At 32.3% G+C, this 136,086-nt stretch overlaps 1 pseudogene; it reads left to right on the top strand.

Annotated features, from left to right (window-relative positions):
- The first annotated feature begins 14,780 nt into the window (after positions 1-14,780).
- LOC124358240 lies at positions 14,781-93,966 on the top strand (annotated as a pseudogene).
- Positions 93,967-136,086: the final 42,120 nt, after the last annotated feature.

Below are 136,086 nucleotides of genomic sequence, written 5' to 3'. Positions count from 1 at the left end.
CAAAGTTGTGTTTATTTTGTGTGTTGCTAAAGGGTTAAATCACCTCAATTTGCATTATTTGTTGTTTATTTATTTTTTATTATAATTATTATAAAGTTGGAATAATGTAGTTTAATTTCAAAAATGCAGCTCTAACAGTTACGATGTACTTTAGAAAAGCCAGACGATTCAAAATGAAATCCTAAATTTATGTCCTTTATATTCAAAATACGAACGATATTTAGTATATTTAGTTGAAACGACAAGTAATGTTTCAACAATGTATTATTTGACAACAGTATACTCAAGTATAGATTGTTTACTTTAATCCAACAACGTCTATGTATTTCCATCAATTTAAAACTATAACGTCAACGAGCAAGTGGATCGAAACTTGTTGTTATTTGAAACAAATGTTTGATTAATGCGATTTTTACTATCGACTAACAGTAAACAAGATTCAAAACGGACATTTCAATTGTAAGTGTCATCCTACATAAATGAGATGTAAACAAATGTAACATAAATAATAGTTATTGATAGGCATCTCTACTTGGGACCATTACCGAGTAAATGAGTATCTCCAAAGGGACATATGAGTTGGAGAGCACAATAATTAAATCACCTATCAGGTAATATCAAATCAGACGCAAATTCGTATCGGGTTCATTTCGTAAGTTCTGACGATTTCAATAGTTACTAATGGCAAAGAAGCGATGCTCGGAAGTCTGAGTACATAGTCGATCGTTACTGTGCATCTTTAAAATAAAGTAAAAGTAAAGATGTCTTATTTTACCAGGAGAAGGTAGGACTAAGACGCCCTCTTAGACCAACAGCTTAAAGGTGACTAGAACCACCACCAATGACCGGACAGCAATACAGGGGAAGATAATATGAACGTTTAATCAATCTTTTATATTATACGTGATCAAAGTGATCCCCACCACATGTCTCATAACATGACAGGCATCGCTGCGGTTGCAAGCAAAATGTAAAGTCTATAGCTAAATGTGTGACTATGTCACGTGTTAAAATGTGCTACTCAGTATGTTTACACATTTATTTGATCTGGAATTTTCTCATTGCAATCACAATTAGCTATAAGACCAATGTATAAATTTTCACAAACATTCAGCCATATCTCATAGACTGACATGCAGCGTCAACGAAGTTAATGTTGCTTACGTAGAAATTAAGCTTAATGTAGAAATTTAAAGTCTGTAGACCTTTTTATTCTCGATATATCGTGAGGATTGACAGACAGACAGATACTGTATTTTTAACCTATTTAGTGATAGGCTTCGCTAACGCTCAGCCAATTATATATTGATAGTTTTTATAGTAAACATCACAGCATCATATTGCTGAAGTGGGAGAATAGAAATGTTTATATGTTTATTACTGGTGTTTGCAATAAGAGTATATGAACGTTTTATATTTATTTTAAGTAGTTCATATTTTTTTTTTAAAGTTTCACAAATTATTCCAACAATAGGGAGCTTCAAAATCATTAGTAATCATTCAAAGTTTAATTCAAGTTTCGATTAAAAGCTGATATTATGGAAACAAGATTAGCTATGTAAGACCTAGTTATCCTAAAATCATTATAAAATGGTGAAAAATAACTAATTTCCAAAAGGTACCATTAACAATTTTCAAATCTACTACTTTCATAAAAGAAATTTTAAGTTTAATACTTGTTCGAATTTATCGGCAGGATATATCGAGAACGAATTGATATAAGATTTTACATTTTGCAATGACACGTTGTTTCTTCATAGGCAAGATCGAGATTTGGTAATAGCTATCCATGTGATTTGGCTGAGCGTCAGCGAAGCCTGTCACCCAAGAGTCTGGCCAAATTTATCTTTTATCTGTTTGTATTCATTTGTGTCTGCCTGTCTGTCCGCAGGAAATCGCGCGACCGAAGTGAGCTGTAAATTTGAAATGTTCCATGGTTCTTCCGCGAATCCTATTGCCAATACGTAATCTGGTGTACTCTTACTTAATTGGCTGAGCGTCAACGAAGCCTATCACTCGAAAGGCTGGAGAAAATTAATTACTCTATCTCTATCCGTCTGTTGATAAAAAATCAACATAAAATCTAAAACGGATTTAAAAGTTTATGTGAAGCTGCAATTATGTATGAGTAAGACTAAATTTGATGGTTGTGCATGTTGCTACACGGAATCTGGCTGAGCGTTAGCGAAAATGTTTACATTGGTTTTATGGTTTACCATGATTAAAATGAGTAAATAACGGATTAAACATTTATAAACATAAGAGTACAGTCATATGAGTTTTCAACATGTGAAATTTTTATTCGTGTAGTTAAAATAAAATAATACAGCACAAAATCTATTTAGTAGACATGTCAATGTTAGTAAACATCGGTGACAATATTTGATTTCAGCGCTCTACTCTAGCTTTGTGAATGTACTTACTATATGGACAGATATATCGAGAAATATTTCCCTGTAAACTTTTAGTTTTACACGAAAAATAATTTCTACATAGACAAAAAAGATTTATATTTTTGTGCCTGTTCAACCAAAGCATTTTTCAGAGCATCATTGAAGCCACCTCTGAAGCACCCTGAAGGCTGATGCAACTTTTCCCTTTGTCTGCTGGGGAGATTTCTGCAGAGTAACTCAAAATTGAAATGAGCTAAGAAGTAGACATTTTTTAAGCATCCTTAGCGTAGCCTAAGTTCCAAGATGTCTGAATAGGCCTACGTCTTAAGTTCTACAATAAATAAGTGGTCGTATAACCTTGGCTCTGACTGTGCTGGAATTGATGTGATTTGCATAGGCAGAGGCAGTAGTAGCAGCGCCATCCGCCGGCCTTCACGCCTCTCAGGTCTGCTATGGATTGCATTTACATTACATTACGCGTCATTACAATGGATGTGGACAAATCATTACTATTGTTCCTTCCCACATGATTACAATAACCATAATTCTATGAAATAGAGTTGCTATAAATTAACATTGCTCATACAATAATATGTAAATAGACTAGCCGCAAAGTGAGATATTACAATATACAACAGAATGTTCCACCACGATTGTAGTCTTCTAACAAACAGTAAATTATAATAGTAATAATATATAGGTTTTTAGCTTAAACCAAAACCCTATAAACTTCAGTGTTCTAAAGTACTATTTAAATTGCAAGAACAACTATAACATTCTAAATTTCAAACTTTCGTGGGACTTCATGTCAAGTTAAAAATACCCAAAGTCCATAATACCACTAATAGGTTCTTCCTAATGACTATTTGTTGTAACTATCATAATACTCTAATTTTTACGTTTTGGAGCACATTACTCGGAATGTTTCTCACAAAAATACAAACACAATAGGCGGATTTTATCATATATTTGTAATTAATTTTGACCAATAAATAACGTATGATTAAATTTATAAAATTCTCATGTTAAGAAATTTGTATTTTTTATTTATATATTAGCTTACAATGTATTTAATTTATTTTATTTTATTTATTATTTATTATTTTTAAAAGTTCTCAAACTGTATTCCGTTAAATGGTCCACTTACCTTTTATACAAGAAATAGATCGATAGAGTATACCTTAACCATAAAGTAACGTATTATAAGATAATATGTTACTATATGTTGTTACTAATTTAACGTAACCAATATAAATTATTATTTTGTCCAACCATACAGTTCTAAAACCTGTTTATTTTCATTTACTGATAAACCCTGTGTTGCTTTATATGAAACTATGATCTATAAATGTCGCTGAAGTTTTACTTGTGAAAAAATTGTATTTAAAAGTTTTTAAAGTTCGAGGTCACTCCAATTAGGTGAAACAGCATTTCTTACACATAAGCTAATATACTCTTGAATTGTGGTATCAAAAACACAGACAGAATCATGATCATCCTCTCGTTTAAGTTTAAATTGCTTTGCCTAGTCGATATAACTTACCAGTAGTGTATAATTTGAGCCATAAGATGAAAACTTCAGTCGAGCAGTTCTTAATGTAATTCGTGACACCAACGTTATGATCTTATTTTAAAAACTTCCTCGTTTCTTCAGCGCCAGGCGGCATTTTGAGTCTCTAATAGATGAGATGGACGAGTAGTAAATTATACCGGAACGACAGAGAGGTCCTTTTACAGGGGTACTTTATCCATCGGCCCAGGAAGGCATTGTCTTCACTTTAACATCGACGAAATAGGCAGACGTTCCGAGAACAGCGGGTCATGGACCGACCAGATGGCAACTTCCCGCTAAAACCGGCAGTGTCGAGTTGATCTTGATCTGCGCGTCATTTAATATTGGTGGGCATGTATGCTACACAAGACCTTGGTTTTTGTATGGCATTTAGTTCTTTAAGAAGACGGCCGAAAATAATCAGGAAAAAGCTCACGTATAACCTACTTATACGCATGTTTTCAAATGTATATCGGGTTTAAAAATATTGATGAAACAAAATTTTAACATAAAAAATTGTAAATTGGGACATTTGTGTCGAAATTGTATAAGGTTTTATTTATGTTTATTCGATTTAACAATTCTTGCTATAAGTTTGATAAAAGCCATTACCTTATCACTAGCTGAAAATATTATGGAATGCTCCCACTTTTGTCGAGCAAAATGACTTAAGATTCAAATTTATAGAAATTTGTCGTTCGTAATTTAAGCATATAAATTTAAACACAGCTCATCAATGATAGTATCGGTACGATTGATAATAAATATTGACGGAAAAAAGAGAGATAGAGAAATAATAAATCGATCCATGGTAGGAATTAACTAATGGTTTTGATCATCTTATCTTTGGTTAATTCAGTAATATGCTAAAACTAATGTAAGGTATAATGCAATAAAACATTAGCCACACATAATGACTTGATTTTCATGCTTTCTCTAATTCTTCCCCAAACAAAACCAAACCAATTAAATGAAACTCCACTTACATTAATTATCACCATCAATAGTGTCTGGACTGGAGATTAATTTCCGCTGTGAGCATCACTGATCTCCTACGTTATATGGAACTTCTTCAAACAAAACTACTGTTTACTAACAGAGTTATGTATGTATAAAAGTGGCGTTAAAAACGTACGTTTATTATTTTATGAATACTACTATAATAATATTAACTATAACATGAAATGGATTAGTAAATGTATAAAAATATAAATTACTTTTTACTTAAAACCATTTCACATAAACAACAAACGTTGTTTAGTTTAAAATGACCTACTAAGTGTTATTCATTCTGCCATATGTTATAGTTTGAAATATTTTTATATTTTATGATGGTTTTAATTTTTTAAATTGGTTTTGCAAGGATATTTCTTTATGAAAACTACTATATTTCATACCAAAAAACAACGTTGAGTTTATCGTAATACGAAGAATGCTAATTTCACAACTATAATTGATATAGTGTGCTATTTAAAATCTAAATGTTTTCAGCTTTTTGCGCCGCTGTTTTAAAACATTAAAGTTAAAAAAAAAAAACACAAGTAAAATTATTATAATCAAGGATTTGTAGGTCAATCGCTGTGGTGTTGATTTTGTTGGAAAACCTTTCAGTGCACTTTTCTGTTAGAGGCATCTTATAGGAAACAGCCTGTATAATGAATACTGGTAACTCTTGAAGGCTCCAGCGTGGGCAGTGTTGACAATAGAGCGGACGCAGAGACGGTCAGTAAAAAATGGTTCTTTGTCTTCAGTCAGTTCGTCTCGCACGTGGGTAAATAGTCCGACAAAAAGTGAATTAGCTTCTACTCCCTCCCTTCTCTCAGCACAGGTTTCCGGTCCTTTACAAGACTTATTAGACATCGGATAAGTAAACATTTTCTGTATTTTTGTTTGTTTGAAGATCTTGAATAATACAAAACAAATGTAATACGATATGTTATTTTGTGTTGCTATTAAGGTAACAAGAGCAGTCTGCACTAAAATAGTTGATCAAATCTGTGTTGATTCATCGTATGGAAAACAGGCGGATTAAATTATACGTTCGTATATTTGTTTACAGTACGAGGTGATGTTTGTCAATTCAAATAGATGATGAGAATGATCAATTATTTTCCTTATTAAACTGGCAACAGCGTTGTGCGCAAGGTTTTAGGTGGTGGGGTGCAGACAGACCAGCTACTACTATTGGGCCTAATATTGGTTGTATCACACCATGTGCAATGTTAAATATCTGTAAACTTAATCACTTGTTTACTTAATCGACTTTTTATAAAATTAAAAACTGATGAAGATTGAGGTTGTAGTCTTGCAGTCTCAATGGATAAGTAATTCACACACCATAAGGACTATATAAGGTTTTATTTAATAGATAGTTGATTACAAATATGATTATTCAAGTTCAAACCTCTCTCATCCGCCTTATCAAATACATATAGGCCTATCTCGGAACTTAACCAATGATTTCCATTATGACTTAGTTTCTATGCATATGACCAACCATGTATGCTAAAAATAAACATACTCTCCTTTGGATGCGTAGGCTAATAGTTTGTGTTTGTAACGCACATCTACCTGGTCATTGGGGTGATTTGAAGATCAAGCCTTTAGCTTCCATGTCATTACTTCGAAGTTGGCTTATCAAATCGGCTTTTCGAATAATCTAAAGTCTAAGAACTCGTACTAGCTTCCTAAAATGCTTTCATACAAACGTTTTTCTCATGAATTTCGTTTCCCATTAATATTTATAACAGTAATAAATAATAAAGTAATCAATATTATGAATGTTAAATACACAATAATAGTATAAAAAGATAGTTAAAAATATATAATATACACCTATTGCTCAAACTGGCATCGATACATTACTATACCATTATTATACTTTTTAACTACATTCCATGTCACATATAATCTTTATTTGGCAGCCATGGATAGCTGTTTAAATATTCTAAGTACAAACATAAGAAATAAAATTACTATGGATTTGTGAATAAAACTGTTTTGGTACATAAAAGTGATTAACAGCGGCCCTACGTCTTGTTATTATTTTCTTACTTGTTATTTGGCTATCCAACGAATCTGTCTGCTTCCACCCATAATCAACAAGAAGGAAAGTAATCAAGGGGAGCAACATCCTCTTTAATATTGGACTTATTTAAGATTAACAATTACATTTCGCTGTATTTATTTATGTAATTTGTTTGCATTTTAGAATAATTAAAATAAATTCTACACATTCCTTTCATGAGAGCCATCGTTCCTAAGAGGATAAACACATACAGTGTGTCTCGCAACAATTTAATCAATCTTTACCGCGTTGTTCAATAGGTTAAAGATAAAGAATAATATATGATGACAAAGTGTCCTGTCTAACGTAGTTTAGAAGCTGTAAGTATGTATAGGTGTTTTTGGAAAAATGTTATATCATGAACGGTTTAAGATAAATTCATGAAAATCCGTACACATTCTTATAGTACTAAGATACACAATAATGCAAAATATTAACTTTCTGGAGATATCCGTTTCAAAATGGCGACACTTTAAAATTTCCAAAGGTACATTTCTTTTGTGTACTGCACGTTAAAAAGAATATTTACTACACAAAATATGTAGGGAGTATCAAGGCAAATTCAATGGTGTTTAACAGAGAAAATAAATTTTTCAACAGCTGACGTCCCTGTTTATAAAAAAAACTAATTTAAGGGGTGCACCAGTCCAAATTACAGAAGTTTATACTTGAAATTGTAAACTTGATATACACCAATCAGCTCTTACGAAGCAAATAGATGTTAGAACAACAGTAGTATGACAATTCAATACTATGTAATGTTCATTGTAATGTTCATTCAATACAAGTTTGTTCATTGTTGTGCAAACTTGAGTCATAACATAATCTCTGTTCGCTTAAGTGAGTTTTTTTTTTAATCTGAACCAAAAAATATACAGATACATAAATTCTAAACTAAGCTATATAGGACACATGCTATAATGTTTTTTGTTTTACTATTTTCCTGCTGAACAACGTAGTAAAGTTTTATCAAATGGTTGCGAAACACCTTGTATTTTAATCTTTTTCTATCAATAGATCGTTTTATACTTGTATTAATTCCAACTAGGTAATGAAACCTTTACTTGTCCTACAGGTACAGTAGCAAATTATCCTGATCTCTCATGCTGTATCGTTCGTAGTGCTTATTCGTTCACAGACTAAGTGACCAAGAAGAGACAGTTTTGCCCTCCCCTCCCCCACGCACCTCCTACACGGTCGTTATCCTGTCAGTGTTGTCGGATTAATTGATGCCAGCCGCCCGAGACAGGATCCAACACTTAACCTTTACAATTAACCGCACGAATGCGGCACGGACCGCGTGGTTCGCCCACTTAATCTCACTTTCGTTCTTTGCCTAATTCTCTGTCTTCTAAGTGAAAAACTTCATTCATATGGAAAAAGTTTACATCGTTTTAGACTTCGGCCCTTTTAATATCACTTTCGTTCTGTGCTTAATTCTCTCCCTTCTAAGCGAAAGAACTAATTCAGAAGAAAAAGATTTAAATCGATTTAAATTTAGACCCACTTAAATTCAGATAGAGGAAAACGTACGTTGTTTTTAATTTCGTTATGTTATTCCAACAGCCAAGAAAACGAGTACTGCAAAGTGTACAGCAATGAATCTGTGGTATTTAATTTGCCAATAAAGAGAATTTTATACCATGACGCTGAATTGCTTCTGAGTGATCTTCAACCGTTACCTTTCTGCTCATTATTATTGATACGGATTATTTTTATTATATTTTTTTGTTTTATATACTATTAAAGATATTGTTAAATTTGATATTATTAAATTTGTTAACACCACTGCATTGATTGACATAATCACTTGATCTCAAAAAAAAGTATAATCGTAAATGCTAGAATCATCACTTACCTCTTGCCTGTAATTTTTACGTGAGGACGATAAAGATCAACTTGTTGCGAGTTACTTAGAAACCTTTGCTACATATTTTTATTTTTTACTGACATAACATTTTCGGCACAAAGGTAAAGTAGTCTACTACTTTTCTTACTTACATTAGCCTACATTAGTTTTAGATTCTGAAAATTACAAAAATGTGAAGAACTTTACTTTTTAACTTTTTAAAAACTAGTCCACAAGGCTGTGTGAGATTAAAGAGTCTTTCAGTGTAATAAAAAAACCGCCATTAGAAAACATAGCCACAGTTTATTCATTTTAATGTGTAAAATATACCATATTTTAATCAAAGCGAAATTGTAGTGCAGCATTAAAAACTTCTGTAGCTGCAACTGTATGTGCACCATAAATAAAATTAAGAGTAGGTACTGCGAAGATTATTAGAGAGAGAAGAAATCGCCGTGTCCTTTAAATCACATTGCATGCTTGGATAGAGATTTCTGCGATAAGAATCAACGAACTTGAGATGCTTAAGGCTATTATCCAGAAAATTTATTTTATCATTCAGACAATACCATTACCATTTTGGGACCTAATAGTTTGCTGGTATATTATACGACATACCTTGTTCATGGTAAGTTCCCCAGTGAGGAGTCTAGATATAGCTCTACTCTTTATGAAACAACTAAATTAATGCATTAGGATAAATAAAAGAAAACCGTGGAAAAAGGCAAATTTTGTCAATACTTAATTATTTTTAGAAATAAATATTACTTTTTTGCTAAGAAACAACCTAAGAAAAGTGATATGATTGATGACAGTAATAGTGATTAAGAAAATGATCTGTTTTGACATGTTTCCTTGCACGTAAAGCAAAAACCTGAAAGTGAGGAAAAGGAGAGTTAAGTGTTAAAGAGGATTAAGCAGGAGCAAGGCTCGCCACGACGCGAGGAGCGGATATTGTGTGTATCAGCGTGCGTTCCTTTGTGATGGCGGGGTGGCGCGGGGCGACCTGACTCTCGCCTTAACGTCTGCCTTGTATTCATGGCATCAACTTTATTTCCTTCCCCTTCCCCTCCTCCAATCCATGTGGCGGCTCACACCTGATAACATCCATTGTCGAGGTCTGAACACACGGCACCTTTGAAATTGTAAGGAAAGCACACAAGGACTGTAGACTAAACCTTTCTCATTGTTACGTTATATGGGTTCATATCTGTGACCGATTTACTTTTGTCGAACCCAAGAAACTAACGTTTTTAGATTGCTATTTTAGGTATATTCTCACAGTTTTCTGCGCATTCATGGGTAGTGTAGGCTACTATCCATTTACTTGTGAGTAACACATTTGACCGATTTGAGGCTATGATATTGACCATGGTTTGACTTATCCATACCAAATCCAATACCTATTTACGACTGCATATTGCATTATGAAATACTTGGTACCTTTGAAAGATAATCCGTTCACTCTTATCCCAGTAGGTCCCAAAGATAAGTTTAGAATGAATATCGTGTAGACACGTTGTTAGTTCCCGGACGATTGTAGAATATTGCTGTTTAGGTTTTATATATCTGGGTTGTATGAAATAAAATTTGGAATTTAGTGGTGTTTAGGAGTTTTTTATGGATTTAACAGTTATATTAATATTTATATTGATCAAAACGCACTTCAAACAGTACTTCCTTAAGGACACTGTGGGGATGCAAATAAAACATTTTGGCTCTTATCCCAATAGGTCCTAAAGTTCCGTTTAGGATAGATCTAGATTCAATATTGTACATGTATTTTATAGCTTTATAATATACATATAAATAAAACAACTAGAATCATTTTATATTTCAGAAGCTCTTTGGTTATTTTCATACTATTTTAAAACTGTATAAATTATTCAATTCACCAGGGCCGATATGACTGGGAGGACATACTGAACAAATATACAGAGCACGAATAACTCAGGATAGTAAGCTAAGTTTTCAGTAAGGGGAAATGGAAAAATTAAATGTTTAGTCACAAAAGAATAATCAAATTACTCTTTTTGATCTGAAAAAACTGAAACTAAATTGGGACGTAAAATATTTTCTACGCTCGTTAATCTCCTATTCCAAAATAGCCTATTTAATCTATAAGTGTGATACCTAAATGTAATTGTAATTTAGTGAGATTGAGGAGTTAATGCCTTGGGGGTTACAACCGGCAATAAGTTGCTCAATGCCTAGCTCGATAATTGCATATTACATTGGTGTGATTACATTTTCCCCTTACTTGTGATACGTAACAAAGTTAGTATTCATAAAACTGTTCAAGAAGTGAAGGTAGTGGTAAACAAATTGTTTTGCAGGGGGAGGGGGCTGGGAAATAATAAGTGCTGGCCCCGCTAACCATAGTTTTTGACTAGTACTGTTGTTTATCTTGTAAGAAGAAGATATATCTAAGAAGTCCTTTATTTTATTTAACAAGTTTCGAATTTAAGTTAAGTTGCAATATTTGGATTCAATTTTAATCACATTGAAAATCTTTTCTGGAAATTTGTATTCTATTGTCAACACAATGGTTTTGTTACACGATTTTTTAAATTTGTTTTAGCAATGCAGTAACTAAGTTTTTTCCCCTACGAAGAATCGGGCAGGCCTACAGAAGATGAGAAAATATTCCATTCCGAATCACTAATGCCGTAATGAAAGAAGCACAAGAGTCACTCAGTAGTATCAACTCTTGCTGTAAGAACGCGATTGCTCGGTAAATGTCAGTAGTTGCAGCAGATCCGTTATGATTGCGTGGTCCGGCGGCGGCTGCGTGGGTGTGGCTGTCACCTCTGACCTCTGCCTCTGTACAGTCAGATAATATTAGCCAGGCTTTCGCCGGTGACCCTTAACCATTATACACGCTTTGTCATGGGCTCTCTAGTTCTCATTAAACCTATTTCAATATGTATTACTAGTGCAGTAGAAACTATAGACCCTGTTCGCTGGAAGAGTTGCAATGCGGTAAACTCAGTAGGGTCCCCAGAGTTGCAAGCAAAGAATAATATATTCGGGGGGGGAGAAGGGGGTGTTTTAAATGAAAACAGTTTAATTGAAACCTTTTATATTGAACACTCAAAATTGAAACTAGACGTGGGGTAGTTTATTATGACTGTCGTCAAATAATTGGTTCACAAAATCAAAGTTGATTCGGTGTAGTACCTAGGCACAGTAATTCTGTGGGGACAGACGCGAAAGATTAGGTCATTACTTCTCAGATGTCAATTTTCACTCACATTTGATAACCATCAATTAAATAATGTAATGCTTTTAAGATAATCATGTCTTTATAGATTGCGCTCATGATAAAAATGACTGATGTACAGATTTCATGTACAGCTATAGTTTTGGAATACGAAATTATGGATGGCTTAATAATTTTAAAGGTTAATATGAAAAAGTTAAGATACTGGATTTTAATCACTTCCGTTTTAATGTATTGTTTTATAAAACATACTACCCTTACCATTTACTATACGCCCTACCATTGATAGTTAACACAAAATGTGATATTTAGGTATTTATTTCTTCTAACTGTACATGGAATCATAAACTAGGTAAACTATTGTATAAATGTAAAAGGTAATGATTTAATAAAGTATGCTTTGTAAAGTAATAGAGATAACATATTTCACAAGTTAAGTTATATACGGTTACTATACTGAATAATTAATTGTAATGGATAACCATCAGGGCATAATAAATACAAACACGACAGACTTGGTTGCAATCAATTATAAATTATTTGTAAACGTGTTCAGTCGTATTTTTGTAATGTTATTGTATATTTGCAACAAATCTCGGGCTATACCTTGAATGCCCGAGAAATGAATGTTAGTTATCTTAAATTAAATTTGAAAATAGTTGTACAGTGTACATGAAATGAACATTCTGAAACGTTAATGAAACATTTGCTCTGCTATACCTAAAAGCTGAGATATCAATATTCTCTTTCAATGGTCTTCATCTTTAAGATCATGAGATACTAAGAGAGCGAAGGTGCCTTAGATGTTGCATTTATTAATAGACCATGTGTGGTCTATCTTTTGTGTAATACTTTAACAAATAATTAACATTAGTGTCAACAATATAAAATGTGGTAAACTAAATGACTTTTCAAGGTATATGTCAATACTATTTGCATGCGAAAGTTAATTTTAATTTGAAGACCAAAGAACTTATAAGCGTGAAGGGTTATTATCGCCTGAAGTTCTCCAGAACTATAGAACTACAACTAAACGTTGCACAAATGCGAATTGTTGTTGTAGCAGCCACTGCACACAACAATGAGAATAGTACGCAACGCCGCGCCATGCTCGCATGAGATTGCCCTGTCATGAACTATTACGGAGACATTGCCCTCATCTCATCTGATTGTAAAACGAGTTTCACCCACGATCTCACATTCACCAGCTGCAGTAAAGACACGTGGGAGGACACGTGTCACGTCCTCCAGGACATCTGCTCCTGTCCAATTGTGAGGGTTAAGTGAGAAATGGTGCATCTCATTCATTACTTCCCGTTGCCATTTTATGTAATAGAATACCATTATATGGCCAGACTCTTTGCCATACAATGTAGGAGTGGTTACATAGGCAATCTATATCGTAAATGAAAAATACTGAGCCATGTTTACACAGTTTAGAAACTAATTAGTATATGTGTAACTTTCAATTTACATACTCGATTATATCCATCCGCGATTTAGAATTTCAAACCAAATATAATAACAATTTCCACATATAACTCAGATACAATGAAAATGTACAGGCACAAACCAGATATTAATAAAAATGTTCACATAAAAACCAGGTCTGATAAAGAGTATAAAAAGTAAATTTAATGGCAAAGTGCATATACAATCTAGATCTAAGAAAATGTGTACTTGCAAACCAGATCTAATAACAATGTACAGATACAAATAAGATCTTATAAAAAGCTACATATACCAACCAATGTGCACAAATAAACCACGTTTAATAGTACTGTAGACGTAGATTTTGTTTGATGGCTGGTTTTTATTTCGTTGCAATAGATTCACAAACAAGATTCATTTGTATTATTTTCCAACGGAGTGACAACGCTACATTATTATTCTCCGATTATCTAAATAGTAACAAAAATATATTGTTGAATAAATGTTTGCCAGTGGTTGATAATTATATAACTTTGCATTAAGTATCAGTTCCACTACATACTTTATATTATTGAAGGTAGTAGTTATAATAAATTCTAAAATAAAACAACCGGAAGTGGTTCTTAAAACGAAAACATCTTGAAAGGACACGACTGGGTGTCGGAATAATCACCTTAACGAAATCCGACCGTCTGCATCTTCGTGTGTTACTAACTAACTGGTGTTCGTGTCTGGTTTTATTCCTTGCCTGTGTTATTTTCCTTGACTCGGCGCGTGCAGCTCTGGGAAGGACCTGTCATTATCTACCTGGCCTGATCCTGGTGGCTGGTATAACTGAGGCGTGTCCTGCTAACAGCTTCCTCTGGCCTCCCGTGTCGTGTCTCCTCAGCCTCAGACTCAACCGCAGCCGCAGCTGCATCCTTCCCTCTGCCTCGTTTAGAGGATTAGACACACAGCTATTAATTATATAATAATAAATGGTATTTAAAATCTATCTACAGGGTGTTTAATTTCATATTTGTAAAAATTGATAGTGAAAGGTTGTATTATCGTAAAATAGTTAAATGAACGGTTACCTGAGAAATCAATCATTGAGAACAGTTTAAAATTATTTTCACGTTAGTTATTAACCTTAAGAAAAATCTGTAGGTCTGTCGAGCGATTCCTTTTTAAAGAGAAACATACGCTGAACATTAGTTTAAACATCTCAGTATGCCAAACACTTTGGTGGAAACAATTCTGATAGTTTTCTCTTTTATCATAACATGGTGGCCGCAAAAAGGTAAGACCATTGTTGACGTACACATTTTTTAATACTCGTGTTTTGTATGTACACCTTTTTTATTTTTTATCAATGGCTTTGATATTTATCAGTCATATTTAATATTTTGTTTCATAAATATTAATGTATGTTTAATCTCATAGTTTTTGACACTTGATGAAGAGAATATATTGAAATACACTAAACTTGTTCTATTTTTTCAACACTACAAAGATGGCAAATGTACAAATTCCTATTATTCTTCAAATAAATAATATACTTTATTTTTCGTTACATAGTTTTCATAAATTCATAATTTATTTCATAAAACCGTAGAAACCGTTCGAACCTTTAAAAAGTTGAGTCGTTGAAACCACCCCAGAAATGTGTTTCTAACAAAAAGAGCGACGAGGTGACATAATGCTCTCCCACATCTGAAGGTGACGGCTGACGAATAATGCAATTTTCTTGCATCTGGCGATGTTGGAAGTTGAGAATGGCTTTTATGATTTACCACTGTTCATCTTCGAGGCGCATTAACCTGTTGTGACTATTCACTTCTCAATACACAAAGAACTCATAATTTTTACAATTTTTTAAACAAACTTCCTACTAACTTTAACAATAATTCACTGCATGTTGTTTATCTTTATAGGTTTTTATTGCCATCCAAACGTTTACTTTGTATGTATATTTATATTTAATAACATGTCTATTTGTATGAATTCAAAATTGGGACACGGGATTATTGTATCACCGTTTAAAACCTGAAGAACACAAATTTGTTAAAGGTTTAAAGAGGCATATTTATATAAATACATGAGTAAAGAAAGCATAATAGCTCAATCTCTCTCATTAGAGTTTTCATATGCCTTATGCAATTTCGATTATGTAGTTTAAGTTTCAGGACATATCTAAAAAGATATAAAAGATATTATTTTATTAAATGTACAAAATCCTATGCAGTAAATGTTTCACTTTCACAAAGTTTTTATTGTATTAAGTATACAATTCCATTTCTTTTATTGTTAAAATGTTTGTTCTTATACACGTTTTCCACAAAAGTCATTTATAAAATATTTTTGTTAAACCGAGGATGAAGATTATAATTGAAGTTATCATAATAAATCTTTTAAAAAGCCACATCAGTATTTCATCTTAAATCTTATCTTTAAGACTTCTGTGGGCGGACGAAGTACTTTGCAAAATATACTATGCCTTTGTTCATTTAGTAAACTCTTTTAAGGTATTTCGCGTTGAACAAGTTCATACACAAGTTACATTAACGTATTAATTGTAGGTACTACGAAAATAATATGTCAGAATAATTTGTCGTAGAAGAAGAAAACCCAGGACTTTTCTACTTTTTCAAAAAGATCGTGATTCAAACAAATCTAAAACAGTTGAAATACATACAAAATTAGATTATTTTGGGGAAATCCTTCCTTCATTCAAAAATCATGTTTCGTTAGCTCGGAAATTGTATAATTAAATTTTGTAAATAAGCCAAATTTTTACTCATCTACTGAAAACATTAAAAAAAAATTACTTTTAACTCTTATTTAGAGCAATAATATTAAATATGAATTATATATTATATGAATTATTATGAATTCAGTTTGTATTAAAGTCGCCATGTCCTGAACTATTGCTCAGTTATAAATTACAGGTAATATCAGAAGGACAATAATATGTAATGTTCTAGTTGCGAATTGATTAAGAGTCGACCATAGTGAAACTTGAGTTTTACTACATAAAAGTGAAAAACCATGTTAAATAATACTTAACAGTTTTACGGCTTAATTTTGGACGTGAAGTTATGGTAGTTTAATTTATTATTGATGCTTATTCAAATTCTTTTTTATTTTTTTTATAGAATATACGGTCTGATTAATTTACCAAAAAAGCGCAAAATGGTTTTAAATTAATTTTAAATAAGCAATAAAAATATGCAACAATCCAGAAAGAATAGGGATGTGTATTATTGAGAGTGTACATCTTTACAATAAGGGTTCTCCTGTAGCTCTATGACAACGAATAAGGATGAATCTTAGGTATAATATTACTCTTGTATCTTATAAATTTATTTAAAAGCTATTAAACATTGCCGTATAAAAACTAATTATTTTTTCAAAAATTTGGCTTTCTACATATTGGGGTTTTAAGTAATCGCAACTATAACGTTGATAATAAATTAACAATTTTAGTATTTTTATGTTGATTTCTATAAACATGTTTTGAAATAAAAATTATCTGTAAACGGCCAATAATTAGCAATTAACTTTTTACACCTTCAACCCCCTTTAAATTGGATTTTGGTAATATATTCATTACCTGGTACGTTCCAATTTGTGAAAAGGACAAAAAAGGAGCCCCAAAACTCTAAGGGCTGGGGTCATTATCTAGTCATTAGTGGGGTTAGAAACCAACCTAAGCTACAATAGAGGTCGGCACGCGAATCGCTATTCAGGATTGTAGTTGCCGTGAAACTGCAAAACAATCTTTGCTAATATATTCTCAATACAAACAAGAAGTAGTCACAAATTTTGGTTTAAAGACTTCCCTTAACATACAACTACACATTTCGCCATTTATAGATCTGTGCGTTCTATTTAAGTTCGTTTTCTGGTTAGCTACAATTAAACCTTAACTTTCCTAAATTTAAATATATTTTACTATGTCTTTTAGCATATGGAAAATTGAATGTAATGAAATGCTTCATATTCGTAAATTAGAAAATTTGCGGTTCCTGGTATGAATATAAGCTTATTCTTATCTTGAAAACCCCTCCGGGCTGAGTCCTACTAGTCTCTAAGGTAGTGTAAATTCTAAAGGCCTAATAATTTCTTTCGGAACCTATATGTTGTACAATTTTCACTGCAATAAATCGGGAACAAAGTAAAAATTAGAACAATGTTTTTAATTATCCAAACATTCATTTTTAAAGACGTCTATAGCCAAAGAAACAGTAATTTTGTGTTAAGGATTGCACAATTTAATTTTGTGAATAAAAAAATAGCAATTCGTGAGATCACTGGGGATTTGCACTCGAAGTTAGTTTTAAAAATATAAAAAAATAGCGAAAGTATTCAAGACAACTATTAAAAAAGTATCAAAATCTCTTAAAACTCTCTTATTAACTTTTCTAAAATATATTTCATAGACAATCTATTTTTTATTGGACCTGGTTACAATAGTGATTAAAATCTCTACTGCAAATGACTATAAATCTCCGTGAAGATATTAAATATTTGTTCAGAGAACTGGACTTCATTGTAGATAACTTTAACATAAAAAAACCAAACAAAAACTGGTTAAACCAACATGATAACACCCTGCGCTTAATACCTCATTTATATCGCGTATTCCCATAAGCATATTATTTTTAATAGACAAGTTTAGACTCAGTTTTGTATAATGTAACCGATGAAGGATAACCTAACTGAGTTACACTACGATGGAAGAGCTGTATGTCAACCACTGATATATATCCGAGACGGAAGCCTGGTGTCAGGAACAACAATTTATCAGAGAACGTCTGTTGATGACTGCTTCATACATCACTCTAGCAAAATATCACATATGCTCATTGATGGGAAGAGAGTTTTGACCTAACTAAGTTACACTACGATGGAAGAGCTGTATGTCAACCACTGATATATATCCGAGACGGAAGCCTGGTGTCAGGAACAACAATTTATCAGAGAACGTCTGTGGATGACTGCTTCATACATCACTCTAGCAAAATATCACATATGCTCATTGATGGGAAGAGAGTTTTGACCTAACTAAGTTACACTACGATGGAAGAGCTGTATGTCAACCACTGATATATATCCGAGACGGAAGCCTGGTGTCAGGAACAACAATTTATCAGAGAACGTCTGTTGATGACTGCTTCATACATCACTCTAGCAAAATATCACATATGCTCATTGATGGGAAGAGAGTTTTGACCTAACTAAGTTACACTACGATGGAAGAGCTGTATGTCAACCACTGATATATATCCGAGACGGAAGCCTGGTGTCAGGAACAACAATTTATCAGAGAACGTCTGTTGATGACTGCTTCATACATCACTCTAGCAAAATATCACATATGCTCATTGATGGGAAGAGAGTTTTGACCTAACTAAGTTACACTACGATGGAAGAGCTGTATGTCAACCACTGATATATATCCGAGACGGAAGCCTGGTGTCAGGAACAACAATTTATCAGAGAACGTCTGTTGATGACTGCTTCATACATCACTCTAGCAAAATATCACATATGCTCATTGATGGGAAGAGAGTTTTGACCTAACTAAGTTACACTACGATGGAAGAGCTGTATGTCAACTACTGATATATATCCGAGACGGAAGCCTGGTGTCAGGAACAACAATTTATCAGAGAACGTCTGTTGATGACTGCTTCATACATCACTCTAGCAAAATATCACATATGCTCATTGATGGGAAGAGAGTTTTGACCTAACTAAGTTACACTACGATGGAAGAGCTGTATGTCAACCACTGATATATATCCGAGACGGAAGGCTGGTGTCAGGAACAACAATTTATCAGAGAACGTCTGTTGATGACTGCTTCATACATCACTCTAGTAAAATATCACATATGCTCATTGATGGGAAGAGAGTTTTGACCTAACTAAGTTACACTACGATGGAAGAGCTGTATGTCAACCACTGATATATATCCGAGACGGAAGCCTGGTGTCAGGAACAACAATTTATCAGAGAACGTCTGTTGATGACTGCTTCATACATCACTCTAGCAAAATATCACATATGCTCATTGATGGGAAGAGAGTTTTGACCTAACTAAGTTACACTACGATGGAAGAGCTGTATGTCAACCACTGATATATATCCGAGACGGAAGCCTGGTGTCAGGAACAACAATTTATCAGAGAACGTCTGTTGATGACTGCTTCATACATCACTCTAGCAAAATATCACATATGCTCATTGATGGGAAGAGAGTTTTGACCTAACTAAGTTACACTACGATGGAAGAGCTGTATGTCAACCACTGATATATATCCGAGACGGAAGCCTGGTGTCAGGAACAACAATTTATCAGAGAACGTCTGTTGATGACTGCTTCATACATCACTCTAGCAAAATATCACATATGCTCATTGATGGGAAGAGAGTTTTGACCTAACTAAGTTACACTACGATGGAAGAGCTGTATGTCAACCACTGATATATATCCGAGACGGAAGCCTGGTGTCAGAAACAACAACTCATGAGAGAACGTCTGTTGATGACTGCTTCATACATCATTCTAACAGAGTCTTACATGTGCTTACTGACTACATGGTAGTATTGACCTACTGAATTACACCACGATGGTAGAGCTATACTCATCTACTCATTGAGTATATGAGACTCATGTCAATACACGTTTTGATTTTAACTTTATCGTATAAATAATCTATTTTGTTGCTGTACTTATTTTATATCCAAATTCACTGTTTAAATCCACATAGCAAAACTTTTATTACAATTCAATATCTGAAACATTTCGACTAACAGTCACAAACAACTATATACAAAAATAATCTTGCATAGCATCAATGATGTTTCTTATTACCTCAACACATTTTAAAAAGAAAAAAAAATTTATTATGTAATCGATAATCATTTAGAGATAAATCATATACTTTTAAATTATTAATAATAAGTGTAAATTTTGTTACTTAAAATTTTAATCATTAAATGTTCACGTTTTCTTAGCATTTTATAAAACATTTGTTATCAAAATTATGTTTTGTAATGTTATGCATTAGCACATTACACAGAATAAACACAATTATTTAATTGTTCCAAGAACACAAACATAAGGGAAATTTTTATTTTTAATACTTTGTATTTTCATATTTTTTGTATTATTTTAATTTATTATTCCAGAGGGGAGATGAATAGAAGCACGTGTCGCTGACCCTCGCTCGTGTATTAATTGAATAAAAACAAAGGGAAGTCCCCTGCGTATGAGGGAAATTAAATGGCTGCCTTGAAACAAAATAATTTCCTGCAAATATTTACGACCAGGGTGTTGGAACTTTGATATATATCCAAAACTGTGAAATTTTGTGTATGAACATTAATGAAAGAATAAAAAATCTCCTCAAAACATTTGTTAAAAATAATTGTTTAATACATTCATTTAAGCATAAGCTTGCGGGAGTAAATGTCTCCGTTTACAAAGACATATAATCTTAAAGAGAATGCAATCTAATAGACTTTTCGTATTAACATTTGCTATCCGATAATATTATTAATAACTTGCAGGCCTTCTTAAAATCATGTAGTTGTCGTTGTTTGTCCATCCGCGTAATAATTCTTGGTAAAATATCCTATACACTTGAAACTGGGTACACAGGTGCTTATTAATTCAATATTGAGTTTTGGGCAAAGGTTTTTTTAGTTACTACCTTTTAACCTATGCATTATGGTTAAGCATGTTGGCATAATGTAGCGTATCGCCGCTTCGTCCGGTACACAAACAATAGCATACTTTAAGTTTAAATGTTTGTAATAATAAATGGCTGCAAATTAGAAACTATTTATGCATTTATAATATCATCCGGTATAAACAATCAGTATTTATATTTATCCAACCGTCTAATAATTTAAGAAAAATATACAGTTAGGGCATATCTATGGAATAAATACTGCCACATATAATGTCTATAAGGCACTAAAGATTTAAAGCTTCCTGTTCAAAATAAATGCCTTGTTGTGGACTATGAATCGGGCTATAAATATACTGTAAATATTTTATAAAAATCTTCTATATAGGTAAGATGTCTTACAAAAATACATAGTTGACCGTAAAAGATACGTATGTTGTAAAGATACGGAAAACAAATACGATTTTATGAAATCTGAAATTGTATCGCTTTACATTTCTTCTCTCTTAAAAGGACGTTTTAGGGAAGTATTTTTTTTGTAATTTTGGCTTAATTGGTTTTGTTTAACCCGAATAGAAATCTACAGTCCAATTTCATCTTGTTAATATTCAGTAAATTAGGGCATTCCAAATCACTTCGGCTTGGAAAGGATTTATTTTTAAGTAAGTTATTTTGATTTGATATATCTGATTTCATGATTGATATTATTGATGGATTAGGAATGTGACGTGTAGTATAATAAGTATTGTTATATAATCACTTAGAATTGTCTCTCAGAGGTACATACCTATGCACACAGATCTTGATTGTAAAACAAACCAGTGGTCAACATGAATAATTCAACCGGTGGTGTCTAACAGATACAGTACCATACCAGTTACCAGTTCTGTTTTTTGATGTAAAATAGTTCTGATAACCATGTCACAACGGACCTTCAACGTGATTTCATTGCCCTTCGAGTAAGGCCGTCGTTCAATATAATATTTACACTGCATTAAAATAAACACAGTTTAAAAATTATTTGCGGACAATTTCTATATTAAATTTGGTTGCTATTATAACCGATATTAAGCAGACTAAAGTCAAAATCTGAAATCAAAAAAGTTTATTTTTTATGATGAATCCCAACCAGTAATACTTTTTGAAGTAACACACACTTATAGGCACTAATTCCACTACTTTATAAGCCATGAATTTGGATAGTGGTCTAAACTGGAAATATACCGATTATGTCCTACTTCGGTAAAATTTAGCCACTTTTGTTATATGGTACAAGACTCTAGCAAATAAAGTTTAAAAGGACTAAGCTGAAAAAAGGTGTAGAATTATTTTTAAGCTACATTTCAGATGATCATAATGGGATTTTTTTGAAGGAGCACTACTCTCTTTACTCTGCCTCGGTACCTTAGAGGTTGCTCTATACTGTCAAACAGGAAATACACTATGATAATAAGAGGTTCATTTACTCCTACAAGACTAGACTAAATATAGCCCTGTCAGCTTTTAAATTATATCGATATTCAATTAAATTAATTCTTTTTATTATAAAACAATTTTAGTGACAGTGCTTTTTTGAATAAGAGAAAAGTAGGACGTCCAATAATCATGTCCATGAAAAGAACTGTACATTTTTAAAGCAGTGTAAGGTGGCGTCTTCAATTGAGGACTATAGACAAACAAGATAAGGGTATGGATTTTTTAAGTGTACATTAATCATGACTGTCAGGAATAAATTTTGTTTGTTTAAACAAATATATATCACGATTGAAATAATTACACTGTACTGCTATTGTTATCTACAAGAGTTTTCATTTCTTTGGCAACAAAATATCATTTTAAGTATGCGTAATTATTCTTAGAGTAATAAAAAAATAGTAGTTTTTAGCCATAAAATCCATAGCTATAGTTAGAGTTGTTTTGAGTCCAATTTAGTTAAATTCTTAAAGATTTTATACAGGACAACCTATAGTAAAATATTGGTAAAATCTGATTATTCAGAAACTTTTCACGACATGAAAACTTGAATTTTTGAGCAAGTGTTTGAACTTATGTAAATTGAAATATATATATATATATGTGTGTGTGTGTGTGTGTGTGTGTGTGTGTGTGTGTGTGTGTGTGTGTGTGTGTGTGTGTGTGTGTGTGTGTGTGTGTGTGTGTGTGTGTGTGTGTGTGTGTGTGTGTGTGTGTGTGTGTGTAAATACAGAGAATTTGATAACAAAGTCATGGCGTTTAAAATTACGTAAGTATTGCGAAAGTATAACAATAGTAGATTTTAGGATCTGATTTTTGGTCGGGAATTTTATTAAGCGCCAAAAGACACTTTTCCTACGTTTTGTGAACGACCGTTTTATCATATGGGAAACAAAATTAAAACTATCTCCATTAGCGAACTGGAAAACTTGAATTTTAAGCTATATGATTTTTCAGATCTCTTATGAGCAAACGAAACATAAGTACTTTATGGACCAAATTAAGTCTAAAATCAGCCGTTATGTTTTCAGTATGATAAAAATAATTGTTTTATTGCTATTTCCACAACAACTGACTTATTTTTGATTTTATTCTTCTAAATGTTTTAAATATACTTAAAAAATGTTATATAGTCAGTTCAGTCTTTTATAGTTGAAAGTTTTACGGCTGCAATACAACACCATAAAATATATTAGATATGTCCTTAAAATATGTATTTGCCCATAATTCAATAGCACCTTTAGTTTTAACTTTGACAGTATTGATTTTAAATACAAGATCCAAGTATTAATGCACAGTAGTGGATTTTTAATGGAAATAATGAGACAGAAAGTTTGTAAGAGCAATTCGATTATATCGATAGGTCAGCGTACCTTCTGCAGGGTCTGCACGGACACAAATATCGGAAATATTCAAATACATTTGAAAGTTTGACAGCCAATTAAAAGTTTATCCATTGCCATTGGCCTCCACCCAACAAAACAGTAAAAACATTGTCAAGTGGATTGTGCTCCCTAAGCCTTTATCAAACTGAGGTAGAGTTCTAGTAATTACGACAACAAACCAATTACTTTCACTCCGAAGCCCCCATAACTTGTTTTGGCCGATTTTAAAAGGATTAGTTATTAAACACATGGCCTCGATATCACGTTTAATTAACAAAAGTATTTAATTTTGCTTCATATTGAGTTTCCATCGTTGCGGAAACATTCTATCCTAAATTCCATTGCCTATCGAAAAAGTATTAAGTAAGCAATTAAGTATTAATACTCTAATATTTTCGTTAATAAGATTTGTATTTAAACAAATTATTTCAATGTTTAGTGCATTTTCTGCAAATTGCTTATCGGTATAAAATGTATTGAAAATTGTTATCATATAATAAATATCATCTTGCTTAATAATATATCAAATATCATTCTTGTATAAAGCCGTAGAGACGTTCTAATATAAAGAAATGAGTTTTACCTTTCTTCACATATTATAAGAAGCTGAGGAAACCCCTCATTGCACTTAGTTCTAAAGGACTTTACACTTGCTCTCGGAGTGACAGGATATTTAGGGTGTGTTGTTGGTTTGTGTACAAACCGCTTACCGTCGAAATTATTAAAAGTTATACCCATATCATCAGGACCAAGGGTTTAGAGGTGACTTCCGAACCACTAACAGTGATCGGACAGGTGGGTCATTTGCAAGTACAGGATCTCTTAAAAGTTGGAAACATAACATCTTACAGATTTCTCAGTGAAGCAGGAAGTTCCAAGTTTTTCTAGGGGTAGTATTATATTGTAAACTCAATGGTTATCTTATTATATTTTACATTACGTGACGCCTGTGGCGAGTTTAACCATTTAGTGTATACTATATATAATGTTAACTTTGCTATACAATTAAATTCAAATAACGTAATTGTGAACATTTCCACGTAAGATATCTTAAATTATCTTTTGAAAATTTGGCTCAGAAAATTTCTGATAATCGAAGGAATGACACAGAATGTTACCATAGCGAATGAGATCACAAAGCAATGCGTTGGACACAAAGAGTGATGTTTTTGAGAGCCGAGAAAACCATCTAGGGGGTCGAGTCCGTTTTATACTGACCATACCATGTTACCATACCGAATGAGATCACAAAGCAATGCGTTGGACACAAAGAGTGATGTTTTTTGAGAGCCGAGAAAACCATCTAGGGGGTCGAGTCCGTTTTATACTGACCATACCATGTTACCATACCGAATGAGATCACAAAGCAATGCGTTGGACACAAAGAGTGATGTTTTTGAGAGCCGAGAAAACCATCTAGGGGGTCGAGTCCGTTTTATACTGACCATACCATGTTACCATACCGAATGAGATCACAAAGCAATGCGTTGGATACAAAGAGTGATGTTTTTGAGAGCCGAGAAAACCATCTAGGGGGTCGAGTCCGTTTTATACTGACCGCAAATACAACTGTGTTTATGTACACAAAAAAATATTGATATCATTATCGTTGGGCGTTATCATATTATACCCCAGGTGATCTCGCTAAGAAAACTACATACTTAGATTTTAGAATTACATTTCATTGGCCTGAAATAGTTAAGTCCTACTGAAATCTTTTGAATTATTCAATAAACTTTAAATAAATATTTAAGTTATTCCAATGGTGCTTCACAACTGTTTCACTCTCCCAGTTCGGGGGTCCGAAACATTTTTCGATGAAACTTTAAGTCTGTTTATTATTCTAACGTGGATTATGAAATTGGATACTTCCAATGATCATCGCTTAACTCTTTGATTGATACGCCATTCAGAAATGATGCGTCGATAACGTCCATGTTATTCAGCCAAGAAATTGTGTTCAAAGTCGTGGATAGCAGATAGATATAAAATTTAAATACAAAGATAAAAGAATTAGTCTCTAAAATATACCTCCAAGAGCTTAACAGAAACCATAGCCATGGTCTATGAAGGTTTATTGCTGACCGGGCAAAGCAAGATCGACCACAGTCCGATTACTGTGGTGTGTGTTCGTCCGTATAACTTTCGAACGAGTTTAATCTAGAGGATTTAAATTTGGTTTGAAACTCAAGCTTCAGTGAACTCTACATGGGTATTAAAATATATTATACATCAATGGTACATTCATTGGGCCAAGATGGAGTTCACTGTGGTGTGAACATTAAACTTCCCTCGTTGACCCGAAGGAAAGATTAAATACAAGTATTTATATACAGTGCATGTATATGGAATACTAGTATTTTATTGCCCTATGAATGGGACGAGGTTAAATCTGGAAACGTAATTACGTTGAAGTGCTATTAACTAAACCTTATTATTATTTTTTTTTTTGTATTTTGCTAGTCGTATTTTTTATTGGACCAGCAAAAATACCGTGCCCTTTCATTTCGGAATTTACTGCTTTTTATTTCGCCAATGAACGTTTTCATAAATCAAATAAAAATTTTTTTTCTGTCTAAACTATTAGTTTAATATTGATGTACTCAAATTAAACTAAAAATAAATAAGGCTTACTGGGAAAAAACTTTTTATAGTTACAATAATATTAATATTATTTGATATAGTCTCCTAAACAAAGCTGTTTTAAGTTTAATTAAATGATCACCTTTAACAGTATCAATGTTGATACTTTACTAGTCAATGGTTAATTATTTGTTATGGAGATAAATATATTTGTATAGCAAACTTGAAAACATGCTACAATTACAATGCTAAAACACACCACGTCAAGCTCTCATGCAGAAAATACATTTGACCACTCACTCCACATTCATTCATCACAACGGTTTCCCGCTTCGTTCGGGAGTTAGTCTTGTTATTTTATGGTCTCCCAGTGATACACAAGATCCTCGAATTCATTATAAAGTGAATTTTTGCACTAAACAGCGAGTATTGAACGCTTTGAACGTAGAGACATTTCTTAAATCATTAGAAAATATGTAAATTAAATGAATCCCTGTCGGTGAAAGCAAGCGTTCATAAACCACCGTCTTGTGTCTTCCAGTTCGATAGTTGTCTCGGCCAGTAGTCAAGGCACATTTAGGCATACAATAAACGTTGCTTCCAAAATAGAGGCTAGGCTGAGTTCACAGTTGCAATATTTTAAAAATTGGCTTACACGACCCTCTAAAATTCAATTTTTTTCAATGGTGCGGATCGCTTGTTTTTCTCCAACTTGATCACTCTTGAAAATTTTATTATTTGCAAAGGCATTCTACAATCCGAAAAATGAGTTTGGGGGTAAGTCAGGCCGTAATAACGCCGTTATCAGAATTTGACTTGGGCAATATTTGAGTAGAGCTGTCACAACATAATTGCCTGAGGCTAAATTTTAACAACCGTGATCGATATGATACCATCAATTGATACCATGTCAAACCTTGATAGAGGTGAATTCCAAGGAATTACTAGGAATAAACTTAGTATTGGATCCTGTAACATGAAACCACCCCAGAAATGTGTTTCTAACAAAAAGAGCGACGAGGTGACATAATGCTCTCCCACATCTGAAGGTGACGGCTGACGAATAATGCAATTTTCTTGCATCTGGCGATGTGGGAAGTTGAGAAATGGCTTTTTATGATTTACCACTGTTTATCTTCGAGGCGCATTAACCTGTTGTGACTATTCACTTTCTCAATACACAAAGAACTCATAATTTTTTACAATTTTTTAAACAAACTTCCTACTAACCTTTAACAATAATTCACTGCATGTTGTTTATCTTTATAGGTTTTTATTGCCATCCAAACGTTTACTTTGTATGTATATTTAGATTTAATAACATGTCTATTTGTATGAATTCAAAATTGGGACACGGGATTATTGTATCACCGTTTAAAACCTGAAGAACACAAATTTGTTATAGGTTTAAAGAGGCATATTTATATAAATACATGAGTAAAGAAATCAATAATAGCTCAATCTCTCTCATTAGAGTTTTCATATGCCTTATGCAATTTCGATTATGTAGTTTAAGTTTCAGGACATATCTAAAAAGATATAAAAGATATTATTTTATTAAATGTTTTAAAGTAATCGCAACTATAACGTTGATAATAAATTAACAATTTTAGTATTTTTATGTTGATTTCTATAAACATGTTTTGAAATAAAAATTATCTGTAAACGGCCAATAATTAGCAATTAACTTTTTACACCTTCAACCCCCTTTAAATTGGATTTTTGGTAATATATTCATTACCTGGTACGTTCCAATTTGTGAAAAGGACAAAAAAGGAGCCCCAAAACTCTAAGGGCTGGGGTCATTATCTAGTCATTAGTGGGGTTAGAAACCAACCTAAGCTACAATAGAGGTCGGCACGCGAATCGCTATTCAGGATTGTAGTTGCCGTGAAACTGCAAAACAATCTTTGCTAATATATTCTCAATACAAACAAGAAGTAGTCACAAATTTGGTTTAAAGACTTCCCTTAACATACAACTACACATTTCGCCATTTATAGATCTGTGCGTTCTATTTAAGTTCGTTTTCTGGTTAGCTACAATTAAACCTTAACTTTCCTAAATTTAAATATATTTTACTATGTCTTTTAGCATATGGAAAATTGAATGTAATGAAATGCTTCATATTCGTAAATTAGAAAATTTGCGGTTCCTGGTATGAATATAAGCTTATTCTTATCTTGAAAACCCCTCCGGGCTGAGTCCTACTAGTCTCTAAGGTAGTGTAAATTCTAAAGGCCTAATAATTTCTTTCGGAACCTATATGTTGTACAATTTTCACTGCAATAAATCGGGAACAAAGTAAAAAATAGAACAATGTTTTTAATTATCCAAACATTCATTTTTAAAAGACGTATAGCCAAAGAAACAGTAAATTTTGTGTTAAGGATTGCACAATTTAATTTTGTGAATAAATAGCAATTCGTGAGATCACTGGGATTTGCACTCGAAGTTAGTTTTAAAAAATATAAAAAAGCGAAAGTTCAAGACAACTATTTAAAAAAGTATCAAAATCTCTTAAAACTCTCTTATTAATTTTCTAAAATATATTTCATAGACAATCTATTTTTTTATTGGACCTGGTTACAATAGTGATTAAAAATCTCTACTGCAAATGACTATAAATCTCGTGAGATATTAAATACTGGAGATGGACTTCATTGTTAGTAACTTTAAAAATATAAAAAATAGCGAAAGTATTCAAAAACTATTAAAAAACATGATAACACACCTGCGCTTAAAACCCTCATTTATAACTTTTCTAAAATATATTTTTAATAGACAAGTTAGACTCATTTTTATAATGTACCGATGAAGGATAACCTAATAGTGATTAAAATCTCTACGATGCAAGAGCTGTATTCAACCACTGATATAAATCCGAGACGGAAGCCTGGTGTATTAACAACAATTTATCAGAGAACGTCTGTTGATGACTGCTTCATACATCAACTCTAGCAAAATATCACATAGCTCATTGATGGGAAGAGAGTTTTGACCTAACATGATAAACACCCTGGAAGAGCTTATGTCAACCTCTGATATATATCCGAGACGGAAGCCTATGTCCCAGGAACAAGCATATTATTTTTATCAGAGAAAGTCTGTGGATGACTGCTCATACATCACTCTAGCAAAATATCACATGCTAACCGATGGGAAGGAGTTTGACCTAACTGAGTTACACTACGATGGAAGAGCTGTATGTCAACCACTGATATATATCCGAGACGGAAGCCTGGTGTCAGGAACAACAATTTATCAGAGAACGTCTGTTGATGACTGCTTCATACATCACTCTAGCAAAATATCACATATGCTCATTGATGGGAAGAGAGTTTTGACCTAACTAAGTTTACACTACGATGGAAGAGCTGTATGTCAACCACTGATATATATCCGAGACGGAGAAGCCTGGTGTCAGGAACAACAATTTTATCAGAGAACGTCTGTTGATGACTGCTTCATACATCACTCTAGCAAAATATCACATATGCTCATTGATGGGAAGAGAGTTTTGACCTAACTAAGTTTACACTACGATGGAAGAGCTGTATGTCAACCACTGATATATATCCGAGACGGAAGCCTGGTGTCAGGAACAACAATTTATCAGAGAACGTCTGTTGATGACTGCTTCATACATCACTCTAGCAAAATATCACATATGCTCATTGATGGGAAGAGAGTTTTGACCTAACTAAGTTACACTACGATGGAAGAGCTGTATGTCAACTACTGATATATATCCGAGACGGAAGCCTGGTGTCAGGAACAACAATTTATCAAGAACGTCTGTTGATGACTGCTTCATACATCACTCTAGCAAAATATCACATATGCTCATTGATGGGAAGAGAGTTTTGACCTAACTAAGTTACACTACGATGGAAGAGCTGTATGTCAACCACTGATATATATCCGAGACGGAAGGCTGGTGTCAGGAACAACAATTTATCAGAGAACGTCTGTTGATGACTGCTTCATACATCACTCTAGTAAAATATCACATATGCTCATTGATGGGAAGAGAGTTTTGACCTAACTAAGTTACACTACGATGGAAGAGCTGTATGTCAACCACTGATATATATCCGAGACGGAAGCCTGGTGTCAGGAACAACAATTTATCAGAGAACGTCTGTTGATGACTGCTTCATACATCACTCTAGCAAAATATCACATATGCTCATTGATGGGAAGAGAGTTTTTGACCTAACTAAGTTACACTACGATGGAAGAGCTGTATGTCAACCACTGATATATATCCGAGACGGAAGCCTGGTGTCAGGAACAACAATTTATCAGAGAACGTCTGTTGATGACTGCTTCATACATCACTCTAGCAAAATATCACATATGCTCATTGATGGGAAGAGAGTTTTGACCTAACTAAGTTACACTACGATGGAAGAGCTTGTATGTCAACCACTGATATATATCCGAGACGGAAGCCTGGTGTCAGGAACAACAATTTATCAGAGAACGTCTGTTGATGACTGCTTCATACATCACTCTAGCAAAATATCACATATGCTCATTGATGGGAAGAGAGTTTTGACCTAACTAAGTTACACTACGATGGAAGAGCTGTATGTCAACCACTGATATATATCCGAGACGGAAGCCTGGTGTCAGAAACAACAACTCATGAGAGAACGTCTGTTGATGACTGCTTCATACATCATTCTAACAGAGTCTTACATGTGCTTACTGACTACATGGTAGTATTGACCTACTGAATTACACCACGATGGTAGAGCTATACTCATCTACTCATTGAGTATATGAGACTCATGTCAATACACGTTTTGATTTTAACTTTATCGTATAAATAATCTATTTTGTTGCTGTACTTATTTTATATCCAAATTCACTGTTTAAATCCACATAGCAAAACTTTTATTACAATTCAATATCTGAAACATTTTCGACTAACAGTCACAAACAACTATATACAAAAATAATCTTGCATAGCATCAATGATGTTTCTTATTACCTCAACACATTTTAAAAAAGAAAAAAAAATTTATTATGTAATCGATAATCATTTAGAGATAAATCATATACTTTTAAATTATTATTAATAATAAGTGTAAATTTTGTTACTTAAAAATTTTAATCATTAAATGTTCACGTTTTCTTAGCATTTTATAAAACATTTGTTATCAAAATTATGTTTTGTAATGTTATGCATTAGCACATTACACAGAATAAACACAATTATTTAATTGTTCCAAGAACACAAACATAAGGGAAATTTTTATTTTTAATACTTTGTATTTTCATATTTTTTGTATTATTTTAATTTATTATTCCACCAGAGGGGAGATGAATAGAAGCACGTGTCGCTGACCCTCGCTCGTGTATTAATTGAATAAAAACAAAGGGAAGTCCCCTGCGTATGAGGGAAAATTAAATGGCTGCCTTGAAACAAAATAATTTCCTGCAAATATTTACGACCAGGGTGTTGGAAACTTTGATATATATCCAAAACTGTGAAATTTTGTGTATGAACATTAATGAAAGAATAAAAAATCTCCTCAAAACATTTGTTAAAAATAATTGTTTAATACATTCATTTAAGCATAAGCTTGCGGGAGTAAATGTCTCCGTTTACAAAGACATATAATCTTAAAGAGAATGCAATCTAATAGACTTTTCGTATTAACATTTGCTATCCGATAATATTATTAATAACTTGCAGGCCTTCTTAAAATCATGTAGTTGTCGTTGTTTGTCCATCCGCGTAATAATTCTTGGTAAAATATCCTAAACACTTGAAACTGGGTACACAGGTGCTTATTAATTCAATATTGAGTTTTTGGGCAAAGGTTTTTTTTTTAGTTACTACCTTTTAACCTATGCATTATGGTTAAGCATGTTGGCATAATGTAGCGTATCGCCGCTTCGTCCGGTACACAAACAATAGCATACTTTAAGTTTAAATGTTTGTAATAATAAATGGCTGCAAATTAGAAACTATTTATGCATTTATAATATCATCCGGTATAAACAATCAGTATTTATATTTATCCAACCGTCTAATAATTTAAGAAAAATATACAGTTAGGGCATATCTATGGAATAAATACTGCCACATATAATGTCTATAAGGCACTAAAGATTTAAACCTTCCTGTTCAAAATAAATGCCTTGTTGTGGACTATGAATCGGGCTATAAATATACTGTAAATATTTTATAAAAATCTTCTATATAGGTAAGATGTCTTACAAAAATACATAGTTGACCGTAAAAGATACGTATGTTGTAAAGATACGGAAAACAAATACGATTTTATGAAATCTGAAATTGTATCGCTTTACATTTCTTCTCTCTTAAAAGGACGTTTTAGGGAAGTATTTTTTTGTAATTTTGGCTTAATTGGTTTGTTTAACCCGAATAGAAATCTACAGTCCAATTTCATCTTGTTAATATTCAGTAAATTAGGGCATTCCAAATCACTTCGGCTTGGAAAGGATTTATTTTTAAGTAAGTTATTTGATTTGATATATCTGATTTCATGATTGATATTATTGATGGATTAGGAATGTGACGTGTAGTATAATAAGTATTGTTATATAATCACTTAGAATTGTCTCTCAGAGGTACATACCTATGCACACAGATCTTGATTGTAAAACAAACCAGTGGTCAACATGAATAATTCAACCGGTGGTGTCTAACAGATACAGTACCATACCAGTTACCAGTTCTGTTTTTTGATGTAAAATAGTTCTGATAACCATGTCACAACGGACCTTCAACGTGATTTCATTACTCTTCGAGTAAGGCCGTCGTTCAATATAATATTTACACTGCATTAAAATAAACACAGTTTAAAAATTATTTGCGGACAATTTCTATATTAAATTTGGTTGCTATTATAACCGATATTAAGCAGACTAAAGTCAAAATCTGAAATCAAAAAAGTTTATTTTTTATGATGAATCCCAACCAGTAATACTTTTTGAAGTAACACACACTTATAGGCACTAATTTACTACTTTATAAGCCATGAATTTGGATAGTGGTCTAAACTGGAAATATACCGATTATGTCCTACTTCGGTAAAATTTAGCCACTTTTGTTATATGGTACAAGACTCTAGCAAATAAAGTTTAAAAGGACTAAGCTGAAAAAAGGTGTAGAATTATTTTTAAGCTACATTTCAGATGATCATAATGGGATTTTTTTGAAGGAGCATTACTCTCTTTACTCTGCCTCGGTACCTTAGAGGTTGCTCTATACTGTCAAACAGGAAATACACTATGATAATAAGAGGTTCATTTACTCCTACAAGACTAGACTAAATATAGCCCTGTCAGCTTTTAAATGTGGCAATCGATATTCAATTAAATTAATTCTTTTTATTATAAAACAATTTTAGTGACAGTGCTTTTTTGAATAAGAGAAAAGTAGGACGTCCAATAATCATGTCCATGAAAAGAACTGTACATTTTTAAAGCAGTGTAAGGTGGCGTCTTCAATTGAGGACTATAGACAAACAAGATAAGGGTATGGATTTTTTAAGTGTACATTAATCATGATTGCCAGGAATAAATTTTGTTTGTTTAAACAAATATATATCACGATTGAAATAATTACACTATACTGCTATTGTTATCTACAAGAGTTTTCATTTCTTTGGCAACAAAATATCATTTTAAGTATGCGTAATTATTCTTAGAGTAATAAAAAATAGTAGTTTTTAGCCATAAAATCCATAGCTATAGTTAGAGTTGTTTTGAGTCCAATTTAGTTAAATTCTTAAAGATTTTATACAGGACAACCTATAGTAAAATATTGGTAAAATCTGATTATTCAGAAACTTTTCACGACATGAAAACTTGAATTTTTGAGCAAGTGTTTGAACTTATGTAAATTGAAATATATATATATATATATATATATATATATATATATAAATACAGAGAATTTGATAACAAAGTCATGGCGTTTAAAATTACGTAAGTATTGCGAAAGTATAACAATAGTAGATTTTAGGATCTGATTTTTGGTCGGGAATTTTATTAAGCGCCAAAAGACACTTTTCCTACGTTTTGTGAACGACCGTTTTATCATATGGGAAACAAAATTAAAACTATCTCCATTAGCGCACTGGAAAACTTGAATTTTAAGCTATATGATTTTTCAGATCTCTTATGAGCAAACGAAACATAAGTACTTTATGGACCAAATTAAGTCTAAAATCAGCCGTTATGTTTTCAGTATGATAAAAATAATTGTTTTATTGCTATTTCCACAACAACTGACTTATTTTTGATTTTATTCTTCTAAATGTTTTAAATATACTTAAAAAATGTTATATAGTCAGTTCAGTCTTTTATAGTTGAAAGTTTTACGGCTGCAATATAACACCATAAAATATATTAGATATGTCCTTAAAATATGTATTTGCCCATAATTCAATAGCACCTTTAGTTTTAACTTTGACAGTATTGATTTTAAATACAAGATCCAAGTATTAATGCACAGTAGTGGATTTTTAATGGAAATAATGAGACAGAAAGTTTGTAAGAGCAATTCGATTATATCGATAGGTCAGCGTACCTTCTGCAGGGTCTGCACGGACACAAATATCGGAAATATTCAAATACATTTGAAAGTTTGACAGCCAATTAAAAGTTTATCCATTGCCATTGGCCTCCACCCAACAAAACAGTAAAAACATTGTCAAGTGGATTGTGCTCCCTAAGCCTTTATCAAACTGAGGTAGAGTTCTAGTAATTACGACAACAAACCAATTACTTTCACTCCGAAGCCCCCATAACTTGTTTTGGCCGATTTTAAAAGGATTAGTTATTAAACACATGGCCTGGATATCACGTTTAATTAACAAAAGTATTTAATTTTGCTTCATATTGAGTTTCCATCGTTGCGGAAACATTCTATCCTAAATTCCATTGCCTATCGAAAAAGTATTAAGTAAGCAATTAAGTATTAATACTCTAATATTTTTGTTAATAAGATTTGTATTTAAACAAATTATTTCAATGCTTAGTGCATTTTCTGCAAATTGCTTATCGGTATAAAGTGTATTGAAAATTGTTATCATATAATAAATATCATCTTGCTTAATAATATATCAAATATCATTCTTGTATAAAGCCGTAGAGACGTTCTAATATAAATAAATGAGTTTTACCTTTCTTCACATATTATAAGAAGCTGAGGAAACCCCTCATTGCACTTAGTTCTAAAGGACTTTACACTTGCTCTCGGAGTGACAGGATATTTAGGATGGGTTGTTGGTTTGTGTATAAACCGCTTACCGTCGAAATTATTAAAAGTTATACCCATATCATCAGGACCAAGGGTTTAGAGGTGACTTCCGAACCACTAACCGTGATCGGACAGGTGGGTCACTTGCAAGTACAGGATCTCTTAAAAGTTGGAAACATAACATCTTACAGATTTCTCAGTGAAGCAGGAAGTTCCAAGTTTTTCTAGGGGTAGTATTATATTGTAAACTCAATGGTTATCTTATTATATTTTACATTACGTGACGCCTGTGGCGAGTTTAACCATTTAGTGTATACTATATATAATGTTAACTTTGCTATACAATTAAATTCAAATAACGTAATTGTGAACATTTCCACGTAAGATATCTTAAATTATCTTTTGAAAATTTGGCTCAGAAAATTTCTGATAATCGAAGGAATGACACAGAATGTTACCATAGCGAATGAGATCACAAAGCAATGCGTTGGACACAAAGAGTGATGTTTTTGAGAGCCGAGAAAACCATCTAGGGGGTCGAGTCCGTTTTATACTGACCATACCATGTTACCATACCGAATGAGATCACAAAGCAATGCGTTGGACACAAAGAGTGATGTTTTTGAGAGCCGAGAAAACCATCTAGGGGGTCGAGTCCGTTTTATACTGACCATACCATGTTACCATACCGAATGAGGTCACAAAGCAATGCGTTGGACACAAAGAGTGATGTTTTTGAGAGCCGAGAAAACCATCTAGGGGGTCGAGTCCGTTTTATACTGACCATACCATGTTACCATACCGAATGAGATCACAAAGCAATCGTTGGATACAAAGAGTGATGTTTTTGAGAGCCGAGAAAACCATCTAGGGGGTCGAGTCCGTTTTATACTGACCGCAAATACAACTGTGTTTATGTACACAAAAATATTGATATCATTATCGTTGGGCGTTATCATATTATACCCCAGGTGATCTCGCTAAGAAAACTACATACTTAGATTTTAGAATTACATTTCATTGGCCTGAAATAGTTAAGTCCTACTGAAATCTTTTGAATTATTCAATAAACTTTAAATAAATATTTAAGTTATTCCAATGGTGCTTCACAACTGTTTCACTCTCCCAGTTCGGGGGTCCGAAACATTTTTCGATGAAACTTTAAGTCTGTTTATTATTCTAACGTGGATTATGAAATTGGATACTTCCAATGATCATCGCTTAACTCTTTGATTGATACGCCATTCAGAAATGATGCGTCGATAACGTCCATGTTATTCAGCAAGAAATTGTGTTCAAAGTCGTGGATAGCAGATAGATATAAAATTTAAATACAAAGATAAAAGAATTAGTCTCTAAAATATACCTCCAAGAGCTTAACAGAAACCATAGCCATGGTCTATGAAGGTTATTGCTGACCGGGCAAAGCAAGATCGACACAGTCCGATTACTGTGGTGTGTGTTCGTCCGTATAACTTTCGAACGAGTTAATCTAGAGGATTTAAATTTGGTTTGAAACTCAAGCTTCAGTGACTCTACATGGGTATTAAAATATATTATACATCAATGGTACATTCATTGGGCCAAGATGGAGTTCACTGTGGTGTGAACATTAAACTTCCCTCGTTGACCCGAAGGAAAGATTAAATACAAGTATTTATATACAGTGCATGTATATGGAATACTAGTATTTTATTGCCCTATGAATGGGACGAGTTAAATCTGGAAACGTAATTACGTTGAAGTGCTATTAACTAAACCTTATTATTATTTTTGACGTGACAACGTCTTAAATTAGGTTGCGGCTCGGAGTCACTCATGAAAAAGTGTAACGCACGGTAACGTTACGATGCCCGTCCAGTGGGTCCGCCGCACGGGATCCGCACGGGATAAAGCAGATAACTGTGGGTCCGCCGCACGGGATAAAGCAGATAACTATGTTTATTCGTGAAAATGTGGAGTGCTTAGATTCGTCATTTACAACAACTACAACAATAAAGGTAAATAATTGTACACTGATATTTCATTATCGTAAACTATGATTGATTGATTAATTGTTAGATTGACACAAAAGTTGAGAAACTTAGTTTATAGGTTATGTCATACTATTGACAAATGTTGATAGTGTTAAGTAAATTATTAGTTTAAATCACTCTGCAATCAATCGTAATTCAGTCGATTGAGAAGAAACAGCGCGTATTGCTAGTCAAACATTTAAAATAACAAATTATAACCTCTAGCCTGTCATAACAGTGCGACCAAACAAACGAACTAAACCGACCAATCACCACGCACGAAGTTAGAATTTAACTGTGTTTTAGCAAGAATTTCAAATTCAAATTTTAGTAAATGTTTTATTCAACTTTACCATTTACAATAACAAATTTTAATTAATTTCAAATTATGTACAATGTTTTAGTAAACAAAATATATTTCTATAGTTAAAATTTGTGCAATTCTTATTTTCATTCAATTCCTTGTTCCTATTGTGCAATTTAATAATATTCATATCAATAAATATTCTACCGAGAAAAAATACGTTGTCACGTAAAATCTTCGCCCGTAAAACCGACTTTACAGGCAACCATAATTTTTTTTTTTTTTTTTTGTATTTTGCTAGTCGTATTTTTTATTGGACCAGCAAAATACCGTTGCCCTTTCATTTCGGAATTTACTGCTTTTTATTTCGCCAATGAACGTTTTCATAAATCAAATAAAAATTTTTTTCTGTCTAAACTATTAGTTTAATATTGATGTACTCAAATTAAACTAAAAATAAATAAGGCTTACTGGGAAAAAACTTTTTATAGTTACAATAATATTAATATTATTTGATATAGTCTCCTAAACAAAGCTGTTTTAAGTTTAATTAAATGATCACCTTTAACAGTATCAATGTTGATACTTTACTAGTCAATGGTTAATTATTTGTTATGGAGATAAATATATTTGTATAGCAAACTTGAAAACATGCTACAATTACAATGCTAAAAACACACCACGTCAAGCTCTCATGCAGAAATACATTTGACCACTCACTCCACATTCATTCATCACAACGGTTCCCGCTTCGTTCGGGAGTTAGTCTTGTTATTTTATGGTCTCCCAGTGATACACAAGATCCTCGAATTCATTATAAAGTGAATTTTGCACTAAACAGCGAGTATTGAACGCTTTGAACGTAGAGACATTTCTTAAATCATTAGAAAATATGTAAATTAAATGAATCCCTGTCGGTGAAAGCAAGCGTTCATAAACCACCGTCTTGTGTCTTCCAGTTCGATAGTTGTCTCGGCCAGTAGTCAAGGCACATTTAGGCATACAATAAACGTTGCTTCCAAAATAGAGGCTAGGCTGAGTTCACAGTTGCAATATTTTAAAAATTGGCTTACACGACCCTCTAAAATTCAATTTTTCAATGGTGCGGATCGCTTGTTTCTCCAACTTGATCACTCTTGAAAATTTATTATTTGCAAAGGCATTCTACAATCCGAAAATGAGTTGGGGGTAAGTCAGGCCGTAATACGCCGTTATCAGAATTTGACTTGGGCAATATTTGAGTAGAGCTGTCACAACATAATTGCCTGAGGCTAAATTTTAACAAACGTGATCGATATGATACCATCAATTGATACCATGTCAAACCTTGATAGAGGTGAATTCCAAGGAATTACTAGGAATAAACTTAGTATTGGATCCTGTAACATGAAAAGCCCGTGTTGTAACAATTACTTTAATATTCCATGATTTAACACTAATTTTTGTTTAAATTTCGCTTAAGTACTTAGAAGCTATTGTAAATATTTTTTTTATTTAGTTGCCTCACATACAGTGTATCCATCTGAATACGTTTATAACAGTACAAATCCAAGAAATACTTTTTATTTTTCCATTTGTAGTTTATATTCTATCTTTTCGAAATCAGTAAGTTTGATACGGACATACTTTTAAATGGACTGTGTGTAATATTAAGTTAATATATTATTAATCTCCTTATAAGTAGATAATTTTGTATGACATAAGCAAAACGAAAAATTCATGTGATATTTATATTTTAAATGATGATATGGATGACCAACGTATAATTTGTTTATTTTTTATTTTTTAATATTCATATAATTTTTCCCCCACATTTCTTTTATGTAAATATACATAGTGTATTGTCCAAAACGATAAATAAAAATCGGAAAGCATAGTGTCAGACCGATTTTTAGCAACATCTGTACACAACATCAGTCGTGTAAAAAACGGATTTTTCCGGACATTTGCCATCGTTCAGTGAAACAAGAAAACAGTAACACTACGTTTCGAGATCTGCAATCTGATCTCTTCTTCAGGTAAAGAACTAACCTAATACATAATTACAAACTAAGTTAAAATAAACAAATCTTACTAAGCGTTGTGGCACGCCTAAGTCAACATGTTTTCAACAAGTCAACATGTCACCATGTTTTCTTATAATCTATTTACGCATTATCGAGTAGGAAAATTTTATAATCATGAATGAAATTATAAGTACTCATATATGGTTTAAAACAAAATGTAAATTCCTACAACGATTTTATAAATTACAAAAACCGTATTTCTTTATTGTAATTTACATGTATTTACCATCATTCTATTTTACTTTCTTTACAGTTGTTGCGTTCAAGAAAAGAATCAATAACTACAATTCATTTATGTATATATAAACTATTTAAGAGCTTGAAACCATTATATCAAATAATCTACATTTCGATATAAATGTCCCTTACATAATTAAATAGGTAAACATGAATTAACGCAGAGCTTTTTTAAATCAAGGAAGGGCGGTTGCTCTACTCATATGGTTACACTGAGCGTAACATAGAGTGGAGTGGCACTGATAAACGCAAACAACGGAAACAAACTGTGTCCGAAAGAGGTTGTAGCGACATCAGTACACAACATCAGTCGTGTAAACTAGTACTAGCACTGCAAGCTACATACTCCCATTCATATTGGTTTGTGATCTGTACAGGTTTAATTACGTGTACATCTACTCATATGGATACACTGAGCGTAACATAGAGTGGAGTGGCACTGATAAACGCAAACAACGGAAACAAACTGTGTCCGACCGAGTTTATAGCAACATCTGTACACACCATCAGTCGTGTAAACAACGGCAACCATTTTAGGCTATATACTCCCATTCAAATTTGTTTTGTGTTCTGTACAGGTTACATTACGTGTATATCTACTCAGATGTATACTCTGGGGCTTAACATAGAGTGGAGTGGCACTGATAAACGCTAACAACGGAAACAAACTGTGCCCGACCGAGTTTATAGCAACATCTGTACACAACATCAGTCGTGTAAACAACGGCAACCATTTTAGGCTATATACTCCCATTCAAATTTGTTTTGTGTTCTGTACAGGTTACATTACGTGTATATCTACTCAGATGTATACTCTGGGGCTTAACATAGAGTGGAATGGCACTGATAAACGCTAACAACGGAAACAAACTGTGCCCGACCGAGTTTATAGCAACATCTGTACACACCATCAGTCGTGTAAACAACGGCAACCATTTTAGGCTATATACTCCCATTCAAATTTGTTTTGTGTTCTGTACAGGTTACATTACGTGTATATCTACTCAGATGTATACACTGGGGCTTAACATAGAGTGGAATGGCACTGATAAACGCTAACAACGGAAACAAACTGTGCCCGACCGAGTTTATAGCAACATCTGTACACACCATCAGTCGTGTAAGTGTTCTGTACAGGTTACATTACGTGTATATCTACTCAGATGTATACTCTGGGGCTTAACATAGAGTGGAATGGCACTGATAAACGCTAACAACGGAAACAAACTGTGCCCGACCGAGTTTATAGCAACATCTGTACACACCATCAGTCGTGTAAACAACGGCAACCATTTTAGGCTATATACTCCCATTCAAATTTGTTTTGTGTTCTGTACAGGTTACATTACGTGTATATCTACTCAGATGTATACTCTGGGGCTTAACATAGAGTGGAATGGCACTGATAAACGCTAACAACGGAAACAAACTGTGCCCGACCGAGGTTGTAGCGACATCAGTACACATCAGTCGTGTAAACTACTACTAGCACTGCAAGCTACATACTCCCATTCATGTTGGTTGTGGCCATTACAGGTTCATTATGTGCATATCCATCCAGATGTATACACTAGATTAGACATAGAGTAGAGTTGGACTAATAAACGAAAAGAATCAATAACTACAATTCATTTATGTATATATAAACTATTTAAGAGCTTGAAACCATTATATCAAATAATCTACATTTCGATATAAATATCCCTTACATAATTAAATAGGTAAACATGAATTAACGCAGAGCTTTTTTAAATCAAGGAAGGGCGGTTGCTCTACTCATATGGTTACACTGAGCGTAACATAGAGTGGAGTGGCACTGATAAACGCAAACAACGGAAACACAAACTGTGACCGACCGAGTTTGCAGTGACATCTGTACACAACAGCAGTGTGAACAACTAAGTTCAGTGTTCATACACCTATACTTATGTCACTTTCACTTATATTTTAGTAATCTGTAAACATTTCGTATTAACGTTCCATGTATCTTTACCGTTTTAATTCTTCACCTGTTATGTAAATAACTAAACTGCCATAATAGTATTGTGTTATTCGAATATACTACAACAAGTACACTACAAATATATTTAAACAAAATACAGTACAATAAACATAACGTAGCTATGATGGGAAGGTTTGATTTATACGAATTTTAAGTTCACCTCAATTTTACCTTCCGCTTAGTGCAACAACAAGCATTTGATAATTTCGCAGACTTGACTCCTGGACTTTGGGTACAACATCCGCCTGAAGAGATAAAAAAAGTCAACGATGAAGAAGCTTAAAACACTGTGCCTGGTTTCAAATCAAAGACAACTACATTAAAATTAAATTAAAAGTAGGTTCTCATATTCTCATTAGATGCACGATTGATTGCTCTATATTTGTAGGAAATTTTCGGTTGGTTTTGTCCCAGGAACAGCCTCCTGAAGTTAGTCGGTGTATTTCTATTACACCCTATATATATTCTTGATCTATAAAGAAGACGAAATCATCTATAGAAAACAAACATGAAGACCGGGATGAATTAATATACTCATAAATATACTTTTGACAAATTTTTTTGACAAGAGGGTAAACGTAAAAGTGGCGTTGGGAATATAATTCAATCGAACTAAAAGTGGTAATACCTGTGAAAAGGCTACGAAATTTCCCCGGGTAACTGCTAGGATGTTGTAAAAGAAAATTTCTGGATCTCGCGTAACATATGACGAATATTTTAAGATCCCTGTTCCTTCACTTCTACTTTTCATTTAATTCAAATCGCAACTCATGAACAAAATATTTACAAAAGAAATCAAAGAACAAATTTTGTACTCTAGTTTCGCATATTATATCGTGTCCATTGATGTTAAAAGGTGACTAATCCAATCAGTACTCTAGTAAAATTGTTTTTAAACAAAAAATATTCAATAACTATTGATTTGTAAAAATTTTCTAAGTAACCATAACAATTGGGCAAAAAATTCGAATTTATCTCAATATTTTAAATTAAATTCTAATAAAAATATCTTTTATTTCCTAATTTATGCTCATATAACATACATACATCTTAGGGTAAACCTCCGGATTACCTAAAATATCATTATCAAGTTTCAATTTCGATATTATCTGTCCTTTAATAAATATCCAAGACTTCGCCTCCCACGCTGTAAATTTTAATACACCTGATCTATTTTGAATATTACGTTATTATTGGTACCTATCTACTCTGTTAGCAAAGTACAACTGTTTATACACACATACACAAATTTATATATATATATAAATATATATATCTCGGAAGTATATCTCATACTGTACTTTAATCGTTAAACTGAATAATATATTCATACCAAGTATGAAGTCAAATTCTTCAACAAATTCATGGGTGTAACTCTGAGTATTTAGTGTATTTTCGTTGGTTTTAATGCCTATTTTTAACTACACTGTGTCTTTTAATAATATAATATAAAAGTATATGCAATTATTTATTGAATATACTTAATCTTATATCATGTTTTAGAAATTGTGTAGACGTTTACAATCTGTTCAATAACCATAACTTAAGAAAGGCAAGTGCTCGTGAAAAAATAAACTATTCCATGTTATTTGATCTTTCTCAGAAGCGAATTGAATAATCTCATCGCAGTTATTCCAACGGTGCTTGGTATAGAGTAAACGTGCAGCAGTACTGCTCGTGAGTTCTTGGAATCGATTCCAGTGAAAGAATTTAATTTTTCGCTTTTCAAATAAAAAACAATTGATGAAGTATATAGAAATATTTTTCGATATTAATCAAGAATTGAAGCGTGTAAACAAAAAACTGGATGAACTGTTTCAAGTTGGTTCACTTGCATGGGCTTTGACGTGAACACTTCAGTCGGCACGGTCTAGTTAATATTAAATCAAAATGGAAAATTCATTAAGGTTCTCAACGAAGACAATATTATTAATTAGATGGTTTCAATTAAGCAATTTTAGCAAATGTTCTGTAATTATTGTACAGAAATAATTTTAGAGGATAACTGAAATCCTGAAAGCAACAGACAATATTACCGGTAAGGAAGAAAAATTAAAACCGGTTGATTTAGGTGTTTCTACTTAAACCTGTTTACATACGAATTATATTGAAATCTTTCTCACAAGACATTCAATATCAAACATAAAACCAACCACTAAATTTTGTCAAACCGTCAAGTCTTTCCCTCAAAACCTTAACAATTAATGTATTTTACGCACATGAGTAGGCCATTTCCAAAACCTGTTATTTAGAATTTTTGTAATTTTACAGTATTCATTAAAAACGTATAAAAAACATTACTAATTAACATATCTTTTTGATATTTTCACCAAAAATTTTAGAAAAATGACCTTTTTTTTATTTAACAAAGTCTGTATAATCACAAGACTTTTGTTTTTTTAGTAATTAAATATTGAGTTTTGGATATAGCTGGTTTTGGAAATGATAATGAATATAACTGGTTTTGGAACTGTACAAGAAGCCATTTTGTTTTTTGGTACATTTCCAAAACCAGTTAAAATGATTTTAATTTCCAAAAACAGTTAAAAAAGGGTTTCAATAAATAAATTACCTGTGACAAATTTTAATTTTATTCATATGTATTAACAAGTACAAAAGACTTGATGATTTTATTTTAATATTGCCCTTTCATGGTTGTGAAGACTTAACGACAATATAAAAATAAAAAGTAATTAAAAAGAACTTTAACCAACAACATCATGAAAATGTCACTTTACTGTCCACAACATCAATGTAAAAAGGTTTTCTATGCAACCACTTCATCTTCATCCTCCATTAAATCGAAGTCAATGTCTTCATGATCAATAGGTGTACCGGTATTTAAGTTGACTTGCTGAACAAATACATTTGAATAGTATTGCAAAAGTTCGTTTTGGCTCCATTCTTCTCCCAAAATGAAGTTTCTAGAAGTCGTTTCACATCATCAAGTTTGGCGGATTTTACAGGAATTCCTTTGCTCGCCTTTTCTGATCGTATATTCTTCAAAGTTTTTCTTCTTCTGCATAGAGTTTTGCCCTTCCCACTTTCAAAATTATAAAAAGGTTCTCCTCGAACCAAAACAGTTTTGTCAACGTTTTGTTTCTTCTAAAAACAATCTTTTTTCTTTTTTTTGACTTTTGGAATTGAAAATGCCAGTCAGTCCATCCTCTTCAAAACTTCATCTGAGACTGTTTTCCAATCGATAACCTCACAGTCTTCTCCAAGTTGTATAACTGTTGTAACTTTCCGGAACATTTCAAGATATTTATCAGGATTTTCAATAACACTATTACTTTTTAACTATCGCTCAAGGATTCCGAAAACCCTGTCATGTGGGATAAACGAATGGCCAACGATTGGAAACAAAGAGAACGACTTCTTTGACGTGTTGTGGAGCTGTATTTAATAACCAGTCAGACAACATGAATATTATAGTTGCTATTTTTATTTTGGCCACCACAACCGTCGGGAAAAGAGATGGACAGATGTGATCCCATTCATATCTGTAGAACATAGTCTATGGTTCAGGGCAGAAGCAATTTGAACTGATCCCTTAGCATATTCATTTCACACTACCATACATAAGCAAAAGTGTTTTCCTTATTTAAATTGGCTTTTGAATCTCCTTCAACAACTGTGAAATTGTACAAATACATCTGGGTCGATAATATGCTTCCTGATCTGGTATTTTTTAGGAAGAACTAAAATTTTTTGGCAGTCATAACTTAAGATTAACACATTTTCTTTCTTTTCTTGCAATGCTTTAAAAAATGTATCAGCTCTTCTTTTTTGTGAGCAAGAAGTTGCAGCTTTAGATTGTCTCGTTCTTCTTTGTTGCGTTTTAAGTTCAGCTTATTCTCAAGACTAGTGCAAGTAGAGCATTTTGTCACTATACGGGGCATGAAAACTAATATTAAAATTTTCATTGAAAACATTCCTAAAAAATTCATATTCAACACAAAGATTTCATCTTTTTTCCCTAGCTGTATACGTCTTCCACATTTTTTTACTGATAATTCACTTGGTAGATATTGACGTATTTTAATTTTCCCCTTGAGTAATGATTCTGAATCGGCTGAATGTTTTTATAAAGTCTATTACAGCTTCCCTTTTTTTGGAACTTGTCAAATTGACGGCACCTCCTCGTGTTTCTTGGGGAACCTCACCTGTTTTGCAGATATTTTTTACATAACCTTTGTAAGCGATCACGCCCTTCTTGTATTATTCCCAAAAATGCAGTTCTGCAGACCCTTATTTGCTCGATCTCTCCTTCACGTTGTTTGGTAGGAAGTAGGAAGTATGAAGTGCTTACCAGCCGTTCACGAGAGCTGCCTGCATCATTTGGCTTACCTCTTTTTTGGCAGATGAGATTGATACATGCCACAGGATAAAAATTTTTCTTCGTATCCAAATTTGCATCTTTATAGTACTTTTGATGAATTCTCCGTGCATCCTGTAGTGATAGTTCATTGCATCTAAACATGCGAGTTCCTCCATGTTTGCATTTGGGTAACCTGGGGAAAACCAATTATTAGGTTATTATTATTATTATTGGCTTAAGACGCCGACTTAAAGACAGGCGAATATGAGATGAATGGTGAGTGTAGAATGAGTGTGGCGCGATCTTGTAGTCTTGTTACTAACTAAGGTCGACATTAACCTTAGAGAGAGGACTGTTAAATTAATAGCCCAACAGCTAAATGGAAACTTACGGGACCTACAGTTTATGTTAGGTTCCATCTGGTTAGGCTAACAAACGACCAACTCATAGCAGTTTGGCTAGTAAACAGAAATTATCCAAATACTGTAGATTATGGTTAAAGTCCAGTACATATGGATTAGAGAAACAAAAACAAAAAAATCCTTTGAAGTGTTCACACTATGAATTGGGCATGTTGTGGCATTTTTTTCTTGTAGTACATAACAGAAATCCATAAAACAATAGTTAGAGCCTACTTATTAACTTTAATAATGTTTCGAAATGCATTATAGCTACAAAGGGTTTTAGGCCTAAATAAAAATCAGTTTAGTTACCGGTAGAAAAACAACTAATAAATATAATGTTTACAGAACTAACCTTGCTTCTTTGCAACGTTCTTCTGCCAATCGTCGGGGGTACCTTTTCCTTTTCCTTGCTAGTTTAGGCGTTGGCGTTTGAACATTTTCCACAATATCAGTAGGGCCTACTATTTTGCAGATTATCTAAGACTGTAATCCTCAGATTCCATTAGATAAAACTTAAAAAAACAAACTAAATAACTGAGAACAAATATATTTTTCAACTTAAACCACAACAAACAACAAACTCTGTTATAGATCTTGATGTTGGCGGCAAAAGTAAAGCACAGCTGGTAGAAAAATACGTTAAATATTTTGTTTCTGCAGTATTGCCAACACTGGTAGTAAAATATTTCATAAGTAAAACTCAAATAATTATTTTATAAGAGTGCAAAAACTTCATTTTGAAATGCGCCTAATCATATGAGTGAACAAAATAGTCTGGTTTTGGAAATGTTTTTACTTTGACGGCCATTTACATTTATTGATATATAAACAGGCCTTTTGGAAACAGTAAAGATGGGATGAATAAATAAACAGGTTTTTGATACTGAAGCTTGAGTGTAAATAACAGGTTTTGGAAATGAAATCAATTTTTAAATCCAATTTTCTTGCTGTTTTAGCAGGTTTTTGCAACTTGAAAATATTTCAAAACGGTAGCAAATTCACTAAAGTTACCATGGCAACCATTATCTCAATTTCGATTTTGTTGACGGAAAGCTTGGTTTTGGAAATGGACTACTCACATATAAACACACGGTACGGTAAATGAAGAAAACAATGGTTTGGAAAATGTAACTTGACACACTCTCTCAGTTCCTTGTGTCTACTCTTTCTTATTGTAAGATCTGGTGCCTTTTTGGATGCCGGAAATATAATCGTACCTAAATTTATCTTTTAACACAATTATACATAATGTGGTATTAGATTTTATTTTGATTTAAATTTTATACTTAAACAAAATTTCATTGATGAGACATTTACTTCAACCATGACACAGAATTCGACGAAAAAAAAAAATCTTACATTATGCTAACATTGGAAGGTTAAAGGTTTACTAGATCTCTTACATAGCTTTGTTCCAATAACATGACTTTGGGTCATAATTTTTCTTAAAAGCATTGTTTGCAACTCTTTAGTTTCTTTACATGTACTATTGTAAATCCCTTGGCATTTCGTATATTTGCAGGAGTTCGGATTAACTTATAAATATATTAGTAAGAAATTGCAAATATACATATATATATATAATATATATATATATATATATATATGTGATGTGTGTGTGTGTGTGTGTGTGTGTGTGTGTGTGTGTTTGGACGATTTTTTTCAACAGTGGTATCTAATAAAAAGATGACAGTCGTTCGCATTTAAAAAATGTTGATATTGACGTTTTTTTTTAATTTCTGTTTTAAATATATTTTACAATTCCAAGCAATTCTATACTTTCACAGTTTTATGTATATCTCTAGCTGATGACATATGGTAGTTTATTAAAAGGATGTTTCCATCTTAGCTATCAATTAAAGTGCAGTAAAAGAAAATATGTTTCAGGTTTCAGGTTGTATAAAAGAATGTTTGATTTTAAATGTACTGTTAAATGTAAATGTTATTGTGTACCATAGAAAAAATTAATAAAGAGATTTAAAATCATTCTCATGTCATTTGCAACAACTCTTTCCTACAAGTCTAGTTCAATTTTCAAAATCATAAGTTTTTACTTAAAGTTCCCCTTTTTGGACATTCGTCGTATGCTCGTATGCTTAAATCTATTTAAACCTTTTTATTCGTACATTTGATAAAGATTATAACTTGCCTAATTTTTAGAAGTGTTATCACGGCTTCTATTAAAGAGTCGCCAAGGCATTAGTCTTATACATGTTTTTAATAATTCATTTTCAGTTTGTAGTTAGAATTGGAGTTTCATAAAACTTTGAAATCTACTCTTATAGGCCAACGATTTTCGAGATATCCTCTTGAGTAATATGTTTCACTAACCATTAACCAAATCTCATAAACTCACTATCATTGATATCGGTGTCATCTAAATAGACATGTACTTTCGTGCAAAATTTCAAATCTAGAGCTCAGTTCTTTCTTAAGATAATCCTTTTGGTATTCAATGATAACTTTACGCCTAACCGGTTGGATGGGCATTCAATACCATCGAACGCATTCTCCCCATTGTAGTTATGAGTTATCTAAATCTATACATCAATTGGTTCTGAAATACACCCTCAGTGGTGAGTGTTTCTAACGCTGAGTCGAATCCTTGGACAAACATGCACAATCGTCAACCTTATCTTGCATATGTAGAAATAAAGATGTTTTATGCTAAATTTAAACAAATATAACTTCATTTATTTCAGAGTCATTGTGCAATTCAGTTGTTTGTAATTCAACATAACAAACTTCAAATCTGTTTCTTATATAAACTTTAATTCTGTAAAAATAATAAGCGACAGATTAATCTGAATGAAACTTCTGTATTCGAAAAAGTTTTGCTTAGCGAAAAGATATTATATGGCTTAACAATGGATAAAAATCAGTACAAACAATACCGTCATTTGAATTTATGGACTTGAAATTGTTTTACCAGATTTGAATGCCAGTGAAAGTTACTGCCAAGAAGAATTTTTTATGCATAATCTAGGTCATAGTAATTAGTGATATGTTAAAATAATATTTTAGAGGAGATATTGTTATCGAAAGTAAGTGTCTTAGAGGCAGAACAATTTTCGTTGGTTCGTACAATATAACCAGCACTCATGTTTTCCTTCAGAAAATATTCTTCTTCCAAAACTTCTTATATCTATTCATTAAACTATTATATAAAATCGTACCATGTAGAAAATACTGAAAAACATTTTGGGATCAAGCTATGCAAATTGCATTTAATTTTTCACCTTTGGTATGGAACTACCTCTTGATACGGAGACGCATTACTTCTTCCCACAGCAAGTTTTAAAACTAGGAAAAGATTTCCTATCTAAGTTTTGGCCTATGAATCGCATGTGAATCGATAGGCCATTATAATATATATATATATATATATATATATATATATATATATATATATATATATATATATATATATATATTTGTCCCAAGAACTACTGCCACCCCTCCTCGCGGGTTAGCAATATTGTCGGCCTCGCTCAGTGGAGAAGGGCGTGAGTATTGGTAGAGCGCCAGGACAACCAAGTTCTTGCGCATGACAGAGGACTACTAAGATTGACGGATACCCAGATGGTTACGGTTTGCTCGGTAATAAGGGCGCCACCTTGTTGATGGGTGTGATAGTCGCAGGTCTCCAACAAGGAACAGTTTCCTGCCCTCAGGTATGCTCAATCGAGACCACTACCATGCACGCAAGAACTATTAGGTTTACGACACCAAGCCTTAGGTACTTAAATTTAGCCACAGATTTCGGTTGATTATTTTCTAATAGTAAGTTGCAAGGTCTCTAATTAAATATCAGGCAATTAGAAATTAAAACCAATATTTCACATTTTTCATTCTGTATTGCCTATTTCTCTCACAGTGCTAAGGTCTTAAACTAAATAAACAAATATTTATTTAAACTTAACTTAAACTTAACTCGTTGGCCAATTGAAATAAAAATACGAAAAATTATTACAGTAGGAGCGCTCCGATTACTAATACAAAATTACAGTGGCCAAAATCATGATGACCATATTCCTGAACTACAAAATTACAAAACAATAATTCACATGAATACATAATGACTAGACATTAAATTAAAGTTGAGTCCCATTTGTCAAAGTTCGAAACTGGATCCACCCTGATGCAGTTATTCAGTGCCTAGTCCGATAGGTAGAGGCTCCACAATGACATTGACGGAGTTAGTCCGACCTCCCAGGGAGCACGATGGAATAAGTAGTGTAAAGTCTACTCACCAACTGGGCGGACACAAAACGCACACACACGAGCCGTCGATTGTATCGTCCGTGCAATCCAATATTGAAACTTTAATTTCATAAAGTCAGTTTTTATTTCATTTTCTGCGCTCATTGAAATCAGTAAACACTACTTATAATCAATCATGGAAACAATGTCAAACTTAACTTAAAAGAAACCAGCTGACTAAAACAGCAACATCTGTCACTATTGTTGGTGTGTCTAACATACTCGTATTTAGCTTACAGCGGCCAGTAAAATGTAAAGAAACGTTTAATGTATAAACATAAGTACATTAAAAAGCGCAGAATCTGCCAATTACAATGATATATAATATTGGTCTTAAACACAAAGCATAATTATTCTGACACAGAAAAAATTAATTACGTTTTGTTCTTACTTAAACTAATTTAATTTACAATAATTATAGTAAAGTGTATTGAGGTATTAACATAATGCATTAATGTATGCACTTTCACGGCAATGGTAGGTATAAAATTTCATGAACAACTGCCTTTACATTATTCTGAGTAAAACTAAATAATATACAAACATTAGGACATAAAGTTACCGATTCAATTATTTATAGAACAGTTAACAAGTTTAGTAAGGAAATTTATGAGAGACGATGCAATTGTTACGAGATAATATCTCGCCTAATCATGTACAATTTACAGAAACAATTTGTGGTTACAGTATTTGACACTATGAACACGTATTTACAACTATTTATCTCCGTGAACTATTAAAAGACTAGATTAGTTATTATTTATTACAGCTAACGTATTAATTTCCTACGTTTATCGACAGGACTTGACAATCTTACTACGAGGCCCAAGGCTTAGTTTACCGTAGATATATAATTCTGTAAAGACAAAATTATTATACTGAAATTTTACTAACTGACATACGCAAGCGACAAAATATCAATGGCATGGTAATGGCTCAACTTAGGCTAACTCCTTTATTTGAACAGCTGATTGGCGTCTAATCAGTGACCGTTCTGTTATTTGCAGCAACAATGAATGCGCGCTTCTTCATTTGGATGTAAAATGTCGTTATGTAGAGTGATGAGTTTCTACATAAACAATTGCTCAGGTAAAACAGAAAAGTACACGTCACACTACATTGGGCAAACCTCAAATTATTTGCTGGTAAGAATGACCGGTTACCGTTTTTCTATCAATCACAAAGACGAAAGAAAAACCAGTAGCCTTACACGCTATTCACCATAACAAAAAATTTTAGGATTGTTTTAAACTCAAAGCTATAAGCAAAATTACACCTTGTGAAAACAGCTCTCGAAATGATTTAAATTTAAGGAATAATGAATTGGCACACCAACTTATATTAAAATCGAAACAACCATATGGACTTAACATTCACTAAATAATTGTTTTCCACTTGAATAATTAGATTCTGATATACAAATGTACCAAAATTCAAAATTATATTATGTTATTACTGTTAAATTACAAATAATACAAACTTGATTACATTTCTAAATTGTATTTACATTTAGAATGTTTATTATCAGGTGTTTCTTCTTTTGTTTGTTTATTTTATTCTGTGTATGTTCATAAGTGTACTTGACAAAGTTGTTAATTACAACGAAATATTGTACATAAAAATTGTTGTTTTCTTTTGAAATTGCTCTAAGATACTATATATATATAAAATTGTATAAATGGCAATAGCCTTATTTAATTACAATAAACATTGAATCGCAAAAAGTACTTGCTCCGCCGGGAGTCGGACCCGGATCTCTCACTTGCCGTGTGCTACCATTACACCACAGAGCGCTTACTTTTTCCGATTCAATTATTTTGTATTTGGCCGTATCTGTCACATATGCGTTTAAATAAGCAAACTAACATATGATCGGAAGACCAAATACCTGTCAAACGACTTTTATTTACATTAAATTGTATAAATGGCAATAGCCTTATTTAATTACAATAAACATTGAATCGCAAAAAGTACTATAATATATATATATATATATATATATATATATATATATATATATATATATTTATTTATTTATTTATTTAAAAGGGTTAATACACCAGAAAAACAAACCTAATTATCACTAACTTGAAACTGGTTGTCGCAGACTTAAAAAAAAACGTGTAGATATTGTTCACCATATGTTACTTAACTATCCTCACTCAACTTTCTAATTCAACTTTCATCGCAATTTACATGTGATCTTTCACATTAGGAATAACACATTCTTTAACGTACGAGATATTCTTCAACGATCCTCGTAAAAGATAATGTCTGTACGAGCTTGACTCAATAAATAATGTGATAATCACATTTGTTTGGATATGTAACTACTTTTATCGCACATACAAGTAAATTATAAAAAGGGAAGTACTCGTACAAACCCAGTTCATAAATATAAAGGTAACCAACAGTCGGGCTCGGGCGTGGGAGCCGGCAAGTGTTTACACCAGAGGTGAGAGGGGATTTACGGACACTTTAATCCTTCTTTCAGTGTAAAAGGTCTGCTACCGCTATTAGAAACACATTACTACCGTTATACATTAAATCTTGGTGTGAATTTAAATAATTATACACATTGAAATCCCTCATGGCTTAGTGGGAATAGAGATAAATTATTTCACGTGTGGCTGTCGTTTCGATATGTCTAATTAAAGGTGCTTAATTAGTTTCGATGTTTGATTTATGCATCCGAGTTGGATGATTCTTAAAGGTTGGCACGTTAATTTACTCTTAACACTACCAAATATTTTAAATTTCATTATTTTCAAACCTTCCAAAGCATATTTTTTCTGGATTATAAAATTGTTTTTAATGGACTTTGGTTTCAATTATGACTGTAAAACATATTCACTGAATAAGATCCAATGTTTTAAACTCTTTTAAAATATATTAGGTATTGCCTTAAAACTTAAAAATATATAAAAAATATGTTCGAACGGTCTACTAAAATAAGCTTTCGTTTTTCTATGTGATACTACTAAGATCCAACTTCTTTTGTAAACGAATGGTTACAGTCATAATGCCTGAAGGGATATCATAATAAGTGTTAAATTTGTTATAGTTAACTAATTTTTAAAAACAAAACGCTTAATTCTGGGTCTGTAGCTGGGTTATACTAATATATTGTTCAAATTCAAAAAGCAATCACTATAAATCTTCAGAAATTTTATTAGTAGAGACTGGCTGACAAACTTGGCTAAATTGAATGCAAATTTGGTGTCTTTAGCGAGTTTAGTCTGATTAAAAACCTCTCTTATTGTTTCATAAGCTCACATTATATCGTATACGCCCATATTCAAGGCTCGTCGAGTAAAATAATTTTTGTCATAAGAGTAATTGGAGTATACATATATCTAGTGACCTAAAAAGAAAGAGATATATTATTGAACAAACCATCAGTACTAGGTAATATTCCAGGTATTAAAATCATCTAAGAAAATCCACAGCCATTCTCATTGTCCACTATAATCATACGTGTATTTAGCACGCAAATAATCCCCTCTCCCCTATCAATGTACTAATAACTTTATCCGATTAAGTTGAAGGATCCCCTTTAATATCAGACGGAGGTGGAGAGCCTAGCGGTCCAGTGTAATCCACAACCCCACTTTCAGGATATAACGGCCTTCACTGTGTGTATATATAATGCGAGTATTATTTGGAAGCAAGGTAAACCGATTACTGAGTTTAGATATGGCCTACTTCAGCACACACGTATGGCAAACACTTGTATATCGTTTAAATACTACACGTTAATTTAGTGCCTTTTGAATGTGATGATGGTATTATCAACTTCAATATTTAACTTTATAACATGTATTTAACAATACGAAGCTTAAATTTATCGCAGCGGAAACAAATTATATTGAAAATAGTTATTTTGTTATCTTTATTTTAATATTAACTTAACCATTGCAAATAACCTTCATTTGACGTGTTTTTGACCACATAAACTAAGCTGTTTAGTAGATAAAAAAGTTAATATTCCTTATAAAACCCCTGAAATGTTAAAACAAGCATTAGGTTGCTTCCTTTCCTTTGTTTAGGAAAATTAGATAGTTATAAATATTTAAAGTAAAAGCTGAGTGATACGGTGTTCTGTGAAAAAGTTGCAATAGCATCAATATTCACAATTAATAACCATCTCATAATGAACTTTTCTGATTTCCTACTCAATTAAATGTATTACGTGATTAACTTGAAAGAATAGATGGAAATAGATTTAGTCTATTAAATACACGCTATAAAATAAATTAAAACACATATATTGTTGAAATTAAGTAAAGCATTTTTATATCAATATCAGTATATATTTTGGCATTAATATCTGTGGCTTGGAGCATAGGAATTTTACTAGCAGTTACTTGCGGCTCCGCACGCTATTCCGTTTAGAAAAATAGGGTCGTTTTTTAATTTTATTCCAACAATCTTGAGATAAGTGATAGTCACTGAAAGATATTCCAATGTTTCCACCCATTTCATTTTTAAGTTTCAAGATTGGGCCTTGAAGATGAAGAGTAAAACTGTTGTTGTAAGTAGCTCTGAATTTCTAGAATTTCTCTGAAATATTTTATGATTATTTTAGACCGGGTAGGAGAAATCCTAAGTTTAAAGGGAGACTACAGTTTATTGAAAGTCTTTAGCTTTTCAATAAATGATGGCCTTTTTTCTTAGTTTATTAAAATCCCTACAAGAACAAAACCATACGAAGAAAAGCTTCTGCAAGTAACATGACATTTGTAAAGCGATGCTGACTCTCATTGGTAATAACATATATAAAGTATATGAACTATGATACTTATTAGTCTTAAATTTAGAAGCGGATTAAACACAAGTTTATTATCTGTTTATTAAACCCAGAAGGGATTTTCAAGACCATTAGGGCGTATTCCGGGTAGATTTTCTAAATAGCAAGAGGCCAGGGACCCTAAGAATTTTCATGTAAAATTTCAGTGCAATCGATCAAGTAAGTTTTACGTGATTGAGAAACACAGACACACTAGTAGATGTCTAAATACATAAATAAATGTTGGTGTAAAAGTATAGATAGATATACTCACATATATCTGAGCCTTTACAGGGCCTTTACAGGTTGTTACATAACGACAAATAAAAAAATCTATATCTATTTGAAATGTTTAAGTGTAGAATAGTTGGGTTAAAGAATAATGTTCATACTCCAAACTAATTATAAAGTGACAATCTTCATTTAGATTATAGCAATCAATTATTCACATGCAATATAAGTTTTACTTCTCTTAGTGGTGTGATCTGTATAAATTTTTGTCTTGTGTTAATCTATTTTAGTGTATAGTTATGATCATTAATTAATATTATCTTATTTAACACGATCTTTATGGAGCATTTACCCATTCCCTCTGAAATTTAAAACGAATAAATGTTTAAAGATGTATAGTTAAAGGATAAAAGTTCAAAAATACAGGAATATAGAACATTTTGTGAAAAATATTGTAGATCTACTTACTAAGGCATTCAAAATATACGAGTATATCATAGGTATAATAAGACATGTGGATACTCTGTTCAAAATTTGTTATTGACAATAGATGGTTTGAAATTTGGAGAGAAAGGATCTGGATGGGCTTCAGAAATGAATTGAAATTACAATATATAATACCAAAATGACACAAAAAAGAAGAATGAAAAGATAAGAAAGCGTCTCGGGTCTGTTTTATTCTGTATTCAAAGAAGAATACAAAATCAAATATTCACATGGTAGGAGTAAGCCATATCAAGTTACTGTTTTTCATGCAAAATTTCGTTATAACTCATTTAATTCTTTTTGTTATTTAATTTCTATGCACTGACAGACATACATACAGACGACACATAGAAAATTAATTTTTATAATTTAAATGCAGACAAAAGAAAAATTATGTATGCCTTATGAGTGATATGTTTCATTATCGCTCAGCCAAATCTAATGGATGGGCACTCATCACCATAGAACTCATTCTTTTTTGTGTAGCATTATTTTACGCGTAGACTAAGTTAAAGTCTAGAAATCTCTCTAGTATAATTTAATATATCTTGTTTTATAGAATAACATATACAGATTACAATTTTTATTCATTAACTGGGTTTCATAGCAGTGTATAGAAAATAAAATAGTTCTCCATACTACGTTAACAAGAGCTGTGTTTTACGTGTTGGGGTAGTTATTATACGTTGTTTTTTAAATGCAAAGAAATTCCAGAGTTACCTTTCCTCCAATTTGGCATCACTGAGATAATGCCCACTATCCTTCCTCATGGTGGTTTTATAATGGGATCGTGGCAGAAGGAGGCTTCTATCCCTCACCCTTACTCATCCTTGAGTATCCTGTCACTCCGTAAGCCACACAGGATTAAGTACGGTGAGAGGGTTCCTAAGCTTCTTTTCCTAAGCGAACGAAATAAAAATAAAAATATTATATTATCCAAACCCCAAAGTAGACATGAATGCGAGGTTACAATTCTAAGAGCTAAACATTGTTTGAGATATGTGATAAACTACATTTACTGGGAACACTGTCTGGCATGCTTTTTTATGTGTTCTCTTGTGTATTTAAAAAACCTCTAGTAAATCGTCAATCTTCGATCTTTGGCATCCACTGAAACAGACTTGAATCTTAAGCACGGTGCGGTCAGGAATAGTCAATGATAGCAGGTGACAATAAACACAACCACAATGGTGTAACACAGCGGAAGAGACATAAGTGCGTAGTAGAATACCAAATAAGGATGGAAGTGTCCTTGACGTCCTGGAAGAGGAGGGACGACAGCCACCAGGAGTTTGTTTGGTAGAATATCGATGGATTTTGTACCGACTCTTTCTAAGGAGAATAGGGCTGCTTAAGTGTACCATCTGTAATGAATCAATATTAAAATATATTATTAATACAAGTGCCAAATTGCGGCACAAACTTTATTCCTCTAAATATATTAAATTGTTAGGACCCTTTAATACCAGAAAATTTTGTTAAGTATACGCGTAGATAGATAGACAGAAATTACCTTTTCCCAACCACTAGAGTGACAATAACTTTATGTGTTTTGAAAAATTAGATTTGTAATAGACATTAGATTGTTATCAATGTTTGCCTTAAGTAACCATTTATAGTACCTAAGAATGAATTGTCACAAACAATATCAATAGACACACAAGTAACGCACTATTAGACATAAATAATCATTGCAAATGGCGTTCACTTAAACAAAAGTTCATTTTTAAAATTGCTCTAGAGATAAAATCCTAGTTTTAAAATAAAATAATAATTTCTTACAGGTAGTAAACATAATATAATTAAATGACAATATAATACCTAATCGTAGCGTTAGAGCAAGACTAATGCACTCTATCTAACTGTAAGTTTCCGGGTTCGATTCTTAAGTAAGTTATAAAAGTATGCAAAAGTATTTGACCTGATTTTTCTCAGCACTTTTAACAATAAATAACAAAGAATTGCTGGTTTAGAAAGGACCCCATTTTAAATACGAAACCAAAGTATGTAAAGAAAGCACAAATAAATTACAATAATTAGAATATATTACTAGAATGAGCAAAACTATGGAAATTTCAGGACGAATCAAACCAAAATACCAGCGATTGTCATATGCGAATTTCCAAAAACTAGTTACAGACCTGGTCACACGTGTACGTAATGTACACATAAGGTCTGGCCTTGACTACCGCCTCTCACAGACTACATGTGCCGTAAATCTTACCTAGGAATTAGTTTAATTTTGTAGGTGCTGTAATATGAGTAATTTTCAGTGTAAGTTAAAACAGCTAATTAGGCTTCATATTTTACACTGCTGCTTTATTAATATTTATCTAGTAAACATCAAACAAGCAAAGAAGGGAAGCCTTTTACTCCACTTTCTGAAAATGACCCAATCCACTAAATCCTCTGCAGTAAGTCGAAAGGAAGCTTTTAACGCAATGTTTTAGCGCCCGGGTGCCCTTTAAGACCACAAGTAATTAGGCCCAGCGCCGTCAAGTACTTAGGACGCACTAATTTACTCTCTCGCCACCCTTTTTGTGCCTTTTACAGTGTGTTTTCTAATAGCCCGGCTTAGCATAATCTGAGTATCCGGTAATTATGTACATTAAAACGTTTTTGTTAACTGAAAGCTCCGGTTGGTCGGTAAACGTTCACATTGATCCACTCTTTTAATTGTTTAGTTGGCGTGTATTGGATTCCTTCAATCGAAGTATTTTCCCTATGCTATATAGATTGACGGACTGAAGTAACAGTGTGCATCTGATTAATTAAATAGGACAAAACTAGCGATATTTACAATACTATTCTTTTGTTTGTTCTCATGTACCTAAGTTTATGTTATTTTCCTTTAATTTCACAGACAGAAGACACTATGAAACGTCTAGTCCTTTACAAGGAATCAAAAATTACCAAGCATAAATTGTAAACACATTTCTATAATTCAACTATGTCATATTACAAACTTTTTCTACATTCCTATGTCCACTGAGATACACAAATCCCCCAAATATATTAATACAAAGAAATAATTCAACTAATAAACTTAGATAGTAGAGATCCTACTCTAAGAGTATTTATTGCAGAACAATTATATATATATATATATATATATATATATATATATATATATATATATATATATAATTTAAATAAACATTGAATCGCAAAAAGTACTTGCTCCGCCGGGACTCGAACCCGGATCTCTCACTTGCCGGGTGAATGTGCTACCATTACACCACAGAGCCCTCACTTTTTACGATTCAATTATTTTGTACTTGGCCGTATCTGTCACATATGCGTTTAAATAACCAAACTTAACATATGATCGGAAGACCAAATACCTGTCAAATGACTTTTATTTACATTAATTAAGTTCGTATAAATGGCAATAGCCTTATTTTATTTCAATAAACATTGAATCGCAAAAAGTACTTGCTCCGCCGGGACTCGAACCCGGATCTCTCACTTGCCGGGTGAATGTGCTACCATTACACCACAGAGCCCTCACTTTTTACGATTCAATTATTTTGTACTTGGCCGTATCTGTCACATATGCGTTTAAATAACCAAACTAACATATGATCGGAAGACCAAATACCTGTCAAATGACTTTTATTTACATTAAATTTGTATAAATGGCAATAGCCTAATAAGCCGTGTAAAATCTTATTTCCTTTTGTTTAGTCCATATAAAACAAAAGCTTTTTAGAGTTGGAAAATTCGAATATTTAGATAAAAACAATATTTAATATTTGTTGATAACGCTATATTTATGTATTATACATATGTATATATATATATATATATATATGTGTGTGTGTGTGTGTGTGTGTGTGTGTGTGTGTGTGTGTGTGTGTGTGTGTGTGTATATTAAATATATATAAATTTTTTAGTTTGTTATTGACGATGGAAGGTTAAAAAGAGTATTTTTATAGTTTTCTGTTACAAACGCCCATTCTCGGAACGTTATGTTATACATTTTGTAACATATAACGATGGCAAATGTCCAAAATCCTATAACCGAAATGATTACAAGAGATATAACTATACGAGTCCTTATTATATGGAGTATGATAATGATTGTCTCTGTCATAAATAATTACAACCACAATAAGCCAGACATTTCTTCTTATTCTTAGGAAAAGTTCTTCCTAACTATTTTATGTATATTGTGTACCAAGTTTTGAAATAGTGTTTCCCACAGCTTTAGTTTTTCTTAAATTTTCCTCATTGAAAAGCGTCAAAGATACAAAAATGTATTAAACACATTTACGATTCCCCTGTAAAAAACTTTGAGTGCTGCAGATTGTAATATATCCCTCCTTTAAAAGATTCGCTGTACAATTCAATAATGCATATTCTTTTATATTGTTGGTAAATATTTGTGTACTGTTCGTAAATATAATTTCCTCTCCTTTCCGACATGAGGGACCTGTTTAATCAGAAATCGACGCTCAGAGGGGAAAGAGAATCAAAGGAAAATAAGAGAAGACAGGATATCAAATAATATTAATCCAACACTGCAATATTAACATCACTTAAATTTCCCTGTAAGTTAATTACGAATATATTTTCTAAAGTAATGAAAAAGAATTGAAGGACGAAATCTAACTCATTATTGAAAGAAGAAAAAGACACTCGAAGTAATTCAGTTTACGTTATTTAAATTTAAATAACGCGACAATAACACTGCAATAGGTTGAAATATGTAAATCTCACCAATCTTCAAATAAGAAGGGTTTTAATAAAAATTTCTGTTTTTGATCCTAAACAGTTCATAGTTTCCCACATCAAGGGAGGAAACAAATAATGTCAAAATATTCGTGTTTAAAAATTAATATATACGAAATTAAAAACTCGATTAAAACTCTTACGCTTCAGTTAAGCACTATACCAAAACAATGCCTTGTACTCATAAAGCCTTAAACTAAATATTAACATAAAACCCAAGCGAACTAGCTTGCTGTAACGGAATGATTCCAACTTGAATGTAACAATATAATTTAATATTGACGTGAGGTTCTGGAAGATAAATAATTAGTAATATACTATTAATGTACATCCAAACGCTTAAATTAGTATTTTAAGCAATGAAGAAAAATATTGAGACATGAATGAAACAATAAGATGAGATTATATTTTCGCCAAGACGCTGAGCTAGAACCACTAGCAGTATACGAGCGGTGAATGGAACCCGCCGTCCCACGGTGTTTGTCATTCAGTGCAAGCCTAAACCAGCTGGCGAGTCGCCACTCGCCCAAGTGCCATTATTTGGCTGCCAACACGTCCTTGTGATTACTATCCCAGAAGTCCTTGTCTGCGTTTAAATTATATGATAAATTACAAAATGTAATTCTTTGAAACATGTGAATGCCTGTAATTTAAGTACCATGTACTCAAACTATATAAAAACACAATTCATATTTTTAATCTTGCAGGAAATGGCTAATAAAAGGGTAAAGATGAAAAATTTTCACTGTTATAGATGATTTTGAACTGATTTGAATTACAGTGAAAAGTATAAAAATAGTTAGTCAAGTATAATGAATTATTTTATTAGTTACTAGTTCCTACATTTTTTAATTACAATATAGAGACATTTTGAGCATTTATAATTTTTCCATATCTATAACAAATGGAAATATCAACAACAATAGATCGCTCGGAATCTCTTGATGTTCAATACCATAAACATAACGGTGAGATCTTTCAAACTGAAAGTAACAATCTTATTATTCCAAAATCTACAAACCGAGTCGCCAAAATTTAACTATTACGAGTTGAATATTTAACATCTGTTATTGTTACAGTTTTAATTTAGGTTATTTTCGCTCTTACTAAGCATTATAATTCTGAACTGATAAATACTGGTTTAACTAATAATTACACCAGCAAATATCAGTATATAGTATGTGAAATTGTTGCTGCTTCCTTTTTTTATTCTGTTTGGACTGTTTCAACAAATATTAGTTGAAGAAATGGTCTTCAACAAAGGAAAAGGATTCTGTGATATGGAAGAATCTATGTCAAACTACAGAGTTTCTTGGGATTATGTGGGAATTTGTAAGAGATTAACGTAACCCATATAGAGTACAGTCAGACTTAATGTTGCTAGCCTAAAGAATTTTTTTCATTTACCCGATTTTACTGCTAATCTAAGGGTTATTTTTTCTATTTATAAAGGATATATGTGTAAAGACCGCTAAGACACTAAAATAATTATTCTTTATTTCCTAACACAACGCTTACAGTGAATTTACATTTTTTAACATGCTGTTTGAAATTAGGAATTTATAAATTTATTTTATGCATATATTTATTTATTGCATAATTTATATTTACTAATTATATATATATATATATATATATATATATATATATATATATATATATATGTGTGTGTGTGTGTGTGTGTGTGTGTGTGTGTGTGTGTGTGTGTGTGTGTGTGTGTGTGTGTGTGTGTGTGTGTGTGTGTGTGTGTGTGTGTGTATATTTCATTACATAAATTCATAAGTATAAAATTTCAAACAACATGTTTGGTTATTCAAACGTTTGTGTGACAAAAGTAACACGAAATAGTATTCGTCTATTATGATTTGGCCAATGTACTATTTAATCACTAAACATATAATGATCGAAAATGTCCGAAATATTTTTATCCTATCTAATTATCCCTATTAATTAAAAAAATATATAATACGATAGGCGAATAATCTTTTGTATTTGGTTACTTTAGTCGTACATACGTTTGAATAGCCAAACTATCGTGTGATCGGAAGATCAATGATCTGTCAAGCGAGTTTTAATGTTAGTTTAGTATGTTTTAAGGGGCAATGCCCTAATTTAATGTAAATACATATTGATTATAACAAAACGTACTCGCTTCGCCGTGACTTGACCCAGATATCTCACTCTCCAGGCAAAAGTTAATACCATCACGCATATTAAAATTCTAGTTGAATCTTAATCAGTTAAAAATTTCAATAATATTCAAGGAAACTTATACATTCATTTCAAACATTGTCCAAAGGAATCTAGTAATCATAAGGTGGAAAAAGAAAATAGTAATTGTTGCTCTGGAAGAGAATGGTAGTAAAGAAATACAAGTTCTTGAGAGAATATTTTTACATTATTATTTTTCTCGTCTAAAATAAGACAAGAAAATTTTCATCATCAATAAAAGAAACCGTAACGATGGTCGGGAAACATGAGTTTACAAGTACCCCAAGCATTTTATTGGAAAACTTAAAGTTCAACGTAGTTACCGACATTAATCAAGTTGATGGTTCTAAGAAATATTGTTGGAACTTCAATCACAAATATTTGCATTTAGTGATAAATTAATGTTATAAGATTAGTTTTTAGAACTTTACTTAAAACGTTTAATTATTTGAGCTCACAACTCATGAGAGTGGAAGTCAAATCATATTAGTAGAGACTGAGTCGTGTTGGTAGATGCTTAATTGCTAAGCCAAGTGCCAGTGTTTACTATTCACTTCTGCTGAGCCTCGATTTGCAACTAAACTGCCTCAATTACTCCTGAGCATTCACCTCGATGACTACTTGGTCCTCAACTCAGCCCCACTTGCGTCTGGGACACGATCAGTAAGTGGTTTCCAACTCCCTCAGTCGATGCCGATTTAAGTCCTGTACTACGCAGGATGAGAACGTAAAACAAGTTCGTAATTATTAATTATAATTCAGTTTTATTTTGTTGTGTTTCAGGTTGTTCGTTACTGAATACTCAATATGCCTAAAATAATCAGATGATATTTATTTAGACAACCCCACCCATCCAGTAAAAAATAACAATAAAACAACTTAATTACATTTTAATTGTTTACATAACCCAGCCTAAGTAGGGTTGACACAGTGTTTAAGATGTTGAATGTTCAAAACATGACATTAAAGTAAACCGATCCAAACTCAAAGTGTTTTTATTTATTTTCTTCTTGAAGCTGAAGTTTGACATAACAAATATTTAAGCTAGCAAAGGTTTTCATTTTATACCCTCTACTCACATGGTTAGCATTCAGTTTCCTTCCTGTCCTGAATATTAAAACCAATTCATATGTATTTATTAAAAAAAAAGAGTTTCTTATAAATTGAGAGGAGAAGCTGATCTCATGAGTAAACCACTAAAGAATTAATTATATCGACGCTCGGCCACAATACATGGTTGGACATGCACCATCATAGACTCGTATTAATATGCAGGTAGAAATAAAGTTCTACGTAATTTTTCAGTCTACTGCGATTAATTATAAGGAGGTAGGGGAAATACTACAACGGAACAGTGCGCTGAAATCAAATCTTGTAACTGACCTTTAACAATTATTTCCCACTCTATTATTTGCCATTTTTCTACATGTGATAAGATAGCATCCCATTTGTCGATTTTTTTACAGTATCAATCGAACAATATTTTATAACGTTCAGCCACATCCCTATACAGAACTTCGTTTCGACTATATAGAACATGAAGATTAAAGGAAAATTTCAAGTCAATAGGTAAACTCTTTTTTATGTGTTTGGCGGACAAAAATATAGATAAATAGACGTAAATGAAAATTGTCCAGCCCTTCCAGTGACAGGTTTCGCTTACACTCAACCAAATTTAGCTGTATTTAATGTTCAACATAAAATATTTCCGTTAGTGGAATTATGTAAAGTAATAATTTGCAGTTCTCTTTAGTTTTACGATACTGTACTACTATCTTATCGTCAATGTAAGTAAATTTTGAATACTCATAACAATGTAAATTTCATCAGTACCAAAATATTTCAAACTTATAATCTTAATTTTATTAAGTTATAGATCTATAGACCTACACTGCGTGGGATTACAAAGATCTTCACTTTCATTTAATCTTGGCCAAATAAGTTTCTCACATAACCGTAAGCCAGTTACGTTTTCTTAATATCATTGTTTTGTTAACGGATGACTTTTACAACAGGATAAGAGGAGACTTTGCTGATGAATTTATTCAAAAGTAATTACTTTCCTTCTGTAATCTAGTTTAGTTCAAAAAGTTTAAATGCACCTTCTACAGAGCCAAAACTCCATTTCATAACGTTGTAAAAACACACGCCAGTGTAATAAAATAGTTTAGACTATTGATAAATCTAGTTCAGTAATGACTAGTAAAAGGCCAATCTGCATTTGGCACTTTTATTGCAGTATTAAATTACATCTATATTAAAGTGACGCTACAATAAACAATAGCCAAACAACAAACAATATATGACACCATTATACTCGGAGTAACCTCGGCTATAAGTGAGTTGTCATAGTAATGTTCTATGTATTCTCTTAATTGATTGTATAAATACAGTTATGAAATGCATAATAACTACACCTATGAAATATCACGTACTCGCCTAGCTTTGACCTACAATATGTTTCTGTATAATTTAATGAATCACTACCAGTTTATGGTTACAGTTTACTGCCATATTTGAATGTTTCACCTTTACTGCTTTAGATGAATATAATGTTCATGCTCTATATGTGATCAATTTTTTCCCTTTGGTTTTTCTTCATGCTACTGGTTTCTTATCACATCTTGTCTAAGTTTGATATTCATTAAAGACGTATGTATGTGTGTGTGTGTTTGTTGTCTATTATTTGTGTCTTCATGAATAAAACACATAAACCTTTGTCAGGGACTAGGAAAAGATAGATTTTACATGTGGCTCTACAAATGTGGATTTGGTTTAGGTGCAGTTATAAATTACTGTAAATTTATCCTTAAACCAAGAGTTACGCGTTGTGCTTTTACCAAAGATTTTTTTACTGATTATTGTTTCCGTAGAAAATTGTTAATATTTCTCTGTGCTGTAAAGTACCACTTCTTACTCACGAAACTTGTATTGCCTTGTAACCTATCCAGTGTGTGTGTGTGTGTGTGTGTGTGTGTGTGTGTGTGTGTGTGTGTGTGTGTGTGTGTGTGTGTGTGTGTGTGTGTGTGTGTGTGTGTGTGTGTGTGTGTGTGTGTGTGTGTGTGTGTGTGTGTGTGTGTGTGTGTGTGTGTGTGTGTGACTGCGCGCGTTACTCTTCTCTTACTAAGGTTAGTTTAATTAAATTGAGAATTACGGCAGTTATCGTATTCACAAGCCGTATTAAATTGCATAATCGTTCAAGTCCAAAAATGCGGTGGCGTTAGAGTTATATGTTAGAGTAATTGCAGTGTAAAGTTAATAACAAATCATCCAATACGCAGAACCTGACTGCTTTCCCTGGAAGTCTTATATTTACAAGTGTGTTATTACAGGGAAAAGTTATTTGAAGTAAACAAAATTTGATTCGTAATGTTGATTTAGGGGTTTGAAGCGCTTCCACTGTGTAACAAAGCCATAAACTTACAATCAAACATATTAGAAATGTTATACATTCATTTAAAGATTTTTTCTCAGATTACCTTAAATAACATGATCTGTGAGAAAATCTGAGGTGAGAAGGTTAGGATTGCTTACAAGAATTAAATTTATGTTAACAATTTTTTTATAATTTGAAGTGTACACGAGACAAAAGTACAATGTACTGTAACTGCAACCTTAATTAGGTTGTTCGTACTTAAACCGTTCTCAAACTGATTCAACGAGACTAGCCATTAGATAAAATAATCTCGGAAATAAGAATTGGCAGAATGATGTTTACAAGGATAATTTTTCGTGAACATCTAAAATCTAAGTAAACTGCTTTAAATTTCACAAACCTTCATCCTAAACCGCCGTTTCTCCTAATTCTGAAGTACAACTATGAAAGTAATGAAATATTGATAATACACGATCTATATTAAAATGTTGAAAATCGTAAATAGCCTGAATATAGATTTTTCGCTCGCGCGTAACTTAAAATAATTATTTGGTATTTGAGTAAGCCGTTACTTAAACACTTCAAGAGAAAATCTCAAAACTAAACAGAAATAAATATCCTGGAAGACGCTTCTAGGACCAATAAAAAAAAAACTTTAATGCAGTTTTCAATCAATACAACATTGAAAATATCTTGGTTTATTATCAAAACCTGAGAAGCCCATCTGAGATTAAACGTATATACGTAATTATTACTGAAACATTACTTCTACATGAAATGGCAAATTTCCAGGAAATGGTTTTTATGTAAATGTGAAATTTGAAAAAGTGACAATTTTTAAGCTTTTATTGAACACAAAATAGTTTAGACGTCTAAGTTGATGAATATTAACACAAATACTTAATGGAATATTTAGTAGATAGCATTGTTGAAATTTTGTGTCTTAAAACACGAAAAGAATCTTCACCCATAATTTTCATTGTAAGGATTCAGAAAAATCATATTTAACCTATGAATTCTTATGAAGTACCATAATTTAACTACTGAGTAGTGAGTAAATATAACTGGATAATAAGAACTAGCTTTAAAAAATCCATCGATACCCAAACCAGAATTTCCATGGTTTATATTAATGATTTTAAATGAAACTAGTAAAATAGTTTATTCCTTTAATTTTTATTGTTTTTTCTATATCAATTAATTTTATTCCCTAAGAAAGAAGATGCATTAGATCTTTGTTAGCAACAAAACAATATTACTTTTTCACGTTAATTCATGTTTCATTTATTCTTAGAAATCTCTTTGGACATTGGAATTGTCTCTTTGTTATGAGTTGTAATTAAAGAGATTTGAAAATTAAATTCTCTTACTGAACATAACTGTAGTGATAAATTATCAAATTTATTCAATAATACCATAACAGTATATACATGTAAGAAAACTGCTTGCAATTTAGATTCTATTTTGCATTAAGATCATAACATGCATATAGAGGGAAGAACAAAATTCTCAGCGAAAGATAGCGATAACTTCAGACCAGATTGTTTGTTTTGTTGGAGGAAAACGAGAAACACATTTTCTTCTCTTTCTTACGGTAACTGAAATGTATATCCTTTTACACACTCGTACGGTGGTGTATCGGTGCTGAAAACATCATGGGATATTTGTTTCTTTTTACCTCTCGAATATGATTAGCTAAACAAATTTGTGTTACTTTTTATTTCTTTACGTCCTTTATTGTTAACGGCTGAGTAATTGTTTTTATAGAAAGTTAAGTTGAGTATTTTGTTGTAAATTGAAGTTGAACTATTCGCAACAATATTAGTAATCTATTTTCGTGATCATTTCATATGATCGAATTAAAAAGATTTGTTATAGACACAACAGAACGGAATATATTGTATTATGCAGATAAAATCTTTACCATTTTGTTCAATTTAATAGTAAACACTAATAACGGCAATGTTATAATATAAATCTTTATCACTTGAACATTGTATTTCTGTCTATCTGTCCGAAAAAGAAATATTCAACAACCCTTCATTTCCATGGGATTTGCCTGAACATAATTTAACATTTTTACACTTGTCTTATAGGTAACCATGATGGCAACGAAAAATGCGCAGATTCAATATATTTTGCAACATTACAAAGCCTGTTACGAGACATGTGGTGTAGCGTATTTCTGACTTGTATACGTTTAGAAACATGCTGTTTTTATGACCGTTAATTGTAATTTAAATCCAAAAGTTTAATTTAATGGATAAATCTTAAGTAGAAGATTTACTAGGAGAACTCCGGAAAGAACAAGTAGAAAGCGTTAAGTGTCTAAACTGTTTTAATTGAGCGGTTTACTTTCACGAACCGTTTACTACATCTAAACGGCAATGATCATTAACGAGTAAAATCTAGTTGTACACATGTAACTGTTTCTCTTACTAACCAAACTTTCTTTAAGAGAAAGTGCGCAGAGATTTTAAACCATGCAGGTGTTTCGTTTAAAATGTGAGTGTTAAGTTTTAATTACCTTGTTCTTTTAAAAACCTTTCGAAACTAACAATATCTGGTAAATAATTCAAATAAACAGATAATTTGACGAATTCAAAGTGGAAATACATTTAAAATAGGTACACATACAATTTAAAATAAATAATGGTACTAAGTTTGTAAATGAAAATTACATTTGCAAACTTAAATTTCAAATTAAATCACAAGTTACAAATTTCGTCTGTCTGCATCACTGAAATCTGTGACCTAGCTAGGTTAGCTATGGTTGGCCAATAAATATTGTATACAATTTTAAACTATTTATTTTTATGTCGTGTGCGTGTATATTTCTTTTAGACAATGTTTTAACATCAATGATGATCCTGGATAGCAAATAAATGTTTTATATGTTTATAACCTGACTCGTGATGATTATGTGCCAACATCGAAACCTGTATCGAGTTAAAAAAAGGATAAACACGAAAAGAAATTGGAAGGTTAATATTTTTATCACAACAAAATGTAGCGCGTAATAGAGGATCTTAACTTACTACCTTGGAATTTGAGTAACAAAGACTTTAGTACTAAAACAACATTTCTCGACTTCAATTCCACTTCGTAGAAATCAGCCAGTATATATTTTTATTATTGGTCGCGTGGGATATTAATTTTAAATGTTACTAAACGTCTTTCACTTTTCCTAACTTTGAAATTTAACGCTTGCCTTATTAAACATTGAAATATCTAACGAGCTAAACTATTTAAAATCCAATTCAATGTATAAATCAGCACAGGAACATCATCTACGCGTATGTTTTATTATATTACATAAACATATTTGCATCTGAAATCAATATCGCTAAAACGAAAGTAATGGATTCTCAAATATAAGTTATAGACTATTTATTAGCTATCATATAGGACAGATCAATTTCAACAATTACGTTACAGGTAGCTTTTTTCTAGTGAAATCTAAGAAATGTATGACATGATTATGTGATTTACAATGATAGATATAGTTTTCTCAGTAACTAATTTAAAACAGGCAATGTAATGAATTTTTAATAAAATCCGTGAATAAAATCCTTGAAGGCGAAAATGTCACAGTCCTTGAATATGACTTTCTTGAAGACGTATGAGCATGACATAAATAAATTAACAATTGTTCTAAGAATGCATATAGTTAATTAAAATAATAAGTTTATACAATCTTTTAACCATTTCCAAATGAAAATTGTTAATCTAAGAAATGTCATTGACTTTTTATTTTAGTATGTGTATAAATTAAAACTTAAAGGATATCACTCCTTAAATAATAGTTTTATTTATGAGAAAACTATTTTAGCTAGAATATAGTTATAGTAAATGAAATTTGTTTAATATAATATTATGTAACGAAAAAATTAGTATATATAAAACTCTTTATTGTATTAAATTATCTTTCATATCAATACTCAAAAATCTATTTTTTAGGAGATTTTCTTAGGGCTGATTATAATATGCCATTTAGTTATACATTTGATGCTTAACACGGGTCGTAATGTGATAATTTCTATTCTTTATGTGTTTATAAAAACGCGTCTTAAAAGGCTTTGACTAAATATTTTTATATTAAAAACGAACACAAAATAATTATAACACTTCTGTAACTGAACAACCAAAATAATCTAGAGGTCTTTCAAATTTGGCAGTTACGTCATTCATTATGACAATGAGCAAATACTTCAGTACTAGGAGCTTTCAGTACATTATTTTTGAATCACTAATTTTTCTATAAAACAAATTATTTAATATGCCCTTTAACATCAACGTGGTATTTCGGTTGAGACTGAGTAGCAATGAACAGTGGAAGTCATTGAAACTATAATTCAGTCTTAAAACCAGGGAAACCTGTTAAATATATATATTGTATGATGTAAAGGTAGTCTAGAAGTTAGTCAGCCAATATTCTACTCTAACCTGCTTGAGGGCTGGAAGCTGGATCGCAATAGCTAATTTTCATTTTAAATAGTGACTAACAAACTCAGTTATTTTTTTTTTAATAGTGATTAACTCAGTCATCGTTAATATGATATGATCATGATAATATGATCTTAAGGATAATGTGGAGACAGGTGATACATTTTCTACAAAAACCCATACTATTTTATACAGGACTTTTTAAACCCGAACTGCATAATAAAATTTAAACAAAGAAGTATAAATGTATATTTATTAAACAAATTATTATTTTTAAACTAATAATATATGTATGCTGTAACGGTAATGCTTTGTATGTACAGTATTTATTCCATTCGATTTAGAATATCATAAATAAGGAGCGTAATCATAGCATAAGAATGACTATTTGGAGAAATGTGAAGAAAGTGGATTTTGTATGTCAACGATAGCAATTACAATTCCAAATGTTGGAATGCCTTATGTTAATGCACAGAAATATTAAAAGGAAATGTTCTAGCATAATTAGCTGTTGTGTTTTTCACACCAAAGTAATGGCTGAATTCATCCATTAATACTTCGTTTCTGTCATATATGAAAGTAAATACACAAATGCCTGCTGAAAAGTTTAATTTTCTAATTAACTAAGCATGCCACACAAAAGTGTACCTAGATCAAACTCGGCGCAGAGAAATTCTATAGAATTGTGCAATTTAAAACTACGCATATAGAAGCGTTTGCAAAACCGCGCAAGAGAACAGAGTAATTAGTCGTGTACGGAGTATTTGCACTGGGACCTCATCAGCCGAGATGTCCCTAGAGGTTTGCGTACCGTGTAGACCTCGTGCAATTCATTTTTAACAAAGTTTAAAGTAAATAGCTTGGATCTTAGAGTAATTTAAAGATAATTGCTACCTTTTTTCATATATAATTAAGATTTCATAGAATAAAATATGTATTCATCAACAAATTAGTTTACAATAAAACCATCGTATTATCGAGCATTTTCTTATGCAGTAACGTTTAATACGATTTAGTCCAATATTTCACGCATTTATTTTTAATAAAAGCTTTAAAATTACATTTTTGTAAGTAAACCTATTTTCAGCCATCTTTAAACCTCTCGAAAAACCTCCAAAAACTATAAGTTTTATTAACCGACAATTATAAGGCGTTTGTTTAGTACATAGCTTTAACAAATAGAAAGGCAATCATAATGAACTATAAGGGAATACTGTAAGTTCTATAAAATTATCACGTCACTTTTATTTATAAAGGCTTATAAATTATGTGGAACCTTTCGTATACGATGTATGTAAACCTAAATAATAGGTAGGAATGAGGAAAATTTTATTCCCAGTATTAAATATATTGTAGGAAGGCACGCTGCTTAACGAATTCTTCTAGTATATTTAATTAAAATTTCGATATATTTGCTTTGAATATTTTTATGTTTTGGTCACTTATTGTGTTTACAAGACATTATATTGTAGAAGTATTCTTACATACATCGTTTTTCTGGAACTAAGGGCAAAATATTCATCAGTTTTATTCTGTAGGTGATTGCTATAAAACTACCAGATACTAATTGTTCTTAGACAATTATTGTATCATCGGTACTAAAAAATAACTGCTGCTTAGCTACTAATAATGCTACTAAAAGTGTTTTAGACTTTAGCTTTCCTTTTCTAACATTGTATAAAATGAGTTTTATTGAGACAATGCTACTCGAAACAGTCTTCTGAATTTACATCGCCAGCCATACGTACAGAAACTAAGATGGCTAAGGATGCAATCATAAGAGAACGATAGGATCGTAGCTGGTACATACAGTATCGACAGGTAATGTAGAATATGCCCGCAACATGTGGAATATGCCCGCAGTGACCTAGATCCCTAGTTGTTATCATTAATGTGCATTTATTCCACTCAACATAGACAATTTATATATCATTTCAGAGTTGGTTACATTATGTATTTTAACCATCAAAACCTTTTACCTAATCGCACGACTAGTTCTGTGATATAACATACTCAACATCAGACAAAACCAAATCAATCATTAGTAACCGGTTACACCTAAACTTCGTAGTGTGCAAACCACTTTCAAGACAAATATGTTTACGATATGGGGTATTTTAAACTATTTCTTACCAAATATTAATTTCTTCTACATAGTGGCACGACTGGTTCTGTGATAGTTTACTCATTGTCAGAGAAAACCAAATCCATCATTAGTGACTAGGTCTATTTCCACCAAGCCACTTAACACACCAAATAAGATAACCATTTGGATTAATTGATATTTCCTCTTTGAAATATTAAATCATTTTACATAGTCGCTTGACTGATTCTGTGCTACGGTTTACTCCAGACAAAACCATAACCATTAATAGTGACTAGTTATATGTACGCATCCAGAGCCAGAACCAGAACCAGAGCCATAATCACTACAGCGTCATGTCGTCTGACGCGATCATACCTGTATAGCACGCGAGTGGTACTCGAATCCAATATCACCGTTCTTGGTCGTATCATTAGTATTTGGGAGATTGGGACATGAGTCATTCCGTAAAATAGTGAACTTTTTTCTGGTTATTCAAAAAGGTGCACTATCTCTATAGAGAATGCATTAATAACAGCAAAAAATACAATGATAGTTTTAGTATAATTTATTTTATCATTTATTGTACATTCTCTCTGAAATTACCATTACATATGATTACAGGTAAAGGTAAATTTATAGATAAATTTAATGTAATACAATTAGTACAAGTCCTAGTTACAGATTTGATTTTGGTCTTCTGGTTTTCTAAGTACACGAAATCACAGAGAGTGACTTTGATAAGAAATAGCTAGAAATTATTAAAATTGAAAATATATTGAATATTGTATAAGGAAAGAAGTTCTTAGATGCTTTTTGGAAATACTTGTATATTATAGACGTGAAATAGGCAAGTAAACGAATCTTGCAACATTGGTGTAAAACTCCAAGTGAAATATATATCGAAACGACGGTACTACTATTTAAATTGAGCTCAATTCAGTAAACTTAATACAGTCAAACTGAAACAAGATGAAGAATGACTGATAGGCAAGTATAGCGTCTGCTCGGTCAAGGGACAGCACAGTTGTTGCATAGATTAGCCATAAACAGCAAGTTACCCCGTTACCAGTTCCGCCTTGTCGGAAAACACATTTCCTCTGTCTCAAAGTTACTGAAGGGATCATCTTGCAAAGTTTGTTGGACTTAGTAATTGCTTGTTGCGCCATAGCCATAACGTTCGATGAATGATTAATAAACCGATGCCTATATTAATGTTAAGCTGTCTGTTTTCCTGGCATTATTACTTTAATAATTCAAAATCCATTGGTGTAATGAGATAATGTAGTCATTTTTATAAAAGCTGCTAATATCTTAATCTATCAAGCGCTGTTTATTGTTCAAATTTTTCTTGAGGAAATTCAAATTTATTGGACAAAATTTGGACTCCAAACAAAATGCATTAGTTCTAGTTTGAAAAAAGGATAATTAACTACTTTGCTTTAAAACCTTTTTTTCAGAGTACGTATAAGACGAATTCTTTGTTTCTGAATAATACTGAATTGGTTCCTCTACTCCAATTTAATAGTATATATTTACTCCTCTTTCGGTGTAAACTAATTTTTTATTCATCTCACTTAAAAAGTTTATAGAAAATATATGTCATGTCATAGATGTATTGCTCATTTTTTTGGAAAATGGACCTTAACATTCCAATTAGTCAAATTAAGTAATAATTAATAAATCATAACTAACAACAATTTTATTATAGGACGCATTTACATGATAGTAAAGATAATAAAAATGACTATATTGCTAATAAAATACAAGTAATTTACTACTAACAGTAGTAATATATCTAGCAGTTTATAGAAAGTAGGTCAGATGCAATAATTTTGATCTTGTCAATAATGAGAATAAATCTAAAAATTATGATTTTTCAAATAATGTTTTGAAAAACAGTATTTATGATTCAAAATTGTAAGTATAAACATCCCTTTTACAGTAGACTCGTGATTGTGAAATAATGAGACTTTATCGTAATAGTTGTAATAATTTCGTAATCACCAAGCTTTTAATGCTTACTGAAAATTGAATGTGTGGCTCCGGCTATATATCAATGGTTCAGGGATAATTTTGATCTGGGATGATTTACTCCACGTTGATCAATGCCCCTTGTGTAGTGATCAAAAGGCTTCACTATTGAGAAGGCTAAACTACCCTAATGCTATGATATTACAGCTTTGACATTTGCCACGATATACTGCAGCTTTACCGTACTATTTGGCTGTATTTCCTTGTCATGTAATAAATATTGATTGCAGCCTTAACACTTGTTTTTAATAATAAACTTCCCTTGTCCATAAGTGTTTGGTTGTGTTGTATAGACCAGAAATAACATTTTTATTTACAGCCTATAAATTTGACATCGTGAACTTCGCCTTCCTTATACAGTAATAGGCTGTGTTAGCATAGCATGCTTTAGTATTTTTATTACAGTTTAACACTTTATCATAAGCTTCGCAGCGTCATACATTGTTGGCTTGTCACAATACTTGTATTACAGGTTTTATATTTTATGATAATGTTTGTCTTGCTCGTACGCTAACTGGATGTGTTGGGTTGACATACATAACATAATGGGAAGATGGCAATTGCTCCCAGTGATGACCATATTGCAGATCATTATATCAAGGTTTTCGTGTAGCAAGGCTTGAGGAAAACATACGGGATCAACTCAACCGGCTGGACATTCAAGCCGCCGGCCTTGATTATTGATGCTATTACTTCATACTTTGCTGTCAAATTCCCATTATAAATACATTGCATTCAAGCAATTCCAAATAAATTTAAGAGCTTTACAATAAATAGATTCTTCAATTATCTCACTGTCTAAAGTGACACCCACTAGATGGACTAATGTTGACACGATAGGAGGTGTAGAAGAGGAAAGAGCGATTAAGTATTCCTCGCTTGTAATAACCAACGCAACGGAAACAAAATTCGTACTACTCTGGCTGAACTGCTAAATTTATCGGAATTTTTGCTAAATAACAATAAAAATAAAAACCTAAATCTAAAAAAGTGCTAAACAAGGTATGTAGTTTAGATTTAACACTACAATTTATCAAATTAACATTAAATCAATCAACACTATTCTTATATTATGAACAAGGTTTTATTATTAAGGCTAATATTAACTGTACAAACATTTTTATACAATCATTATTTCATCGGTCGACCTACAAATCATTATGTTTTTTCAACTCTTATCTTAGTTTAATGCTAATATTAGCTTAGTAAGGATATTGCTTTTTATCTTTTTATCATACGTGAAAAAAATCTTTTCGACTAGTTTTTTTGGAATTTTAAGACGCGTTTACGTGTCTCGCATTATGCACATGCATTAAATCTGTCGGTAGCTATGCATTATTATCCCAAGGATGTTCTGTAGTCCTTGACCATTTCTTCTGCCCACTAATCAAGAAAGTCTCTGAAAAAACTAGTGGTGTGAAACTAGTTTTTCTATTACTAGGCCATGTGAAATTTCTTAACAAGACAGAGAGAACCGTTATGAAAATCACATCGAGTGAGACTGACTAAGACAAAGGAATGGTGAGTCCAACGGCTGTTTCGCCGCCACACCTGTCTTGTTCCGGGCAGGAAGTGTGTTTAAATGTCCCGGAAGTCGGTTGTAAAGACGTGAATGAGTCACGCAATAACCGACACAAGTTGAAGTAGCAGCTGGCTCTAAGTCAATTAAGTCTCTTGTTGGCCGACAAAATTCTCTTTTGAGATTGCATTGTTATTGCTTTAACCAATAGCACATAACACTCAAGCTACCGAGTAGGGTTGCGGCATTTTCTCTAAATTCTCTCAACTCTTCTAATTATATTTATTTATCTCAACTCTGAAGTGTTGACGAGATTAATATTAACTCCAACATATTCAAAGTAGTTAAATAAATACCATAGGAACATAAATTTAATTCATCGTTTAATAAGAAATAGCTGTTTCGAATCTACAGTAATTAACGTTCCATCTCTTAAAGAAATGTTTTGATTGAAATCAGTATTAATAGTGGTACTTTAGATGTCCCGTGGAAACAAGGCTTTAATTTAGTTTTTCAAAATAAAGATAACAATTACATAAGTGTACAAACAGGTGCTTAAGGGATTGAAAACCCCTGTAGTTGCTTTTCCTTTACCTGTATTTTTCCAAGTTAAGGAACTCGGCCAAGGTAAGTCATTAAACAAGCTTTTGGCATATTCTTGTTCTGAAATCGTTCATCCAGATGGATATTCACAAAGACAGTAATCTGCTTTTGTCATTAAATGATGATAGAGACTGCGCTCAGCCAATAAATCTTTATGATAGCTAATTTTAAATATACGAATACGTTTAAGGCCACAAACCTTGATTCTACAATTAATAAATGGATAGTAAGAATTCCTTATGCGTTTTCTTTACACAAGCAAACACGAACTAAATTCACTTATGCCTGTAAAACCATGAAAAAAATATAAAACTGCATTGATTTTCAGGTGGAAGAAGGGTACTATCCATTTATACAGTTACTATCCCAGTAGTATGTAAACAATGTATAAGTATGTACAAGTACATTGCATATCATCACAATGTTATCAAGTTCTGAGCTAGCCTATATTTCAAAGGTGTCCCAGGCTATCCATAGAATATTTCAAGACAGAGAAGTGAGATACTGTCTATTTCAGCATTAATCAGTAATAACAGCCACATACGCAGTAAAGAAGCTTTACAGTATAGTTTGTTATGAAAAAAACATTGTAGGTTTAACTAAAGCAGTTAAGCTTTGTATGAAACTAATCAATAAAAAAAGTATCTTTATCACATGTGTGATAACTTATATTTGATAAGTTACAGACAACTTTTAATGCTTAATCTTTACATTATATTCTGTTTACAAATTGTTTTATTCTAAGTTTTCTAGTTGCCAACCTGGTTACCCATAATGGTGTGCATGTATAACAAAAAGAAACAGGTGATTCCCATTTGAATTAGCAATGTTGGAGTAATGGAGGTAAAGCTTCCTATAATTTTCAACACTCTAGTTCAACTCGTTCACGAATTATCGTGCCTACATACAGACAGAAATTATACGTAGTTCAAAAGAAACTGAAGGGAGAGATTTCGTTAAATAGCCAGAAAATAATATACACACTTAAAATATATTCTATGGGCTCAATCGATTCATATGGTACTCTTCCGGGCAATTACAAGAGCAACCTCAAATTTCTGCTTTCCTGCAGTACTTTCATCTTCAGACATAACAATAACTTAGAGAAGTAGTTGGGTGTTTTAAACATTTGGCTATACATTGTTATTTTCATGAGTGACAATACAATTACATGTTTTAATAATTTATGCCTTAAATAAATGTAACAAAATTCTAAAAAAACCAGATTTTTAAAACATTTTATGGAGATTAAATATCTAGATATAATAATAGATTATATCTAAAAAATATCATTTTTTCCATTCGACTGTTATATATTATTTACTATAAATATAAATCTTTCTTATCTTTAACAGCTTTTCTTTGGGCTACATTATAATATGCCCAAAATTCCGCTTTGAATGCTTGGAACATCTTGCAGAATATTGAAAAACTTACTTGATTCCTACATTAGAAAAATATATTATAGGCCCAAAATCAGAATTATTTTTTAATTTGAAATAAATAGTTCAACCAAAACTCAATTGAACCTTCTTAAGGGTCTGAAGGATAAAAAGTAAGTTTGGGTTTTTAAAGTAAACTTTACTGCTACTAGGATTGCATGACATAAATTTTGGAATTAATTTCCAAATCCTCAGTAAAACATCCATTGATAAACTGATGGATACTATTAAATATGCCAAAATCAAAGTGTATTTTATCACAGTTTCCACTCATATACTTGTGTATGATAGCCTCATACTTGAAATTGTCATACCGAGATTGATCAATATGTTTGATATATTCCACTGTTGTTATTATTTTGCGGCAATCCAAACAATAACCCAATCGCAAAGCATATTGATATATTGCAGAAAGGATTTTTGTTATCTCATCAGATTAACCCACATGAATTTTATAATCCAGTAATATGTGCTTTAGCCCAACCCATGTATTTCAGAACTACATTTAGTTTGAGCAGAACTTCCAAACAACTCCCATCGAGGAGGCTTGGTTTCAACTAATCTCGAGCCTATACATTATTGGGCTATATTTGTAGAGTCCTAGTGTTTATTGTAGACTTAGTAATAATATACTGGCATATCAGGGCATTACTTATCATTGACTAATGTAAACAATAAAAAATCCATCAAATCACATAAAATTCTTTTTAAAGTGTTTTTACAACGGAAGGTTATGGTGAAACATCATACAAATTATTGACTGGAATATAAATTTAATTCAAGTTCATTGACAACATGGTATACCAAAAATGTTTTTTTATTTTCCATACAAGAACTATATTGAAAAGAGTTTGTGATAATAATGATAATGTTTTTAATTTAATTAAAGTTAGGTATAAATCATATTCCAAATACTGTAAACAGGCTTTTGAAAGAAATAAAATTTAAAACATCTCCTTTAAATAATTTTGATTCCCTCAAATAAATCCGAATTCATCAGAAATATAACAAGATCAAATAGGGGTGAATTCGGAAATAGGTGTCACATCATGTGTGCGTTTATTGCCGCACATCACATCATTATAAATACCGGTACTGGCTTAATCTAGAAAACATTAAAGAAATGGGACAATGGTAAATGTCTAGATAAATTTATGACACGGGCGTCGCTACCATCACTACTCATTCATGAAACTCAAACTTACAAAACTAATTAACTGAAACTTTAACCCTAGTCTGAAGGAAGGAAAACTCCAGACAAATTATAGATATGATGAGGATATCCGGACAGAACCGGAAACACCGACAAACTGTTTGTGAGATGAAGGAAAGAGAGGAAGCACCTCGTAGTTGAACCGATGTCAAAACCCATCATCGTTGTCCTATCACATTCTACTTGGAGGTCTGTGCTTCTCAATGGGAGAGAGACAAAGCTGGGGGAGAAAACGCCTGATCTGTTATGACAGGTTGAAGGGAGGAGGGGATACTGTCTGCTCTTAGGTCACATCTTGGACTTAGGATTATTGGAAAATGCATATTACTTCCAACGATTATACAAATATTGTTTAGTCCTTTAAATAAAAAAAACTCAATAAATATGTCCCCTAAAATTAAATTGTATGATCTCCCTAAAAACTATAACAGAAACCCTTCTTGCAGAGCTGTATCCTTACATTCTAGGCTATGAAGGAGAATTATTCAAATACGCGTTGCTTAATGGTATAAAACATTTGTTAGCTAGCATTTAAACTAAATGGTGTAATTAAAATCTTAATACATTATATATTATTTTATTCTTCCAGAAGTATTTTGAATTTATGTTTAGAGAGTCTTTTCTATTATTTCTAACACCTGCATTAGTGTGGAACCCGTTAAGAAATAAAAATTTGTTTAATATAAAAATGTATTTACTATAATGTTAAAGGCGTCTATATCTCTCTATGTCATTAAATTCATTTATCTTTGTACGATTTATCATTAGAAACTTTAAACGTTCGAAATTAGTCATATCTTTTTAAAACTATTTTTCTTATACAACTGCAGAGGGAAGAATATGTTACCAATTTATTGCATGTAAGTGAACACGTAAGTGCCACAAGAGAGGGATAAAAGTTATATAAAAATAGGAAACAATAAAAAAAAACAGATCATTTTCGTTGGTTTTAAGGTTAAGATGACGACAATCTAAATATGACAAGGAGTTCTATATCCTAAATTATGAATGGTTAGTAATAAGATATTTATAGGTGAAAATCCACAAACGAAATTTAATTTATTACTGGACTTAAATTAAAATATGATGGTTTAGTTTAATTTGTATTTGATTATATACTAAGTGTTTTGAAATATGAGGAAGAAGATAGATTACAATCTCCAAACGCTGTGTTCTTTGTAACACATAATAATAAAAGCCAATAATCCTTGCAAATCAATCATAGTCGTTAATAATGTTTTGAACACAAAACTAACACATTCATTATATTACTAAACTTTGCTGATATTTCAGAATACTACCACAATTTATGTAATAACGATATGATTAATATGATAAGTTATAAATATGCTACAATGATAATGTGTTCTTCACGATATATCCCATCTAAGTCTGATAAATTTATAAGTGACTCTTCAATTATGTACAAATTTGAGTTAGATCAGTTCCGTTAGTTATTAAACCGTCAATTTTAACTAGAAATTAATTTTGACAGTTAAATTAACCACGGAGCAGATATTAAACTTTAATGTACAACTATGGATTGTTTTTATTTAGTACAAGTAGAAAAGGTACGTAATTTCTTTTTCAAGTAGTGTCTTGTAAAATGCTATGTATAATACTTGTTGAAATAACTAGCTTATAAATTAAAGTATTACAAATTATTTTGAAACTGTATAAAAATATATACGACAAAAGTAATATTTTTTACTTCTAAAGATTTTTATTAGCGCACAAGGATTGATTTTCATATTTTTAATTGTGTAAAACTTTAAACTTGTAATAAAATATTTCAATGGGAACTGACTTTTTCTGCTGTTGATTGTGTTTCAACTCTAGAATAAAGTTTTTTGTTACTAATATTTAAAAACTCGTATAGTTTGAAAAATGTCAGCCGTAACCAAAGTCATCATAGATATAAATAGTGCATCGAGCAATAGGTTTACGTTCTTAAAGAATGTATGTCTTCAATTTAGCTGAGTATTGGTAATGGATTTTGCGATGATTAAAGCATTACATATTTTACACACCAAACATTTTAAAGTTGTAAGATGTAGTCAAATTCAACACTTTATTTAGTGTTTTAATGTAGTGTAAGTAAGTTACATGTTTTATTCATACTAAGGACTTTCAAGCTGGATCTGTATGATGTATTGTTTTTACTCCCATACAAGAAGATATGTTCTGAATTTCCTGCAAGCAAAGTAAATAATCTTGTTCGCGCTTCGCACTGGAGCATCTTAAGTCCGTTTTGCCATTCTCTTTATGTTCTTTACATGAATAATGCCACTTTATGTCTGCTTTAATACAGCTAAGATACCTCGAATCCAAATAAAATGCGTATGTACACAAAATTTAAATATAACCAACTTAAAGGACCTATCAACGATTCGATAAAAATATATAAAATGCGTTTTATATGGATTATTTTTAATCCGATCTAGAATATAAATGAAGCACTGGAAAAGTGATTTAAAAGACTTGCTGATGCGAGTGCACGTTTTAATACATACTATGTGTATATATTTAATAGAAAAATAGTTTTAGAAAAAAAATTATTTACTATACGTTTTACGAGTTATATTGGTTACAATTCAAACGAGGGGTACGTACTATGTGGAACTCCTATAGATATTGTACACGATGTCCTTAAAATTGTTTCGAACTACAGTACTTTAATAACGCAGTCATATGCATAACATATTATTCTGAAATTGTCTCTCTGTATGCGGCTACCTTCGATCTTTCTAATTACATGAGCCACTTAGTTGCTTGAAAGATGTATCTTTACCGAGCAGTAAATTTGTATTTTGCAAACCGAATTATATTCTGCCTACTTAAAAGTTAAGTTATTATAAATTAGTTTAAAATAAATTACTCATAACTTTACAAGTCATTGTCTACAACAAACTCGTTATATCAAGAAAGAAAACTTAATTAGCATTGACTATCAATAAAGTTTCTAAATTTACATCACGTTAAAATATTGCCAACTTAATTAAAACTTCGATAAATTTAACCTCACAGCTGAGAGCTACATCCAAATTTCTTGTTAATAATTTTAGAACTTCCGCTAAAATATAACTGTGAAATATTTTCAGTTCAATCTCTACAAGCATAGTTTCAAAAGAAGACACTCCGTCTGAAAGTTTTTAAATACCACCATATCTATTATAAGTTACAGAAACTACCAGTGTTTAAATATGAATTTTGAGTATAGAATTAATTCACCTTCCGCTCGTGAATTGTCTGAAAGCTGACACTGTCACGGATTTTTCTCCTGGAATCTGGAATTCACGTCTGTCTGAAAATATAAAAAAGTCAGTTATGAACGCGTTCAAAACATACTCTTTGCATCGTTTTGATATCAGAGACACCACAACCCCAAAAGTGCTCTGTTTAGGTTTCTAAGTAGCCACCCAACGTGCTCTGGATGAAAGGATGTTGTCGAAGGTTTTCGTCGTCGATTATTTTTTATCTTTTCAGACAGAAGTGAACTCTAGATTTCTGTGAGTGTATCGTATTTCAGGTTCTCCACTAAGCGGAAGATGCATGCAGCTATACTCAACATTTGTATAGAATCCACCCTACTCATCATCACTACGTTATGTACGTTTGTTCTGTTGCAAATTTAAATTTTACATTGTAAGATTTCTACAGTTTTTCAAGTTTCCATAATATTTAATGTTGATTAATTCAAACATTTTACCAATGTCGATTTTATGGAAAACCATTAACATTAATAAAAATGGTAGAACTTAAGCAACCCATATAAGCTTTACATGGGTTGCTTAAGTTCTACCATTAATGTTCTAACCCCCTTAAGTTCTAACCCAAATAATGTTACATGATCAGCGGAGCTCGCAAATGTAGTAAATACAAGATTCACTAGAACAATCTTATTGTAAAAAAATTATATTATTATTATTAGCTTATTTAAAACAATGTTTTTAAGTACGGGATTTTACATTTCATTTAGGAGTAAAACTAAGTAAATAATTAATAACTACTTTAAACAATGTTTATAATTACAGACATTACTTATTAAAATTACTTTTAGCGCAGAATTATGTTATCATATAAGCTAATGATTAAATTTACAAAATAATACAGACGAATACAGCCTGTTATAAATTATATATTTCTAATTTATGCTAAATAAATTGGTTTTTTGCTTTCAAATTCAATCAATTATGTAGTAAAAAATAATTACTGAAAAAGAAAACGTTGCAATGGATTATATTGTAATAGTAACACTTTTGATCCTTTAGTAAATTCGGTAGTAAATTAATAGTTTTGTCGGCTTCGTTTTTGTAGTATGATAATACAAAATATTTTACACTTTTTGGTACAATTTACTGTCCATGGGTTTGACTATATATAGTTATGGATTTTGGTGCGAAGTAGTTCTTTGCTTTAAATAAAATAAAAATATATACATTGACATTTATCTCTTAAACCGTATTTGTTATTATTTCTCTTTGAAACATGTAATAAATAATATATGTTACCCTATAAATCTATTGGGGAAACGAGCCAAAGCAAACTTTATACGGTCAGGTATTGAGTTTTGCCTTATATTTCTTCGCTTTAGCAAAAATTATATCTTTCAATAATATAGATTTAGGAGGTGCTATTATCGTAAGTCCAGAGTTATACATTTAACGCATATGGCAATATCTTTCGGAAATTACATAAAAACATTTCATAAAACCAACTCCATAATAGATCTTGTTTGCCAACAAGTGTCAAATTTCTTTTAACGTTTGTTTTACTCATAATCAAAATGTTTTTAATTCGAATCTCATATATTGATGAACATTTATCACACTTCTAAAAGGAAATATTTTAACACTAATTTTTGGCAAATTCAAAAACTACATTTTGTTATTAATATTACCAATTATGCAACAAGTTATAAAAACAAGTTTCGAGTACCGAGCAATACTCAGATCCTAATATAGTGAGAAAAATATATACCAACAATGTGTTATGTGACTGATTTTAATGTAAGCATAACTCTCAGAGCTGTAGAAACACTTAAAAGTCTTTCTATATTTTTTTTTAATTTTTTAGCATTGTACATAAAGTGCGCTTATGGCAGTGAAACAAACTTCATTATCATAGTTATCACTATACTTAAACTGTTCAACTTAGAGACAGATTAAAGCATTTAGGCCAATTTTAGATTTTTCTCTGAATGGGTTTAAATGCTTATTAAAATTATCATTTTAATAGCAGCTACCCGCGGCTTCACATGCAATTATTTTTCTGAATATCGTCATATGCTTTATAAATGACATACAGTATATACGTGTGTTAAGCGATCATGAAATATTGGAAAGAAATTAAAGAAATTTTAGAGATACTTTAAAAAAAGTTTAACTTCAGGGCCCCATTTTTAAACTTGAATCTGAAATGGATCAATGGCTTGGAATATCTTTCACTGACTATCATTTATCTAGACTTTTTTGGCGTGCAATTCAAAAGAATAAGCGAATGGTGTCCCTGTTTTTTAAAATGAAATTGCAGGCGAAGCCGCGGTAACTTTTAGTTTGTGTACCCACTAGAAAGAGCATATAAATAAAATTCTTTTGCCAAACTGGAGGATTACATTGCCATAATGATACATGAGTATTATTCATAGTTTAAATACTTTACATCGAAAATAGATTAATTAATGAAAGTAAAAATTCCATACAAAATTCTCCTACTATATTTTATTCCAGCTGATGTAGACCATTTATAGATCTATAGATAAGCTATAAAATTATATAGAAATGAACTATTATGGGTAATTACAAGAAGATGGTAACATAGACGAAGATACTGGTCTTGAAGATCCAATGCCCTACTCACAGTATTATCTCTTTTATTAATTTCATAACCTTTATTACTTTCTCTTCTAACTTACAAAGACATAATTGCACATTACCTATTTTTAACATTATTATTATTTAACTGACATACCTGATATAGAATAATTTGGTATAGAATCACCTTGGGGATGTATACTTATGGTACATGTCTGACAACGGAGTCTCACTGCTAATAATATATCTCTTCTAATTAATCATTTTCTGCTGTTTCTGAGGCTCTTATAAGTGAGTAATCGGCAATTATATAGGCGAAATAAGTAAAATTCTATAAAATGAATGTTCACTCGCAAGTGTATAACCTAGTAGTTTTATCCGTAAGCTATGGAGGCTTAAACAATTCTCTGGTTAATGTACTGGTAAGATAAGTTCCCTTGAATCTTATCTATTTCAAAACTCATTAGTTTAAAAGTCCTTAGCGAGTTATATTAAGAGGAATTAACTTCAACTAAGGATTATTTTTAAAGTGATTATAATTTTCGGAAGATTTTAAAGTATTCTTAGGGGGAAAGTTGCAGGGTACAGAAATCTCTTGATAATTTGGGGAGCAAATCTGACAACCAACTAAGAAGAGAGTTTTAAAAACGTTGGGGGAATAATCTCCAGGCGTGAGGAGTTCGCTAAGTATTTAATAGGTGTGGGGTTGGGAGAAGGGGGAGAAAAAGGAAATGTTTGATGGATGTTTGTGATAGTCATATATATATATATATATATATATATATATATATATATATATATATATGTATGTATGTATGTATATATATAAAAAATGTATTTATATATAATGTATATATATATATATATTTTTTTTATTTAAAAATAATTGTATGTGAAGCCGCGTGTAGCTGCTATTAAAATGATAATTTTAATAAGCATTTAAACCCATTCAGAGAAAAATCTAAAATTGGCCTAAATGCTTTAATCTGTCTCTAAGTTGAACAGTTATATGTATATATAATTTAATTTCAATAAACATTGAATCGCTAAAAGTACTTGCTCCGCCGGGACTCCAACCCGGATCAAGTAATATATATATAAATATATTATAATTTATATATAATTATATAAAATATAAAATATATAATTATATAGATTATATATATATAAATTTATATATAATTATATATATATATATATATATATATATATATATATATAAACGTTTACGAGATATAGCTAAGATTTCATAAAAAATTTATAATATCCCTTGTTCAATATGAATCTAAAACGGCTAACTGAACTAATGAAATATTATTAAAAGAATAATGAAAGATTTTTCCTAAAAATAACTACAGTTTATAGTTTATATGCCTTCTTAAGAGAAATCCTGAACACAATGTGAGGAATAAAATATTCAAGCCATTGCACTTTCAAATGAAAAGTATATATTTTTACATAATACCAAAACATCATCAATACAATATTTTTACGTATCGAAATATATTACACTTAACATTAAATCTTGAACATTTTTAAAGAATGAAAACCTACCAGATTAATTTCAAGGAAAACTAAGCTTTCTAACTACAAAAATCCAGAACATATTTTACACAGTGCTGTCGATAAATATCCAAATTTATCATAAACCTTAATGTTAGCTATTTTAACTTCGTGTATTTTATTTTAGGAAATAGTTATTTATTTAATTTTTTAGTATTTACTTTTATTGAAATGTGTATGTAATAAACGAAATGGGATATGATATTTGTTTATAGCTATTATTGTTATAATTTAGCGTAGTATTCGTTTAATAAAAAAATAAAATGCACATTAAAAATATATAGGTCTTCTACAATTTGTCTCTCCCTACGTCGAATTTCGTTCGAACTTTCGTTACGTCGACTTATAATGTCATATTAGTCGTGAACTACATTGGGGAGTTCTTCAGGCATTCATTTGTAAATAATTATGTCTATATTAAAAGAAAATGTAATATTTACAAGTTAAAGTATTCCTTTCTCTGTAAAAACTAAAAGTATGGAAATGAAACAGTTATCATTTGTATTTAACTACCATTTTACACGTAAATCGTATGTAATAAACATTGCAGTGTCTTTAATATGTCTCACTTTATAACAAACAGCAGGGACTAATTTATATTGAGCTATGAACTCAAAACATAAATAGGAACTGAGTTTAAAAAATTTGGACAAATTTAAAATTTGTAAATTTTTTTGTTCTTCTTACAGTATTAAAATAACTTTACAAAATTTTGCATGTCTACATACTTTATAAGCGATGAAAAAATTTACGAAAATACTAATACCTATATCTATTAATACCTATTTACGTTATGCTTCACATAGTACTTAATTAAATGTGAACCAAATCATTGCTCTATTTTGCTCATAATATCTAAATCCGTTAAAGTCTGAAAACGTCTGACGTAACTAGACAATAAAATTACAAAATAAATTACTGCCAAGTTTGTTTTGTTCTTACATAGTCCTTTCTACAATTTGAATGAATTTGTACTAATTTTCATTCCGTATATTCTCATGAGAAAAAAGTAGTTATATTTCTACGTTACTGTTGATCATACAACAAAATATTTATATTTTATGAGTAAGTGCAAGTAATAATTGTATATTTATAATTTTCAACTTATGACGATTGCATATATTTTTTTGTAAATTAGAAATGAAATATACAGTTACTGAAAGTATATGTGGCACAGCACTTAGTATGAAAAACACCATACTATAATGAATTCTTTAATTAAGTCTGAAGCTGCTTAAAAAGCTTTCAATTTTCTGTGCAATATAACGTGGAGAAAATGTAAATTCGTTTAAATATCTAAATAAAGTCCACTTTGAATATTTTGTAATTAATTCCACGCTGAACATGCATTTATACGATCTTTGTGATTAATTAAGAGAGCATCAATCATGGCTTTGAATAATTTATTCGTTTTTATAGCCCATATATGCCCAACGCCCCATTTTTGGGGCGGCACTAAAAAAAAATTCTGACAGGTACATTTTGTTTATAAAGGGACTTTTTGTGTTTCTTACATGTTCAGTTGGTAGTAGTGATTGCAACAGTGTGTGTTGCACCTCTGCAGAAGCCTCATGTGTTTTGCTGTTGTATTTTTTCTGTCAATATTTTGAAGATTGAAAATGGATTCGGAAAACACGTAAGTAATTCTAACTAACACATAAGTAGAAGTTATTTTACAGTTGGATTTATTGTTTGTATATTACTTTAGTGAAAAATAATCATAAACTTACTTATTCAGTCACAGAGTAAACGTAACCTCACTTTTCCTACTGCCCCAAAATTGGGGCGGTGGGCATAGCAGGGTACATAGCATAGTCAAGCCAAAGTACATTTGAGTTCAGTTATCTTTTACACACAATAGGTAATACAATTCTATTTCCAACTGTTATTAGTAAAAACTAATTTGTTAAGTCGGATTTACTTTGAGAAATACTTATGTCATCTATTTATTCCAGATACACCGTTGAAGATATACTGCAGATTCTGGAAGGAAATACAGATACTCTACTTACTGCTACAGTGTACACTGAGCCACCTGAAAACTTTTTGCAAAGTGATGAAGATAGTGCTAATGAGGAGGAAGACGACATAAATCGATTAACAGGTAACCAGCTGAGAGCGTCGGCTCAACTGCAAGCTACAACTCTTACCTCTGATGGTCTTGATCACATATCTTTTGGAGATCCAGATATCATTGTAAATAATCCTATAAGAGTAGACCTAATAGAAAAACCTTCCACTTCCAGTGATCTTTTAGACACTAGTCCCTCTCAGACAAGTGTCATTGATGAAGCTAATGATCAAGTTAATATTAGTAATAACGGTTTGATTGATAGGAAACGTAAAAACTCCTCAAAGAAGGTTAGTTCTAAAACACAACCATGTTTGAAAAAGACCCATTCTGAGCAAATGAATAAAAAAGCTAAGAAAGGATCTTTACCTACACGTAAATGGGAACAAGTAGACATAGTTCAAAAGCCTGAACATGAATGGGAGATGCCAGATTTCATTAATGTTGATCGAACACCAACAGAGTTTTTTGAATTATTTTATGATGACCAACTAATTGATTTGATAGTTCAGGAATCAAAGAAGTACGCAATGTTCAAAGGCCATCATACTTTTAATGTAACATCCCATGAAATACGTGTTTTTACTGGTATTTTTTATTGAGTGGATACTGCTCTGTTGCCAGAAATCGTCTCTACTGGGACACAGGTGCAGACACGCATCACCCAGGTGTAGCAGCAGCTATGTCTCGGACCAGATTTGAAGAAATCCTTCGTTATTTTCATGTTGCAGACAATAACCATCTTGATGTTACAGACAAATATACCAAGATCCGACCTCTTTGGAAATACTTAAACGAAAAGTGGTTAGAATATTTTCCTAGAGACGCGTACGTTAGCATTGATGAGTCAATGGTATGGTATTTTGGGAGGCATGGTGCAAAACAGCACATACATAATAAACCAATAAGGTTTGGTTTTAAAGTTTGGTCGATGTGTACACGTTTAGGCTACATTATTCAAGGTGAACCTTACCAGGGTGCATCTACAGGCAACACCCATCCACATTTAGGTTGTGGAGGGTCAGTGGTAATGGACCTGGTCAAAAGACTTCCCTCTGACAGTAAATATAGCCTGTTTGTAGATAATTACTTTACATCACTGCCTCTTTTAGAAGAACTCAAGGAAAATGGGCATGATTGTACTGGCACAATTAGAGTTGACAGAAACGAGAAGGCTCCGTTAACTGACCACAAATTATTTAAAAAACTAAAGAGAGGAAGCTTTGAGCAATTAAGTGACAGAAAGTCAGGAACTACTCTTGTCAGATTCAATGATAATAGTGTTGTCACACTTGCATCAAATCGTGCTGGAGTATCTCCCATGGGTTCATGCAACCGCTGGTCACAGCAGGAGAAAAGAAGAATTAGTGTCAAGCAACCACTGTGTGTTGGATTGTACAATTTATACATGGGGGGAGTTGATAGGCTTGATCAAAATGTCTTAGCCTACAAACCAACCATAAGGATGAAGAAGTGGTATTGGCAGCTTATCTTATTCCCACTTAGTTGCAGCATGAACAACGCCTTTCAGTTGTATAAGCTAAGCCCAGCCGGCAAAAGTAAAGATGCTTTCGACTTTCTTGGGTTTATCAGAGAAGTAGTTCAAGTGTATCTGAGAAGAAATGTAGACCGTCCATCAGTTGGAAGACCATCTAAGAAGTCGAGGACCCGTGTTCCAGATGGCTTACGCTTGGATGGCATCGGTCATTTGATTGTCTCAAATACCACTCAAATACGCTGCGCTGAATGCCACAAGAATACCACCAAGAAATGTCAGAAATGTTCAGTAGGATGCCACGCCAATTGTTTTGTTAAGTTTCATTCCCAGTAGAAAAAAATTCATACTGAAAAATCTGTCATAATTATGTATTTTCAAAAATATATGTTAGTTTTAAAAATAAGATTTATTTAAATTATTATTTTTAAATCATGTAATATTTGAATAAAACAATATATTTGGGCATTACATGTTTGTTTCTATGTATGCGTTTCCAAAAATACAAAAATAATTAGTATTAGGCTTACGATAGGATATGACCCCTTACATGCCCAACGCCCCATTTTTGGGGCGGTCAATTATGGAAATTCCATGAATGTAAGAATTTTATAATTATTTTTCTGGTTAATTTTTAAGATATACTAATACAAATAAATGGGTAAAATTTAATTTTTAAACCTAAAAAAAACTTGGGCATATATGGGATAGAGCTCCAAATGGTGGATATTACAGACGTGTCAAGATATTGAGCTAGAGATCGGTAATTTTCTAAAACTAGATATTTCTTTTGTTTTATAATATTTAATTTTTTTTTTAAACATATTTTGAATTTTTTTCTTTATTTGTAACCTCCAAGAACAAACCCTTAGAACGTTAAAGCGTTCATCATTTTTCCTCCAGTAACTTTGCATATTTAATTCATTATCCAAATACTTTATTTGACCAGGAGAAAATACTTTATACTAAAAATGACTTTGATGTAAACAGCAGTTTTATCTTAAAACCTCTTTAATTTTGATAGCGTACAGAAGATATTTCAATATTTTTATATATAGGGCGGCGAATATGTCAGTTTCCCAGAAGAGAATTTTAAAGGCGTTATAGGTTAATTTTATAAAACACTTTTAGGCAAGTAAACAAATGTATTATATGAAATTACTCACATATAACTATAAAATAGTATAGTAGTTCTTCGAAAAGTTCACCTTTATTTTATATACGTTTTATGCAACAACTGATAACAGAATCACAAATTTTTTGCCATAAAGATTTATCGTTATTAACAAGTTCTAATGTATTTGTAATTAGGTTGCTGAGTTCGTCAAGAATTTGCTGTTTTGAAACATACACAGCCTCCTTTATAATACCCTACAAAGACAACTTATAAGGGGTCAGATCTGGCGAGCGCGCAGGCCAATCAATTGTACCACGGCAACCAATCTATTCATTAAATGTGTCATTTAAAAAATCTCGAACTTAGATACCGAAATTTGCTGGGAATCAATATTGAAAACAGGATTGTTTTTGAGCTCGGGAACTACTACTTCTTGCAGCAACCGTAAGTAACTTCCTGAGTAACATTTCTTTGAAAAAATTAAGGACCAATCAGTGCAGTACTCGAAATACCATAACACAGGCACATTGCGTTCTGCTTGGATTACTTTATGAGAATTTACATCCGACCAGTGCACGCAGTTATGCCGATTAACGCGTCCATTTAGTTTGAAAAATGCCTCATTACACGAGTAATGGTGAGCCTCTGAGCGGGTAATTATTATCTCACAGAATACCAATCGCCTATCGGAAGCGCTTGGAGTAAAGATGGACCATATGGCTTAAATGTTAATTGCTTTAATGTTCTTTGCATGCTTCTTGATATTTCTAGTTCAGCCTTAAGAGTTGATTTACCGGGACTGGCTACCAAAGCTTGAGCAACTGTCTGCAGACTTTCTTCGCTGCAAAATTGATCGTGGACGACTACACTTCGTCGCATTTAAAACGCTTCCTGTTTTTTCATATTTCTTATTTAACTTCCTCATATACTGTCGAGTGGGTTATCGTGACACTTGGATATTTACCACTAAATTCTTCAATACATAATAAAAATAGGCGTATTTTTATTATGCTTCCACCACAACTGTAGGATGTAAATTCATTGTTGTAAACATTTAAAAAGCACACAGAAACTAATAACAGATGCAAAGAGCATCATAGTCCCGTGCGATCTGCTAACCGGCTGGCGTTACCTAGCCGCCAGCGCCTCCGCTCACATGCGTAAGACCCTCGTTACCACATGGGATTACAGAGCCTCGCTGATCCAAGAACTGTCGCACGCACACCCAAACCCCTGATGGTTGACATGCCCTGACAATCACTGGTCATGTTTCTGATTTACAGTTGTTGCATCCTATTAATCTTGTAAATTTTTTTAGGCCTAATGTGTTATATTTATAAAAATATACAAATATATTGATTCCTAATATGATGTACTTATTAAATGGTAAAGCCAACATTTAAATATAAAATAATGGCGTTCTTAGGCAATTCACAATTTTTTCGTGATTATAACAAATTCTATATAATTTATTAAGTACGTAAAAATACTAATAATAAAATACTAAAGTTTCTAATAATTTCGCGATTCCAATTAATAGTTCACCACAGGCAAGGTAGTAGATTTGCACGGCCAGCTATGTTAGCCTATTGGTTGTGGTAAGAGATTATTGCTGATCAGTAGTATGATGCTGCAAAATCTTGGTTTTACATTTTTGTTTCGTATGCCTTGTGAGCTATTTAATCTTCGAAATCACAACACACCTCAACGGTAAGTTAACTATGCATAGGAACAATTGATCTTAATTTTATCCAACTAGCTCCAATGACACTGGAGGGTATTATTTCTTAAGAGTTCAAAAAATCGATTCTCTCTCTGACCAAGCTGGTCTTTAAACTTTGTAATGCATCAGAGGTGGTTTTAGACATATAGATGGTTTTCAAGCGAACATCGCTTAGTTTAACAATAACTGGGACTCTAATTTAAATCAACCCTAATAAAATAGAAAAGACGATATGAATAGTAGTTTTTGTATGATTGTACATTACACATACAGTTTTGTATTTTGATTGAATACAAAACATTAACGCATATTTCCATATTTATTTTTATGTGAATGAGGACTGTACGCATCTAGTCTTCTTTGTTTTGTAACAACGTTATTAAATGCACATTTCCTTTATAATTTATTTACTAACCTATGAAGTTACTTACAAAAAAGGTCGTTTTATCTCCACACCTGTACTAAAATGAAGATGATCTATAAATTTAAAGGTTTAATAACATATATTACAGTCTAATTTCCGGAGGGTTTTATAGTAGTCCTACTTTTTCATGATTGTGGATACCATAAGAGTTATTTTTTTCAAGGAAAGTATACTTTTAGAGACAGAAGAACCATATTTTGAATGGACTTATGAAAGGAGAATGCATATTTTACAAGTTTTTGTTATTTATACCCCTGTCCAAGCTTCCCCACGCGTCGGGGGATGATTCGGGAGTTGGTCCCTTCGTCCCCGCTCTTGTTTCTGTTCCGCGCCATTTCCGTCTCCAGTTCTTCGACTGCGGCGCTTGTTCACTCGGAAGACGTTATAATCTGATTCCACCCAGAGGTGGGTCCCATGCCATCACGAGATTAATGGATATCCTTCCGGTCCCATGATTGTAATTCAAACTTCCCCCACATTTGGGTCTCTGCATCTGACGTTTCAAAAGAGGGTTAACTTTCATTTTTCGCTGAGAGATGGAAGTGAAGAGTGTTATTGATTAGCTCTTATTAACAGCAATATATTCTGATTAAAATATAAAAAAAATTAAGTAATAAATATAATTTAAGGATTTCTCGTATTACAATATTTAGATGCAGATCATAGCAGAAAAGTTGCTATTAAATTCTAATTCCTCCTACATCCTAGTATTCCTCTGAAATAAATACTTATTGGGTTAATTTAATTATGCTACAAAATTATAAGAACAGTGCTTAATAATAACAACAATGTGGCTTTAGTGTTCGAACTTAAAACTTTATAGCAAAAATAAAAATTGTATTGAAACAATACATTTTAAATAGTAATGGAAAATGCAAGAAGATTCCACAATTCTGTTTTCTATACAGTTTACTAGCAAAATCTTTCGTTTGATTTCATTCTTACATAGAAAAAATATTTACAATAAAAACTAATATACGCACTTATAGTAAAAAACATTTACCCATACTTACTCCTGTTTCTGCACATATTCTGAAGTGGTTGATGTTTTAATCACGTCTTAACCTTTTTGTTTATTTTTCAGTGGCTTAGTGATAAATATTAACTTACTGGATATATAATAACATATTTTATGATCATTGTGATCCCATTTATCTTACAATGTATCTTACTTGTTGTTCTATGTCGTCAATGATGAATGACCTAGACTATTAAAGACAATATGAAAAATCTCATTAATTTATCTTCCAAAACATAATTCATATTCCAACCAAACACAGTTCATAGTTTTGAGAATTACTTTAGCACCAATATTTTAAATGAAATAGTATCTCTTACAGTTATTATTTTATTTACAGTCAAAATACTTTTATATGTTTATTAAAGAACCTTAGCATAGTATCTTTGATTGTGTTAGTTACTCAACTAAGATAATGTAAAAACTCATTGAACGTAACATTTTACGTAAGTTTTAGAAAATTTCTGAAACAGAATGCCCTGAGGTACAGTGATAATTCAAATTCTTTCAGAGGTAAGACATAAATAACTAACTATATGTATACTGATATTGCAGCTAATATGAATCCGTCAGGACGATCATTGATGTTCAATTGTAATAAAATCATTTACATTGCGGCTTAGGCACTCTGAGGTAAAATTTTGAAACAGTGATTTTAATAGTTAATGCCTATGCCTTTGCAATTATTTAAAGTTTGCGAAAAGTATCTTCTTTTAAATGCCTAAATCGTATATATGTCAAACAATTATCTTCTAGTGTCGTCTGATGTGACTCTTCGTACGTCCACCCACATTTTCAAAAGGGACTTGTGCTATTGCTGAACACATTTGCAGCCATTCCTCTAAATGGACAACAATTAGTAAAATATGAAGTAATATTATTAAAAAGATAATTATTTGTTATGTAGGCCCTACTATCTTGTTCCCATTTCTAAGTGCTTAAAACAAATTGATATAAATTACAAATAATAACGACTATGATTAAAAAGGTCAATTTAATCTGACTTATAAAGTCCAAAATTACAAAAACCCAAATTACATAATTTTTTTATTTTAAGCCTTTACTAATATTTTTTTATACATTTTTTCACATTTTGTTACTCGTCCGAGGTTTAATTATAAGAATATAAATGTATGCTTACCTAACTATGTAAATTAATCCCAGTTAAAATAATTAGTTTACATTCTAAACTTAAAGTAATTGTATTCATTTTTAATTTAATATTAATAGTTAACGTTTTAAGTTAAAGATTATATTTCTGCTATTTTGCTGAGACAGAAAAATTGATTAAAATAATTCAACTATCGTAGTCCAATAATGTACTGCTGGGTAATAAGTCCAGGAATCATCTGAGTACTCTAAATTTGAAGGGCCCAGGTGGACGCTTTGTCCAATCCATCACATTTTAAAAGAATTGGGGCCAAAACATATAATTTGGGAATGATGTTAAACATCCAATAATTCCATTAGCCATAGTACTACAATGAAAGTTAAATTACTACCAACACGATTTTACTGGACTCTTTCTTTATATATGTAACTTTCACAGTATTATTTTACTTATAGTTGACACTAATTCAATGACCGGTTACTATTCTCTTCCTGTGTTGTATTGTTTGTGAAAGTTGTATTGTCAGATATGAATATCAAACAAACAGACATTAAAGTTATTTTAATTAGAATTGTTCGTGTACGTGACATTTAACGAAACAAATATTTAACATTGCAATAACGTCAATGTCAGCAAATATCCAACCCCTCTTGCTGCCCTGAACGACCCCTCATAAACGGTTAATTTGTTTGTTTCTGGCTTCCCCTACTCTTTTCCCCTCTTCCCCCGGGACATGAGATAACATTAATGAGCATGCCATTCAAACGCATAATATGACCTTTACTAAGAATAGTGATAATTCACACTCCGTTTTGTAATTAACATCGTTCAATTACCCTTCATATTCTTTGTACTTTTTCGAAGTGTTTCATGACATTCTACAGTGCTTCGTACAGTCACAGTCAGTGATTAAAACGTGGAATTTGAGCACCTACACCTAAAGAAATGAATCCAATTGTACCGTTAATTAGTTAATTAAATTTAATATAATGTAAATTTCGCAACCTAGTCAGCCAGTATAATTTAATATTATTTTTATCCAATGTTCCGGAACTAAATTATTGGTTGGAGTAACTACCTAATTGGCACGCGTATGAATATTTTCTTCTAACCCTTTGTAGCAGCCCAACTATGTGACCGAGCAGACCTCGCGCGCTTTGTCCGTAAGTAAAATTTATCTTTTCGTATTATTAAATTAGCCCTTTGATGCCAAACATATAAAAATGAATGTAAAGTAAAGTAAAGATGTGAATAGTAAAGTAACTTACCCTTGAAGATCTTTTATTTGCTTGATTGAGATAGATAAATGTTGTGGCGTCGTCCTTATGGCGACGAGCACGTTGTTATAAATAGTAATTTGTATCATTAAATGGCTAATACCGTCGCGAATTTGTTTTAGGCGAGTTTACGTGTCCCACGTGTCTCACGGCTCACAGGGCACATATTATTTGAGTAGATGGCTACCAGTTTATTAACTTCTACTCATCGTCTAAGTAACCACCGACTAGACATAACCCTTCTTAGACTACAGCGCCATTGTCTCGTGCCAAGACGCCGACACCCGGGTTGTGAGTCTACACATTGCGAAGGGAAGTAAAATCTTAATGTCTTATAAAGTAAAACATCGTACATAATTTCAGAGAACATTGGATATTTTAGGCCCACCTAGAAGATATACATTTTTAGTTCTTATATTCTAAATGGCAGCAACGTGGCATTACATAAATTTATTTTACAATCCAAAAGTGGTGCTTGTAAGTTTCATAATTAAACTGAACTTATAAGTAAACTTTGCAAATCGAGTATTACTACGACCTCAGAAGTCACCACCCCCCATGTGTTATCGTCATACGGTACACAATAGTATCGTTTCATTAAAGTTTTTGATTCTCAAACTTACCGAAAATGAGTAAGTTTGTGCAATCATAACGCAGACTCTGCGTTTCTATTCAGTTCACTTATTATTAGGCCTCGACGTAGATTTATTGACTAAGAAAAATATTTTTTGAATCGTCCTTTCCTGGTTTCCTTATAGTAGCTATAGCGATGTAATGTCCGCATCAGGAAGTTATATAAATAACATAAGAGCTTCCGATATTTAACGTTTTCTACAAATTTAAAAATATTTAAGCAACTTCGTGAAGCTCATCATTTCTAATATACCATCAATGTACAAAAAATATATTTTGAAGAAACTTTTGAAATTCCGACATTAGATACTCAATTCTGAGCATAAATCAAACAATTAAAATATAAAGTAAAAAACAGTCATTTTTTGTTCAGCTGATAATTCTTATTAGAGTAGTAAATACATACAGCATTAATAAAGTATCACGTAAATACGCAAAAATCGTTTCCCTCATAAAAAATGTATACATAATGCGCTGCTACTGTAAGACTGCTAAAAGTACTTCATAGTTGAAGAGTTTCGTTTCAATATGTTAATCTTACAATGAATGATATTAAAATTAAATTTAAACTTAACCTTATGGGTAGTGGATTCTCATGGAGGAAGAGGGAAGTTAAGAAGTCCTTTCAATTTGTTTCCGCCTATATCTCAGCAGGGATCGGTCCTACAGAAACTTTACACGTATATAAAATAAAAGCTGGTTCTGAATGTCTTGAGGTCCCCTAATTGCGCTGACCCACAAAGACCAAGGCATCATATTGCTATAGAAACCTGGTTTAGGCATTCTACTCAGCCACGTACTGACAGCATGTGATACCACATGAGCAGCATTCGGTAAGAATTCAAGAAGGTCATGTAGCATATGCTGCTGAAGTCTTTAACAGCCTCTAACAAGCAGATTGCCAGGCAGGGTAACAACCGTTTCCTCCGATGGTACGATTCCCTGAAAAAAGAAAGATTCCCCAATAAATAACGCTACGACCTATTCGTAAAGTCTGTGGCGAAAGTCTGATATCAATGTCTCATCTCTTCCGCTATCCCAGGGATGAGTCAAACATTATATTTATCAATGCTACTTTCAGATAAAAAAGTGTCTGGCAAACAGCCTACAACCAGAGCATTGGAGGTGAGAGCGCAATGCATTGTAGTGTATCATCCCTATTTCAACCCAAGATCCAGCAGCGCCGGACGAGATTTCGAATCTAATATTCCAAAAGCAGTTTCTGTACGACAAAACCCTGCTAAGAAAAGACGAAAACTCAAAAAGGGACTTTTGAAACCGAACCCACCTTTTTCCACTTCCTCTAAGGACTTCCTTGAGGACTTTAATTATAAAGCGAGTTACCATGATCAATGTCCTATAATTAGTTTTTCCACTTATTAACTTTCCTAAATACCACTTATTTGTCCATTCATTGGTTAGGCTAAAATTATTGTTTGTGAAAATTTATAGTGCCTCCATTAAATTTTTAAATGTACATTTTAGGCGTTAAACTTGGCTTTCCCATGGGTATAAAACCGTAGAACGAAGTGAGAAATATTTATTTTATGTGTATAAATTTCTTTAATATTCTTTTACATTGTGGATACATATTTTGGTTCATAAAAAGGCAACTCGAGAGTATAATTATACCTAATTCAATATACAAGTGTAATTATGTAATGTCTCTTTAATTTTGGGGAGTATTTTTCAGTAAGAAATATAAACAATATACTGTTACTATTTATGATTTCTACAAATATCCCATAAAATAAAATCAAACGTACATTAAATTTAATTTAATTGCATACATATGTTTAAAACTAATTCATTTATATAATACAGATTACCCTCTCTAATTTAAAATTGTACTTTTAAAATATTAACCAGCTGAAAAATGTTGAAAACAGTTTTAAAACACAAATAATTAAAGATTATAATTTACATTTTGAAACAAACATGATAATAAAATGTCTTTACTGAAAAAAATATATATTCTTAACATTTGAAGCACGCTTCTTTCATTAAAATATAAAAGTTCATCATTTATTGTTTAATCGTATTTGATTCTATCATTTTAAAAAACAAGGGATTTTATGAGTGGATAAATTAAACAGTGTCCAACTGTTGTTAAGGACCTGAAAAATAAAGATTGCAACGTATCATCGAAATACAATATTCTTTTGTAATTGGACATAAAATCTGGTACCAACTGAACTGAAAAATCCAATACGAGTAACATATAACAATCATGAATATCGGGACCGCCTGAGCGTGTTTTGTCGGCAATTTATCTGACTCACTGTATTGCTAACGGTGTCTGTAACGTGGTCAGGCGTTGTGCAATTAAAAAAATAAATATAAAGAGAATCATATTTGTTAGTTTTAATACAGTATGTATGTCATAAATATTATTGGCATTAATTTTAAAACTAAAAGGAAAACACACACACACACATGTATATATATAATATATTAGAAGATCTAGTCATATCGATATAATATCAATATAAGCTGTATATTTAAAGTACTTAAACTAAACATAGTTTTTGGTAACTATATAATTTTTATCGTGCATCGGAAATATATATTTTATTTTAAAATTTAAAAGTAAAACAATAAGAAAAATCTGTACACTGGAAATACAAGATTTAAACGTTTTGCTGAGATCCGGTTGCTGGGTTGGCTAAGACGTTGGATTTTGCATCTGGGTAAAAGATAGCCCAGGTTCAATTGCTGTCAGTGACCGTATCAGGTTTAGATATGTACCATCGACTAAATCGAATCTCCCCCTTGTTCTGTTTGATAAGATCCTCGCACAGGCCAGTGGCCCATGTGGATGGACAAGGGGATCGTCTTCTCAATTTGTATATAATTAAGTGTAATCCTAGAATTTCATGACTGAGTTGGAAGTAAGGCATGTTTAAAATATATACATTTTGTATAAATATATATATATATATATATATATATATATATATATATATATATATATGAAAATATTTCTGGAGAGTTTAGTATAGAACTTAACCACTTTGCATAATCGTACAGATATAATGGTTAGCTAAATTGGATGGTTGTAGTTTTAGCAACAACAGTTTTAATATATTTAGATACTAATTAATGAAATAAACTACTTGATAAAAGAATCAATAATAAAATATTTCCTAATATCCTCAATTGCCTTATTTGTTTTCACTAGTTACTTCTTAACCTGCAACGTAAAAACGTTGCTGTAATATAAATATTATTGCATTTTAAAATCTGTCATATTATTTTACTTTTCCGTAAAACTTAATACATGACAACGAATATGTAATTACACTTAGAAATGGTCTTTAGCAGAGAGTTAACATGTGACCCGCAACATTTTTATAGAGGAAACCCATCATGGCCCAAGTATTTACCCAAAGGACTCTCAACAGTGTTTTATATTCCCAAAACCCGCCCCTTTCTTTCTTAAGCTCTCTTTCAGTTTATCACTCTTTATTTATTTTCTGTGCACTTCTCTTGTATATTAACGGAGTTGGATTTACTAACGAAACATACGACAAATAATAATAATCTCTTATATGCAAAATCCTTTGTTACATGAAGAAACTCTAAGAAACTCAAGTAGAAATGCAATTAAAAAGCTTAGCATACCAAAACAGAATTATAGATTCCCAAGCAACACCATATTAAAAGGAATTAAACCTGTTTAAACGATGATAGAAATATACGTTCTGATTAACTTCAATAGTTAATTTTCAAAATTTTATTTAGTATAAGGAAACAATAAAAAATCTTGCACAAATTGAAAATATGTGAGGACTAATATATTCCATTATTTAATATTAATTATATAATTCAATTTGGCTTGAATACCTTGTATATATATATATATATATATATATATATATATATATATATATATATAAGTTTTTTTTGATACGTAAAAAAGTTCTCTAACGCTCAGTCACAATCCATGAATTGCAAGTTCATCATTAAACTCGTTTTTATAAATAAATAAATAAATGACGACTTATCCAAATATCAAGCCTTTGATCAATTATAGAGATATTACCGTATGAAACCTCTACAATTTTAATTCTATATCTCAGCTTTTTTTAAATATTCTAGTATAAACATTTAAACGAAATTTAAATTTTTCCATCCCAGGAAAGATAAATTTGTGTGCTCAGTCATTAATATATTTCATTTATATTTCTATTTCTTCCATATTTAGGACAAATATATCAAAATAACTGAGTATATCCGAGTAGATGTACTCTAAGTTAAATTGAATTTAATTTAGCTTCATTTTGTTTTATGAAAAATTTCAACGCTAGTGTAATATTCATCTTGGGTCCTTTATTTTTTTCAACTTTATAATTTATACCAGTACATAAATATATTTGCAAACTAAAACACACTTTATTAGGTCGATATATTTAACTTAGTTTCATCATAATTTCACAACTAAATGATTCAGTTATGCGTGATTTTTATCTTACTGTATTTTTAAACACATTATTCAGTTTGGTTAACAAATGCGTAAGTTTTATCCTAGTGTTATGAAATAATTAAAAATATTAAAATAAATACTTAGTATTAATCTTACTTAATAATAACTTTATTCCTTCGAAGTATCACCTTAATTATACGAGCATGATTAAATATAAAGTAGTTTATTTATGTCTCTAAAGCAGTGACTTGGTTGAAGTAAATTCCCAAATATATTCGTAACAAAATAAATAAGAGATGCCGATATCGGTTTTCAAGAGTACTGAAACTTCGGAACAGGAAAACCTGTTTCAAATCGCATGCAACGAGCTTCTCTTTTGCAACAATTTTCAGAGGAATAAGCTATATATTACAATATGACTATATCGCTCTTATACCGGATAATCTATTTTGTTATTCTTGAGTTACATTAAAGATAACGAGACGTGGTTATACAATGATTAAATATTTTCTAGAGGAATTATATGTATTTATTTAAATGAAATATACTTGCGTCATAACTGAGAGGAGAATTATTAACTGAATAATTTATAGTTAGTAGTGATATAATTTATGCAATTATTTACCAGCAAATATCGAACAGAGAATGCTCGCTTAATAACTGGGGGCTAAATCACTCCAGATTAAATCAACAGAGAGTGTAATGTACACCTGCTTACTGTTCAAGTTAATGCTACCCAGCTTTAAACTTTTAGTGTAAATATTTATAAGTCCGGTATATAAAAAATGCGTAGTACAATAAAATACATATAACATATTGCGATGTCATAAACAATTTTTACATCCAAAAATAGCATAAAGTGTAGTTTAATCCAGTCATTTTATTGACAATAAATAGCATATTAGGGTAGTATTTTGTTCATTAACCTAAGGAATATGAGTCCTTTTATGGGAAATAAATGTGGAACTCGTACAAATTATTTTTTTACCGGTGAGGTCACAATAAAAAAAAAGGAATTAAGTCTAATGTTTGAATGTTAAAGTCCTTATATTATTAAAGTTATACCTCGTAGTATGATATAAAATAGCAAATTAGAATCAATATACAAATATAATCTAATCCTAAATAATACGAGTATTATAGATGCGAAGTTGCCTTTGTTTCTTTGTTTTGCTTTCACATGTAAATTATTCAACCGCCTGTACTGAAATCTTAATACACTTTCAATTGCAACCTTTTGGCAACTATTAAAAGTGATATATAAAGACAAAGTGACTAGCAAACTTTTACTGTAAAGTTAAAGACTGTTATTTAATCTATCTTAGTTGTCCTTTAACAGAAGTAAAGAGAAGTAGACTCATGTCTATGTTTATACATATATTTTTTTCTATAAAGAGGAAACTTCACATGTAAAGCAAAAATAATTTGTGTAAATAGCAATGTCTATAAATATACACTTTATCGCATTCCTTGATCACGCCAACAAGGCAACTTAACATTGGCGTCGGAAAAAATAATTCATTCGAACCACATGTACTCATGCAGGTCCCAAACCTACGAAATTGCGTGCGAAGGTGTGGGTGACTGCTAGTAATATTATAAATGCGAAGTTTTCTCTGTTATTTTTGCTTACACGCTTAAATAGAACTATTCGATCGATTGTACTTAAATTTTACAAGGACATTTTTACAGGGTTCCTGAGATGAATATAGGATTATTCCTATTTCGAAACTCCTTCTGGATTAGGTCTCACTGGTGTCTACACTTCTCATTGCAACACGTTAGCTACAAGGTAATCTATTTAATTTTATCTTGATTTTACATAAGGAACTAAATTGTGAATGTGTAAATGCCAGGATGTGATTTTGGTTTCCTTACAGATTTTGGGACGGCATATTTACAATAGCTGAATGAAAAAAGCGAAACATTCTCACTGATGATGTATACGATACTCCTTTGGTGTATGAATACTGATATAATTCCTAAACTGGGCTGAAAAAATAGTATGATATAGTAAACATGAATTGAAAAGGAATAATATGTATTTAACTATATCAGGTATCATATTTTAAAATGGATAACAACTGTCGGAATGTTAGTATTATAGATGTTGATTTTTGTTTTTAATATTCAATAACAGTATATCGATACAATTTAGAAAACTGTTCTGTTTTAAATCCAACCTCGTTACAAAGCTATATATAGGTCAATATAGGCTATATATTGTTTCTCGCGAAAACATATCAAACTCCAATTTTGCGTTGAAAATATAATAAACTTGAAATAGTACAAACCTAAAATAAGAATTACTCACAATTTTGCTTGACCTTTAGTCCTCTTAACCGTGAACAATGTAATATGGGTACCTGATGCATTATATATAACTAATTATATCGTAAAAAATCATAGGACCGTATCGCATTACATACAAGTGCTTTTACTAAGAAAGCTACAAACTTCCACTTCCATAAATTGGTCTCAAATATTTTAAGTTTTATTGAATTTGTGGGAGCTAATCAATAAAAATCACGGAAGATGTTTAGAAATTGCGGGCGAATCCGCAAGTATATACTAGTAATATTAAAATGCGAAATCGACTTTCTTTTATTTCGCTTTCACGCGTAATTTATTCTAACAAAAGTATTGACATTTTTCATGTCCATTCTTAGGGTCTGTGGTACAAATACGGTCCTAATCTTTTTATGAAATTCATCCAGGCTGCGCCCACTGGTTTTTTAAAGCAGCGAAATAATAATAAATTACAAGAACATGTTAATTATAAACATCTGTTCTTGTGTAAACGTTGTTTTATGACAGCAAAACCACTTGTTTGATTAGCTTAGCCACTATTTTTAATTTATTTAAATTATTGTGTGAAAGCATAGCGTAAGCTTGATAGTAACAATACGTCTTATTTCAACCTTTTCTGCAACCGCCGTTAAGCACAGAGTATGAAATTATCCAGATGAGAAAATAAATGTGTTGGTAAACGTAAACTATAAAATATTAGTTATTAGATATAACAGATAAATGTATTGTAAAAACCTTTACTATAAATTTTAAAGACTGTTATAAAACCCGTCTTACTTGTCTCTTGACAGAAGTAGACTTCTCAGAACTTTGTATGTGTATATATATATATATATATATATATATATATTATATATGTATTAAAACGTACATAAATATATATATTGAATTGAATATATATATATATATATATATATATATATATATATATATATACATCAATATGTATTCTCTTCATGTAGAAATAAAAAAACCAAATATTGGTAAACTCTGTTTATGAATTTTCGTATGTCAGCATACTTCTTCAGATAACAAATGTGTATAAATATTTACAAAACTAAATAATGAAACTAACCAAATACAAACAAGAAAATGAACTGAAATAGAATAATAAACAGGGGAAAAATACCTCACAGCTGATGTTTCATCACAAATACCAAAGAGTAAAAAATTTTTAAAATTAACGAATGTTCAAACCTAAAGGAAATTTTGACTTTAAAACAAGTTGATGAGCAGTTTCGCTCCTTCTCAAATTAAACCTATTTATATTTTCGTTGGCATTCAATGGAACATTGTTGATGCCTTTTAATTTATAACAATTTTTCAATTTTGTCCTGATTATGTTCTCTGGGAAATGTACAGCGAGGGGCTTGTCATCTCCATGAACAATACTGTAACGGTGACCTGTCATTCTTATACGAAGAGGGTTAGAGGTTTGGCCAATATATTGTTTATTACAAAAATTACAATTTAGCTGATATATTATATTACTTGAATTACAATAAATTGTTCCTTTAATTGAATACGTTTTATTCGTCATGTTACTACTAAAATTTTGACTAGAGGAACATAATTTTGCACGTACCACAACGTGGTTTTTGACAGGGTTTACAACCGTTAAAAAATTTTCTCTCGATTTTTGTGTTTAAGATTGGTTTGGACTAGCATATTTTTAAGATTTGGCGGTTTTCTAAAGATGACCCTAGGTGGCTTTGAAAATATATCTTTAGTTTCCGATGATGACTGTAGAATATGGAATGCAGTTTTAATTATAGGGTTTATTTTGTTAAGTCCGGGGTAGAATTTGGTAGTAAATTTAGGTTCATCTAGGGGAAAAAATTTGTTGTAATTGAAATTTTTTTGACCTATTAATTTGATTTTTTACAAGTTTGTCGGGATAATTTAAATTTTTGAATGTGTTTGTTAATTTGTTAATATAATTTGTGAACATAAATTATATTAACAGACTCTTTGCTACATAAATTCTTTGCTCGAATGGCTAAACTTTTTGGAATACTTTTTTTTTACATGTGTAGGATGGCAACTAGGTATAATTTAAGTAATTCATAGTGTTGGTATCTTTAACGTGAATTTTTGTTTTAAGAAAGCCTTCTTCTAAAAACACATCAACATCTAGGAATGTAATGATTGTGTGGGAATATTTCCAAGTGAAATTTAATGTTGAAAATTTGTTTAGGGAATATAGAAAATCTTTAAGGAGATCTTCACCATGTTGCCATATCAAGAAAATATCATTTATGTAACGATACCAGATCAGAGGTAGTTTATTTTGGGTATTTAAGAAATTTTGTTCAAAGAAGCCCATGAAAAGATTTGCATAAGAGGGTGCCATTCGTGTTCCCATGGCTGTACCTTTTATTTGTAAATAGAAATCATCTTTGAATTTAAAACAGTTCATTGTTAGGATAAACTCTATTAGTGTTAAAAGGAAAGAAGTAGAGGGCTTTGAATGTACTGATCTGGTATCAAGGAAATGTTTAGTTGCGTTTATGCCTTCATCATGTGGGATGTTGGTGTATAGTGATGTGACATCAATTGTGGCTAGGATTAAATTATTTGGTAAAGGTTGGGTAATTTTGGAGAGTTTAGCAATAAAATCATTAGTATTTTTAACATAAGATGGAAGTAGTTTTACAAAAGGCTGCAGTTGGTCGTCAATGTAACCTGATATTCTTTCAGTCGGGCTTCCATAACTGGCAACAATTGGGCGTCCTGGTGGTGGTCTGACATCCTTATGATTTTCGGAAGTGTATAAAATGTTGGTGTTCTGGGGAATTTTGGTGTTAGTATGCTTATAGTTCTCTGTGATAAATCTTCGTCTTTTCCTCGTTGTTCCAAAAACGATTTTATGGTTTCGTTAAATTCTTTGGTTGGATCTGTCTGCAGCAGTTGATAAGTTTTATCATCAGCCAGTTGTCTCTGTACTTCGTTACAGTAATCATTAATGTTTTGAATTACAATTTTGTTACCCTTGTCTGCTGGTAGAATAATAATAATTATCGTTTTGTTTTTGAGCGATTTAATAGCTTTAATTTCATTTTTTGTTAAGTTATTCTTATATTTTAACGAATTTTTGGAAAGATGAGCTTGACAAGTTTGAGAGGATAACATTAATAAAATTGCTCAACGGGATGATCAGGTGATAAAGGTGGAGGCTCCCAGTCGCTTTGCTCTTTAAATTTTTCCAAGCACTCAGGTTAGATTTGAAGGTTCAGATTCGTGAGTTGAAAAATAATGTTTTAATGCGTACATTACGCGCAAAAATTTAAAGTGTCCTCGACTAAACTAATTTGATCAAATTTCGGTGTAGGACAAAAAAGTGAGACCTTTTTGACAAAACACATATTTCATCACCAGAAAGGTCATAATTAGATAGGTTTTCAATGTTAGTATGGTTATCTTCAACAAGTTTGATTTTGTCGCATGAATCACCAGAATTGTACAATGGATCACAATCAGGCTGGTGATTGTCTACAGGAACATGATAATCACATGTTTTATTTGCGGATGTATTTTCTGATGAAAAGTGATATGGTTTGAGGTAATTCTAAAATAATTTGGCGCCTGATATCAAAGTCTATGTTCGAGTCTTTTGTATTTTCCCACAGCCCTCTAAGCTTTTTTTGTAGGTTGATCATCTCTTGTTCATGAAGTCATCAATTTTGGTCAGGAATTGGTTTATTTCTAACATAGGGTTTTTATTGTTGAACTTAGTAAACCAATTCTCGGTAAATGCTTCTAAGTTCTTCAGCATGTTCTCTGCAAAGAGTCTTATAAGATTGTAACACAAAATGTGAGAACTGAAATCCTGTTTTTAAGGGCAAGTAAGTTTACTTGACGGTGAAGTGTAGATGGCAATCCAGAAGTAGGTAATTTAACGTTAAACCCTTTTCGGGCATAGTCCTAACATCAAACAAGTGCCAATGAAAGCAATATGACAATTTAGCTTGGCCACTTTCATTGAAATAGATCTGAATTGGTTCATCAAACTTGTGTAGGATTTTCCACTATTCATATTATCAAGAAAGATATACAACAAAATGCAATAACAAAATATAAGGTAGGGCGAACAAACTCAAAAACAAAAAACAAAAAGAGGGAATAAAAGAAGAGAACAAAGTTGGGTTACCAGAAGGATATTGTCTTCAGTCTTGAGGTTAAAATGCCAAATGGCTTATGTATCAATATGTATTCTCTTCATGTAGAAATAAAAAACCAAATATTGGTAAACTCTGTTTATGAAGTTTCGTATGTCAGCATACTTCTTCAGATAACAAACGTGTATAAATATTTACAAAATTAAATAATGAAAACTAACTAAATACAAACAAGAAAATGAACTGAAATAGAATAAATAAACAGGGGAAAAAAATACCTCACAGCTGATGTTTCATCACAAATACCAAAGAGTAAAAATTTTTGAAATTAACGAATGTTCAAACCTAAAGGAAATTTTGACTTTAAAACAAGTTGATGAGCAGTTTCGCTCCTTCTCAAATTAAACCTATTTATATTTTCGTTGGCATTCAATGGAACATTTTTGATGCCTTTTAATTTATAAACAATTTTCAATTTTGTCCTGATTATGTTCTCTGGAATGTACAGCGAGGGGCTTGTCATCTCCATGAACAATACTGTAACGGTGACCTGTCATTCTTATACGAAGAGGGTTTAGAGTTTGGCCAATATATTGTTTATTACAAAAATTACAATTTAGCTGATATATTATATTACTTGAATTACAATAAATTGTTCCTTTAATTGAATACGTTTTATTCGTCATGTTACTACTAAAATTTTGACTAGAGGACATAATTTTGCACGTACCACAACGTGGTTTTTGACAGGGTTTACAACCGTTAAAAATTTTCTCTCGATTTTTGTGTTTAAGATTGGTTTGGACTAGCATATTTTGATGAACCAATTCAGATCTATTTCAATGAAAGTGGCCAAGCTAAATTGTCATATTGCTTTCATTGGCACTTGTTTGTGTTACAATCTTATAAGACTCTTTGCAGAGAACATGCTGAAGAACATAGAAGCATTTACCGAGAATTGGTTACTAAGTTCAACAATAAAAACCCTATGTTAGAAATAAACCAATTCCTGACCAAAATTGATGACTTCATGAACAAAAAGATGATCAACCTACAAAAAAAGCTTAGAGGGCTGTGGGAAAATACAAAAGACTCGAACATAGACTTTGATATCAGGCGCCAAATTATTTTAGAATTACCTCAAACCATATCACTTTCATCAGAAAATACATCCGCAAATAAAACATGTGATTATCATGTTCCTGTAGACAATCACCAGCCTGATTGTGATCCATTGTACAATTCTGGTGATTCATGCGACAAAATCAAACTTGTTGAAGATAACCATACTAACATTGAAAACCTATCTAATTATGACCTTTCTGGTGATGAAATATGTGTTTTGTCAAAAGGTCTCACTTTTTGTCCTACACCGAAATTTGATCAAATTAGTTTAGTCGAGGACACTTTAAATTTTGCGCGTAATGTACGCATTAAACATTATTTTTCAACTCACGAATCTGAACCTTCAAATCTACCTGAGTGCTTGGAAAAATTTAAAGAGCAAAGCGACTGGGAGCCTCCACCTTTATCACCTGATCATCCCGTTGAGCAATTTATTAATGTTATCCTCTCAAACTTGTCAAGCTCATCTTTCCAAAATTCGTTAAAATATAAGAATAACTTAACAAAAAATGAAATTAAAGCTATTAAATCGCTCAAAAACAATAACGATATTATTATTCTACCAGCAGACAAGGGTAACAAAATTGTAATTCAAAACATTAATGATTACTGTAACGAAGTACAGAGACAACTGGCTGATGATAAAACTTATCAACTGCTGCAGACAGATCCAACCAAAGAATTTAACGAAACCATAAAATCGTTTTTGGAACAACGAGGAAAAGACGAAGATTTATCACAGAGAACTATAAGCATACTAACACCAAAATTCCCCAGAACACCAACATTTTATACACTTCCGAAAATTCATAAGGATGTCAGACCACCACCAGGACGCCCAATTGTTGCCAGTTATGGAAGCCCGACTGAAAGAATATCAGGTTACATTGACGACCAACTGCAGCCTTTTGTAAAACTACTTCCATCTTATGTTAAAAATACTAATGATTTTATTGCTAAACTCTCCAAAATTACCCAACCTTTACCAAATAATTTAATCCTAGCCACAATTGATGTCACATCACTATACACCAACATCCCACATGATGAAGGCATAAACGCAACTAAACATTTCCTTGATACCAGATCAGTACATTCAAAGCCCTCTACTTCTTTCCTTTTAACACTAATAGAGTTTATCCTAACAATGAACTGTTTTAAATTCAAAGATGATTTCTATTTACAAATAAAAGGTACAGCCATGGGAACACGAATGGCACCCTCTTATGCAAATCTTTTCATGGGCTTCTTTGAACAAAATTTCTTAAATACCCAAAATAAACTACCTCTGATCTGGTATCGTTACATAGATGATATTTTCTTGATATGGCAACATGGTGAAGATCTCCTTAAAGATTTTCTATATTCCCTAAACAAATTTTCAACATTAAATTTCACTTGGAAATATTCCCACACAATCATTACATTCCTAGATGTTGATGTGTTTTTAGAAGAAGGCTTTCTTAAAACAAAAATTCACGTTAAAGATACCAACACTATGAATTACTTAAATTATACTAGTTGCCATCCTACACATGTAAAAAAAAAGTATTCCAAAAAGTTTAGCCATTCGAGCAAAGAATTTATGTAGCAAAGAGTCTGATTTCACAAATTATATTAACAAATTAACAAACACATTCAAAAATTTAAATTATCCCGACAAACTTGTAAAAAATCAAATTAATAGGTCAAAAAATTTCAATTACAACAAATTTTTTCCCCTAGATGAACCTAAATTTACTACCAAATTCTACCCCGGACTTAACAAAATAAACCCTATAATTAAAACTGCATTCCATATTCTACAGTCATCATCGGAAACTAAAGATATATTTTCAAAGCCACCTAGGGTCATCTTTAGAAAACCGCCAAATCTTAAAAATATGCTAGTCCAAACCAATCTTAAACTCAAAAATCGAGAGAAAATTTTTAACGGTTGTAAACCCTGTCAAAAACCACGTTGTGGTACGTGCAAAATTATGTCCTCTAGTCAAAATTTTAGTAGTAACATGACGAATAAAACGTATCCAATTAAAGGAACAATTGATTGTAATTCAAGTAATATAATATATCAGCTAAATTGTAATTTTTGTAATAAACAATATATTGGCCAAACCTCTAACCCTCTTCGTATAAGAATGACAGGTCACCGTTACAGTATTGTTCATGGAGATGACAAGCCCCTCGCTGTACATTCCAGAGAACATAATCAGGACAAAATTGAAAATTGTTATAAATTAAAAGGCATCAACAATGTTCCATTGAATGCCAACGAAAATATAAATAGGTTTAATTTGAGAAGGAGCGAAACTGCTCATCAACTTGTTTTAAAGTCAAAATTTCCTTTAGGTTTCAACATTCGTTAATTTCAAAAATTTTTTACTCTTTGGTATTTGTGATGAATCATCAGCTGTGAGGTATTTTTCCCCTGTTTATTATTCTATTTCAGTTCATTTTCTTGTTTGTATTTAGTTAGTTTCATTATTTAATTTTGTAAATATTTATACACATTTGTTATCTGAAGAAGTATGCTGACATACGAAAATTCATAAACAGAGTTTACCAATATTTGGTTTTTTATTTCTACATGAAGAGAATACATATTGATATATATATATATACAGAAATATATATTCTCAGAACTTTGTATATATATATATATATATATATATATATATATATATAGTTTGACACAATCAAGGGAAGAAATCTAGTATTAATGACTATTGGGAGAGACTCTACTAAATGCTCTGCCACTTAATGTGTAATTTTAAGTGTAACAATGCGCTTTAAGTGTACAATATTGCATTTATTGCTAATAAATAAATTTATGTACCACACTAACCTATACTATATACGTTTACTAATATGTTTATTTTGTGTTTTATTGTTGCTAGCGTGATTACCCATAAGACAAAGGTAGTTAGGATCATTCCTCAACAGACAGAAATCGGGACTCTCTATAGAAGTTTTTACTTTTTTCTATTCCGATGTAGAGGTAGTAGACGTAAGGTTTGACATCAGATTCTAATCGTTTAGGTGACTTCTTCGACAGTTTATCATGCGTATAGACCAACAAATCAGATTTCATTTGTCAGCAAATGGTGGGAGCAGCTTTACTAAACGCTCAGCCAATGATGAACGAATCGCATAATTACTTCTATTTCTTGTTTGAGTCTGTCGTCGGCTGTGTATGAGTAATAACTATTTTTGTACTTTCGTCTCTCCTGTTCTAATAACCTTTGCCAAACACCGGTATATTAGACAGGGAGGAATAATGGAAGGATTCGGTAACTAAAATACCCGAACTGGCGACTCGAATTACGTTTATATGCTGATTTGGTTTTTTTACAAGAGTTGAGGGACATACTATACTCAATAATCCGTTCTGCAACTGACACTAAGGTGGATTGCATGTGATCAGAAATCTACATGTTGCGAAGGAGGTCAAATAAAAATATAACCAGGTATTGAGGTAACGTCTATCTCAAACAATAAATTGTTGCGACCATTATCATCGTTATGTTGTGCGCAGTCGATTGGATCGAGATCTTGTTATCTCAGAGGCCGGATTTCCAATAGATTTCTCGAGCCTTATATCTCCGTTGTTTAGGGAATTTACGTCTTGTGTTCTCTTTAACAGCGGCGCTAAGTTAAAGAATTATTGTAAACTGAATTTCAGAATTTCGGTACTGGTCGCGAATAGCAGCTACAGTTTAATGAGGATCAACTACAGGAGCTAATTAATCTGTCAAATAAAGCTTTTTTTTTGTCATGAAACAATTGTTGAAAACTGCATGTCAACTAATAACTTTCCTAATCCTAATTATGGCGTGAAAATTAATTTATTTTATTTCCTTACGCAATGAATATTTTTTTATATATACTATTCGGACAAAAATATTAAAATAACAAATTTAAATAATGAAACAATTAAAATACACTTCGGTAAAATACATAGGACTTATCAAATCAAAATCAAATCAAATCAAAAAACATCTTTATTTCCATTATGGTACAAAAATTTAGAAATCATAGGAGCACAATTTTTAAATTTATAATATAAAATTACTTAATGTAATTAACACCAAAAACATAAAACTGCAAACAAATTAAATACTTACATATATATACACATATATATATATATACATATATATATATATATATATATATACATATATATACATATATATATATATATATATATATATATATATATATATATATACATATATACACACATACATACAGTATTGTATAGACTGCTCTAATGATTATGGAAATGTTTCCTCACATAGGTGCATAGCACCTGTGCGTGAGAGAATGAGTCCCATTAATTCAAAAATAATTTTCTTAGGGAAATAAGATGTTCAAATAATGTTGTTTAGTAAAAAAATATATAATAGAAAAATAATTCATTTAATAATATTATAAATACTGATAACGCTCATAGTGGTAAAGAAGAAAAAGCAATATGAGGTTACAGAAGAGACGCAATAGCAAACATACTTATCAGTGAATGTAGGCAATTAAAATAAGGATAAACTACGAAATATTAGTTGATAAGAAATAAAAAACCGACAGACAAACGGACTCCTCAGTCAGGACAATGCTTGAGGCCTCTGCCCCTCCTTTCAATTAGCCTACCCCAAACTAATCTTACCCCGCACCTCTACCTACCACGTTGGCCACCAACACCACACGCTCACACTCACACGCACGAACCCACACAACCCCCCCCCCACACACACACACACACACACACGCACAAAACTATCACCATGCGATTACAAATATAAAAGCACGCTCCCATCCTGTAATCCAATTTTGGACATTAAATTCTGTAATCAGATGTTATAATCCTTTCCATATAATCACGACCCACACTTTTTAACCAGTTTTTTACTTTTATTTTATAAGTTGATAATTTATACAAAAACATATCCTTGAGAAATTCTGGTAAATTTCTATAAATAATGTGAGAAACATAAAATGTATTTGTTTTTGAAAAAGTTCTATTTAGCCTGGGTGTAAATATGGAGGATGTAAAATTTCTTATTGCGTAATGGTGATTCGGAAACTCGAATATACTTCTGTAATTTTTGAAAATATATACTACTACTACTCTAACAAACAGCTGTCTTATATCCAAAACATCCATTTCGGTGAACAGCGCCTCCGATGCGTAATGCCTATTTTTTCCCAGTGCTGCTTTAAGTATTGCTTTCTGAGTTACAAACAGTGGATTTAAAATACTTCTATAACTAGCACCCCACATTATGATCCCCCCCTCTAAAAGCGATTGAACATATGCGAAATAAGCTACTCTTATTTCTTCTAAAGTTAAAAAGTCATGCAGTTGACGAAAAGCATAAATGAGTTTTCGAAGTCTACCATTAACATAGCGAACATGTGCAGATGAATTCATTCTGTTGTCCAATATAACCCCTAAATATTTATAATTATCAACCCTTTCTAAAGATCCGCAATGACAAACCAGACTTGTGGGATTACCACACGTGTGTAGTTTAATTAAATTAATGGGAGTGTCACTGCTGTCTCTCAGGGCAATAGGCATAAATTTAGACTTAGATAAATTTAAGGAAAGCAAATTTTGATCAAACCATTTTTTTATTAGATAAAGGTCACTATGCGCTTTTTGGAAAACTTCTTCCCAATTGGACCCCTCAAAAAATAGAGCAGTATCGTCTGCAAAAAGTGAAAGCTTACCAGAAATTCTAATTTTAGAAATATTATTTATATAGATTAAAAACAGAATAGGTCCTAAAGTGCTACCCTGGATTACTCCATAATTTACAGATGCCAGATTACTATTGATTCCGTTAATTGTGGTTATTTGCCTACGATTTTCGAGATAACTATCAAACCAATTAAATGAATTATTTTTTATTCCAACTAATTTTAATTTTTGGAGTAATTTGTATCTATCAACGGAATCAAATGCTTTGGCTAAATCGAGGAATGCCAATAAATATTTTTTGTTAGATGTTATTGCTTCGTTCAGACTCCTAGAGATATTAAAAAAAGCATCTGCGATATTTTTAGATTTTCTAAACCCGAATTGACAGTCACTAATATATCATTCTCTTCTAAATAAGTGACTAATTGGTCTTTAACTACCTTCTCCAAGACTTTGGAAAATACACTTAACAGGCTAATCGGTCTGTAGTTTGACATCAGGGTAACGTCATCCGCTTTAAATAATGGAATGACTTTGGCGATCTTGAAAACGTCTGGAAATTTGCCTGTACGTATACTTAAATTAACTATGTGAAGAAGCGGAATGCAGAGGAAATGATAATTTTCAATCAAGAGGGACGCGGATATACAATCATACCCCGGAGCTGAGCCACCACGCATGCTAGTAACGTACCGGTGAAGTTCTGTCTCAGTGATAGTGTGAATTGAGAATTCTGTGTTAACCGTATAGTCATTGTCATCAACGACAGGTGGACCGCTCGAGTCAATAGTCCGAGCTAAATTGTAACCTACTTGTGCAAAATAATTATTAAATTCTTCAGCCACCTGTCGACACTGCAGTTTCACGTCAGAGTCCGAGTTCATGGTTTTATCACCTGTAAATTGTGTAATGGGGAAACTGTTTTTTTTATTCACCCTCCCAGATAATTCATTTATTATTTGCCAAAAAAGTTTCGGATTATTCTTACTACTGATAATTTTTGATCTGTAATAGTTAAATTTTGCTGATTTAATTTGCGAATTCAATCTGTTTCTCAATTGTATGTAGTATTCTCTTAGATTCAGATTGAACGGCTGTTTTTTGAGGAGTTTGCTTACTTTATCCCTTTTCCTAATGCCCCTTACCAACTCTTCCGAAATCCATGGTTTAATTTTTTTTAGTCTATGCTTCTCATTTTTAAGAATCTTCTTCGATTTTTCAGTAAAACTGTTTAAAATTTGTAAGAATAAGTTTGAACAAACATTGACGTCTGTGATATTTGTGACACAGGTCCAGTCGCAGTTCCCTAAGTAATTACTAAATAACCTTTTGTCAATGATAGTAGTTTCACTAGGAGTCTTATGAATTTGTCTTGGCATTTTAATACTCAGGGCAGTACAATAGTGGTCAGTAATACTAGTCTCGATCACTGCTGTTTGTAAACTGTCAAAATTATCGTGTTTAATAAAAATATGGTCAAGACAAGTCTGACTGGCCCCCGCCTCTCTAGTTGGATTGTATATGCCACACATAAACCCACATTCATACAGTACGTCTAAGTATCTTTCGGTCTTGTTGTCAGGTGTCAAAATGTTAGCGTTTATGTCACCAATAAGTATATACGTTTTGGTTTTGGTAAGGCGGGAGTAGTGCTCACTGAGCGCAGCAGTAAAGTCGTCAAGATCGTTATCATGAGTTCTGTACACCGCCAGTAGGTTGAATTGTTTATTGTTATAAGTAAAGTCGCACAGTAGGCCATGCACACCGCCCAGCTCCGTCTCTTGCACACTCACACCACAAACACACTCTCTCACATACACTAACACACCATCATTCCGATTGGCACCTCTCGTGGTTTTGTACCACTTATACCCCTCAAGCTCGATCCCCACCCCGTTTTCATCAAGCCAAGTTTCACTTAAAACAATGATATCCCAAATAACTTTAATGGCTTCCAAATAAACTAATAAGCTGTCGAAGTTTTTACCATAGCTTCTTATGTTTAAATGCAATATATTAAACCCCCCGATATGAAATTCGTGAAACGATTTATGGCTGAGTATATTATTTATAGAAACACTGCTGATTCTTCTATAACCGTCAATTAGATTATGATCTTCGTTCATGAACGGGAATATCGGAACCCACTCAAGTAAATGAAAGGAAAAAACAAAACAAAACAAAAAATACAATTTGGTTGAAAACGCTTGTTTGATCTACCGCCCCGCGAAACGATGCCCCTTAAATTAGTATAGTACTCATTCTCACACTCTGATACACAGAATTGATTCTATTATAAACTATTTCGTTATAAATCTCGTTATATTTAGAACATAGGCCCCTACTATTTGTCCTTGGTACTAATGGCATGAATAAACTGCGTGCATAATTCGTGCCTAGAGAATGCATACTATTAAAAATTAAACTGCTTCACAATTCATAAAGAGACCTAAGACATCTTGAATAAAAAAAAAAAACCTACAGATTATAACATAACATTTTTAATAATAATAAAAACAATTATTTCTGGCTTTAATGGAAATTATACATACATAAACATACACACACAAAATGTATCATATCAAGGACTATTTAAATTCTAGGATTAAAAATAGTTCTTATTATGAAATAGACAACAACAAAAAATTAAAAACCCCTTCTATCAATGATATTTATGATACGAGTATATACATTATTTTTTCCAACTTAATAAGATTTCTGCAGAGCACAGTATGTGCATATATTTAGTACGCTTATTGAAATAAATACAACTCGTATATACAGAAGTCAAAACAATAATTAAATCATAATAAATTTAAAACAGAGGAGATCTGTGACTACAAGCTAAAACAAAATTATCTTTGGGTAATGTTTTTGCGCTCTGAAGTTAAAAATACTTAAATAGGCTACATCAAGTCAGAAAAATATAAGGAAGTCAGTTATTTTCTAAATAAAAATTCTCCCATGAATTTGATAAATAAAATATAAAATTAAAAACAATATGGTGCAAGGTTAGAGAGATCATTATAAATTGCTTAGTATTACTAAGTATTATTCAAGGAGGAAAATATAATAGAACATTAATTAGTTATCTGTAAAGGATTAATGAAATAAGCCTTTTAGAACGGTAGGAATATAATGTTGGGAATGTTTTAAATTAAATAAAAAATTCGCTCTATTGTATTAAATGATACAAATAAAATAAGACATCTTATCAGGTGTATATAGTAGATACGACTATTGTTGTTTGACCTGTATATACAAATAATATAGTAATATATAAAAATAAAATCAATATGTCCATTTAATGAGCTTTATGACAGATGAATACATGAAAAAGTCATTGATGCTAGAAATAAAATTAAAAATTTGTACAATAACTATAATAGATTAGAATGAACAAGCTACATAATTACTAATAATAAAGTGAAGTAGTGAGTAATGTTTCGTTTTCTACATAGTCTAAGAAAAATAGTTTGATACTATGCAAGTTTGTATATGATAAGTGCTATGTTTTTATTTTAATTATTATTATTTAAAAGAATTAACTTAATTAGCCATGTAGAACATATTTATAACAACTAAAAACTTAAAACTGACCTAGGCTTATTATTGTGTGATTATAGTCTGCAGACACACAATAAAGGGTAGCTACATACAGTGTCTACTTTCCAGTAGCAGCGTAGGAGCTCTCACTGTCACCTCCCCCGCGGCGACCACGATCCACAACACCCAGGTCCTCGAAGCTCCTCACCCTCCTGGCCCGTTCGTCCGCTGTATTCTTCACAAGTACTCGACCCTCTTTGATCCAGGCAAACGCCAGCTGACGATCCTTGACCATGGTCTTGGCTTGGTTGAGCAGAGCCTTCGTATAGCTGGTTAAGTGTTCATTAATATAGACAGAAGACGGACTGTACGCCGAACTGATGTGAACTGCATCAAGGTTCCTTTTTGACTTGGCGGCCTGAAGCCATTCGGCGCGAACTGTTCGACTCACAAAGCGTACGACTATGTTTGGTGGACGGGCCTGACGACCTCGTGGGGATCCCAAGCGGTGTGCTGCAGATACGTCGTCGCGTCGCCATGGAGTATTAATTGCTGCTGCAATAGCTTGCAAAACTGCGAACACATTTTCATTTGGTGACACTGGAACGCCGGATATTTCAAGATTCTGCAACCGACTGTACTGCTGCATGTCCTGAATCTGTTCCTTCATGGTGGAGACTTCCTGCGATAGTGAATTACACTTAGTTCGTAGCTGAGCACATTCGTCCCGCCGCAACTCATTTTCGGCTTTGAGAGAATCGATGGATGACTCGAACGATCCACCTATATTTGCTATTGTTTTTTCTATTTCAGACAGTTTAGAGTTCAAACTTTCATTTATTTTTGTTTCAAAATCGCCGAGTTTTAAATTAAGAGTTGTATTAAAATCGCATCTGAGGTCTGTTATAGCCCGGAGAATACTAGACTTAAACCCGTCTTCAGAGTCACTACTATTTACCGATGTGGCCCCTTTACACTTTTCACAGCGGAAATTTGTTCGCCTAGTCAGTTTTTTTGAAAGGTCCAAACTAGTACATTTCGCGTGAAACGCACTTGCACATTCAACACATTTAACTGAGTCATCATCTGAAGTTGCGTTACTACACTTTGCACAAATACCTGACATAGCGCCTCAACAATGAAGTACGATTGTAAAAGTATATGGGAAACACACCCTACTCACGCCTTCTTAAACCCACAAATAAGAGACAAAGGTCCGTTCCGGCGCGGCAATAAAAAATAGGCTGTAATTTTAAGCGTTCTTTTAAGTGTTTAGAACAATGGCGACACCTTTTAATCCACAAAAGAAAACGAGATATTCAAGTGAAATCAGCAGGTAAACCGTAACGCACACTATACATTAGCGGGACAGGTCGTAAGCGGGAGCGGACACGCACGGTCAGCACCGATAAGAGCGGCGCTCCTTCCTCATCGGCGATTAGATAAGGACTGACCATGTATCAATTTTCCGCTTTGAAACATGGGTGCGGATATGGTTAAATTCAGTTAAAAATGGTCTTAGCTAATGGAGCCCCAAGCGGATAATAAAGATTCAATAATTTTTATTATTTATGAGTTTCTCTATAAAGAAACACATAACATTTTCTTACAGTTGACGACTCTATTTTGACTCTATTTTATCTTGTGAATGGTCTATTTTGTAATAGACCCGCAGTTGGTGAACGCATTTAGATCAGGTGAGATGAAAGTAAAAAGCAACAATTAATCATACTTAAAATACCAAAAAAAGAACGTAGAAATCAATTATAGGATCATTAAATGGGCTTTCGTAATAATACAAGGAACAAAATTTCCAAATTTACAGATTTATAATTTATAGTTTTTTTATATAATTTCAATAAATTATTTTATTATAATAGGAATTATAATTTCTAGTAACAGTATAAAAAGTTATAGAGAACATTTATATGATTTTGAAACTCATGTTCTAAAAACAAATATATGATGTTTCAACATATGACTGTAAAAAATGATTCCAATTCTTTATACAGGGAAATAGATGTTTGCAACAGAGAAACAAACGAAGTTATGAACAATTACTTTGATACATAAAAAAAACCAGGCATTTGAAGTAGGTAATTTAAGCCATTTTGGTATGGGTTCCAAATAAAAACGCCTGAACCTGAAAATTTGAAACTTGTTATAATAAGCACGTGAGCTATATCTTCACGGAGTGACATGCTTTTCCATCAAACAATTTACAGTCCTAAGAAAATAAATATTGTAAATAAAATATGGTATAGAAATTAAAAATATTCTCTTAACAAAAAATTAAATAAAAAAAACTAAATTAAATTGTTTTAACAAGTCTTTAACATAGTAAAAACAACAATTTATTGCGTAATTTGTTACTTAAAATTACAATTTAATTCATATTACGAGTATATTTATCGTAATGTTAAAAACCAAATTTTGTTGAATATTATCTCTTCTTTCACACATCGATAGTATACCGACAGTAGGTGACAGTAACTGATTATCTTTTAAAAACACTCACTTGTGCTTGTAAATGTGAACCAACACGGCCTTACGCTACTTACAGCAGAGCCTGTGTATCTCAGGTGTAAGATATCAGTAGTCTACCGAGAGCGGGTAACAGTTGCAGATTACTGTGTAAAGACAATCACTTGTGGAGAACCCAACACGGCGTCTTATGTAACGCTAATTACAGCAGGAGTCTGCGTATCTAAGCTGCAAGACATCAATAATCTATCGAGAGCGGGTGGCAGTGACTGATTACCGTGTGAAGACAATCACTTCAGGGGAACCCAACACGGCGTCCTATGTAACGCTACTTACAACAGGTGTCGGTGTATCTAAGCTGCAAGACATCAATAGTCTACCAAGAGCGGGTGGCAGTGACTGATTACCGTGTGAAGACCATCACTTCAGGCGAACCCAACACGGCGTCTTATGTAACGCTACTTACAACAGGTGTCGGTGTATCTAAGCTGCAAGACATCAATAGTCTACCGAGAGCTGGTGGCAGTGACTGATTACCGTGTGAATACAATCACTTCAGGGGAACCCAACACGGCGTCTTACGTAACACTACTTACAACAGGAGTCGGCGTATCTCAGCTGTAGGACATCAATATACTACCGAGAGCGGGTGGCAGTGACTGATTACCGTGTGTGACAATCACTTCAGGGGAACCCAACACGGCGTCTTACATAACACTACTTACAACAGGAGTCGGCGTATCTCAGCTGTAGGACATCAATATACTACCGAGAGCGGGTGGCAGTGACCGATTACCGTGTGTGACAATCACTTCAGGGGAACCCAACACGGCGTCCTATGTAACGCTACTTACAACAGGTGTCGGTGTATCTAAGCTGCAAGACATCAATAGTCTACCGAGAGCTGGTGGCAGTGACTGATTACCGTGTGTGACAATCACTTCAGGGGAACCCAACACGGCGTCCTATGTAACGCTACTTACAACAGGTGTCGGTGTATCTAAGCTGCAAGACATCAATAGTCTACCGAGAGCTGGTGGCAGTGACTGATTACCGTGTGAAGACAATCACTTCAGGGGAACCCAACACGGCGTCTTACATAACACTACTTACAACAGGAGTCGGCGTATCTCAGCTGTAGGACATCAATATACTACCGAGAGCGGGTGGCAGTGACCGATTACCGTGTGCGACAATCACTTCAGGGGAACCCAACACGGCGTCTTATGTAACGCTACTTAAAACAGGTGTCGGTGTATCTAAGCTGCAAGACATCAATAGTCTACCGAGAGCTGGTGGCAGTGACTGATTACCGTGTGAAGACCATCACTTCAGGCGAACCCAACACGGCGTCCTATGCAACGCAACTTACAACAGGAGTCGGTGTATCTAAGCTGCAAGACATCAATAGTCTACCGAGAGCGCGTGGCGGTGACTGATTACCGCGTGAAGACAATCACTCCAGGGGAACCCAACACGGCGTCTTATGAAACGCTTGCTTACATCAGGAGTCAGTGTATCTTGGCTCTTAACCAAGTTAACGTAATTTTAATGAGAGGGCTTGTAATTTATCTCTCATACCGTAACCAAATAGGCTTCTGAATATGGCAAACTGAGAGACGATATATGTTATTCTCGTTTCTATTGAACTTTTGCAGGTTTGGTTTTAACTGTGTTACTGAACCTCACTCACCATTATACATTTGGAAAATATTTATTTTGTGTCATGACCTGATACAATGTAGCATATAATGAGCAAATAAATAAAATTGCTTTTAAAAAGAGTATAATTTTGTTACTAGTTATTATCTACAGATTTGCATGTAATTTTTTAAATCGATATTCTTAATTAAATTAAATAGGAACTTAATTATCACGCAATGAAAAATGCCATATGACATTTTCAAAGTAAGTTTCTATTCAGTGTTACGGTTAAACCGACCAGAGCATAAGGAACTGACACGTATATCAGGTTTTGTGCGTACAAGAACAAATTCTGGTACGAATAAATTTATATTACTGATGCCATGGCTGAGTTTGCTTTGTTGTACCGATAAATAAAATAGATGTACACATAGGTCTCACAGACCCAATTCGTTATGTTTATTTCCAGCGATTGTAATCTATTCCTGGTTAAGATATTTTCAGTGTCTAGGATAGTTTGCCTAGTCTCGATGAAGATAATATATTATACATATGTAGGACTGAAAAGCCTACTACGCTAAAATGTACCTACTCCCAATATGGAAAAAATGTTTGCTTTTATGCAACACTTCAAAATAATCGTGTATAGTATGTTATGCATTATAGAGGTTTTACTGTTTTTGGATCTACAGTTCTGGGAAAGAATATTGAGGAATGTTCAATCCTCTGTTTTTCTTAAAGCTAATAAAATTTTCATATTACAATGTTAAGGAAGCTAACCAGCTTTTATTAACTTATCTGCAAATATTCACAGTTTTTTAATAGTATTAAAACTTAAAACAAAGTATTGTATCAACATGTTGGATGTTTTTGATTCGTGTTTGACGCAATCTGAAATACAAGATATAGGATAAATTTTTCTCTGTTATCTGCATTCTACTACGATCAAGCAGTATTTACGTAATATATTAACAATGTATCAGCATCCTTCAACATAACGAACTTCAGCTGAAACATCAAACAAAGTTTAAGTTATAACAGCTGATTAAAATAAGTTATATGTTACTGTAGAACATAAATATTATAAATATTTTTAAAAATTGTTAAGTATTCCGGGAATGTTTTTTTTTTTATCATATAAACTTACCTTGAGTTTCAACGTATGTTAAAAAACGAATTAAGTAAATTTGTGTGGTTGTTATCGAGATTACCACTTAGCAACACACATAGCGAATATTTTTATTTATAAAATATATTTATGAAGTATAAATTAGAGTATTAGTAATGAAGTTATGAATGATCTATTTATATGTTTCATATACGTTATAAGCTATATGTACATATAACGAAGGGGTAATACATTAATGCTTATAAATAAGGGATAAGAATGTTCCCTGAAACTAGCTATGGCCATTAAACTTTAAAAAATGTTTTATAAAATGTTGAGCTTTGTTACGTACGTTCTCAATAATATTAATAATTAAATTACTTTTTTAAATTCATGTCTACCTTTGTTGACTGAGCGTTATGTAGCCTTTTAATTTAGGGAATGTAAAGATTTAATTTATGTCTGTCTCTTAGACCGTACGATGTCATTAGAACGAACTGAACACTTGAAATTTTGCATGACATTAAACTCACGAGTATGTGAATCTGATATTAAAATGCCAGCTTTGATTCTCAGAGAATGTTGTGTGTTACTTTAATTATTACAAAATGCAATAATTTTTACTTAAACATATAGTTGTCTGTTTGATATAATATTAACTAGACACTATGAATAACTAATGCGTTCAGCTCTGGTGATTTTCCAGTTTTGTTGTTGACTCTTATCTGTTATGGACATAACTAAATACCTTTGTAATAACATTTTTAAGCGATCAGATTCCCCATATCGAGTTAAATTGTTTTTTATAAGTAAAATAAGGCAAATTTTTTTTACCTTTATATTTGTTGTAATTAGTTATCCGTACAGTGATATATATATAATTATGATATCAGTAGGAATAAGTGGTAAAATTACATTAAAATATAAACTTAAGGAATGCAATAAGTAAATATTGGTATTTTAGGATTTCATTAAAACTTTTTAGTGCAGTAGATTGGAGACATGAAGTCAGACAGCTGCCAGGAATGTCTGTGAGTGAAGTGGAGGGGTCTTGTCAGTCTATGTACCATATTATAGGACTTATTATTGTAGACTAAAGGAGGAATTTGTTTGGAAAGAATCGATCACGACCCCTCTAATGGAATGAAAACAGACAACAGGCATTGTCATCAGAAGGAGGGGACAGAAACAAACGGGAAGAGAATGGCGAGAAGGATGCTCTTGAAAATTGACAATACTTCGTGTAGATAAGAAGATGAATCATAGGGGGTTGAACTTTTTCCATTTCCGAGGACAGTTTTTCAATTTTACGTTGTGGTTTTAGAATCAAAATCTCGACCTTAAAGCTGAAATCTTCAATAACAATAATTATAAAGGGAATGCACTTACATCATTACCTTTAGCAATAAGTTTAAAATATAAAGTTGTTTTAAAACTTTTATTTCTTCTGTGAATGATTACTCATATGTTGCTTTTGGAACTATTCCGTTTGCAGTATAATATATGGATATTTAATTTCCCTTCATTTAATGACGTCAAAGGCTAAACCGTATCTCCTCTGTATATAATATGTAATTATTAGATTCCTTATATTCGAGTATATGGAGATTAGTAATTATTAATTTAGTAATTGGTGTGTCCTTAAATCTTCCCGTAAATACATATATATATATATATGTTAAAAGTGCAGATTAGGGTTTCTAATGAAGTCCCATTTCTGAACATTGCAAAAAAGGGTTTGTTGCAGAAACGAGGATTTCTCAAAGCCCTTAAGGCTAACCTCGGTTTATGTAGAGACATGTCCTTACACAGTTAAAGGAACTCTGCGACTTTCATGGTAAAGTTTCTGGGCCTAATGCAGATGATTGGGGTGGGATGCGTTTATAAAGACTTATCCAAGTAACCATAATTTGTCACAGAAGTGGTTATGGAATCTCAGGTTCTAGTGAATAAGGTTTTGTGCTGTAGATATTGGAAATTTTCGACTACACCACTTCTCTAGGAGGCGATTTCCTATCCCATAACTCTTTTAAAAATTCTAAATTCTTTGGAATTATATAATAAAAGGAGCAAATGATAGATCAAAATTTCTTAAGATAAACATTACTAGACCAAATCATCTATAAGAAAAATAAGGACGGCATGGTTTGGTAAGCTACGATTAAAGACAGACATAAAAACATAAAATACATTATTCAATAAATAACAAAAATTAAAGACATAACTGTAAATTTAATTTTTGGTTCTAGATATTAAATAAAGGATATTACTTGCTAAAATGGTATTTCGCTTGTAAGTAGAGAAGGACCTCTATTACTCAATAGAAAAATTTATGTACATCACTAAACTTGCCTAAATAGACATACTCTGATTGTTACGTTTTCGTGATGTAAGGATCTGGTCTGAAGATCAACATTAAAATTCAACGCTAAAATCATTTATATAGGGTATATCACTATAGTACACATACACACACACACACACACACACACACACACACACACACACACACACACACACACACACACACACACACACACACACACACACACACACACACGTTATTTAAGAAAAAACTACAAACTTTTAAGTTATTAATTGTTTGTATTATTTTGTGGCAGCGAAGCCTATCTCGTGGGGCTATACAAATTTCCTTTTTGTCTGTCTGCTATCTAACTGTTCCAACGATATCTCGAGGACTAATTTACCTGTATTCTTGAAATTGTGCATGAAGCTTTATTTTTATATTAGAACAGTGAGTTCAATAGTGGTGCATGTCACTCTATAGGATGTGATTGAACGTTAGCGAATATTTGTACATTTGTCTTATGGGTAACCGTGACGGCAACGACAAAATAGTAGAACAATTAAATTTTTTAAACTCAAAGTGGCTAAGCATATGAGGATTAAATATGTTACATTTTATTTATAGACTTAAAATCAAATGGTGTATGACCTTCCTTTTATATTTAAATTATTAATTTAATAAATTTATTAATTAGTTTTCCTATTAACCCTACTGAAATAATTATATTAGTAAATTAGCGTGGGTTACAAAAGATACGATCCATAGTAATGTACAAAATACATATAAATCTAAGATATTAGTCTTTGTTTCATCAGATTTACAGATTAAAATCCCCTCTTTGCCAGCGTCTTTGTGGCGCCATGCCAGACAATACGGTTGTTTTCATTCAATATTTCATTGGTAATGGAAAAACTTAATAGATTATCCACAATTGAACAGGTCGACACAGCTGTTTTATATGTAACATAGACTGCAGTGAGGAGTACCAGTTACCTCAACCAACCATCGGTTGAGATTATATGTAGTTTACTATGAAAATGATTAAAATGGCGTTTTTATCCCATGCAATTAATAAAAATATGATTGCGATGAACATAACATTTTTTGTGTAATTTTTAAAAATATATAAGGAAAATTTGCTTGTTAATTTAGAACTCATGTTTGCGCTGTAATAAAGTTTTATCAATACAAAAATCTGAGACAAATTATTTAGTGTTTGAACTATGCTCTTATCATACTCATATAAATAAAACTTTATTGAAACTCCGATGACGCCAATCTGTAACAAACCTACTGTGGTTTTAAATTACCTCCTTATATTGATTATTTTGGTGCTGACTAACATTTGAGGAACTCTCGTAAAACATCAGCTGGTGAACTATATTAAGTCAAATAAAATAAGCTACAAGTATAGAAAAGAAATTTTTTTTTTTTTTTTTTTTTTTTTCCTTTGGAATATTGGGGTGGATTTCCTATGATCCTCACACGTCAACCTGAGCTTATTGTGTGCCCTTTGATGATTAGAGGGTTTATTAAGCCTCTCTTCGTCGCCCTTAATTAGGCAAAGAATCTTTTCCACCGATACTAGCATCTGGTTTCGTCCGCCTGTTGTTTATCACCGAAAAAGAGCCCTTCTTCTTGCCCCCAGTCTCCTCACAGTCCAGTATTATGGTTTTGCAGTCTCTCAGACATATTGCATATCTACACTCCGTAGTCCTTATTTTCGTAAACCAAGAGTGTTTAGGTGTTTCCTGAAGTGGCCGTGGTCCAGTGATCAAAGGCAATCACTAGCTTAACCCGATCCCTCCCCACCCCATCACCATCTGGTGAAGCCGGAGCTAGAATCGGCAAGCAGTCTTTGCCGAGTGCTTGTCCTTGGTGAGATAAAAAAAATAATACAAGAACGGACAAAAAGAAAAAAAGAGGAAAAAAAAAGGAACCCGAAGAGAAGAAAAAAAGAAATGAAAAGAACGAAAAACGGATGTGTAATTGTTTAAAAAAAAAAGAACAGAAGAAAGAAAAACCCGCACCCTCCCCCTCTAGTGTGCCCTTTGTCTCCCGGCCGCCCCTTCCCCCGCGACTCCCATCCCCCCCCTCCTCGTCCCCCGCAACCCCCTCCCTCCCCTCTTCACCCCCCCCCCCCTTTCCTATCCCGCCCTCTCCCCCCCCCCTATCCCTCCTCCCTCCGGCCCCCTCCATCCCCCTCCCCTCACTCCCCTCCTTCCCCCCCCCCCCTTACTCCACACACCCCCTCCCCTCCCACCCCCCCCCAGTCCCCATCCCAGTTCCTCCTCTCCTCCCCAACCATCCCTCTCCATCCCCCCACCACCTCTCACACCCCTCCACTCCTCCTCCCTCCCATCATCCAAAGCGTTCCCCACCCCCAAGACCTCCTCCAATCGCCCAACCCCCCCCCTCTCCCCCTCGCCCGTCCATCCCCTCCCCACCCCCCCCCCCCCTCCTCCCCCACACCCGCTCCTCTTGGGCCACCGCAAGCGGTGTTGTCTTCCTGGACCATTTGTTTATACTTTATAAGCGGCTGACTTTCTTAATACCACAACTCGGTTCGGGAACCGGTGTATGGCATGCTTGCTCCGCTTTTGGCAAGTCCTGTCGGCGCATCTCGTTGCCACCTATGCCTGTGTGGCCCGGTACCCAACCAAGACCACCACAGTTGCTGATCCAAGCTTGCAGAGAGTGTTAAAGCACGCCCCACACAAGCTTTGGATTAAATGCTGTTGAGTCAAAGAGCTTTAAGAGGGCTGCCAGAACTGTCTGACATTATACAGATGTATCATTTCCTGGTACCTTCTGGTGAGGCTAGGTTGGCACATGCTAGGAAACCATTAGATTTCGGCTTGAAATATGGAGCAGTTCCGACCCTAACGCCGCTAAGGGCAGTTCTAGGGGAATTAGACTAAACACTCCATATCCAGATATCTACCTTAATAAGCGAGCCATCCGTAGTACCAGACCAAAGCTCTTTCTTATTTTGTGATGTTATCTTCCGATTTCCACTCATCTCTGATTAGAAGTCAACAGAGAATGGCTTATTGAATACGAACATTCTCCGTCTCATTGGTCGGAGACCATTTCGAAATAGCGCTTTTGGTTTACAGCTTCAGTGATGCGCCATGGGCTCGCGTTAGACGCGCCATTCCTCCACAAGCCAGCAGCCACAGCCGATAAGCTTACTTACGCGCTTCCAGCCTTTTATATAATCACAAAGAGGTAGAAGTCCTAAAGCCAACCTCGAGTCGCTGAGGACAGCTCCTGAATGCTCCGGTTACAAAGATAGTGCCCAGCCTTTTTGTAAGCTTTCAACTTGGCATTGGCAGTTACCTGGTTCACCTTTGTCCACCAGACTAAAGAACCATAAGTGATTTGGAGGCCTTACAAACTGCTTTGTAAGCCATAGTTCTATATGGGGTTTTTACGCCCCATGAGATTCCTGCAAGTCTCCTGGACGTCAGGAGCTGCCCCACTTTGATTTGTGCAGGAATTATATATTAAGAAGATCCAATCCACGTAAGCTTATGGTTCTAGAGTCAGTCCTAGAATATTCTGACTGTCTTTGACCAGTCCAGCTGAGTGGAAGCGTAGTTTCATCACAGCCTAAAAAGAGACTCTAAGGTTCTTTTTTTCTAGTGAATGGTACAACTACTGTCTTAGAGGGAATTTACTTTCAGTCCCCTCTCCTGACACCAGTTGTGTACATTTTGAAGTTGGTATTCACTGATATCAACACACATTTGGTGTATTTTCCCTGTACCATAAGGACTATGTCGTCTGCCAATATCCTTGACAAAGATTTCCGATTGTTAGTAAGGTCCTCAAGTAAACCATCTACTACTAAGATTCCACAGTAGAGGTGACAGGATGCCTCCTTGAGACATCCCTTGTTGGGTGCGGATCACAAGCGATACTTCTTGAGATCGCCCTGATTCCGTCTGGAGCACAGCATGGCCCTAAGCCACCGGCACATAGCTGGCTCGAGGCCTCGTCGCTGTGCTCCACTTACCATTGCAGTGATTTGGCAATGTCGAAAGCTCCTTCAATGTCTATGAAAGGAGGGCACAATGCCAATTCCTTGCGGACAGGCTATCCTCAATCCTACTGACTAATTGGTGCAGTGCTGATTTCACAGGATTTGCCTTGCTGTATTCAATGTCGTTGCGAATGAAGGGGAGTGTCGAGAGAACACCCTTGTCTCAGTGCCTCTCCACCAGTCTATCTAATGTTTTCAGTAGAAACGAAATAAACTGATGGGACAAAAATTTAGAAAAGAAATACTCTGTACCTCTCCTGGAGAAAGAAACGATTTCTGTAACCAATTGAAGCCGATATATTTATAGTTGTGACATTATCGAGACGTTTGACAGATAACTTCTGGAAAGATTGAAATATCATGGCGTGGGGGATTTATATTAAACCCAATCACAAGCTACCTTGAAAATATGAAGCTACTTTTACTGACTTAAAAGTGGCGAACAAGTGAGCTTCCAAAGCGTGTTATCTCCATTGGCCAATATTTGGTCCGCTTTTGTTTGCTTGTCCAGTGTAATGAACTAAGCTTGGATGTATGCATCATACTGCTTGCTGACGTAGTTTCCAATATAATAACGGGCACTGACACAGTTAAACTGGTATAAAGCACATGACCTGCTGGATCGAACCAATTTCTATTTAACAAAAAATCGGGTGAACATACAGAGATTAACACTCACTATCAAGATTTGATGGTCTGGCTTATGGAGTGTGGCTTAATAGTGGATTAAGTTTGAACCAACACATCAATGCATATTTATCATTGGTGCAAAAACTCCAATAAATATAAAAATATATAAATATCTATACTTCTTATGCGCGTGTGAATGTTACTGAACTCCTCCTAAAAGGCTGGACATATTTCAATGAAATTGTTTTGTCTTCAGGTGGATTCAAGATTGCTTTAGACTTAAAATTCTATCAAATTTCAATGTTTTACATAATTATTTTTTATCCATAAAGTTTTGTCGATTTTTGAATGTTTTACTTTGGATCCAGCAGACTGAGCCATGACACGTAATACAGAGTTTGATAAAACATGTTTTTTACAATTTAAAAAAAGATCTGAAGTGCTTGATCAGTAGTTATGCAGATTGCAAACACAAAGTTATTATCTAATTTTAAATATTCAAAATTAATCATATGTTTTTCATATGTATCATAATAATACAAAACAATCACATTTTTAATTAATTTAATTACCATTTTAAATATATTGATATTCAGGGTTAAGTGTAACATTGGTTCATTGCTTGCAATGCCTGATGCCGATCTAAAACTCTTACACGTTTATTTTATGGGCGATGAGAGCAACAAAATCATCCAAGCTGTGTATAAAGCTATAGAGAAGATGGATGAGCGAGAAAGTATGAACATTTTGGAAATTTTTTTGCAAAACCCTAACCTATTGGTACGATTGTTAAAAAAATCTTTCATATGACTGCAAATCGACAACTACGTCATTGTCGTTAAATCAGACAAAGTGCTCTATGGAGACCACGCAGGCACATATAATGTTACAACTATTAATGAAGTTGCAGTTGTTATGGCTGTTGCCTCAATGGACGCCGAGATATTCGCTTAAAACGCAGAAATAATACAATGCAAATAATTCAAGACATTAATGCACTGCAGTATCCCTTGATATTTTATGAAGGAGAATATGGAAATCATTTAAATAATAAACTAAGGAATCCAACTAAACGAGAAAATTATAGATTATTTTAATTCCCTTTTTTAATCAATATTTCTGCTCATCTTATAAATAATTTTATTTGCAGAACTGACCTTATTCACATACCAGATAATTCGTGCTAATGAATATAATATTCTCCGATGCAGACAGCTATTTCATCAGTACATTGTCGATATGTATGTAAAAATCTAAAGTGAGAGATTACGATACACAAAAATTAACATTATAATATTTAATTATACTTTTTCTTCTATAAACTTCATTATTCTTAGGTATCGAAAATTTAGTATCATGAATTATTAATGCTATGCAGTATTGATCTATTCTGCCCTCTCGACAAACGATCCTTGCATGTACAATCATCGTACGTAATGAAAATTTAACTGCCTGACCGGAAGGTTGCTTTTGTGGTCTGTCTGGCCACAGGATGTGAGCTTGAATTATTATGATATGGTTACCCACACAATGATCCAGACTGATTGTTGTCCCAAGAGCGCTAATACTTACCACATTAAATATTAATATTTTCAAAATATCCTTTTACTCTCAAGATCAAAATACTTCCACAAAATATCGTACAACCTAATATTAATACAAATTATATATAGGATAGTGCATTAATAATTATATAACAAAATTGAATGAACTGTTAAAATTGTAATAATTTAATAAAGTTTTATTTTTAAGGTTCATAAAAATGTATTTTGTACTTATTTTATATAATTATCAAAGCACTCATTAAATTAAGTCATTAGTTTTTAGAATAATTCCTGAAATATTGTTTTTTTCTATATTATGTGATTGCATCTATATATATATATATATATATATATATATATATATATATTATAAATATATTTGGAGCTCCAGGAAATCCTAACTGTTGTTAAATAAACTAAAAGTTTTACCTTATCACAGTGGATTCATGACAACACTAAAATCCATTCCCTCAACAATAATAGCACTGCGTTTTGGACAACGGATGTGTTATAAAATTTATTAATTTCACATAATTGACAGTAAATTTGAATATTAATTAAATTAAATTAATTTGTATAATATAATATATATTTATTATATATGCTTATTATTATATATATATATAGATATTAATATATATATATATATATATTATAGTATTATTATACAAATTAATATTAAATTGAATATACATTTTGAAGGCAGGAGTGCTTCAGACAAAAGTTTTGCGAATTAGGAAGATTGGACTAGACAAAAAGTCCGATAATCCTCCATGTATTCAAGTATTGACGATGGGAGACAACCATTTATTTACTGGACAAAAATAATAAGAGAGATCGGAGGGCGTGATCAGCAATAGGCGTCTGTCTGTACATGCAGCATCAAATGGAGGGAAGGGTACTTTCTCATAATCTACGCTGGAGAGTTCTCCTTGTAATCATGTATATATATGTATAAATATATATGTATATTTATATATTACTTATATATAATATATATAATTATATATAATTACATAAAGCACAGGATAAACTATAGGTAAACTCGTCAAATTATTTTTTCATGTCAAATTGTATAAAACACTGTATTGAGTTGTGGATAATACCTTATTTATTTTCGGTATAATTGTTACTTTTTTATAGTACATACAATTAATATCCCTACCACTGTTGGACTGTAATTTTAATATAAATTATAGCTATTTGTTTGCTAATATAATATAGTTCAAATGTAAGTGTTTTGTAAAATTTCAACTTGCTTTTACAAACCGTTGTGGATTTATTGAATAAGCCTACTAAATTAACTACAGAGTTTTCTGTTATTAGTCCAGGAACATCCAACATAATGTTTTTTATTTTATACAATCTGAAGTTAGAACAGTGAAAATAACATAAAATAAAATTAGTTTATTTGTGACTCGTGACATTAACGGATTAACAAACTAGAAAAATACCTTTGATAAACCAATAAGGAAATCCTAAAAATTAGGCTAATCTATCCTAACAACAGTTAAAAACGTGTAAACCATTAGGGAGATTCACAAATTTGTAAATATATATGAACTTTAGAATTTCTCAGATTTATAAACATAAGCTTAAATGTAGATAGTTCTATCTTGTTATATTACGTTTTTACTACAAACTACTATTGTATGAAAACATTTACAGAACATTGTTTTATAATCCAATAAATCCAAAAATTTCAAATATTTAACTGATATGAATATAAAATATTCCAAACAGCATATTTATATACATTTATAAAACCACAAAATGGTAAAATTATTATGTAACCCAGTAATAACTTTACTATGAGTGCTTAGTGAAACATAAGTTGAACATATAAAATGTAATTATAGTTATGCTTGGTACCTCACTTAACAAAACGGGGATATAAACGAACAATATTACTCAATTATCAAGAGCCGGTTGTAGTGCTTCTTTTCTTCCTGTAAAATCACGGTTGGCATAACCCCTATTGGTAGTCTGTTGGATAATATAGTACGAAACACAAAGCTAGACTATCTCTGAAACTGCCCTTTTTTAATAAAGGATATGTATAAACTGTATAGTAAACAGTGTATTCAATGTTATGCACACTGAAAGAATCTTGTTAACTATAAGAGATATATCAAAGATTAAATGGAAAAAAATGTGCGTAATGTTATTACGCATA

The sequence above is a fragment of the Homalodisca vitripennis genome, chromosome 3 (genome assembly GCF_021130785.1).
Source record: "Homalodisca vitripennis isolate AUS2020 chromosome 3, UT_GWSS_2.1, whole genome shotgun sequence".
Lineage (NCBI taxonomy): Eukaryota > Metazoa > Arthropoda > Insecta > Hemiptera > Cicadellidae > Homalodisca > Homalodisca vitripennis.
This window is presented reverse-complemented; position numbering and strand designations above follow the sequence as displayed.